This window comes from Cervus canadensis, chromosome 17, assembly GCF_019320065.1.
Source record: "Cervus canadensis isolate Bull #8, Minnesota chromosome 17, ASM1932006v1, whole genome shotgun sequence".
In the NCBI taxonomy this organism is placed as follows: Eukaryota; Metazoa; Chordata; class Mammalia; order Artiodactyla; family Cervidae; genus Cervus; species Cervus canadensis.
Window position 1 is genome coordinate 35,140,766 of NC_057402.1, and position 116,277 is coordinate 35,257,042.

General features: G+C 41.9%; 2 protein-coding genes across 5 annotated transcripts; both read right to left on the reverse strand.

Annotated features, from left to right (window-relative positions):
- Window positions 1-294: 294 nt before the first annotated feature.
- PTPN9 (protein tyrosine phosphatase non-receptor type 9) lies at window positions 295-73,657 on the reverse strand. The gene is made up of 13 exons (XM_043490346.1): window positions 72,957-73,657; window positions 39,668-39,811; window positions 37,009-37,098; window positions 36,163-36,287; window positions 30,701-30,806; window positions 21,046-21,156; window positions 18,946-19,274; window positions 14,978-15,071; window positions 9,844-9,910; window positions 4,967-5,045; window positions 3,620-3,770; window positions 2,993-3,200; window positions 295-2,175 (listed from the first exon to the last, which is right to left on the reverse strand). The coding sequence occupies exons 1-13, from the start codon at window positions 73,017-73,019 to the stop codon at window positions 1,961-1,963; spliced, it is 1,782 nt and encodes a 593-aa protein (XP_043346281.1). The 5' UTR covers window positions 73,020-73,657; the 3' UTR covers window positions 295-1,960.
- A 13,075-nt stretch (window positions 73,658-86,732) lies between these two features.
- Window positions 86,733-105,375, reverse strand: SNUPN (snurportin 1). 4 transcript variants are annotated; one of them, XM_043434280.1, is made up of 10 exons: window positions 104,916-105,375; window positions 101,955-102,117; window positions 100,258-100,405; window positions 97,374-97,532; window positions 95,580-95,684; window positions 95,250-95,346; window positions 93,131-93,228; window positions 90,627-90,704; window positions 89,007-89,087; window positions 86,733-87,322 (listed from the first exon to the last, which is right to left on the reverse strand). In XM_043434280.1, the coding sequence occupies exons 2-10, from the start codon at window positions 102,110-102,112 to the stop codon at window positions 86,999-87,001; spliced, it is 1,248 nt and encodes a 415-aa protein (XP_043290215.1). In that variant the 5' UTR covers window positions 102,113-102,117; window positions 104,916-105,375; the 3' UTR covers window positions 86,733-86,998. The 4 variants fall into 4 exon arrangements, with proteins under 4 accessions (XP_043290215.1, XP_043290217.1, XP_043290216.1 ...); XM_043434282.1 differs by lacking the exon at window positions 104,916-105,375 and adding an exon at window positions 104,814-104,833; XM_043434281.1 differs by lacking the exon at window positions 104,916-105,375 and adding an exon at window positions 102,979-102,984.
- Between the last annotated feature and the right edge of the window lie 10,902 nt (window positions 105,376-116,277).

A 116,277-nucleotide genomic window follows, 5' to 3' on the forward strand; every position in this document is an offset into this window, starting at 1 on the left:
GAAACAGAAAGGAGGGAGAGTATCTCGCTGGACTGCTGTGAGGTTTAAATGAAGTATGGGGTGGGGGGGGATCACCAAGCATGGAGACTGGAACTTGGCAAGCAGTCAACTGGTGCTGGTGCCCTTTGTCTGCCCAGAGCTGGGCCATGGCCTGGGGCAAGGTGGACGGCTCTCAAAACTGAAAGGCTCTAAGTCTTGGGTTGCTCCCTGCCTCCCCGTCCCTCCCAGACCAGCTCTTGGAGCCCCTCCTCACCTTCCCAGCCCCAGACTGCTACTAAATTGATGAAGCTAAAAGGATTTGATCACGTCGGTATATTTATATGTAAATACAAAACTGTATCGCTGTAAGATATTGAATATGAACATTACAATTATTTTCTGAATCTGACTCAGTCCATTGACGTTAAATACAAAATGAAAAGATTGTAAAAATAAGAATATATACATTCAAAGAGCTTATTACAGTATAAAATTATTGAGGTCTGATCAACTGCCAACCTCATCTGTGATAGGGGAAAAATTTTAGGGACTCCTGGGGTTTTCTTGGGAATGTGGAATGCTGGGGACTCTTGGCCCCATCCCTGGCATACTGGGCTTGGTAGGCTGGGAGCAGACAGAGACAGGTAGGGTAAATGGGGAAAACAGTGAGTGTAGGGGACTGTTTCACCCAGACAGGGGTTAAGCTTTTTATTGACACAGAACCCACCAAGCTTGAGCTCCAGGGTCTGGCAGGCTAGTAGGCAGGAAAGAGATGGGCATCTGAGTGGACAGGGCCAAGCTGCATAAGACAAAGAACCTTCCAGCAAGAGAGAAAGGGGCCCCAGCTCATTCTTTCAGGGAGGGAGCCTCAGAGTATGGAGTTTCTTTTCTCTCACACCTGGGCTCCCTCTCTCTCCTTCTAAGACTTCGTACCGATTGCTTTTGGCTCTCGCTGCTCAGTGAATTCATCTCTGCCCAGATCCCAATCCCTGAGGAAGAGGGAGAGGGGACAGATGGTCTGGAATCACAGTGGAGGTCTACTCCCAAAATTGGCAAAGTAAACAGAGAAAACTCATTAGATAAGGGCAATCCACGCTGAATTAAACCAGTGTCACCACAAACCAGTATTCCTGGTTCCAACAGGCAGCATCCTGGAGAGAGAGAAGTCATTATGTAAGGATGAGGGCCTGTGGCAGGAGCAGGGACAGTGGATGTGTGTGTCCTCCTCTTCCACCACTCTGGTCTGACAACAGGAGACATGATCCCCCAACCCCAGCTAGTCCAGGATAAACAGTAGAACCAAGAAGCAAGGAGTCCTGAACTGCAACAAGAAGCCCCAGGAACTTCTACAAAGGAGTATCTCTGTGTATATGTATTTATAGAATACGACCATATTATCACATACAATATATATTATATACACACGTACATATGGACTCATACACATAAGTGCACATACACACACGCACACACACAGAATGACAGAAAAGACTGGAATACACGCCCTAGGTATAAACGTGCTTGGCACTCAGGACGTTCTCTAGAATATGTAACTTGGTCAAGCTCTCTGGGAAGGAGGTGGGTGCTCACCAAACCTCCCCATCAAATCCTAGCAAAGGGAAGGAATGGAAAGAGATCTTGAGAAGGAGATGGCATTGGGAAAGGGGGGAGGGAGGTTCCTTCCCCACTTACCTCGGGGCCCCTGGCAAATATCGATAGCCACAATTTGGTTTTAATAAGGCACAGTTCGATAGCAGGTGCTAGGAATTAAGAACACATTGCTGCTGGCCCTTTCTAGTGGCAATTTCACCACATCTATCTAGCCAAAGGGAAAGGCTGCCTTGCGTGCACGCGTGCGCCGGGAGACACAAGAAAGAGGCTGGTCCATGGCTTCAGCGTAACTGATGGCAACCTATAGGCTCAGCGGTGTCCAGGGTAGTTTAAGGAAGGCTGGCCAGCAGACAGGAGGCTCGTGGGACAGTTACTGACCCTCCATGGCCAGGAGGTTGTGGCTGGGGGGCACCATGCCCTCCCTCTCTGCAAACTCCAGGATTGCCTTGTAGCAGAAATAGTACTGCTCAGGGGTCTGGATGCTGAAGGCCCTCTGGGTCCTCATGCGGGACACTGTCTGGAACACATTAAGGGTGCCAAGCTCCTCCAGCTGTGCCAGGCAGATGTCCAGTGAGCAGAAGGTACCTGAAGGAAGGAAGGAAGTGGTCACACCTGATCTACCTCTCCTCTTTTCCGCCCGCTACCAAATAACCCAGGCAGGACTCGATGAATGAATCCAATGGCAAGGTGCCTCATGGCAGGTGGCCAGCTGGCCTTAGGCCTGAAAGGACTCAAGGAGGAGTCACAGGGAGTGCTGAAGGCCAGAGAAATGAGAAGCCCTCTTGTCTCCCAAGACATCTCTGAGGGTAACAGGATGAGTAGGTGGGAAGCAGGACTTCTACTTCAATCCCAGACACAGTGAATGACAGCACTCCCACACCTGCCCTGCTTCCACATCTGGGCCCCAGTTTTCAGACTCTACAACTTCTCCACAGAGACCTAACACAAACCTATTCTTTCTGATGTTCTCCCAAAGGAACCTCTGAGCTAGAAGGCCAACAGTCCCTGCAATGTTCATCCCCTTAAGGCAAAAGCTGCTAACTGGTTCCAGAATGGAGAGCATGGCCCAGGGTGGAGACCTTCCCAGGCAGGGGGATGGGAAGAGAGCAACAGCCCAGATCAGCTGCTGGGACACCCAGGTGACTGTGATGGGATCAGAAGATAATCATGTTGAAGGGGTGCGTAAAGCATCAACCCCTAGAGGACCTGGCTCATGAACTGTACATTCTGGCCAGTATATCTAGCACTAGGGGTACTAAAAGGACATTAAAGAGGAACTTTTTTTCATGGCAATTCACCACTAACAGATCAAAGACTCACATTCTGGCAACTAAGAGCTTTGTTATTCCTCCCCCACCCTGAGCTCCTTTGGATGCTCCAAGAGCTGCACCCGGTGCATTACCTGTCCGGCCAATGCCCGCACTGCAATGGACCACAATGGGTGGCTCAGGGCATTGCCCTTTGGCACGTGCTCCCATGCTGCTGACGGCCAACCTCTGCTGGTTCCTGACGGCTCTCAAGAAATCAATGAGGGAAGCTGCCGAGGAAGGGACACCATAATCTGGCCAGCTCAGGAACTGAAAGTGGGTCACCTGGCGTTTCTGCCGTTCCTTGGATAGAAAAAGAAGCAAAAGTTCATGAGGTCCTTGCTCTGTGCCCCTGACTACCTTTGGCTTTTCCAGATTCTCAGCCCTCTGGAGTTCCCTCCATCAGGGCTGCTAACACTCTCAACTTTCTCCACAATTGCTTCTCTGCAAACCCGAAGAGAAGATTAACTGTCTGGAGAGGGCAGAATTCCTATATTAAATGATCCAGATTTCTTATGTTATAAAAAGTTTCATTCCTAAGTAATGCCACTATGTGTTGAGACAATATGGCTATTTTGGCTCTGAGCTGAATATCCCAATCCTGCTTCCAGAAGAATGGAAGCCACTTCTAAGCTCTGGAATCTTGCCTATTCCCTTTGGAGATTTTCTTTATAGTAAAGGTTTTTCCCCCAGTTTCAAGAGAGTGAGAAAATAAAATTTACCTCTGTATTGTGAATTTCTAGCGTTGTTTTCTTATAATGGGTCATATTCTCCACGCCTAGATTGATCACGGTGAGGAAGCCAAATCGGATCCGAGAGTCTTTTTCTAAAGGCCAGTATTGGCCACACTTTCTCCTGCCGCCCTCCTCAAAGCTGAAGACATGCAGAGAAAAATAAGCCTCCATCCTTCTTCTCCACAGCAGTAACCTTGCTCACCCAGGAACCTGCTGTACCCTTAGGCAGAAATGTCATCTCTTGCACTGCTTCTATATATCCCCTTGCTTCTTGGCAGAAAAAGAAAACCTTCTTTCTAGACAACAGCTAAATTTTCCTCATGTACCCATTAAGCAAACATTTACTGAGCACCAGTTACATCCATTTGGTCCCTTTCCTGATACCTCTTGGTACTCCACACATACCTGGCATAAATACTGGGTGGGCAAAGACAGTAGAGAAAATATGGTGGGCCAGACTGAGCTCTCTGCCCTGTACCTCAGTTACTGTTCATTCTGTTCCCCAGTGAGAGCCCTTGGCTGGTAGAGGACTGGGAAAGGCATGGTTCCTGGGATGCCAACAGAAGGTTTATGTAAAGGCCTAAAGTCCACTCTCACTTCTCTTCAGTGGCTCCAAAGCACCCCAAGGGGGCACTTCCTCCACTACCTCCTCTCCAAGTCAAAGGTGGCTTGTAACAGTGCCATGAGGAAGGGATCTGAGCAAACATTCTCATGAATTTTTTTCCCCTCATCCAAAACGGGTTATAATTATAATAATAATGATACTAATGAAATAGTAGTTCCTGAATTTTGGCAGATACGTACAACAAAATTTCAAAACTATTCCTTTCATCAAGAGCTTCCTGCAGACCTATAAATGTTTTACATCTCCTTTTGGCAAGTTCTCCTCGAGGTGCAAATACGAACCAGAAGAAAACTGGTCCAAGGTAGCAAGGAAAGGGAGAACTAAGGGGAACTGGTAATTCAGAAGCCAGGAAGACAGCTGACATTCATAAGTAGGAAGGAGGCTAGAAGTGACCTGCCCCATGTGTTTCCCAGTGCTTCCTCTAGTAAGTAGTTAAGGCCAGGACCTAAGGATAGGCTGTACCTCGCACAAGGTCACCAGAGCCAAGGATTAAAGCGCTAACAAGTTAGATCTACCGACTTCCACCATACCCTGGCTCTGTGAGCTCTGGGTCAGCTGAGGAAAAAGCTAAGACATCTCAAACTCTTTGTCATGGCTTTCCTAACCCTCCCTGTTTCTAAGAGCTAAACTCCCCTCTGTAATCACCCATGCTTTGGGGTTGGGGGGTGGGTAGAAAAGAAGGGCAATCGGTAGGAAAGGGAAGAACTCACCGAGTGGTCATGACAATCACCAAGACTTTTTGTTCCCATACCATAAGCCAGAAATCTCGGTAGGTATTCTCCAAAGGGCCTACAATGGAAGAACAAAACAAGGAACATAACCCTGGGAAGCACTTCTTTCCTCCTCAGGCTCTTCTGTTTTTTTCCCAGATACTGCCTTTTTGACAACATCCCTGCTATTCAGGGCGGGGCTTGGGCAAGCAGCACCAGCATCATATGGGAAAGTGTCAGAAATGCACACTCTGCATTTGAACAAAGTTCCCAGATAAAGCTGTAGGTAGGCTACCGTTTAAGAAGCACTGTTGCATAGCCTCTTACAGCCTCATCGTCAGGGCCTCAGCTACCACATCCAGCCTGACGGTGTCAACTGTGTACATGTCTTCAGCTGTTTTCACCCCATCTAAGCCTTATAATCACCAGCTGCCTACCTAACCATTCCCCTTCCACGTGCCATCATCTGATATACTCAGACCCTGCATGTCTGCAGTCCAGTCTCCTTCAAAGTTAGCTTTCTCTCTATACTTTCTCAACTCTGTTAACAGTACTGGCATTCTTAAATCATTCAGTTTCAAAAAGTTGGAAATTCCAACTCTGACTCACTCATTTCTTTCATCTCCCAGAAGTAGCCACCAAGTCCTAGATTATTTTTGTCTTTGGAATTTTTTATTTCTATCTTTTTGTCTTCCTACCGAAATTCACTGTCACAAGGACTACATCATTTTTTTCTCTAAGTTCCTATAATATCATTTTGGTTTACTTTTCTCAATACGAATTTCTCTTCCAGTCTAATTCTGGATACCCCTGCCAGTTTTGCTTCATCACAACATAGACACACATGCTCACTTCTGCCTTTATTCCTTTGTTCATGCTCTCTGTTTCAGCTCTATTGCCACTGACCTTCTACCCATTTTTTCTTCCCCCTTCTAGTTTTTTTGAGATATAGTCAGCATTCTGCACTGTGTAAGTTTAAGGTATAGGAAGCATAATGATTTGACTTAAGTATATCATGACATGATTACCACAGAAAGTTTAATGAACACCCATCATTTCACAGATACAAAATTTAAAAAGAAAAAAAAACCACTTTTTTCCTCGTCATGAGAACTCAGGTTTTATTTTCTTAACTTTCAGGTGTAACACACAACAGTGTTAATTATATTTATCACACTGCACATTGCATCCCCAGTACTTATTCAGCCTATACTGAATTTGTACCTTCTGACTATCTTCATCCAATTTCCCTCTCCCACAACCCCTGCCCCTATAACCACAAATATGATCTCTTTTCCTATGAGTTTGTTTGTTTTGAAGTATTATTGGCCTACAACACTATGTTAGCTCCCAGCGCACAAGATGGTGATTCAATATTCCTATACACTGCAAAATGATCACCATGCCGCCTGTTTTCAAGTGCTGCATGCATGCACGCTAGGTCGCTTCAGTCGTGTCTGACTCTGTGCGACCCCATGGACTGTAGCCCACCAGGCTCCTCTGTCCATGGGATTCTCCAGGCAAGAATACTGGAGTGGGTTGTCATGTCCTTCTCCACTCAAGTACTGCCTCTTCCCTAAATCTTTCTTTTAACACCACATTCTTTGTAGGGCTCCTTCTCCTCTCAGTTCTTGATGGCACAGCTGGATCAAAATAGCTTAACCATTTGATGTACATGGTCTTACATCAGGCATTTTACTTTGTGAGAAGCAGTCACATCTCAGCCAAATGTGGTGCTGAGGGCAAGGGCCGTGTCATCAACTTCCCCTTTTAGAGTCAGAACTTGTACAGGGCTGGGCACTCAGCAGGAACTTTGAAGATGCTTGTGAGCCGATAACTCCCTTTCAATCAAGTGAGTAATGGCTCAGGATAATTCCTTATACTTTTCCAGGGCCTTTTCTGCCTTTGTTTTCAGAGAAGCAGGGCAGTGCCACGGGTTGATTTGGTCCTGGAAGTCTGCTAATTTGACTTCCATTTTTGCTAAAGTCTTTTAAGAAGCACTAACATTTTATGATACTAGAATTCCCTCTGTGCAGAAGGGGACACTGCCAGAAGCATGTCAAGTCTTGAAAACAAGCTAAATGTCTAATAAGAGAGGATGTTAAATTATGGCATACCTCAAATTTTAGCAGTCCATAAAGATGATACTGTAAGATCTGTATTTTTGCTATGGAAAGGTATTCACAAGATAACTATCAAAAGAAAAAAATAATTTCTAGAAAATGCCTGTTTTGTTAGGTATTTTATATGTCCACATCTATTTGTATGCACAGAATGACGTTTAGAAGATACTGCAAAATGCCAGCACTTTCTCTGAGTCTCAGGGTTATGAGTGATTTTCATCTTCCTTTCCCACAATGGACATGACATCACTACAGCATGCATGTCAAGAAGATAATAAAAGCACCCTTTCCCTACCTCTGACTCTTAGCCTTGGTCGCATCTCACTGTTCTGCATCACAGTAGCTCTCATAGACTTTGTTTTCCACATTCAAACCACTGGCAAAGCTGCTGTTGCCACACAGAGCACCTGACAACACCACTCAAGACTCAGGCTGGACAGAGAAGGGTCACAGTTTCCTCAGAAGCATACGAGAGAGACTTAGAAGGCAAAGTTATGCTTCCCCAGATTAGATTCTTTAATAGTAGACATCTCAAAGAAACAAAGTCAGCAGTTTATGCAGACGTGGGTGAAACAATCCACTAACCTGGCTTCTCTGTTTGAATCAAGCAGACATGTGCGCAAATCCTGGCTCTGCCACTTACTACTGTGTGATCCACGGTCACTTAACCTTTCTGGGCTTCAGTTTGTTCATGGATTTATAAACCTTCCTTGCAGAGTCTCTATAATAATTAGATGGCAATTATATAGCCAATATATTTAAAATAGATACTTTCATAAATAACAGTAGAACTATTATGAATAAAAATCAGAATACGGAATATAGCCAAGAAGGTTAACCAGATAAATCAAACCAACCATTTTCCAGTCCTAACAGTGCTGATGCCTTCTAAGTGATCAGTGCTTAACTCAAGAAATCTCTTTCATACTTCTGGATGAGTTTCCTCTCCCAGACAGGGCCTTCAGAGCCAGCCTAAAGGATCCAATTCCTGCATAACTAACAACTCTAGGAGGTTGGAGCACTCTGAGGCCCCTAGAGCTGATCCTTACCCTCCAGAAGCTCACCCCTGCCACAGACATCCTCAACAAAGACATCTCCTTACTCCCAGGCAGATCACATCCTATTCTATACCTGCCAAAAATCTTTCCTGATAGTTCTCTTATTTCTTCCTAAGGTCTTAAAGGACACTTTCTGGAGGTAGTAGTCCCCCCTAAGGAAAAATAAGCCTGTGACCATCAGACCAATTAACAATGTACCAAAAATCCAAAGGCCCTTTTCCTTTTCTTCTCCGTCAACTTCTATTTTGAAAAATTTGAAACCTACAGAAAGTTGAAAAAAAAAAAAAATACAGCACAATGTGTGCATACATTCTTTAGCTTGAAGACGATCATTTTTAGCTATTATTTTACAAAGCCTTCTCTATATATACACAACACATATTTTCTTTTTTATTATTTAAAAATATGTTTCAGACATGACATTTCACTCCTAAATACCTGAACATGTATTTAGAAGAACATTCTCCATAGAACAATATCATTATCACACTGCAGCAATTAAACATTAATACAATAATACTATCTAATATACAGTCTCCAACTGTGCCAATATTTTGTCCTTAAAAATTATTTTTCCAAATTGAGTTATGGATGACACACTGCCTTTGGAGATCAACAACTCTTTACTCTCCTTTAATCCCTCCCTTTTTTTTTCCCCCATGGCATTAACTTGAAAGAATCTAAGCCAGTTCTCTAGCATGTTCCACAATCTGGATTTCTCAGGTTTGTTTCTCATGATCCGATTCAGACTTAAAAACTGACAACATACAACAAAGGTTACATTGTGTAGTTCTCATTGTGTCAGAATAGGAGGCATATATCTGTTTCTCCATTATTGGTGATACTAAGTGTGATCACTTGGTTAAGGAGGTACCGGCCAGATCTCTTGCTAGTCATACTCCACAATGGTCAAAGGGCCTTAAATCCATATGATGGCCTCTCTTATCCTCATATGTTATGATTTCTTACCACCCTCTTTGAAGGAAACCTGGTATTCTTGAGATGGCAGAGAACAAGTTAAAAGTAGTACTAGGGCCCACACGAGCATTAATAGAAACTCCATCTGAAATCCTCCTAGAGTCTAATACTTCACTGTCAGACTTAGCAAAGACTATCCATATTAGAGGCCGCTGGTATACTCTGTAAGGGTACACAGACCAGCAAAAGTCTCTTAAGCCAGCAACACCCATTCACAGATTGAATTCAACCTCTGGGAAGTCCACTGCCATTCCTTTATGTCCTACTCGACATAAAGACAATCTCACTAGCCAGTCAATACTGATGTCCATTCCCCTGGGTCGGCAACACTAAGACTCAATCCAAAAACTTGTAGTAATGTCGTGTGTTCAAATCTCTAGTTTATCTCTATGCAATGAGTTTCTAGACACATTTGGTAAAGAAACTCTACACCTCTCATCTGCCTTCTTCAAGAACCCTCAATCTTTATGAAAGACCAAGATCTAGAGAAGGGAAAGGCTACCCACTCCAGTATTCTGGCCTAGAGAATTTCATGGACTGTATAGTCCATGGGGTCGCAAAGAGTTGGACACAACTGAGCGACTTTCACTTTCACAAGATCTAGAGGCAGCAACATCACCTCAAGTTACCATTTCCTTTAAAAATTATGATATCCCCTGGTGCAAACAATCACAGGTAGATGGTACAAAATTAATTTGTGAACGGCAGACTAACTTACCTTGTGTACCAATGTAAGCATTCTTCTGCTTGTAGCCATCCATGAAACTGGCATTGATGTAATCTGTCTAATGATAAAAAGGAAATATCATTGCAGTTGTGTGGAATATACCAAGTGGGTAGGAAAATGATGTACTAGGTAAATAAAACTCAAGGTATGGATTTTCTCTTCTTGTCAGTGAAGGAGTGAAAGGACCAATCCAAAACCTCACCTGCACAGATGTTATTGCAACTGGATATCCACATGCAGAAAAATCAAGCCTACCCTCTTCTCACATCATACACAAAAACCTAACTTCAGGGAATTCCCTGGCAGTCCAGTGGTTAGAACTCTGAGCTTTCACTGCTGTGGGCTTGGTTCAACCCCTGGTCGAGGAATTAAGATTCTGCAGGCCATAAACCACAGCAAAAAAAAAAAAAAAACCTAACTCCAAATGGATTGCAGACCTAATGTAAGAGCTAAAACTATAAAACTCTTAGAAGAAAACATAGTAATAAATGTTTGTGACCTTGGGTCAGGCAAAGCCTCCTTAGTATGACATCAAAAGCACAAGCAACAAAAGAAAAAAACAGATAAATCGAACTACAGCAAAATAGAAAACTTTTGTGCTTCAAAGGACACTATCAAGAAAGTGAAAAAACAACCCACAGAATGCACACATTTTATAAGGGATTTGTAGCTAGACTATATAAAGAATTCTCACAAATAAACAATAAGAAGACAACTCAATTTTAAAATGGGAAAAGAAACAGAATAGCCATTTCTCCAAGAGAATATACAAATAGCCAATGTGTACCTGAAAAGTTGCTCAGTATCATTAGTCATCAGAGAAATGCAAATCAAATCCACAATGAGATAACACTTCACACCCACTAGAATGGCTACAGGTAAAAGATAACAACAAATATTGGCAAAGATGTGAAGAAACTGGAATCCTCATACATCAATAGTGGTAATATAAAATGGTGCAGTCACTTTAGAAAACAGTCCGGCATTTCCTCAAAAGGTTAAATACAGAGCTACCATATGACCTGGCAATTCTAATCCCTAGGGAAATGAAAACACAGATCTACATTAAAAAATTCATATACAAATATTCACAGCAGCATCATTCATAGTAGCCAAAAAACAGAAACAACTCAATTGTTTATCAGCTAATGGAATGGATAAATAAAATGTGGTGTAGGGATTTCCCTCTTGATCCAGTGGTTAAGAATTCACCTGCCAACGTAGGGGACCATGGGTTCGATCCCGGGTCTGGAAAGCTCCCACATGCCATGGGACAACTAAGCCCATGTGCCACAACTATTGAGCCCATGCTCCGCAACAAGAGAAACCACTGCAATGAGACGCCTTTGTGCTGCAACTAGAAAGCAGCCCCTGCTTGCTGAAACTAGAGAAAGCCTGAGTACAGCAACAAAGACCCAGCACAACCAAAAATAAACAAATGAATAAATAAATATTTTTTAAAATGTGGATTTCTGAATTTCCAAACACACAGTGGAATATTATTCAGCAATAAAAAAGAGTGAAATACTGATACATACTACAATATGAATGAACCTTGAAAACGTGCTAAGTGAGAGAAACCAGACACAAAGGGTCATATATTGTATGACTCTACGTGAAATGTCCACAAAAGGCAAAAAGAGTACACAAAGAGTAGATGCGCTTGGGGAACGGGGAGTGACTGCCAAGGTAAGTTTCTTTTTCAGGTGATGAAAATGTTCTAAAGTTGATTGTGGTGATAGTTGCACAACTCTGAGAATATATTAAAAACCAATGACTTGTACACTTTAAAAAGAGTGAACCGTATGGTGTGTGTATTATATCTCAGTAAAGCTGCTATTAAAAAAAAAAAAGTCCCTTAGGACTGCAGCACTGCAGCTCAGAACCAAACCCAGAACGGAGGCAAGCCAACCAACCTGAGCAGGAACATCCTGTCCATGTGGTGAGACACAAAAGGCAAAGTGTGACTGGAGAAGGAAGAAAGTTACACCTCACACCTAGGATCATCAACAGAATGGGCCAAACACCCAGGCTCTGTTACTGCCTAAATTAACACAAAGCAAAAGCCACACACCTTCAGCAGAATCTCAATGAACAGCTTGTGATGCACTCTCTTCTGCAGGCCTTCTCCCATCTCCCAATGTCTCTTCTGCAGGCCTTCTCCCATCTCCCAATGTCCTCCGTCTATTTACATCATTAGCCATCAGGGAAATTAAATAGGCTAAAATTTTTATTGTTTTTATTCTACCTCCTCACAAGATCTCTGTCAACACTATTTAGTCCAAGCTGATAAAAAAGCCAAACAGATGCAGCTACAGCCTCAAGTCACAAAATAGCTAGTTGAGAGTATCTCACAGCTAGGATGGATGGATATTAGAGGACATGAAGGGTTACAGGGCAAAAGTAAAGATGCTTCAATAGGAAACTAGGGAAAACCCATACTCCAATCCAGTCTAGAGAGATCCAAACGACTCCCCATCAGCCCTTTCGCCACTGGTTCCAACACGTGGAGGACAGTCTGAACTGGCAGTACCCCCGCAGCCACCCTCAGAAAACATCTCTGAGGGATTCCCTGGGTGGCCCACTGATTAGGACCTAGGGCTTTCACTGATGTGAGCCGGGTTCTATCCCTGATCAGGGAACTAAGATCATGCAAGCTGCATGGCTCAACTGCAAAAAGAAAACATCTTCCATCTCATGGTCAAATCCATGTTATTTGGATGCATGTAAATTAGATAGTCAGTCTACCAACTTATCCTCCCACTGATTATTTACTCAAGAGTTTCCTGCTCTTTTCTTCTCCCACAGCAACTGGTAATGACCTCATACTATAATACTAGTGCTCTACCCCAATTTGGACACCTTCACTAAGCTAATGGAACATATGCAGTGGACCCAGCAAGCTAAAAGTCTCACTCACCCCAACCAGGCTTCTTAATCCAGGCCTCACCCACAGTCAGCCAAAGCCCATCCTCTGTTCTGCCTGGCGCACTCAGATGGGACCCTAAAGGGCCCAGGTGAGAAGGCATAGAAAAGTACAAACGATTTAGCTGGTTCATGTCAATCAACACTATTGTATAAGTAATATATAAGCTGTCATACTTGGAGTTACCCTCATGCTCTGAAAAGAAATGGCACTTCTTTAAAGGAGACTTATTTCTTTATAACTAAGGATACCAGTTTTTAGCATCCTTGTCTCTGAGAGCACTGGGAATTAAAACCAGCAATTTCAGAAGAATCATTAGATATTAAAAACTGAAAATGACCTCAGAGATAAAATGCAGACTTGGGGGCAAACTGAAACAGCAGGAAGAACCACAGCAGCACACATATTATGTTATGGGCCAGGTTCAATAGAAATATAATTCCAGGTATATATAAATCTGCTAAACAATTCACTAACAAACCTGAATCTTCCACTTACTGTGGAAAAAAGCCTCTGCCACTGTTTGTAGTATGGACAGGGAGTATTAACTGAAGTGATGATCTTCAGATTAATTACACGATGACTAGAATAGTCTCCTGGTACACTGAGGTTTACTCATTCACTCACAAATAATTTACGGAATGTCTGATACATGACAGGCACTGTTCTAGGTCTTGGAGACAGAGCAGTCAATAAGACAGATACATTCAGATATCTCTGACTCTAGAGCCTCAATTCAACTAAGACAAAACTCAGTAATACTGATGAATTTGCCTTCAATCAGGCAGACTCTCAGCTAATACCACTGCAGGAAAACCCTCTGTAAGGATCCTAGACAGGGTTATGAATTCAGTTTATGGACTGAAACAGTAGGGTCAACGAGATTAAAACCATGATCCCACGGTCCTGACTCATGTATCATATATGCCCAAATATAAGGCAATGATTTTCCTAAGAATTATCCTCCAGAAAAAAGAGGAGGGATATAACAAGTCCTTATGCTGTGTGTTACGTTAAGGGGCACTATTTAAACTCCTTTACTGTGAACAGGAACCTCAATCAATGCTGGTTTTTGATGTGTATAGGTCACCAGACAGAACTGTTGTATCAGAAGGAAAAAAGAAGAAATATAATACCTATTTAATTGCTGACCTCAAAATTTTAAGTTTTGGATGTCGCTGTAAACAAGTCATACTAAAGAGGACTTTAAAAAGAAGTAAGTAAATGATTATGCTATAGAGGATGCATGAGATACAGGATGAAAGAAAAGAAAAAACTGTGCTAATGTTACAGATTTTTTTCTCATTTAGGATGAATTTTCCAGTGACAATACACTTAAAAAGGGAAATAAAAAGATGTGCTCTGGAAAACTGTGTCAGATTGACTCAAAAAGTAGCTCAAATAAGGACAAAAAGAAACAGATGTTAAAGATGTATGTGAAGAGTCTGAATAACATTTTCACTAAATATCCCTACTAAATATATGTGATTTTTAATATGTACAGATATAATTGAATCAATACTAAATAATATAGGCATTTGACCAATTCATCTCTTTTGTGCTTAGTCTCAGTCATGTCCAACTCTTTGCGACCCCTTGAACTGTAGCCCACCAGGCTCCTCTGTCCATAGGGATTCTCTAAGCAACAATACTGAAGTGGGTTGCCAAGCCCTCCTCCAGGGGATCTTCCCAACCCAGGGGTCGAACACAGGTCTCCCGCATTGTAGGCAGATTCTTTACCATCTGAGCCACCAGGGAAGCCCACGCATACACTAGTCTAAAATTTTTGTCAGATCTTCTAGATGGAAAAATCAGAGGTCACTTATAATGAGTCATCTGGTATTGATGCATATACCCTCACCAGTAAGGTAGATGATATGTCTATGACTTTATAACTAAAGAGTAAAAGGAGAAATTAAAAAAAAAAAAAGGAGAAATAATTTATTGAGTACCTACAGTAATATACCAGACTTTGGGCTATCAGCATGTACATAAAGTATTTCACATAATTTCCACCTAGTACTATGAGATGGGCATAAAAGGACTTTCATATGGTAACAGACTAGTATGTAGTCTAAAACTCAAACCTTCTCTCTCTGGCTTAGAATTCATGTTCTTTCTACCACAGTATTAGTCAGCTTCACTTTGGAAGAGGCTTACATTTCCCCCAGTGCTCCTGAAAGACATTTATCTTTCTACCTGAGTGTGGCCGCTTCTTTTTGTCAGCTTCACCCTAGTTTGGTCCAGGCAGGGTACATCTCCATAGCGGTTCTTCTCTAGGTTTCCTGGAGACCTGAAAGAGATGAAACAAACTGAAATAAAGAAACAACTGCAAAAGTTGAAAATGGATAACAGGAGTGGAATTGAGGGTAAGGCAGGAGACTGCTGTTTGTCATTCATTACTTTTTTTCTTTGGTATTATTTGATTCTGAAAAAGTCATCTGCATATATATTGATTAAAAGCAAAAAAAAAAAAAGATTACAAAGACCACCCACATAAAGTAATGCTCTATATTATTTATGGGTATGCATGTATATGTAAGGGTATAAACATAATGATCTGGAAGGAAACATACCACATTCATACTAGTGACTGCTTCTGAGGAGTGAGAACTGATGATGAGGATTAGAAAGGATTTCAACTTTACAATTAATTCTTTCTTTTATATAAAAAGATGAAACAAATACAACAAAATACTAAAAACTGCCAGTTATTAATTCTTGGTGGTAAGAAATAGTTGTTAGTCACGTTATACTCTTAGAGGAATCTTCCCACACAAATAAACCCAGCTGATATTTTACAAAGTTCCAAGAACAATTCAACAGAAGAAGGAATACTCTTTCCGACCGATGGTGCTGGAGCAATTAGATATCCATAGCGAAAAAATCTGAACACCAAACTAAACCTTGAACAAAAAGTTAATTCAAAATGGATCACAGATTTAAATAAAATGTAAAACATTTCCCTAACAATGTTAGGGAAAAAAAGTAGAAAAATCTTTGGATTCTAAGGCAAGGCAAAGTGTTCTTAGGCTTGACATCAAGAGCATGATCCGTAAGAGAAAAAAATGATTAAAGGAACTTCATCAAAATAAACTTCTGCTTCACAAGAGAACCAGAAGAGGATGAAAAGAAAAGCTATAGACTGGAAGAAAATATTTTCAAACTATGCATCCAACAAAGAATCAGTACCTAGAGCATAAAGAACTCTCAAGTCTCAAGAGTTTAAAAAAAATCCAAATAGAAAATGGGCAAAAGACATTTTTACAAAGGATATACAGATGGCAAATAAGCACATGAAAAGATGTTCAATAACATTAGCTAGTAGAAAAATGTAAATTAAGACCATAATTTTAACTTAGGGATATCATTACATACTTATCAGAACAGCTAAAATTAAAAAAAAAGTGACAACACTGAACACTGGTGAGGATGCAAAGAAAACGGACCATTCTGGGACTTCCCTGGTAATCCAGCAGGTAAGACTCCACGCTCCCAACACAGGTGGCCTGGGTTTGGTCCCTGGTCGGGGAGCTGAAGCCCACACGCTGCAACTAAGAATCCCATATCCACAATGAAGCTCAGAGACCCAGCAGAGTCAAATAAAGAAATAATACATATTTTAAAAAAAGAAACAGCCCATTCATATATTGCTGGGGGGAATGCAGAAGAATATAGCCACTCTGGAAAACAGCTGGACAGTTTTTCATAAAACTAAACACTTAGTTAACACATAACCTAGCAATTCTACCCTTAGCCATTTATCCTAGAGCAATAGAAACTTATTTTTACACAAAACCTAGACATGAATGTTCACAGCAGCTTTACTCATAATAGCTAGAAACTGGAAACAACCCACATGTCCTTCAACAGGTAAGTGGTTAATTGCTTAACAGTTTACACTGTGGTTCATTCATATCATGGAATATTATTCAGCAATAAAAAGGAACAAACTTGATACAAATCATAACTTGGGTGAAACTCCAGAGAATTATACTGAGTGAAAAAAGGCAATCCCAAAAGTCTGTATACAGTATGATTCCATCTATAAAACATTTTTGAAATGACAAAATTATAGTAATGGAAAACTGATTAGTAGTTAAAGGGGTAGGGATGGGGAGGGATAGAATGGAGAGGTATGTGGTTATGGAATTCTGTATCTTGACTGTGGTTTTGTATATACAAACCTACCTGAGTGATAAAAATTGCAAAGAACTAAATACACAAACACAAACAAAAATTGCAGAAATCTGAATAAGATTGGTGGACCTGCAATATGGGAGACCTGGGTTTGATCCCTGGGTTGGGAAGATCTCCTGGAGAAGGGAACGGCTACCCACTCTAGTATTCTGGCCTGGAGAATTCCATGGACTGTATAGTCCAAGGGGTTGCAAAGAGTCAAACACGACTGAGCAACTTTCACTTACTTACTTATCAATATCCCGGCTGTGATACTATACAAAGCTTCTGGAAGATGTTACCATGGGATAGCTGTGGAAAGGGTATACATAATCTTTGAATCTACAATTTTCTCATAATAAAAATTAAACTTTTATTTATAAAAAATCCTTTACATAAAATAACAAATAAAAAAATCCTTTGAAAGAATGATGTAGAGGGGAAAAAAGGTAAAGTCTCACAGTCCATGGGCATCCTGGACCGCAGTGAACACTCTGATACCTACTTCTTAACCTAGAATTCCAAGGAAAACAGTTTGTTCTGTGCAAGTAGCTCTACTGGAACTGGGTGTAAGACACAGGCCTGAAGATGTTGAGGATTCTGGTTTCTAGCTCCTGAAGTAGGACGTTTTCATTCATTCACTAAATAAAGAGGCAAGATTGGGAATTCTTCCATAAGATTGGGATATATTCTCTGATTATAACAATAGCTGACTTGGATGATGCAAAGGGACAATCCAAACACACTTTTTGAATGTGGTGAAGGGGAACCATGGTAGAAATGACACCTTACGGACCCCTCAGCAGAAGCACCAGAGCAGGGTCAAGAATTCCCAGAACAAGGGTGCACCCTCTGCTCTGGCTGGGAAAAAGACTGGACACGTACAGGGGTCTAGAACTGGTAGGGAAGAACACTCTCCCCGCATGATACAGGCTCTGCTTTTTCTTGCTCTCCCTTTTTTTCCCGTATTTTTCTTTGCATTCTGGTTTTGCTTATTGATTTTTTTTTCTCAATTGCTTCTTCTCTCTTACCTTCCTTATCTGTTTCCTAACTCGTTATTTTTCTCTTTCTTTTCCTTCTCTCTCTTTCCTCACTCTTTGCATACTTCTTTTACAGCACACTGACTAAGCTAGAGAGGAATTACAAGGGGAGAGAGGTACTCACAGATTCCTAAAACACTTAAGCTATAAAATAATCAGTGGATATCAGTGAGTCTAACATAAAATATTACAAACAGGAAAACTGAGGTATAAAGTAGAGAAATAACTTAAGTCACAGAGGACATTTTTGGCTAAGCTGGAACTTGAGCCTGAGACCCACTGGAGACAGCTTCCTTAATTTTCAACAAACAGATCTCAAAACTTGGAGGAAAAGAAGTTTTTGCTGCAGCCAATGAAAACATGTTTAGATAAAGGACAGCAGCAGTAAGAGAAATGATCTGTGCTCTACTGCCAATAATAGTCATCAAGTGGTTACAAACCAGTTATAGAATTTAGGTAGAAGGAAAATCCCACAGGCTAAATTTATAAGAGGCAACTCTGCTCTCTTACTGACTGTGGGTTATTTTAAATGAACCAGTACTCCACCTCAGAAAGTAATATAATACTATAAACACTCTAGGCAGAAGCTGCCCAAAAGCAAGGACCAAAGATCACACTCAGAACAAGAATCAACAGCCTAACTTTTGGGCCTCTATTTTTTTTTCCCTAAAAGCACTCGCATATCAGGAAAACATCAAAAAATGCATCCTTTAGTACACAGTTTCTCCACTGTTACCAAAGACCTTCAGAAACTTCATAGCATATGCTGTTGGCAACAAGCGCCAAGAGGTGCCTCTTTCTGGATGAGAGAAACCATGATTTAGGTGAAAGCGGTGCTCCTTAACCTAAGGAAAAGCCTCTCTTAAGGAAGTGAAGTGTGGAAGGTGTACCAACGCGTGTCACAAGCATCTTGGAACGTTATTCCTGGCCCAAACCTTCCCTACTTACATGGAACAGTGGAAAGTACCAACTGGGTTCTCACGACGGATGTCTTCATACTCCTCGTATATCCCCCGCTTCTGCCTGGTGCTAACATAGTCCATCAACTCCTGGATGGTCATGGCATGGGGGTCTGGGACATGCACTGAGTCCCAGTCTAAGGCCGGAGGGAGGGAGAACAGGATGATCTCATCGAAGGGGTCTGGGTGGCCATTCATCTGGGATAGAAACTGGAAATTCCAAGTGGCAAGGTCAATTTTGACATATCCACCAAGGTTTTCCGGGAGGCACTCTCTGGGCAGGTGCTGGGTGACCTCAGACGTCTTCAGTATCTGAATCTAGAAGGTCAGAGAGAACCATGTGAGTCTGTGGGGATGGAAGGGCATACAGACAGTGAAGGTAAAGAACCAAAGTACTTCGAAGAATGAGATAAGATTGGCTTGAAACACCTGGTATACTTAGAAAAGACGTAAATGCAATTTCATCTGTTTAATACTGAAATCCTAGGAATTTCCCAGGAAAGGTTTGATTTCCCACAATGTATAACAAATTCATTCCTGGAATTAGGGGCCCTGTTATAAACATAAAGGTAGGTATAGAGAACCAAGGCTTTATACTATATACAAGGGTTTCCAGTTCCATCTCATGTGGGTCCTGGCCTTTTTGACTACTAAGAATGCACAGGAAGTGGTTGTTTTTGTCAACCCATACTACGGTAACCAATTCTAAGCCTGTTAGCTTGTCCTTTACTCACAGCTTGCTATGGATGTTCTCAAAAATAGATTTCTAAATGAAAGCAAGACTAGACCAGTCACCCAGAGGCAAGGAAGCCCAGGAAAAATGCTAGGGAAGTAACTATAATACTCAATTCCTCTCTTTGCTGCCATAGTTGACACAGCCATATTGGACCAAATTAGCCTAGTTGGTTCTTTTTGAAATCTGTGTGGAATGGGATGTTTGCTGCTGCTTCTTCCTAGAATGCCTTCTTTTTCTCTATGGCCTCCTCAAGGACCAGCTTATAGCTCACCTCTTCTGTGAAGCCGTCCCTGATTGTCTGAGGCAATATTCTCCTTTGTGTTCTCGTAGAGTCACAGTCTTCTGAACATGTCTTGTCCCCTTTCACAACCATGAGCTCCACAGGAGTAAGGGCTATGTCACTCAAGTTTTAATTCCCAGGGCTCAGAACATGGACTGTAAAGGTGCTCAATATATTTTGAGCTTACACATGCATGTATACACTTGTATAAAATTCAAGCGTTAAGAACTTGCCCAAGGAGTCCTCTCAAAGAGTCACCTGGGAGAGTACCTCTCCTACTCTGGGGTCATTAAGTCCCTAAGCTTCTACAAAACAAAATGTCTTTAGTTTTTTCCCTCCAACCCAAGTTGCCTCAGCTACAAAGATCTGTATTGTTAGTATTCATATGATCTCGTATTTAAAAAAAAAATCCTCTGATAATATTTTACATTATTATCTTATTCTAGTATATCAATGTTTCCTATACCCTTTCTTCTAAGGGTGAGAAAAGAATGAGTGAATGACTGAAACCATAATCTTTCTGTCATGGAATATTCTGGGAATGATAATAGAATTAAGATGATGTTAGACAACACTTTTGAAGTTAGGAAGCAACAAGTTGTTTTAAGAGAAAATGCCAGGAGTAAAAAGAGTCTGAGATTCTCCTTTACCACCCTGGTGGTCAACAGACTGAGTGGTACTTCCAGTTGAACAAAATCAAATACCAGCTCAATTGATGTAATTATATCAGAAGCTGTACAAGTCTAAATTTGGGAAGTAGTAGCTATCTCTAAGTTACTCAAGAGACACATTTCTTCGATACTAGCTGCATGCAAAATACTATATAGAGGGGAACTGCCCAAATTATGCCCAGGTCCAAACTTCAAGGAACTTGTAGTACAGTCAAAAAGGCAACCTGTACTGGGCTGAGTAAAGAATAAAGCAGAAAATGTAAGTGAACACACTAACAGAAGCAGGAAGAGAAACAAACCAGGAAGGCTTTTGAAGGTAGAGAATTAATTGGCAAGCTTCAACAGCAGAGATGGAACTGTATCTACCCCACCTCCAAATAAAATAAAGTTAGCTTGCCTTACCCTCTCCCGAACTTTATCCTTCAGAAGAAGGCTGATGATGGAATACGGCACTCGGAACCATATGGGTGCTCCCACAATCAGCACTTTCTTCAAACGAGCTGGGAAAGCTCCCTGTGGAGAACACGTGTGTGTGTTAGTCACTCAGTCGTGTCTGACTCTTTGTGACCGCATGAACTGCAGCCTGCCAGGCTCCTCTGTCCATACAATTCTCTCAGCAAAAATACTGGAGGGGGTTGCCATGCCCTTCTCCAGGGGATCTTCCTGACCCAGGAATCAAACCCGGGTCTCCTGCATTGCAGGCAGATTCTTTACCATCTGAGCCACCAGGCAAGCCCTGTGGAGAACACATACAAGGATTTAAAAACACCAATTAGGGCACTTCAACAGTGCCTAGTGGGACCTTTGATTGTTTAAATCCAAAACTTAGGTTTTCTGCTCTTTTCACCATTCTTACCCAGCAGGGGGAATCTACAGCCTAATTCAGATTTCACTTAGTGGCTAGAGAAAAAGTAGTTAAAAAGAAAGAAATGAAAGCAACTGAAAAGTCCATCAACAGAGGAATGGATAAAGATGCGGTACATATATACAATGGAATATTACTCAGCCATTAAAAAGAACAAAATAATGCCATTAGGAGCAACATGGATGGACCAAGAGATTCTCATACTGAGTGGTCAGACACAAAGACAAATATATTACTTATATGTGGAATTAAAAAAAAAAAAGGGTACAAATGAACTTATTCACAAAACAGAAGAAAAGCCATGGATATAGAAAACAAACTTACGACAAAACCCACCACAATATTGTAAAGTAATTAGCCTCCAACTAAAAAAGATAAATGAAAAAAATAAAAAATAAAATAGATTAGATCAGAAAAAAAAAAAGAAAGAAAACAAACTTATGGTTACTAGGGGGTAAGGGTGGGGGAGGGATAAATTGGGAGATTGGGATTGACACAAACACAATACTATATATAAAACATACAACTGATTCACTTTGCGGTTCACCTGAAACACAGCATTATAAACCAACTACAGTTCAATTAAGTTCAAAAAAAGAAATTAAAAGCTGATTTACCGTTCAAAGTAATCATATTATGCAGAGATGGGGGCAAAAGTTAGCCTGGGACACCTAAGATTTATAGGTGAGTATGCTGGAATCCACACACTGAAATGCATGGGCTTTGAGTTATTTGATCTGGATCCACTTAACAACTGAGAATGACTTCAGAACTTTTGGTTACATTAGTAAGTAAGATATACCCTAAAGATTCTCAAGTATCCCTGCAGACCTGAAAGAGGAATCTCAAAGGAAACAGATGAGTACCTCCTTACCTTTTTTTTCCTGTGATTATATTCCCCCAATCACATGAGTTCTCTATGAATTTTATTGTCAGTACACCACATTTTCAAAGAAACTCTTATTTGTGAAGCAAATAAATAAAAAAGTAGTAATATTATGTTCTTGTCTATATAAGCTTTATAGATCAAAACTACTCTAACTGTTCTTGTCAGCATACATGTATGCATCCTTATGTTCTAATTATTAAAACTTTAAGGAACAATTAGATCAAAAATAAAATGAACATGAAACATTTCTCATAATCTTTCCTTTATATTGATATCTGTGTGTTTATAATCATTTTCCACTCATCTCTTATCTATTTATATATTTACTCAGTCAGTCAATCAATATGATCTCCTGGGTATGAGGACAAATGAGGTCTAAAAGAAAGGAGACACCCTGATCTGCAGAAGGCATAAGAATTAAAAATTATTTCTTTTTAAGCCACAGCTCTTTGTTTCATTTAGTTTCTCAACATTCCAGTCCTGTTCATAGGCTGGGGTAATGAGTAATACTGTCCTTCTACTGGGAAGAAATTATTCCCAGCTATATAATAGTATTTTAAAGTACTGTAATAGCATTTTAAAATATGAAAGATAAATATGAGAAAATCAGCCACCCTATAAATAATAATCACCATAAAAGTATAATGGTAAAAAAGCCTCTGGTTTATAACAGTATTTGTATACAAAAGCACCATCTCTCTCCCTATATGATACTGGTCTTACAAAAAAGATGATTTATCCCTGGAGTTTACTATGTTTATACATATAAACATGCACATTTTTAAGCCTGAGAATATACATCGTAAGAAACATGTAAGACATGTAGTTTTTAAATTTTATTGAAAGACATAACAAAAGACTTCAAAAAATCCATAAAACAAAGCATTCCTGGACAGGTGAAGATGAGGCTGAAAGTCAATTCTCCTTAAATTAATTCATTATATCCAAATTAAATCCCAAAGTGTCTTATCTACCAGAACTCGAGTGAATGACTCTAATGTTCATCTAATCAAAAGATGATTTTTTAAAAGCATTTTCTCAACAGATTTACAATTCTGAAAAAGTGATTATCTCTGTGGAATGTCACTGGGGTGTGTGAAGGAAGGGTTAGAGACTTTTCCTTAAATTACCTTTTTTTTTGTTTTTATAATTTAAAAAAAGGTATAAAGTTTGTTTTTAGTATGCATGTTATATACCAGTAAAAATTTAAATAAAAGCACACAAAAGTGCATGTAAAATAATAAAAGTGTAAAAATAGTCAAAATAATTTTTAGAAATAAAAGAATACAGGGAAGCTTATCCTATAAAATGTTAAACTTCATTACAAGGCTACAATAAATTAAAAAAGTGAATATGTTGGTCTGGATGCCTAGATCAATAGAACAGGGAGTCCAGAAATAGACACACTTACCATATGAAAATTTAGTATAAAATAAAGGTGTTACCCGAAGTAAGTAGGGAAAAAAGTGTATTAGTTAACAAATGTCACCAAGACAGCTATTTGAAAACAAATTATTTTGTCCATAATATTATGTACTGTGCATATTATTAAATGTAAAATATGTAATACAGTATAGTAAAACTATAATGAAAAATTAAGAAAACATAGTACTATGACAAGACACCGTCATGTTGAACAAATTATAAACTGCAAAAATGCTGGTAACACATACTTAATAATATTTCTAATATTCTTTTTTTTTTTATTTCTAATATTCTTAATAACAAATCTTGCAAATCAATGAGACAAACACTTCAACAGAAAAGTGGGTAGAATATATAAGCAGAAAATTTTTTTTAAAGAAATACTGATGTTAAACGTGAAAATAAGTTAAAGTTCATCAGTAATAAAAAAAAAACAAATAAAGATATGGATATGATTAAAATCCAAATAGTAAATGATGATGAGAATCTAGCAAACAAGGATGTTGATGGGAGTACAAATCTGAACTAAGTTTTTAGAGGACTATTTGGCAGTATTTATCAAATTTTAAATGTGCCTACATTTTGACCATAAATATCTGCTTACAGAAATTTATCCTGAGGAAATAATTGACCAAATATACAAAAATAAATGTAAAACGATGTTCACTGAAGCCTTTATAACAACACAAAAAAATAAAATAAACATTTTTTCTGCTTGGTATATCAACAACAGGAATACTTTTTGCAAGCGACTTCTCTGGTGTTCCCAGTGGCGAAGAATCCGCCTGACAATGCAGCGGTGCTGCTAAGTCACTTCAGTCATGTCTGACTCTTTGCGACCCCATGGACTGTAGTCCACCAGGCTCCTCAATCCATGAGATTCTCTAGGCAAGAATACTAGAGTGGGTTGCCATGCCCTCGTCCAGGGGATCTTTCCAACCCAGGGATCGAACTGATGTCTCATTATGTCTCCTGCATTAGCAACCAGGTTCTTTACCACTAGCACCACCTGGGAAGCCGGACAATGAAGGGGGACATGGGTTCAATCCCTGGTCTGGGAAGATCCCACATTCTGCGGAGCAGTTAAGCTTAGGTGTCACAACTAGTGAGCCTGTGTGCGGCAAATACCGAAGCCCCCCAGGCCCTACAGCCTGTGCTCTGCAACAAGAGAAGTCACAGCAATGAGAAGCCCACATGCCACAACAAAGAGTAGCCCCCACTTGCAGCAACTAGAGAAAGCCCACTCAGCAATGAAGACCCAGCACAGAAAAAAACAAAAACTGTGCAACCATTAAAAAAAGTGAGAGAAAAAATGAGCTAAGAGCTGTATGTACTGACATATAAAGATGACAAAAATACACTGTTAAGTAAAAAAATGACAAATTACAACTGCTGCATATAATATGCCATACTTGTAAAGAAAAAAAAAAGTATCCTCATCCCATATGTATGTATACCTATATACACATGTACACATTTTAAAAGCTTGGACATACATACACTAAGTTCTTTAAACTGATAATTTTCAAGGGGTGGAATTATAAGTAATAGCTCTGTACTTACTGGAGAAGGAAATGGCAACCCACTCCAGTACTCTTGCCTGGAGAATCCCATGGACGGAGGAGCCTGGTAGGCTGCAGTCCATGGGGTCGCTGGGAGTTGGACACACCTGAGCGACTTCACTTTCACTTTTCACTTTCATGCATTGGAGAAGGAAATGGCAACCCACTCCAGTGTTCTTGCCTGGAGAGTCCCAGGGACGGGGGAACCTGGTGGGCTACCGTCTATGGGGTCACACAGAGTCAGACATGACTAAAGCGACTTAGCAGCAGCAGCAGCTGTACTTATTAATTGTATTACCTTCAGCAAGTTCTTGTATTTTCTAGGCCTAAGTTTCTAGATCTACAAAATGGGTACAATGATAGTAATAGCCATCACAACTCACAGGAATGATATCAGGATTAATTGAGGATTAATGATATCAGGATTAATTAATTTAAAGCATGAAGTTAGAACTGTATTCAAAACATTCAGTAAGTGTTAACAAATATTACTTTTTAAGTGTCAGCATTAATAAATTTTCTGAAAATTAATGTACTTTTAGTCATATATTTCTCTCTTTTTTAAACTCACTCATTTATTTATTTTCGGCTGCACTTGGCTTTCTTTGCTGCAGCATGTGGGCTTTCTCTAGTGGCAGCAAGTAGGGGCTACTCTCTAGTTGTGGAGCGCGGGATCTAGAGCGCTGACTCAGGAGTCGTGGTGCATGGGCTTAGTTTCCCCACAGCATGTGGAATCCTCCTGAACCAGGGATCGAACCTGTGTCCCCTGCACTGGCCGGCAGACTCTTAACCACTGGACCACTAGGGAAGTCCAAGTCATGTATTTCATTATCAGAAAAATAAACATTTATTCTTTGGGCTAGACAAATTCTACATTGTCTAGTAAAGATAAATTTCACACTGTATGGTTTAAATTGTTCATCTAAAACAACAGTTAAGAATCCATATGATGGCAACTAAAATAGGTCATGACATTTTAAAATTTAAAACAAGGATTACTCCTAAGAAAGTTACCAAGATGGGGAGAATTTATTCAGAGCAACTTAGGAAGTCAAAGATTATTTATACTTTTATTATAGTGTCGTATTTTCATCCAAATCCTCACCACAGTAACTACTGGAAATTAATTCACAATGAATAGAAATCTAAAGTGTGAGACTGTGCATTAAAGATAAACTTCTATTTATAACTTTCATAAGAATGAGGATGGTAGGGGACTGCATTTAAAATTTTATCTATTCCTCATGACGGAGCAACAAGTCACTAAAAAGAACATATAGATATATGGATTTTAAGGCAACCAAACTTTTATTTCATTCTGTTTTAATTTATATAACAAAACACCTACAGTATTTTCATTATTTTGCAGCAAATAAAGGAGGACATACAAACAGCAAAAGAACATTTGAAGAACAAGATATAATGTTTTTAAGGAGTTCAAACAACAAAAAAAGGATACTATTATTTTAAAATTCTATACTTAAAAAAGGAGAAAAATTATAGAATGCATTACTGGGATAGTTAAAGGAAACAGATACTCTTATTTGTTGGTGACAATGTAAATTTCTTTTCCACTTTTATTGAGGGTAACCTAGTGATGTATAAAGAGAGACACAAGAATACTCATAATCTTTAGCCAAATAATCCAACTCTAAGAAATATTTTCTTAAAATAATTTAAGAGAAAGAGCGAAAATAATCATAATAGCATTATTTAAACCTGAAAACAATCTGAATAATACAGAAAGATGGTTAGATAGTTAAAATTGTCTATGATATATTAACTTACCAAGTTATTGTGACTCTGTTAAAACTGACAAGGAAAAGGCCTATGTTGTGGAGAGGCTATTTAGTATGCAAAACTGGAAAAAAAAAATAGCTACCCATATGGGAAAAAAGTCAGATTCTTACATCTCATACCATACTCAAAAATCAACTCCAGATGGATTAAGGTCTTAAATGACAAAAACAAAATTTTAAACTTTTAAAAGAAAATAGCTCCTCAAAAAATTAAATGTAGAATCACCATATGATCCAACAATTCCACATGTAGGCATACACACCAAAGAATTGAAAGCAAGGACTCAAACAGGTGCTGTAACACCAACGTCCACAGCAGCAGCATTCACAATAGCCCAAACGTGGAAACAACCCAACTGTCCTTCGACAGATGAATGGATTAACAACACACGGTATATACATATGACAGAATATTTCAGACTTCAGAAGGAATGAAATTCTGGTACATGCTACAATACAGACGAACCTTAAAAATATTAGGCTAAGTGAAATAAAATAGACACAAAAGGACAAATATTGCAAGATTCCATTTACATGAGGACCTAAAATAGGCAAATTCATAGAGACAGAAAGTAGAAGAGAGGTTACCGGGGACTGTGGGGTGGAGTGGGGATATACTGTTTAATGAGCACTGAGTTTCTGTGTGGGATGAACAGTTTTGAAAATGGATAGTGGTAATGGGTTGCATTGTGAATTTACTTAATGCTACTGAACTGTACACTCAAAATTGTTACAACAGTAATCACAAGATTGTGTATAAGTGTATATTTTATCACAATAAAAAATTTAATTAAAAAATTAATACACATGGTGGAACCAGTGGTAGAGCAGTAAAAAAGAAATATTTAATACTATTTTTCTGACTTTGGAATAGGGAAGGACTTATGATGCAAAATGTATTAAGCAGAAATTAAACACAGACACATTTAACCATATTAAAATGAAGAACTTTTGTTAGTCAAAAGGACTCTGCAAAAAGTGAAAAAGCAAGCTATAAACTGAGTATATATATGTATATAGATGTGTATGTATGTATACAGATGTGTATGTATGTACGTACATACAAGTGTGTGTGTGTGTTAGTTGCTCACTTGTGTCTGACTCTTTGTGACCCTATGGACTGTAGTCCACCAGGCTCCTCTATCCATGAGATTCTCCAGGCAAGTATACTGGAGTGGGTTGTCAAGCCCTTGTCCAGGGGATGTTTCCGACCCAGGGATTAAATCCGGGTATCCTGCATTGCAGGCAGATTCTTTATCCTCTGAGCTACCAGGGAAGCCTGACATACACACAAAGAGATTAGTACTAATATATAAGCAACTACATAAATGGATGATAGGAAAATGGGTAAAAGTCATAAATAGGCACTGTGCAGAAGAAAACATAAATGGCCAATAAATACATGAAGAGATACTTAATCTCACTAGTAAGAGAGATTTTGAGTTATATCACAAGATACCATTTTATACCTGTTGATTGGGAAAAATTAAGAAGTATGACATTATCATGTATTGGAGAGGATGTGGAAAATTTACACACGGCAGGTAGGCAAAACCATTTGGAAAAACAATTAAACACTACCTTATAAAACTGCATCTTCCCAGGCCTTATGACCCAGTAACTCTACTCCTAGATGTATACTCTAGAGCATTTTCAGTGGGGGTGGTATCAACCCCAAAGGGTGAAATTAGTTCTGAGAAGACCAGGAATGGGAAAAACGGTCCAAACATACATGCTCTCTTTGCACATAAAGCACAGATGTACATTCTGCCTTAGAGATATTCTTTCACACATGCACCAGAAGACATGTTTAAGAATGTTCACAGCAGCACTGTCCGTAATATTAATAGCAAAAATCAGAAAACCACCCAAGGAGCCATCAATAGAAGTGGATAAACAAAATGGTATATTCACCAATGGATGAGGAATTAAAAGGCATGAATCCTTCAACCATCAATTAAAAAGGAATGAATATCAGCTACAAACCACACTAGCAATTTTAGCAACGCAGTGGTGAGTGTAAAAATGCAAGTCCCAGTGAACAACATGAAGTATAATATTCTTTTTATATAATTTCTGCTGTAAAGAAAGCTGTAGTAGTAAACAAACACTTCTAAACATCCAGTTCCACAGTACTCCCAAGTGAGGTACTAGAACAAAGGCTACATAGACTCCTGGGTGAATGTTTTTCCCACTGCAGGTTGTCATGCAGCAGGTCCTGAAATCAGTTCAGTAAGTCATGACTAACACTTTATTTTTATTTATTTATTATTTATTTATTTATTTTTATTAGTTGGAGGCTAATTACTTCACAACATTTCAGTGGGTTTTGTCATACATTGATATGAATGAACCATAGATTTACACGTATTCCCCATCCCGATCCCCCCTCCCACCTCCCTCTCCACCCGATTCCTCTGGGTCTTCCCAGTGCACCAGGCCCGAGCACTAGTCTCATGCATCCCACCTGGGCTGGTGATCTGTTTCACCATAGATAGTATAGATGCTGTTCTTTTGAAACATCCCACCCTCACCTTCTCCCACAGAGTTCAAAAGTCTGTTCTGTATTTCTGTGTCTCTTTTTCTGTTTTGCATATAGGGTTATCGTTACCATCTTTCTAAATTCCATATATATGTGTTAGTAGGCTGTAATGTTCTTTATCTTTCTGGCTTACTTCACTCTGTATAATGGGCATGACTAACACTTTAAAAATATGATATACAACAGAATAATCACAATGACTATACAGAGTAAAGAAAAGGTAAAGTCTGTCTTATGAAACATTTTTAATTTTGTTTTATAAATTGCACACAAAGATCTTTACACCTATATCCTTGGATTCTGAAATCTAAACATCTCTGAAACCACTGGTTTCTATTGTTAGTCTGGTGCAAAAATCCATGCGACAGCAAACTCTGACCTGAAATTTCATAGGCTGTTTATAACCTTTGCTCTTCTCCACTCATTATGAATAATACATTTCATTGCAGAAATATTTGATACTAGAGTGACATACATACCATATTATCTTTTAAAGTTCAAAATATTAAATAACACCTCTGGACCTAAGAGTTTGAGATAAGAGAATAAGAAACTATCTCTGTATATAACTTTATATGTATGTGTAGAGTTAGTGTACATATACTTTTGTGAACTAAATTACAATGGAAAACATGGTTCTGATTAGGCTTAAGACAAAAAGTCTGAAAATCACTGGCTAGGTTACATTTTTCAAGACAATGACCATCCCTAGCCTTCATTAATTTTTATTCTACAAAACTCTGAAAAAGAGACATCCCACCTTTACAACTCATTGTTCCTGTGCATTTTAATTCTTCCCACTTTACTTTTAAGACTGTTTCTTATTCTGAGGAAGCAGATATTGGTCATCACTTACAGGTGACCTTTACATTGAACATAATTCTGAAGTTTACATCATTCCTAAATCTCACAAAGAATAGAAAAAAGGAACCATTGAAGGAGGGTTGAAAGGGTCCTCTCACAGCCCTTCCTTACCTTTAGCAAGTTTAGGACTTTCTTGCCAAGATCCAGCTCAAAGTTGGTATAATTAGAACCGCACATGTCATAGATAAACACCAGTCCATTCCTCTGAGTTTCAAAGCTGTAAACCAATCATTGAACAAAAATATTTATAAGTAATAAGATGGATGAGGCAGATTGAAAACCTGGGTCAAAAACAAAGAACACAGAGAGTGTGGGACACATATGGGACCGAAATAACTGCCTTCCCTAAACACCAGCCTTATAAAGAATTTATAATAAGATATACATATTTGGACTTTGACCCTGTTTCCTGGCAGAGTTCCTATAACTTAGAATTTCCTAGGAAAGCAAGGAAGGTATCCATTGCTATATTAATGAGGTGACCCTTGGAATGCTCTTAGGACATCTAAGGATGGAGGCTGTTTGCCAGAGGAACCAACCACGTGATTAGAAAGGGTTGGAACTTCTAGTCCCACCCTCCCACACCCAGGAAGAGGACTGGCGCTGGAGACTGAACTCAGTCACCAATGGCCAATGATTTAATCAATCATGCCTTGCAATGAATGAAGCCTTCATAAAATGCCAAAAGGATACGATTTGGAGAATTTCCAGGTTGATGAACACATGAACACACGCAGATGAACACATGTAGCCCTCTCAGGGAGGGCATGGAAGCTCCATGCCCCTTTCCCCATACCTTTACCTCTATGCATCTCTTCCATCTAGGGGCTTCCCTGGTGGCTCAGGTAGTAAAGCATCTGCCTGCAATGCAGGAGACCTGGGTTCGATCCCTGGGTAGGGAAGATCCCCTGGAGAAGGAAATGGCAGCCCACTCCAGTACTCTTGCCTGGAGAATTCCATGGATGGAGGAGCCTGGTAGGCTACAGTCCATGGGGTCACAAAGAGTCAGACATGATTCAGCGACTTCCTCTGAGAGAGGGCACGGAAGCTCCATGCCCCTTTCCCCAAACCTTTCCCTCTATGCATCTCTTCCATTTGGCTGTTCCTAAATTATACCCTCTTATAATAAACTGGTAACATATTAAGTACAATGTTTGAGTTCTATAAACTGCTCCAGCAAATTAATCAAACCCAAGGAGGGGGCACTGGAACCTTTGATCTATGATCAGAAGCAGAGATGACAACCTGGACTTGCCACTGATGTCTGAAGGGACAGTCTTTTAGGACTGAACCTTTAACTTGTGTAATCTGAGGCTATCTCCAGGTATATAGTGTCAGAGTTGAGTTGAACTGCCAAATGCCCAGTTCGTGGGGGAAAACTCCTTGACAATATGGAGGAAAAAACCCACATGTTGGAAATGGAATTATACTTACTGAGGCATATTTATCCAGATTCATCAAGTACCAAACTCATAGTCTGAGAATGTTTCAGAGCAACTAGGTTATCAAAATTTGAACTGTTTTCTCCTTTATCTCTGAATCTGACTATCCAAATTCTGTACCATACTATGTTTAACTCAAAGTTTCCTCTTCCATGAAGGTCTCCCTGATAATTGTCACCAAATGTACTACCGTCGTTCACACCCCTTGAAGCCCCACAAACCTTTCTGTGGATTTTTCTAGCGTCTCTTAATGTACTCCTATTTTGTGTAGCGATCTCATTCTCTCCTAGAGGGCAAAAACATGTTTTGTTCACCTCATTACCCTCCACAGTCCACAGCACAGTCCTTGCAAATATAATGAATGGTCACAGAATTGTAATTCAGTGGCCTCGAAGCCCATCACTAAGAAAACACTGTGGGCCTATGAAAAACTGTAAACAAAATTCTAAACTCAATGATGATATATTTTTCTCTTATGACTTTAATGAAGGAAGAGAAAAACCTACTAATGGTCTTTGGGAGGCATCTTAAAAAGTAGATAAAGAGCTGGTGGGCCTATTCCCAGATTGAAGTAAGGAACAAAAAATATCACTTGGTCCAATCTCCTTAATTCCTAAAGTTGTACTCTTCCACCAAGCCCGATCTTTACCTGCTTCTGATCTGCACACCTAAATGACTGTTAGAAATAAATTATCTGATTGGACTATTCACAGATGATAGCAATAGTTTTCACATGTATTTATATTCAAGAAAACTTTTTGACACAAAACAAATTCCTGAAATCAGGAATCTCAATGTTACTCTGTATCCTTATTTTTTGTTTCTGGCATTACCTCCTGGAAACCTCCATAACTTCATCCTTTCAACAGAATCCAAGTCAGAAGCACCTATCCATGAAGTAGCACTTCAAAAATCTCTGAAGTAGAACCAAGCTTCTACCACAGACTTAATTTCAAATGGCCCCTCACATGTTAAAGTGAGAGCTATATCTTGTCTCATTCTTTCACAACCCTAGAGAGACTAATTTACCAAGATCAAAGATGCTGTTAAATGAGTGGCCCAGCACTGAGCAGACTGCCCACATCTACAGATTTCCCTTCTCTCCACACCAAACTAGAAGAATTACAGGTTTTCCCCCTCACAGCTCCAGCCCGTGGCGGGGGATTGAAACAAAGAGAAATCAGCACCAGAGGAAACAGAATTTAATAAAAGAAGTTATAGTGCATAATGATGTAGATTCTATATTCCTAGACCTAAAACTGATCATCCTTTGAAGGCATATGAAATACAAATGCAATAGCATTTTTACTTCCCTGGGTACAGAATATAAGGTTTATCGTTCAATAACAACAATAATTCCCTACTAAGAACAACTGCTTCCCTACCCTACTGAGATTGATTCCTGGACTAGGATATAACTGGGAACACCAAGAAGACTACCGCTGCCTCTGGCATTTGCTTCAAAATAATCAGAGGTAAAAGGGTGGGTGAGGGGCTATCAACAAAACAAGACTGGCTTCAGATCATTGTGAAAGAAGATGAATGATAGGCATGTGAAAGTTGATGATACGATTTCCTCTCCACCATGGGGATTTGGGAATTTTCCATCATATAATGTTGAAAAGAAGGTTTCCTGTCCTCCTAGAGCTTACCATCCAGTGGTAGGTTAAAAATAAAAAGAAAAGCATGAGATAAATGACATCATAAGGTTCAGTTCAGTCGCTCAGTTGTGTCTGATTCTTTGTGACCCCATGAACCGCAGCATGCCAGGCCTCCCTGTCCATCACCAACTCCTGGAGTTTACTCAAACTCATGTCCATCGAGTCGGTGATGCCATCCGGCCATCTCAACCTCTGTCGTCCCCTTCTCCTCCTGCCCCCAATCCCTCCCAGCATCAGTGTCTTTTCTAATGAGTCAACTCTTCACATGAGGTGGCCAAAGTATTGGAGTTTCAGCTTCAGCATCAGTCCTTCCAATGAACACTCAGGACTGATCTCCTTTAGGATGGACTGGGTTGATCTCCTTGCAGTCCAAGGGACTCTCAAGCGTCTTCTCCAACACCACAGCTCAAAAGCATCAATTCTTCGTGTTCAGCTTTCTTCAAAAACTGAAGAGGAACTAAAAAGCCTCTTGATGAAAGTGAAAGAGGAGAGTGAAAAAGTTGGCTTAAAGCTCAACATTCAGAAAACTAAGATCATGGCATCTGGTCCCATCACTTCATGGCAAATAGATGGGGAAACAGTGGAAACAGTGTCAGACTTAATTTTCTTGGGCTCCAAAATCACTGCACATGGTGACTGCAGCCATGAAATTAAAAGACGCTTACTCCTTGGAAGGAAAGTTATGACCAACCTAGATAGCATATTAAAAAGCAGAGACATTACTTTGCCAACAAAGGTCCGTCTAGTCAAGGCTATGGTTTTTCCAGTGGTCATGTATGGATGTGAGAGTTGGACTGGATGTATGATTAAATACAAAATGATTGGTATTAGTAATAACTGCTATTAAAGTCAGAGTAGAAAGAATTTTATGACTAGTTGGAGGGGTGAGGGAGCCAGGCACAGAAATTGGGCCTTCACGGAAGGGCAAGATTTAGTGAAGAGAAAGGGTTTCCTCCTCTTCCATTCTGGTTCAAGGTAACAAAGGAAAACAAAAATTTCTACTCACTGGTAGAATATTTCATTTAGGGGAAACAAAGGGCTCACATTTATTTAGCTTACATGCACCCTCTGAAAAATGAGGAGTCACCTAGGATTTTTAAGAACGTGATAGAGATCATGAGAACAAAGTTTTAACTGCGTTTACCTGTGTGGTATTCCTATGGGATTCAATACTCTCACTGGAAAAAGCAAGCTTTGGTCACTGTCATGCCTGTATGAAAGCTCTGACTCTAAGCTGCTCAAAGAGGAAGCCAATGCTAAATTTCCTGGTAAAAGAGCCTTCCACTCAACCCCCTGAGGTAAAGAAACATTTCAAAGCGAATTCTATTCCAGAAATTATGTCTGAAGAACAATCATAAGAAAGAAGAACTGAGAAATCCTTTCTCCTTAGTAACTACTCTTTTTTAGAATAATGCTGTGGGTGTGGTTTGGATATGTCTCCCCCTGAACACCACCAGCAGAAGCTAAGTAAATGAAAGTAACATTAACAAGGCAGCAGCCAAGTGAAAGAGACACAGAGCCCTACCTCAGAAAATCCTTCAGCTGTCCCCATCCTCTAAGAACAGAAGTATGACTGAAGTGCATAGCTGCCTCTCACAATCTCCAGGTTCAGCCCTCGATATATCACTTCTAACCCAGAGGACCAGTCAACGACACTGGGAGCAATAACACACTGTAAATGGTGAGCACCAGGGAAAAAAGGATGTAAAAGAGAAAAATAGCATAGTAGGAGTACAGATAGTTCTGACCAAGAGGGAAGAAACCAGGATCTTAGACTTAGTTCAATCAATATGTAATGACTGTAAAAAAGCCACAAAACTTCCTGGGGCCTAAGTTTCTTTGTCTACAGAATAGTAATAATACTATTTACCTAAGGGCAGGAATGGAGACATGACCCAAGCTGGTTCTTTTTGGCTTATAAAGGAGCCTGGTGGGCTACAGTCCATGGGATTGCAAAGAATCAGATACAACTGAGCGACTGAACACACAGCACACTTATTTATAAAGATGATTCTGCTTAACTTATGCTCTTGGACTCCTCTCTCCTGAATGCTGATTCTCAAAATCCTTGGCATTATTCTACTTTTACAGATAAAGAAACTGAGGCTCCAGAGGGTTTTGAAAATCAATACCAGGGGAAAATGGTCAGAAAGAACCAGCACAGGTCATCTTACCTTCACACTCTTTCAATAAGTAATTCTCAGTACACTAAGAATGGCTAGTTAATTAGCTTTCTTAGCTTCTGTTACCCTGAAATAGAGCCAAGCAGGTAAGGATGCAGAATACCCATCATCTTGATAGTACCTGGAAACAGGCCAGGCCCTTAAGGACATGGAGTGTTTTCTATTCATAGCACTGCCTAAGGCACATCCTAGGAGCATGGTGAATGCACTGCTGAGTTTAATCAAATCAAATACTGTCACTTTCCCATCTGGATGTAGAACACCCAAAAGATAATGCCCAAGCTCACCTATCCACAGCTCTGTCCAGCAAGTAAAACAGAGCCTGAAGTACCACATGTTGGACTGACTTGTGGGGATGATGTAATCTGGCAGTGAAGAGGGCGATAGAGGCTCCTGTTGGGTCCCGAACATTCTAAAGCAAACAAAACAAGAAATATTTAGATACCAAATAGAAAAATCACAGAAATCACTGAGGCTTCTTATAGCCTGGACAAAGGTTTGCCATAAAGAGCACAGATATTGATAATACTTCTCTGACTTGCATCAATTGCTCCAGAAAAGGAAAAAAGCTTTTTAATCATCCCATGTCTGACTCTCAGCACTCCCAGGATCATATTCCTACGGTAGGAAAAAACCACATTCTCTTAACTCTTTAAGTACAGAGAAATTAAATTAAACAATGGCCTATATTGGCTGCCTAGCTAATTTCCCAGGCAGGATAGCGAAGAAAAAGCAACAGGAGAAAACCATAGAATACGACCATGGTTTCCATGCTCTGCCTTAAAAGTACCATTGGACACTTACCTGAAAGGCTGTGGTCTCTAAGTGGAGAGAACTTACTTTAAATAAAGAAGGACAGGGCTCTGACACACCATATACACCTCCCAAAGGTCTTGACTGACCTCAATGGACCAATGAAGAAACTTTTCTAAAACTACTATACAACTGAGTTTCAATTATTTCAATTATTACTAGAATAACTTTATGCCAAACTTCACAGCTGTTTTGCATCTATTCCCCACTATTAAGACTCTCTAGATTCAGGAAAAGATATCTAGGAACAAAGTCCAAAGAGAGTAATAGCTACAAAAGGAAATAAAGAAATGTTACAAGAGGGTTTCATAAATACTCACTAAGATGGTGAATTTTCCACTAAGGATCTCAGAACGGAGAGGTTCCTCATGAGGTTTCAGCTTCACAATGCCCTCCTTCCTTCGTGTTTCCTAAAAATAAAACAAGATAAATTAATATAAAAATACTGTATATTCATGACAGCTTTATGTAACCACCAAATCTCAGAGATAAGGGATTTTAGAAATCAGCTTACTGAATCAGGAATTCCTTTAGTAACCTTCCTCTAGGCCAACTGTTAGCAGAATTCTTGTCCAATGCTATCTTACTAGCCCCTCAGAGCTTAGGATCTCTCCTTTGAATCAGTGAGAAGCCTAACCCTGAAGACCAACCAATATATATCAATCATTAGAGTGCAAAGCTAAACTTCTTAAACATGCAGCAGCACTGATACTAAAATATGCACCTAAACTGTCTGGAAGCACATATCTTAACACCTCATCCAGGCTTAGGCCTCTCCTGTCTTAAACAGGAGCCATCCCCCGCCCCCTTAGTATCCTCTGCAACAATAGCTACCATGCTGCTGCTGCTGCTAAGTCGCTCCAGCCGTGTCCGACTCTGTTCGACCCCCCATAGAACGGCAGCCCACCAGGCTCCCCCGTCCATGGGATTCTCCAGGCAAGAACACTGGAGTGGGTTGCCGTTTCCTTCTCCAATGCATGAAAGTGAAAAGTGAAAGTGAAGTCGCTCAGTCGAGTCCGACTCTTAGCGACCCCATGGACTGCGCCTACCAGGCTCCTCCATCCATGGGATTTTCCAGGCAAGAGGACTGGAGTGGGTTGCCATTGCCATGACCTCATTTTAATTCATCTTCACAGTCAGATTCTTCAAGCTCACCCTCAGCTCCCTCAACACTCATTCAATCACATTCTCATTTCCTCCCAGTCTAACCATACCACCCAGAGCTCCTGCTCCAGTGACTAGGACCAGTGCGCATCTTCAGTCCTCCTTTAATAAGGTTGACCACTCACATTCTCTTTTTCCTAAGAGATTCTCTATTTTTTATTTTTTAAAAAAATACTCTCTTGGTTCTTCTATTTCTTCAGCTTCTCCTTCTAAGACTCTTTTGTGGGCTTTCTATCACTCATTTATTCACTCATTTCACTCACTGACTCATTCATTCACTCTGTCAATATTTGTAGAGCAAGTATTATGTGCCAGGCACTGAGCTAAGTGTTAAGAACACTGTGGTGAATACAAAACTAGGTCTCTGTTCACATTCTTCCCCAATTCATCCCAAAATCAAACTCAAATGCCTGCAGAGGCAAGGCAGCAGGTGAAGACAGTATGCATGCTGGAATCACAGGAGAGTGCATGTCTTACTTAAACCATAAAAATTTAACTTTAACAAACAATACTGAGAAAAAAGCAAAAAGTATGAAATGAGGTTCTGCTCTACACATATCCCTACTCCTCACTCTCTCCCCAGATGCCCACCCCCATTATCATGGCTCCAATATTTAGCTGTAATATTCTACTCTGGGCACTCTGAAGTCTCTACTTCCAGTCCAGCCTTCTTTCCCAAACCCTAGACTCATATCTCAACTGCTTAAAGGACATGTCTATTTGGCTATCCCACTGGCACTTCAACCTTAACGTGGCCAAACTGAACTCATGGCCTACTCTGTCCACATACCGAAATCCCTTCAGTGTCTCTTAATTAGTAAATCCCACCACCATTTACCACCCTGTTGCCCAAGTCAGAGACCTGGAATCCACTACTCCCCTTTCCTCACACACCAATTTAAGTAACTCTGTTCTATCAATTTCACTTCTAGAATCTACCTACTTTTTCTCTATTCCCACTAACACTATGCTTAATGACATGACAATCATCTATCTCCTAGTAAGTACAGCAGCCTTCTAATGGATCTGTCTCCGCTATAGCCCTTCTGATCCATCCTCTAAAGCACAGTGAAAAAATCTTTCCAGAAAGCATATTTGATCAACACATTTTGCTGTTCATACTGCCAATGAATTTCTCTGCCCTTAAAAAAAAGCAGATACTCTCTGATCTGGCCTTGGTTACCTCTGTTGCTCAATCTCCTGCCATACCCCCCCCTACTGAGCATTTCCGCTCAGCTCAATTTCCCTCTTGCCACCAGGCATCTGAACTTGCTGTTCTCTCTGCCATACTCCCCCACTGTCCGATTCCTACTCACCCTTCTTACTTTAGAAGTCATTTCCTTTGGGAAAGCTTCCTCGAGTCTCCTTACTGTGCTTTCCACAGAACACAGTTTTGCCCTATCATAGCTTTTCTGTAATTATTTGTTTACTCTCTTTCTAAACAGTAATCTCTGCGCCTAGAACATAGTAGGTATATAATAAATACCTGTTGAATAAATGAGTATTGAACAAGATGATCCATAAAATGGGTGTAAGTGAGCTTTAGTCTTAAACTCATAAGCTAATCCCAGTGCCTCTTATCCCCCTCTCCTTTTTTTTTTTTTTTTCCCCTCTCCTTTTTTAAAAAATTTATTTAGGGAGAGTCTGAATATCTTCAGAAGGATTTTCTGACTTCAAGGTAGGGCTTGTGGATACTGCTCCACTTTTTTCTTTTTATGGGAGTGGGGAGAAACACCATGTGTACAGACTGGCAGAGACACCAGCAACATAGAGAGCCCAGGTGCCACACAGCAGGTCCAGCTCTGAGCTACGTACTCTGTAGGAGTGAAACAACTCAATGGCGCGGAGCACATCAAACTTCCGGGCCATGAGGAATTTGACGGCCACATTCCAAGAGAGGGGGGAAACGTTGTACTGAACTGTCCACTTGTTAATCTCTTCAAGAAACTGCTTGGTGGCCTGTTTGACAAAGAAAATAAAGAATAATTATTAGAGAATTTATTTACAGAAACAAAAAAATAAACAAGAAAAAAAAAAAACCACTTTCTTCAAGCCCAAGCAAGTTTGAACCCCAAGACAGCAAGAAAAAGTAAAAGTTGGAAACCGATCTGAAATCAGAAATTATTACAATTCATACAACTCAATGAGGCCAGAAGTCAGAGCCAGGTTCAGAGAGCAGGGCTTACTTAGCGCAAGGATATATGAAGAAATAATAATGAAGGTTCCCAAATAAGATGCAAATTACCGGCCCCAAAGCAAAAAAACAGCAGAGTTTGTTTTTTGTTGGTTTTTTTTTTTTTTTAAAGGCTAAAAAAGAAGTAAAGGGCCCCTCTGAAGGGTTATTGCATAATGCACAGGGCAGTAAAGCAGCTCTCAGCTGCTGTTTTGGTCCCGTAAGCCGGTCACACACAGTAAAACAATTAGAAAATGGTTTTGGCTTTGGAATTAGCAATACTGTTGAGGGCAGCAAAACGATTATGACGAATTTAACGAATCTAAAGGCCAACTGCTCTTTGCACTGACTGACCTCACAGGACCTCTCTGCGCTTCATAAAGCAGCCCTCAAAACTGGACACTAGTGGCCAGAGGCTCATTAACAGCTCCTCTGGATAGTGGTCTGAGGGAGGGGTGTGAACGTGGAGAACCTGCTACTGGGGGGAGGGTGGGAAATTTTCATTTACATGGTTTAATCCCAAACTGACAAGATGCCTACTCCATAACTGTTGCTGTCTTCTAATCCATGTCCTTTTATCCTCCCTCACCCTACTTCTCCTTACGTTTTAACCAGTCTCTGCTCTAGCCAAACCACCCTTCTGTTTCTTCATTTTAGAACAGGATTTACATCAGGATTTTTTGGCATGCATATTCTAAATTGCTAAACATTTCCTATACTGCTACTTGGTCCCTTCCAACCAGAAACTTCTCTCACATATGGATTCCAAAATGTGATCAACTTGATGAGAATTCTGAAATTTAATTGATCAATCAACCCCACAGTTAAGATGTGTTAATTAAACTATTATGTATTTAACTATTTGTTAATATCTAAATGCCAACTGCTATGCTACATATAAGGAATACAAAAATGAGGTTTGCTTCAAGAGGCATAAGATCAACCTACTATGTGACCATGGTCTCTAATTTTTCGGTTCAAAAACAGGGGAGAAAGGGTAACAGCAATGACCTATTCAGAGTCTTGGCAACAAGTCCTACCTTGCAAATACAATCCAAATTGCTACATATGTGTTTAAACAAATAGCAAACTAGAGTCCCGGAAGAGTCAGCAATACCTCATACCACAGCCCCAATCTCTAGGAAAGAAAAAAGGCACTTTACAAAGTGGAGCAAAATCTAAGAGGACTGGGGCTGCATCCGAGCTTTAGAACCCTGCAGCTGAGGCAATATACCTCATATCAGCTGGAAAAGGAGGAAACCAGCAAAACTAATCAGACAAAGTGCATAAATAGAAAGAGCCAAGAAATAAAGGCTATGAAGAAAAGCTTTTACAGTCACTTTGGCCCAGAACCACTTGAAGTCAGACCAGAGAAATGAGTCCCAGAGAAGACAACAGGACAAACTTAGAATGCTCCACCAGAAAACAGTTGGAGTTGCCTAGTGGTCAGCATCAGAATGAGGAAAGACGGAAGAGAAACTGGAGCATAAAGATCCCAGAGACAAAACTTCGGGAAAACCGGAAGGTCCCAGGAGATTTTGTAAAGGCTATTTGTTTAACATATCATCTTTTAAAGCCAGCACTTCTGGGCATCTCTGAAGCTGCCTGTAGAATAAAACACCAGAAAAACAGAATATATTTTTCCTCCTTTTCTAATAAAAACAATAAACAGACAAATCAATATCCAGGTAGGAGGGGAAAATATAGTTAGATGACCAGGAGGTGATATGAACGCCACCTGTTAGGATGATTGTTTTTTATTTCTCATATCCCAATGAGCTGACTCATTGGAAAAGACCCTGATGGTGAGAAAGACTAAGCACAGGAGGAGAAGGGGACGGCAGAGGATGAGACTGTTGGATGGCATCACCAACTCAGTGGACATGGGTTTGAGCAAACTCCGGGAGATAATGATGGACAGAGAGGCCTGGCATGCTGCAGTTCACTCGAAGAGTCACAAAGAGTCAGACATGACTTACTAACTGAACAACAACAACAAGAGACATACAGGTTTCACACACTTCCTTCAAGGTACATATTGGCTTCCTTCTTATTAAACTAAGTTCCTTCAAGGTTCTTGATGTCGTGTAGCTCCCAAGAGCTGCTGCCTTGAACTGACCTCTGTTCCCTGCTGGTCAGGATGTTATTCTTGGCTTTAAGCACGGGAACAATTCCTCCAGATTTGGCCCGACTAGGCCTTGCATGAAGAGAGCCCAGTGTCCGACAAACAGAGATGTGGTATTCACAGATACAAATACACACATACACCACCCGTTATGTTCAGCTTCGGATTCACTCTCCGGTATCCCTATTCCTCTGGTGGAAGAGATGAACGTCTTATAGAAGCTAGAAAGGATGACCTTTCAACAACAGCCTCTCTCCAGTTAATCAGATCTTTAACAGCTTCTCTCCAAATAGTTAATCAGATCTCTCCCTCTGTTTAAATAAGGATTTGGCACAACCACTAAGGATAGACCACTTTGTGGTTCTGTTTGTTACCAGAAAAACAAGACGCAGATATTTTAAGGAGCAGTACACTCTTCAGAAAGGATCACTGAAATTCCAGAAATTAATACTCAGTATATTTCCTGGTGAAAGAATGAACTAAGTAAAAGGTGAGTCACAGCTTACAAAATACTTCAGCTCAAGGTCAATGGTTTGAATCTATCTAGGCTTATGAGTAACCACAAGTTGTTAACATCTGGAGGCTAAGGAGTGGTCACAGTTCAAACAGCCTTGGTCTTCCTCTGGGAAAAAGTCTGAACTGATGTGCAGAAAAACTAACCTTGCCACTTATAACCTTCCTCAATCAACTTGTTTGGTATATATAAGATTTGTTTCAGCATAGTCAAAGCTTATTGTAGGGGAATTCCCTGGTGGTCCAGTGACTGGGCTTTCGTGTTCCCAGTGCAAGGGGCCTTAGGTTCAATCTTTGGTTGGGGAGCTAGATCCCACATACTGCAATTAAGACCTGGTGTAGCAAAAAAAAAAAAAAAAAGCTTACTTTAATTATATACTTCTCTCTGAGTCTCTATTTCCTCATGAAAGGATAAGGCTTGAATAAGACAATGGATAGGAAGCATTCACCACAGTACCTGGTACTTGGTAGGTAGTCTCTGAATGAATGTTCATTCTCCTTTTTTTCCTTACTCCAGTCTTTTCACACTAAAACTTCTTTCGACAGAGATAGAACTCCTCAAAATCAAGTGACCGCTGTTGCCTCTCTTTAGCCTGCAGCAATTCAATCTCTCTAATCCTTTTTATCCAAAAGCATAAATTTAAATTGGAAATTTCCAATACGTGTTCAACTGCAAGACAAGTCTTGAAAGGAGCAACTTATCCTCATTCAGGGCTCTCTGACAACATAGCAAAAGCCAGATCCAGAGGTATTTATACCCTTGCTCCCAACTCTAAATGCTTTTGTCCCTACACTGGCAGCTCTGGAGATTAACACTGCCATCCTGAGCACAAATCCTTTTCAACAGCATCAAACTGCCTTGAGAGTATTTCTCATCATAATACAGGAACAACTTTGTGCAGGGCAAACACATGCACTGAAGCCAAAAAAAAGAGAAGGCACTGAATACCTAAATAAGAAAAGTGACTCAATATAAGACTCAGTGTCTGCCTTTCACTAAATATGAGGTTACCTCTGCATTTTGGCAAATATGCCATTTCCCCATTAATTTCAGTGACAGATGCACTAGTAAATTACCTTCTTCTTTTGCCTGTTTTCCCACCTTTCCTTCGTTGTGAATTGTCTTGTTATGTCTGTTAATCTCTTTAGTCCATATAAATTTGCCAGGAAACAGAATCTGAACTAAAATACACTAGCTTGCTTTAATGTAACAAGGTAAAGTCTGTTGAATTTTCAAACTAAAAACTACCATCTTCCCTTTAGCCCTCTGTTATTGTGTCAAACATGGAAATAAACCTAGTCTCTTTGAATTAGTATTTACTGGTTACTCTCAAATACTTTCATTTTATCAGGAAAATTTTGCCTTTTCTTAAAATGTGATTTTAAAAGAGCCAGTGTTTCCTTAAACAGGGTTTTACTGCATCTTGAAAGGAAAAAATTCTAAGAACAACTTCTGATTTTATCATGTTATGAAATAATGTAATAAAGAAAATCTGCAAAAAAAGGGAACAGGTCAATCAAAATCCCATCATTCCACAGCTGTTCTCATGTATTTAATAATTTAAAAGTTAAAATCAACAGAAAAATTCTAATAATTATATACTTTTTAAAGTTTATGTCCCTACAACCACCTCACTCCACCCCCACCCCCCAACACACACACATCTTGGAGAGAGGGAAGAAGAAAGAATATACTGTGTTAGTTCAGAGACTTGTTTCCTCCCTGGCAACCTTCCATGACTAGTAGCAGCAGCATCTCCCTTCAAGGCAACAGCACAGCAGAGCTTTCAGGCATCCACTCATGTGGTCAGTCAAGCATTTACAAGTATTTGCTGAGGAACTACTTTGTGCTAGGGGCTTCCCTCGTAGCTCAGTCAGTGAAGAGTCTGACTGCAATGCAGGAGACCTGGGTTCGATTCCTGGGGTGGGAAGACCCCTGGAGAAGGTAATGGCAACCCACTCCAGTATTCTTGCCTAGAGAATCCCATGGACAGTGGAGCCTGGCAGGCTACAGTCTATGAGTCGCAATAGTTGGACATGATTGAGCAACTAAGCGCGTGCACGCACACACACACACACACACACACACACACTTTGTGCTAAGCAGTACAGTAGCTGTTCAGACATAACTCAGAGAGAAAAAGACCCATTCTGAGCAGGTTACAATCATTTAAACATGGAGACCTATAAACAGGCCAGCATCATACAGTTTAAGTTTCAAGATCTATGAACAGAGTACTGTAAGATTCGAACTCTCAGGAAAATTAAAAATAAATCTTTTTAAAAGAATGCCTTGTAGGATGAATAATAATTTGCCAGGAAGAGATAAGAATTCTCATTAGAGGAAACAAAATATGTGTAAAAGTGGACTTCCCTGGTGGTTCAGAGGCTAAGACTGCACTCCCAATGCAGGGGGCCCAGGTTCAATCCCTGGTCAGGGAACTAGAGTCCACATGCCACAACTAAGAATATGCATGCTGCGACTAAAAACCCCAAATGCTGCAACAAAAATCAAAGATCCCATGTGTTGCAACTAACACTTGGTGCAGCCAGATAAATAAAAATAAATATTTTTTTTAAATACAGTATTTTTTAAAAAAGAAAAGCAAGTATTTTTTTTTTAATGTGTAAAGGCTGAGTCATGAAGGAATGGGGGTTACTGGGGGATACAGTGTAGCCGTATGCCGAGTGTATATGACAGAGATTGGCAGAAGATGAGCTGACACGGAGGCTGAGCCACACAGGAAAGGTCCATAATTCTATACCCATGAAGGATTCAACAGAGATCCTTAAGAGAAGGAATAAAATAAGTTTAGTTCTCCTCTCCCAGCTAAAAATGACTCTGCCAGCAGCAGGGAAGCCAGATAGAAGGGGAAATCGCGGTAGGGAGGGAAGTTCTGTTAAGTCAAGGCTCGTGCTCACTCAGTTGTGTCCAACTCTTTGGATCCCATGGACTGTAGCCCACCAGGCTCCTCTTCCATGAGATTTCCCAGGCAAGAAGACTGCAGTGGGTTGCCATTTCCCCTTGAGGGTATCTTCCCAACCCAGGGAAGGAACCCATATCTGTGGCTCCCGCACTGGCAGGTGGATTCTTTACCACTGAGCCACCTGGGAAGCCGAAGTCAAGGATCATATTTATTTTTATTCACTTAGCCTCTAGCACTGTGTCTGGCATAAATAAATACCTCTAATAATATCTAATAAATATGTATGAAAGAATAATGAACAACAGAACTCTGAACAACATTAACATTTGGAGGGCAGAGGAGGAAGAACCAAGGAACTTTTAAGATTCACTTTTAGAAGTAAAATGACCACTGAGTATCAAAGAAACATGAATGAAAAAACAAGAGTTGTCAAATATCCCCTACACACAAACATACACAATTACCTACAGACTCAGATGGTCTTTATGCCATATTCTATTAAAGCTTCATGGTACAGATAACACTCTTGTTGTAGAAACACCAATATAATAGAGAACAAATACATCATAACCAAAGAAGACTCTTCCCAGGAATGAAAAGGCAGTTTAACATAAGGACATCTACCAAAGCAATTTTCTATATAAACAGATACTAATGGAGAAAAAGTATATAACCTTCTCAAGAGATGCTGAAAATGCACTGTATAAAATTCAACACCCATTATATATATATTTTTTTTACTGAGCAAAATTCCCTCTAGGAATAGAGGGATCAATTGCTGAGCTCATGTGCTGCAACTACTGAAGCTCACAGCCTAGAACTCGTGCTCCACAACAAGGAAAACCACCACAATGAGAAGCCAGCACACCTCAACTAGAGAAAGCCCAAGGGCAACAAAGACCCAGCGCAATCATAAAAAAATAAATAAAGTTTTAAAATAATACTTGGAAAAAAAAAAAAAAGAGAAACCTGACTCATAAAGACAGGACTTTAAAGAAGAGAATAAAATCCAAAAATAATCTTAAGTATATGTAGAATTTGTATACATAATCCTTGTGTATATATGATACAAGTGATATGTCAATTAATAGGAAAAGTGTATTATACAAATTTGTTCACACATGCATAAAGTTTTGTAGATGAGTACACCAGAAAAAAAAAAACTGGTAATATTGATCACCTCTGAGGAGAGGAAATGAACTGAGACTAGGAAATAGGGTAAACTATAAACTTTCACATCTTTTAAACAACATCTGGATTGAACCCAGGTCTCCTGTGTTGAAGGCGGATTCTTTACCATCTAGCCACCAGGGAAGTCCAACCTAGTCAAAAAGTAAATAAAATTTATAGATATTAAAAGATAAATAAAAAGGGATACCATTATCTCCTATCAACTGATGATAGTTTACAAGACTGACATACATAGTATTGACAAGAATATAGGGGAATTCCTTAATTCCTTGGTGGGCCAGTGATTAGAACTTGGTGCTTTCACTGTGGGGACCTGGGTTCAATTCCTGGTCAGGGAACTAAGACCCAGCAAGTGACACAGGGCAGCCAAAAAAAAAAGAGAGAGAGAATGTAAGAAATGAATGCTTTCACACAATGTGGCAACTATATAATTTATAACACTTTTTTAAAAATAGATTTGGCACTTATCTAGCATAGTTTTAAATGTGTAAACCTTATGACCCACATAACCACTTCCAGGAATCCACTGTACAGAAATATAAACATGACTGTAAAAGACAGATACATACAGTTGTTTCTAATATTTTGCCATTAGAAATAATGCTTCAATGAATACTAGATAAACGGTTATTTACTGCAGCACTGTTTCTAATGACAAAATGTTAGAAATAACCTAAAGGACCAACAACAAATAAGGAAATGAATAAATTATGGAATGTTCACACAAAGGACCACCACATACCCAGAGTACATCAGTTTTCTGTTGAAAACACTAAGACACCACAAACATGACATCAATCTGTAAAATACAGAACCAAACACCTTTTATCCTTTTGTTCCATGCTAATACTTTTCTTTCAGAAGAAAAAAAAAAAGAAAAATATATATGAATTTCAAATCAATCCAAAATAGTTTTATTTGCTTACTTAAATTACTACCAATGTTACTTAAATTATACTATAATTACTGCCACCAAAAACTTTCTTAAAATGAAAAAAAGATACTCCAACAGGTAGCCTGCCAAAATTCCTAACCAAAAAAAAAAAAAACATGGCTAGAAATGAAAACCAAATCTGTGCAGCCATTCTGAACTATAAGTGGTCCTCATTTTAAATGCAATAACTGACCTTTTCATTTATTTTTTAAAAAGAAAAACACATAACTTTTTCCCATAAAAAAGTGAACTTACCACAGATCAATTAACCAAGTAAAAATCTGTTAACATCTCAGTGATTTATCAAAAAGTGGAAACAGTGACAGATTTTATTTTATTGGGCTCCAAATTCACTTTGGACAGTGACTGCAGCCACAAAATTAAGACACTTGCTCCGTGGAAGAAAAGCTATGACAAACCTAGACAGTGTATTAAAAAGCAGAGATATCCCTGTGCTGACAAAGGTCCGTACAGCCAAAGCCATGATTTTTCCAGTATGTACAGATGTGGGAGTTGGACCATAAAGAAGACTGAGTGCCAAAGAGTTGACGCTTCTGAACTGTGGTGCTGGAGAAGACTCTTGAGAGTCCCTTGGACAGCAAGGAGATCAAATCAGTCAGTCCTAAAGGAAATCAACTCTGACTATTCACTGGAAGAACTGATGCTGAAGCTCCAATCCTTTGGCCACATGATGCAAAGTGCAGACTCATTGAAAAAGATCCTGATGCTGCGAAAGACTGAGGGCAGGAGGAAAAGACAGCAACAGAGGATAAGATGTTTGGATAGCATCATAGACTCAACGGACATGAGTTTGAGCAAACTCAAGCAGATAGCAAAGGACAGAGAAGCCTGGCGTGCTACAATCCATGGGGTCACAAAGAGTAGGACACAACTTAGTGACTGAACAACAACTCCTAGTCTACCTCCCACTGGGGTCAGTTCTAGGATCATTCTTACAGCAGTTGAAAAATACAAGAAGGCAACAGCAGTGGTGCCTGCAATCAGACCTGCTTCACTTTCTTTTTTAAGTACTTACAGTGCACTCAAGTCTGATTTCTACTCACTTTTCCTTCATTGTCCTTATTTATTTTCTCTATTTCAATGGATCAAACTTTTAAAAAAATTAGTTTCACTTTCATTCATTTTTTATTTTTAATGTTTTCTTTCAAAAAGTCAGAGAAACTATGGGATATTTTAATGTCTCTAAATTTTGATTCCTTGGGCCTTAGCTATAAGAAATTCTGTATTTCACACTTCGTAATATATAAAACATGACATACAATTCTTAAATCCATATATTTAAATACCTTTCAGTGGTTCCCCAGTTTTCTCTAGCAATATACTAAATACAAAGCTCCTTCAGAGAAGAGACAGTAAATGTAATTTGTTATAAAAGATAAATCACTAATAGCAATCTGGAGAACAGTAATTTGGGAACTCACAACCAGTGACTTAAAACCACTTAGAATCTTGCACAGTGGATATTCAAATTTTTTCTTACTTTTTTTCTTGGCCATGGCATGCAGGATCTTAGTTCTCCCACCGGGGATTGAACCCGTGCCCCCTGCAGGAAGTACAGAGTCTTAACTGATGGACCACCAGGAAGTCCTGAAACTTTTCTTACTTTAAAGATATCTCCCCCCAAAAAAAAGCGATATCCCCACATCAGCAGTTGTCTCTATTCTGGAATCCATGTGTTAAACTATATAAAATCTCTTTCTTGGGACTCCCCTGGTGGTTCAGCGGTTAAGAATCCTCTTTGCAATGCAGGGGATGTGGGTTCGATCCCTGGCTGGGAAACTAAGATCCTACATGCTGCATGGGGTGGCCAAAATAATTAATTATTTAAAAATCTCTTTCTTTCACCCATTAAGAGACCAAGGAAATCTCAAATTCAAAGGACTACAAATCTCATCAAAAATGCTGAGTCCAGATAACCATGAAAGAAGGCCTAACACCATCCTCCTGATAAAACCACATGGGACTGGTTCTGAAATTCAGACTCTTCCATCTATTAATCAAGCACTGTGCAAGAACCAAAAAGAATAATAACTAATTGCTATTAAAGAATTAACATCACAATGGGAACTGAATAGCAAGAAACCTGAAGTAGGGCTGACCAAGCGAAGCTTCCCATAAGAGTCCAAAGCTCAAGCAATACTGAAGAACCAGAGCTAATTGAGTTATTAAACATGAAAAGCTCCTCAACATTAGTAACTTCCTACCAGCAGAAGTGAAGTCCTAGGGCTTATCAGCACTCCAACAGTCAAGCATGAAGGCCTTAGACCAGGAATAGCTGTTCACCAATTCCCGACGAACTAAAAATGTTCTATTCTTTTCAAAGTGCTCTTTCTGTCTCCCCTGGCTCATGGTTCCCTTCATAAGTAGAGCAGCATTGGTCACATATTACAGTAAAGCAATTCAATCCATTCATTTTTTACAGCAAGACTCTGCCCCTCCCTGTTCACATGGGCCAGAGTGTGGTCCAGCAAGAAGCAACCACTTGAGAAGCATTTAACATGCAGCAAAGAAGGAACTGTTCATACGTCATGTGCGTGTGCTCAGCTGCTTCAGCTGTGTCTGACTCTTTATGACCCTATGGATGGTAGCCTGCCAGGATCCTCCACCCATGGGATTCTCCCGGCAAGAATATTGGAGTAAGTTGCCATGCCCTCCTCCAGGGGATCTTCCTGACCCAGGGATTGAACTCCTACATCTCCTGCATTGGCAGGCAGGTTCTTTACCAGTAGCACCACCCAGGAAGCCTGGAATACATCATATTCAACCACATAAAGAAATCAAAGCACACAGAGCCTAAGCAAGCTGTTCAAGGTCACTCAACTAATAAATGGCATAGCTGAGGTTTTGAGGCTTGAATTCAAAACTTTTCAAATCCTACAGTCTCTCTACCCACTAAGTGGCCTTGAGAAATACTGGATACACATCATTCATCTCATCAGCATATATATTGTATCAGCAGTTCCCAACCTTTTTGGCACCAGGGATCAGTTTTGTGGAAGACAAGTGTTCACCTCCTGCTATATGGCCTGGTTCCTAACAGGCCACAGACCAGTACTGGTTGGGACATTACCTGAAATATATATTATGACATATATAGTATGTCGTGTGTTTGTCTATGCACAAAATTACTCTGGAAGGATATATAATAAACTGGTAACACTGGTTGTCTCAGAGGAGAACTAGGTGGCTGAGGGATATGGCAAGAGGGAGGATATTTACCAAATTCTCCTCTGTACCTTTTTAAGTTTAAATCATGTGACTACATTATCTACCCCCAAAATAAAATATATTAATTTTATATAGTCTTTAACTAAAAAATATATAATAAGGTTATCTGAACACAATGCCACCAAATGAAGATTTGGGGAGCTCTACAAAGGGATAAAGGATTATAACTGCTCTTTGGAACCTTCAGCACTAAACAGAAGAGCCAACTCACTGAAAAAGACTCTGATGCTAGGAAAGATTGAAGGCAAAGGAGAAGGGGGTAGAAGAGAATGAGATGGCTAGACAGCAACACCAGCTCAATGGACGTGACTTTGAGCAAACTCCAAGAGATAGTGGAGGAGAGAGGAGCCTAGTGTGCTAGTCCATGGTTGCAAAAGTCGGACACAACTTAGAGACTGAACAAGAAGAAGCACTAAACGGGATGTTCCAAGGCACTGCAGAATTGTGCCACATTCGCTTTCCTGATGGAGGCCTTTGCCAAAAGCATGTTTACTAAACACAAGCTGGCATCTCTCCTCTCAGGCTTAAATACCACTCTCCAGACAACAGTTATCAAACAGGATGAAGAACTCCCAGAGACAATGGAGGAAATAATTCAACAAGAAAATAAGGAAGCAAACATTTCTAAATTGTCATAGGAAAAAATTCATGTCCAGAGGTTGAGGGGCAGAAGAAAATAACACAGGCAAGAAACACAGGAAAAAAAAAAAAAAAAAGAAATCTGGAGAATAAACAGGAAGCTCCTCACCATCAACAAGAGCAAAGCCATCCATGTTTCCAGGGGGAAACAGGGGTTGTGGGGAGTGGCGGTGAGTACATAACTGGTCACTTTCCATAAGGACAAACCCAAAGGCAGCCTGCCAGCTGCTACCCATTCCAGCTGGTTAATAAGAGGGTGACCTACACAACCAGAAGAACCTGGAATGTATTTCTGGAGAAAAAAAAAATCAAAAGGATTTGTGGTACCCAGGTGATGGGGGAGGCCCTTAGTAACAATTATCTCTTCTTCCAATTGCTGGCTGAGACATAAGAGAAGAAAGGAGGATGTGAATGACTATCAGTAAATCAGATATGCCAGATCCTGCTGGAACATTCTTCTCCTTTCCCTCCTCCCAACCCTGGCTTACTTCTATTCACCATTTATTTGTTGTTTGTTGTTCAGTTGCTCAGTCATGTCTGACTCTTTGAGACCCCACGGACTGCAGCACACCAGGCTTCCCTGTCCATCACCATCCCCCAGAGCTTGCTCAAACTCATGTCCAGTGAGTCGGTGATGCCATCCAACCATCTCATCCTCTGTCATCCCCTTCTCCTCCCGCCTTCAATCTTTCCCATCATCAGGGTCTTTTCTAATGTGTCTGTCTAAATCCCACTTCTACATCCTGGAAGTTTTCACTGTCTTCCACCCAGGCACACAGTATTATGGAAGCTATTGTCTACCTGCTCCTGTTGGCCTGTAAGTTGAGGGAGGTTCAAGGGCCAAGTGTCCCCTGCTCACAGATGCATACGCAACGCCAAGCACAGTGCATGGCACCATTCTGATGAGCGAATATGTGAATGATGACGGGCTCTTGGCTTGCTAAAAGAGTGTTGTTCACAGGGAGTAGGAAGAACATGTTCATCTGAATACTTACTGATCTGACTATGAGAGTTTAAAACTGAAAACTGAGTGAGAAAAATTCCTGGATAAAACTGGCAAAGAATATCAGGAATGACAAAAGAAATGAGAGAGGTAACTATGAAGTCACAAAAGAAAATATCTGAAAATTAAATTGCCACTATCTTACGACATCTAGGGAACTTCCTGGTGGTTCAGTGGTTAGGACCTCATGCTTCCACTGCAGCAGGCAGTTCAGTCCTTCAGTGGGGAATTGAGATGCTTCAAGCCATGCAGAGCAGCCAGAGAATAAATAAATAAAATAAAAAGGACTGAAGAAAAGAGAAAATGCAAAGGAATAAAGGAGGTTCATTATTTTTTTTAAAAAAGACATCTATAAGAGAGATGTCCAAAATAAGTTAAAGTTTACAAATTTTATGAAGTAAGACATGGTTCCTACCCATGAAAATCTGAGTTTAATGAATTTGTGAATGCTATATGCCAATAGATGGGCAAATCTCACTCAAATCTTTTTTATATATGTAATTTATTTATTTTTGGCTGTGCTGGGTCTTTATTGCTACATAGGCTTTTCTCTAGTTGCAGTGAGCTGGGGCTACTCTTTAGCTCCAATGCATGGGCTTCTAATTGCAGCAGCTTCTCTTGTTGCAGAGCATGGGCTCTAGGGTGTGCAGGCTTCAGGAGTTGCCGCTCCTGGGCTCCAGAGTATCAGTTCAACAGTTGTGGCACATGGACTTAGTTGTTCCTTGGCATATGGAATCTTCCCAGATCAGGGATCAAACCTGTGTCCCCTGCATCAGCAGGCAGATCATTTACCACTGAGCCACCGAGGAAGACCTCTCATTCAAATCTTAAAGGGGAAAGTGGGATGGCAATGTGTCCCAAATGATATTCCCCAGTAGAAATTCGTAAATCACACTAGAGAATTTTTGAATGAGAATCAAAGAGTAATGGACATGGTAGAGCTGCTAGAGAACCCTTCAGCCTGCTCAATGATGGAGAATATAGATTATTTTTCTGATTGAGATCCCTCAACTGGCATGGTAATAATCATGTTAGAGATAGAAATCTTCAAGCTTCTTATCACTGGCTAGGTATCAAATTTATCTTAAAAAGGGGTAGGAGGTTGAAAATCTGATAAAACCTTGCTGACAGATTTGTTCTAAAAAGATGAGGGTACTACTATACCAGATTTAATTCAGACCAAGAAGATAAACTAGTAGCAAAACTAAAGGGGTCTCAAAGAGAAAGTAACCATGTGATCTTTGAAAGTTTGATAACCAAGGAGCTTCTGGACTGGTGAAGATTTCGGGAGAGTGGTGCACCTGGGCCTGGAGAGCACATGGAAGTTCCATATGCCTTTCCACATACCTTGCCCTATGGATCTCTTCCATCTGGCTAATTCCTGTGTTTTTGTAATAAATATAAATGTCAAATCACTGTACTGTACACCTGAAAATAATATAATCTTGTATGTCAACTATACTTCAATAAAAAAAGAAGCAGAAAAAAAAAAGTTTGATAGCCAGCTATCAGAAGGATGCAGTAAAGAGAACAAGTCCTAGAAGTGGCACCAGTAATACTGGATTAAAGACCCAGTTCTGCCACAGCTATGTGCCCTCAAACTAGTCAAAACTCTTCACGCCAAAACTTCCTCATTCAAAAAAGGGTAACAACCACCTACTTCACACGATCCAATAATGGGCTCTCAGAAGGCATTATGTAAATCCTACTACACATCAGTAAATAACATCAGACCATTAACAAAAATAGTTGCTAACAAATACTTATTGGGTACTGAGCTCTAACCACCAGTCAGATACTTAGTTTTACAGGGATTGTGAAGTCCTCTCAATGGCTTTAGGAGGTGGGTACTCTCATTATCCTCATAATACAGCTGAGAAAACTAAGATTTCCAACCGTTATGTAACATGCCCAAGAGCCCCAAACGAACCTGACTCAAAATTCACATTTTCTGACTCTAAGAAGTTCACTTTTTAAAAAAATCCATTGTGCTTTATAGTGCTTTCAAGACATTGCTGTTGTTGGTTGTTCAGTCACTAAGCTGTGTCTGACTCTGTGCAATCCCATGAACTGCAGCACTCCAGGCTTCCCTGTCCTTCACTGTCCCCTGGAGTTTGCTCAAATTCATGTCCACTGAGTTGGTGATGCCATCCAACCATCTCACCCTGTCACCCTCTTCTGCCCTCAATTTTTCCCAGCATCAGGGTCTTTTCCAATGAGTCAGCTCTTCACATCAGGTGACCAAAGTAGAGGAGCTTCAGCTTTAGCATCATTCTTTCCAATGAATATTCAGGGTTGACTTCCTTTACGATTGACTACTTTCATCTCCTTGCTGTCCAAGAGACTCTCAAGAGTATTCTCCAGCACCACAGTTTGGAAGCATCAATTCTTCGGCATTCAACCTTCTTTTCGGTCCAGCTCTCACATGCATACATGACTACTGGAAAAACCGTAGCATTTACTATACGGACCTTTGTCGGCAAAGTGATGTCTCTGCTTTTTAATATGCTGTCTAGGTTGGTCAGAGCTTTTCTTCCAAGGACCAAGCGTCTTTTAATTTTGTGGCTGCAGTCACTGTCTGCAGTGATTTTGGAGTCAAAAAAAATAAAATTTGTCACTGCTTCCACTTTTTCCCCATCCATTTGCCATCAAGTGATGGGACTGGATGCCATAATCTTAGTTTTTTGAAAGTTGAGTTTTAAGCTGGCTTTTCACTCTCTCCTTTCACCCTCATCAAGAGGCTCTTTAGTTCCCCTTTGCTTTCAAGATATAGATTTCACAAAATTAAATCTATAACCTAAAACTCTACAGAGAAAAGAGTTGCTAGTATTTTTTTAAAGAAATTCTCAAAAGTGAGATTCTGACAATCAATTGTGCAATTAGTTGTGAATTATACCAATTCAAATTTAAAATAAGAAAAGCTAAAATAAAAAACACAGTAGTATGGTTGCACAGCATTCTCCAATGAGTACAGATGTTAAAAGCACTCCCACCAACACACACATGGACAAAGAAGAGGGCACAGGAAAAAAGATTAAAAAGAATGGTGGTTCTGACCTAAAGGAAAAGTGCCAAGAAGGTCATAGCCCAGAATGAGCCAAGGTCCATTAATAAAACTAAAAAGATACCAAAAAGAGCTTTATGACAACTGTCCAGATCAACTCCTCTTTCTTTTATTTCTCTATCAACAACTACAACCTCCAACCTGAAGAGAGGAAGAACAAGCCTGTGGAAAGCAAGAGTTGAAGCTCAAAGTAATAGAGCCCCTAATTATTCTAAAGCAGTTCAAGCCTCCAGACCTACTAAACCTGACAATCCTGGGAATTCTAGGGGAGCCTGATGAACATCTGCTATAGAACTTAAAGGATGAAAAAAGCATCAAAGCCTGAGGATGAGCAAACGTAGCCCTAATTTCAAGATGGGGTATCTACTGAGGACTACAAAAGTTACCAGTCCCCGACAATTTTACATCAATTCTTGGCGAACTACACAACTGATCTTTCTCTCACATACACATACACCTAGCCCTGGCCAACATTTTCTTATTTTTTCAGTTGGCTTTGAGGAGTTCCCTGGCGGTCCACTGGTTAGGGTTCAGTGCTTTCACTGCTGGGGCCCAGGTTTGATCCCTGGTCAGGAAACTAAGATCCCACAAGCTGAGTGGGGAGGCCAAAAAAATAAAGTGGGCCTTGAACTTTTAGGCAGGGGAATACTGATCACCAGAAATGATTGACTGAAAACAAGTCTTTTAATGTAGCAGTGATACTCAAAAGTGACATCTTGTAGACAAGTAGTAGTGGAATCACCAAGGAAGTCAGAAATGCAGACCACAGGCCTCATCACATTTAATCAGAATCCTCATGTTAACAAGATCCTAGATGATTCTTCTGTGTGATTAATTTGAAAATCATTGATGTACAAAACAGATCTACTTTTAGCAAGGCATTTGATGAGCATTTCATGCTGTCTTTGTGGACAGAAAGATTTCCTTCTATTAATTTCCATATAGTTGCCAATCAAAATGTTAAGCAGGACTCCCCTGGTGGTTAAGAATCTGCGTGCTAATGCAGGGGACAGGGTTCAACCTCCAATCTGGGATGATTCCACATGCCAAGGGGCAAATAATAAGCCCATGCACAACGACTACTGAGCCCACAAATCCTGAAGCTCACATGCCTAGAGTCTGTACTCTGCAACGGGAGAAGCCACCACAAGAAGTCTGAGCGTCGCAACTAGTGAGTAGCCTCCACTTGCAACAACTACAGATAGCCCACACACAGCAACGAAGATCCAGTACAGCCAAAAATAAATAAACTTAAAAATGTTAAATGTTAAGCAGTTGACTGCTTATTTAATTCACTAATTACCCTACAAAGTGGGCATTATTATCTGCAATTTGCAGATATTCATAGTAGCAAAGATTAAATTGTTTCAAGGATTTCACATATATTAACTCATTTAATCCTCATAACAATTCTTTACTAGAGTTACCTACATTTTACATATGATGAAACTAAGGCAAAAAGGGATTAAGCTGCTTACTCATAATCACACAGAACTTATGGTACAGTTCTTAACCACTTCTTTCTATGGCCAAGTGTGCTGCCACAGTGGGGCTTATGATATACCCTGCGAGAAACAATAAACAATTATACCCAAAGATAGTCAATTTGAAAAAAAATGAGTGGGACCTGAGGTGGGAGATTTTAAAGGATATTAAAAAAAAAAAATGCTAAAGGATTCTCTGAAAGAAGGGAGACAGACTAATGTTTATTGAGAGCCTACAGTATGCTTGCTAGACCATGAGTCAAGCACTCTGCATCCATGTTGTTTATATTCAACTTTTCCAATGGCAGGTATTGAGACGTTTTATGTTGGAGGAAACAGAGGCCCAGATAAGTTAAGAACTTTGCCAACTCACACTCCTCTTGATAATACAACCAAGATTCCAAAACCAAGTCTGACTGTAAAGCTCACACTCTGTCCCTTGATTTGCTCTACATCCCTCCCTGGCCTGGTCCCACTGCTATAAATGACTTAGATAGGGGCATTGGGTCAGGCTGACCATGTAAGAAGAGAGCTAAGCTTAGACAACAAACATTGTAAAAGAGAAGACAGATCTAAAAGATCAAAACGGGATAGAACAATGGGCTAGAATGATTCTCAAAAGTGAAGCTTTGGGGTCAGGCAGACAAGGGTTTGAATACCAGGTTCTAGCACTTAAGTGTTTAGAATGCAAGCAAGTTACTTCTTTGAGCCTTAAAGACTCCATACCTTTAAAAGGGGAGTAATAAGACCTCCCTGGTGGTACAGCAGATAAGAATCCGCCCACCAGACAGGGATTCGATCCCTGGTCTGGAAGGTTCCACATGCCCTGGAGCAACTAAGCCTGTGCATCACAACTACAGAGCCCACGCTCTATAGCCCCTCAGCACCAACTACTGAAGCCCCGCTGCCTGAAGCCCACGCTCCACAACAAGAGAAGCCCCTGCTTGCGGCAACTAGAGAAAGCCCTCGCAAATGAAGCAATGAAGACCCAGTATAGCCAAAAATAAAAATAAATCAAACACATAAATAAAATGGGAGTAACACTCCCACAGAAGTGGTGTAAGAGGGAAGAAAAAGTAACATTTGTAAAGTTTTTGACTCTTAAAGCTCAACGAATGGTAGTGAACATTAAATCTAACAAATTAAGGGTAAAGGCAAGAAAATAAATTTTAAAAGTACCAGATGAAATTTAACAGAAGCTCACAAGAAAAGACTTAGGAATCTTCGTTGACTTGAATCTATTAGTCAGCAGTTTACTAAAACTGCCAAAAATTGTTTTGAATTTGGAGCACATTACAGAAGCATGGTGCCCAAAACAAGGGGGCCTATCAGACATCATTTGTAATACTGTCTTCAGTTCTGATGCTAAACTTTTAAGATGGTCACTGGCAAATCAAAATCAGTCCAAGAAAAGATCAGAGTGGTGAGACGCTTTGAAAATGTAATAGCAAGTTCCTTCTTTTTTGGTTTTATATTCCCTCCCACTTCACACAATGAAGCTACCTCTCAACTGCTTCCATTCCCTAATAACTAGCACACCACCCCCATATACCTCCTCCCCCCATCTTCATCTCCATCCCCCTCTCCTCACCCTCTCTCACATCCCTCAAGCTCAGTTTTGTCAATGTCACATGGATCTGACTAGGCTGACTTGACAATTTCTAATCCAACGCTTTAGGATTCAGCACATCAGACCTGTGGCTAACCTGGCCCTGGCCTGCATGTTAGACCAGCTGTTGCTTATCGACACCAAATTTAACTGACCCAGTTTTCTTCCTACGGCCAACCCTTAGGTTACTGAATCTTGACTGTCACACATTCAAGAAACTGGGACCACGACCTGGAGCTTCATTACTCCCTCAAACGGATACATCTGGCTGGGAGACTGCAAATTAGGCAATGTCAGTCATCCAGACATCTCAAACTTGTTGGATTAATATTTCCAAATCCAAGGAGGCCTCTCACTAACTAAAGGACAAACTTATTCATGTTCATAAAACAGTACAAGTAGATCAGCTTATTGTACGTAAGAGACCATTTGCAAACCTACAAAAAACGAAGCCTAGAAAAGCTGCCTACAGTCTGGCCGTCCTCACTGCAATGTCCCATTTTCAACTCCAAACAGAACTGGCTCAGCTCCTGTGCGGGACCCAGACGGGAAAATCCGGTAACTCCTAGGTCCAGATTCTCAGGGCAACGGTCACTGGAGTAACACAAGCTTCCCTATGGACTGGCCCTGTCAAAGCTGGCGGGTTTCTCCTGGCTGACTCTGAACAGCCTGTGTTTTCTTTCAGTCAATGCTTCCTCAGAAGCTGAGCATCTCTCTAGGGAATGCCATCTGCAGTGGACGTCAGGTATCTCAATGCCTTGTTTTGCAGACATCCTGGTTCCCTTTCTACTTCTCAAGTAGTAAGGCTCTGCTCTTTCTTTGGATCAGATCATGGTAAATGCTAGTCTTTGGAACAGCACAGCTCTAGTACAGAATGAGATGATTCCTGCAGCTTTCAGCCAGTTCAGACAAATTCAACACCTAGAGTTCCAGAGCAATTTGTAAGCAATTTGTAAATCTTCCGTTCCCGAAGTGAACCTAAATGTTTAAACTCAGTTCTACATGATTCCCCAACCAGTACAACAGCACATTAGTTATTTTCTGGACTACCAGTTCCCAAACTTGAGCATGCGTTTGGAGACTTGTTAGAATACATACTGTGAGACCTCAGCCCTGGAGTTCCTGACTCAGCAGGTCTGGGATAGGACTTGAATATCTGCACTTTTAACAAGCTCCCAGGGCATGCCTGTTGCTGATATGGAGCCTACACATTGAGAACCAGGGCTCTAGATCAACAATATTTCAAGTCATTCCCAGAACTGTACTGGGAATGGGGCGGGGGGCAGGGGGAGGAGACGAGAATGCTATATATAGGGGGTCCATTTATACCGTAAGACTCAGAACTTTGTTCTTCACAGAAAAGTCCTTATTCTCCTACAGAGTAGAACTGAACTGGGATCTCACAGGTGAAATATTCAGGAGTTTAAACAGATGACAATTCACATTCTAACAAATCATTAACACAGATACACCCATAAACAATACATGGTACTTATATAAGAGATTCTAGGCTTAGGATCAGGAGCCAAGGAGAAGTGGAAGTAACACCTATTCTCTTTCCTTTGACTCACCAGCTGCATTATTCACTAAATGAATTAAGACCCATAAAACACTTTGAATAGTGCTTAACTGTTATTTTTTTACTGTGATATAATACACAAAATATTTTTTACTTTTTTTATCATTCGTAAGTATACAATTCAGTGGCATTAAATGCTTTCACAAAGTTGGGTGAAACGTTACCACTATCTAGTCCCAAAACTTCTCCATAACCCTCAACAAAACCTGTATACTCATCAAACAATAATTCCTTTCCATCTCCTCCCAGTCCCTGGTATTCTGCTGTCTTCATGAATTTGTACCTTATACAAGTGGAATCATACATTTGACTTCTGTGTCTGGCTTATTTCAGTAAGCATAATGTTTTTAAGACCTAGCCATATTATAGCATATATCAAAATCTCATTTCTTTTTAAAGCTGAATAATATTCCAATATGTGTATATACTACATTCTGCTTAGCTACTCATTTATCATTGGATAGTCAGGCTGCTTCTACCTTTTGGTACTGGGGATAATGTTGCTATGAATGTACCAACACGTATCTATTTGAGTGCCTGCTTTTAATCTATTAGAGACATACCTACAAATGAAACTGTTGCGTCACACCTGTAGTTCTATGTTTAACCTTTTGAGAAACCACCAAATTGTTTTTCACAGTAGCTATACCATATTTCATTCCCACCAGCAATGTCAACACTTATTTTCTTTCTTTCTTCCTCTCTCTCTCTTTTGGTGTTTTTTCTTTTATAATTATAGCCACCCAAGTTAGTGCTTAGCCACTATTATCACAAGATTGATGTGGGCTTTTACCAATACTTCTAGCACTGTAAGGACAGCATGACAACAATCAGAGGTTCTGACTAGCTTCCATGTTCAAGTGGTCCTAGCAATTTTATTCAAAACACAAGTTTCCAGTTGTTTCTAGTTTTCTCACAAAAATCACCTCCAAAGCTAGCACTTCCCTAGCCTGATATCAGCTATGAAAGAAAATGATGCTTTAGGTGGTTAAAGAAAAAAAAAAAGAATGGTTTTCAAAATTTTTTAATATTACTATTAAATTCCATAACAATGCAGTTTATTTCCTATAAACAAAATGGTGCACCAGAATTCAGTAGGAAAAAACATCAGATGGTTTCTCTAAAATATTCAAAATCCTAATCTAAAATGATTAAAAAAAAAAGTATGCTGGAAATTTATGTATATTTTAATCTTGCTAGCTATATCCCTAACCTTGCCAGAAATACCATTTTCTCTTCACTTCTGGGTTTCTTGTCATAGAAGAGGTAAAGTCAATGAGACAAACTGTCTCATTCCCAACTAAAACTGTTTTCTTGTGCTTATGTTTTATATTCAAGGTTTTAGGTCTCTCTCTTAGTAACTGTTTTTCTTCCTTTACAAACATTAGAAAATTTATACGTAGAGAAAGTAAAACCAAGGGAAAGAAATCCTTTTTTTGGAAAAAATTTCTTCCTCAACTTGAACGCCTGGCAAGAGTTAGAAAGGGAAATCTGGTCATAGTTGGTGCTTGTGCTGAGTCGCTCAGTCGTATCTGACCCTTTGCAAGTCGCTCAGTCGTGCCCGACTCTTTGCAACCCCATGGACCGTAGCCCAACCGGCTCCTCAGTCCATGGGGATTCTCCAGGTAAGAATACTGGAGTGAGTTGTCATGCCCTCCTCCAGGGGATCTTCCCAACCCAGGGATCGAACCCAGATCTCCTGCATTGCAAGCGGATTCTTTACCATCTGGGCCACCAGGGAAGCCCAAGAATACTGGAGTGGGTAGCCTATCCCTTCTCCAGGGAATCTTCCCGACCCAAGAATCAAACCAGGGTCTTCTGCCTTGCAAGTGGATTCTTTACCAGCTGAGCTACCAGGGAAGCCCCAGTAGTAGCTTAAGTATAGACAAAAACGTGGGTGAACTGAAGGGATCATGGACAAAACAATTTAAAAGGCTGTAGTCTCATCCTAATTACTGGTAGGCAAATACACCAATATATACTTTCCCATGATGCTGATAATAGTATCTGAAAGATTAAACTCCACATAGACAAGACTAAACACTAGTTTTATAAAGGCAAACAACAGACCTACAACATTCTGAGAGGTACAGCCAAAGACTTATATGAAATGTCAAGTTCACTAACCCCCTTAAAACATATAATTTCTTTCATAAATGTACAGGCAGCTAGGAACAATGGAGTCACATGTCTAGAGAAATTTGTAAATGGTTGAAACCAGAATATTTAACATACAAAGGCCAAGAAAGAGCTGTTTCTGGTATATATGTATGTACTGTGTCATACACAGAAACACTTGATTAACACAGATGACATTTACTAGAGACAGCACCGCACTTAGTCAGGGAGCTTGAGCCCCAGGTTGCCTCCCTGGTGGATTGCTGAAAGCTTCTGAACTTAATCCCTATATCAGAAAGATAATCATACTAAACAAAACAATACTCATTTCATGGGTGTGTGAGGAATAAATAATTTCAACATATACAGTTTCACTCATTCTTCAGCAAACATATTTTTAACTCTCACAATGTACACTAAAAATGTATAAGATTAAGTGTCTGCCCTCGCTGTAGATAAGAGGTCCTCCTCCTCGGTAGATACCCCACAATTCAAGACCTGCCCACAAATAACTGGAGGGCAATTCCTTCAGAACAAAGAGCCCTCAATCCATGCTGAACAAGAACCTGGCACACAGCAACAGACAATAAATGACTGCTGAAGGAGCAAACTGTATTTCTGTTTATGATCTGTAAAACTTTTCTCTTCATAGACATTAACATGAAAAGGAAAAGAGGTTGATACATAATAATCACCTCACTCACTGGAAGAACACAGACACTTAGTAGCAACACAGAAATATTTGGAAGGGAAAGCAAAAATCACAATTCCCCATTATCATCCCATGGCAGGACTCAAGTAGTGTTCTGCTAGTCACATAAAATCTCCCGTCTCTGAAAACCCCAGCAAAGGCTGTGGAAATATCTCATTCTGTCTTGTGTGATGGTTATGCTGCAAAATAATTCTGTTCTAGACTGGAGTTTTTTCAGTATGTGAAGTTAATTGCAGAAACCAGTATTTAGGGACACAGAATTTGAATATTTACTGTGTTAACCAAAGACCTGCCTTGAACTAAAAAGTAGGAACTTGTAACTCTGTTCCTAAGAACTACAAAATTCTTCAGATGTAAACTAGGGTTTCTCAACCTTGGCACTACCGACATTTTGGGCCAGTTCACCTTTGGTTGTGGTGGGCTCTATGCCCATCATTATATTGGCAGCATTACTGGCCTCTGCCCACTAGATCCCAGTAGCATCCCCAGGTGGGACAATCAAATGTATCTCTAGTCACTGACAAACTTCCCTGGTGGTCCAGTGGTTAAGAATCTGTTTGTCAATGCGAAGGACATGGGTGTGACCCCTGGTCTGGGAAGACTCTACATGCCACAGGGTAACTAAGCCCATGTGCCACAACTACTGAGCCTGCACTCCAGAGCCCATGAGCCAACTCTGGAAGCCTGAGAGCCCTTCAGCCTATGCTCATGCAACAAGAGAAGCCACCTCAATGAGAAGTCCTCGCGCCACAATGAGAGAAAGACCTCTTGCAGCAACAAAGATCCAGTGCAGCCAAAAATAAATTTAAAAAAATTTAAAAATATGGGAGGGGGTTTAAGGGAGAGTGGATACATGTATATATATGGCTGAGTCCCTTTGCCGTTCACCTGAAACTACCACAACGATGTTAACTGGCTCTGTGTGTGTGTGTGTGTGTGTGTGTGTGTGTCCCCTTAGTCGTGTCCAACTCTTTGTGACCCCATGGACTGCAGCCCGCCGGGTTTCTCTGTCCATGGCATTTTCTAGGCAGGAATACTGGAGTGGGTTGCCATTTCCTTCTCCATAATTGGCTATATCCCAACACAAAATAAGTTTTAAGTTTGGAAATAAATAAACAAAATCACCCTGGTTGAGAACCACTGATATGAACAATGGAATGGGAGTTTTTTCACAAAAGCTGTTGAACTAAGATATGAAAGATGACATAAACTATCATTCTTTGTACTCTAAACATGTCATTTTTAGATCATCAGATGACCTTTCAAAGTTATATCTTGAAAAAACAAAAAGATGATAATCAGTGCACCTAAACAAGAAATCTATTAACCGAGAGGAAATAAACCAACGAAGCAATGGATAGTGCATTAACTGCTATAGCATAACATGAGCACAGGCAGCCTCGCTACCATCTTTGAGATACAGTATTCACGCACGGCAATTGTTAGAAGTCTTAGGCCACCTAGAAATCTTCTATTTCATTGCTACAAAGTAAGATTCTTAATTTTTTCTCCTATTCTTATTTGAAAAACATGATTTCCTATAGCACAAAGGGTAAGAATACTATTATCACAGACATTTACTAAGCATTTTGTAACTGTAAGGGAATTTAAAGTGATAGTTGCTCAGTCATGTCCGACTCTTGTGATCCCATGGACTGTAGCCCACCAAGCTCCTCTGTCCATTCCATTCTCCAAGCAAGAACACTAGAGTGGTTGTCTCCAGGGGATCTTCCCGACGCAGAGATCAAACCCGGGTCTCCTGCATTGCAGGCAAATTCTTTACTATCTGAGCCACAAGGGAAGCCCATAGGGGAGTTAAATAAAATTAAATAAAGTATTAGATAAAATGCCTGGAGCCACAAAGGAAGCCAGGGATTCCTGAAGTTTACCTAAGACTCATTGCCATCAACTCTCCAAAGGCCCAGATTTCACCTGTAAATATTGTTTAGAAAAAAAGCCAGATTTGCATTAATCTTAAATACTGGGATCTCACCAGTGAGTAACATAATCCCAAACCTGTATAGTGCATGCATCACTTTCTACAGAAAGTTACTGGTTTTAATGATAAAGGAAACATATGATCATTGTAGAGAATATAAAAAACCTATTTCAAAATAGGTGCATTTTATTTTTTTTAAATAGGTGCATTTTAATAATGATGTCTATCATGTAACAACGAGGTATAGAAAAGTAAATGCAAAAAGAAAGATTAGCCATTTGTTCAATGAAAAAGTAATTAAAGGATTAATATCCCCAGACACTTCAGGATTAAAGTCATGGATGATTCTCTTTAGAATCTGCCCATCAATTCTGAGAATAAATTCTGGTTTCATAATAATTCTACTAGGCTAGTTAGATCTGTGCCACCCATGCTGGATAAAAAGACAAGAAGTGTGCATGTTTGTTTTGAATGGATCTGGTATTTTAGAGGAAACCAGTACATAACAGAAACTGTCTTTCCCAGAGAAAAGAATGGAATGCTTTTCTCAGAAGCAGAAACTAAAGAAAAAGCCATCTCTAATCTACTGTTTTGGTTTCATCGTTTTATAGTCTGGACCTAAGAGATAACCAATCCTTAATAAAACAACTCTTCCCATGGGCTCTGAAGCTTCTCCGTCTCCTATTCCCAGCCCCCAGCCCCAACCCATCTCAGTTAGGTTCTAATGAGGCCTTTTCAAAATCATATATTAAAGCGTTCATTCCAGTAAGTACAGACCCTCCAACACTGAGCAGTGCAAGCTAAACTACCTATTCTAGGAATATCTGCCCCTAGGAATAAAAAACAGTGACTATTCCAGTGTGGAGTTATATGGGGGAACACCAGGAATGTAATAATGATTGATTTGGAAAAAGAAAGTAGCCCTAACTGTCTCTAAGACATCAAGGCAGAATGATAAAACAGGTGTGAAATGGCTGAAATTGCACTGAACATCCAAGTACCTGAATAAATAACTAGAGTTAGGGGCTCTGATGTATAATATTGACACTGCAGTGGATCAGCCATTCTGCTATAAAATGGGTCTTAATATGTGGACTTATTGGAAAAGACCCTGATGCTGGGAAAGACTGAAGGCAGGAGGAGAATGGGATGACAGAGGATGAGATGGTTGGATGGCATCACCAACGCGATGGACATGAGTTTAAGCAAGTTCCAGGAGTTGGTGATGGACAGGGAAGCCTGGCATGCTGCAATCCATGGGGTCGCAAAGAGTCGGACACGACTGAGCGACTGAACTGAATATTTAAATAACAAAGTTGGAGAATCCCAACATTACTATGTCTTTTCCAAGACAATAAAAGATATACATGTCATAAAATGAGATTCAGCTGTATTGACCTACAATGAGTTTTAACTTTTACCTCTGTAAAACAGTTCAGTTCCTTTTTAGAGTGTTTGTCTTACTTTTCAATTCATTAGTAAGTAATAGAGGTTAGGTTCCTTGGAAAAAACCTACAGGTCTCTTTAACATTCACAACTAAAGCCCAAGACCCTTGATACACTCAGAAGTTTTAAAAAAAGAAAATTCTCACATCCAAATGAGATCTTGCCTAAGTGCTAATTACAATATATTCAGCTACTGGCAATAAGGAAAGGAATGAGAATTCATCTATCCCTCCTCTCCTTCCCCTTTCTGGAAGGACTCAACATTATGAATCATTTGGTCCTTGACGTATGGTTACTTCCAGGGGGACAGATGACATTTAGCACAGGACATGTGAGGCTGTGGGAAAAGGGAAATTCTTGGCCACAAGAACCAGGACAAAACCCCTGCCCTTGGGAAAAATGCCAAAAATCTCTAAAGTCCACTGCAAGGCAGTTAAAATTTTAATTTCAGAAAATCCTGTTATAAGAACACAAATCATGGCACAGAATCAGAATAGCTTTTTGAAAATTACACTATGAAGTTGCAAGACAACTATTTTCTGGCATTCAAAAGAATCCATGCTAAGTGATGGTCCTCAGTGTGAAATATGAATATTTTTCTCCCTTAGGACTGGTTTAAGCTAACTTGGCTCTAAACTCTTTCACTATTCAAAGACAGAGAATGTAATGGCTAGTGTAACGGAGTACTTACTATGTAATGCATTATTCTCTATATGCATTAGCTTATTAATCCTTACAAATAAGCTCTAAACAACATGAACTCTAAAATAAAAAGCTTCTTTGGAAGCTTTGAAAATAAATATTAGTAGATTATCTGTTACAACAACTTTAAAAAACATGCATTATTTATAATGTGACAGAAGAATTCTGTAGGTTATTAGAACCAACTAAAATGAAAATATGAATAAAAGTGTAACTATTTTAGAAAACAATTAATCTATTGGTCATTACTGGGAAATCTGTGAAAAACCAAAAAACCCTAAAGGCTGTGATTCCTTAGATAATCCATCAAACAGGTTTCTAATCCTTGTTAAACATCTTTAAGGTTTATCGCAAAGAGGAAGTTTTCCTCATAACTTATCCTAAATTGATGCAATCCAAGATACCCCACTTTCTCTAGGTTATGTGGACAAAAAACAGATAGTAAGACACTCTTAACTAACCCTGGTAGTCAAGTTAATAATAATTTAGCATATCTGATAAAATTACCAACTTCAGGTCAAGTTACAAATGTGAGAGTACATGCTTTGGAAAAGTAAAACTAATACAATTACAATAATAAGAATGAAGATTAGTTCTGAAATGCAGAAATTACCCTTCACACTGGCAAATTTATAGTTTTGCCAGCCTATTAAGAAAGGCTTTTATATTCACACATATCCAAAAAAAAAAGAATATATTCCTGACACAAAAACACCTTGGCTTTTATAGTTTGGAGAAATAATATCCTTCATATTTGGTCTAAGAATAGTTGTTTCTCATATTCAAAAGAAAAAGAAAATATTTTAATAAGTAAATTTTTATTGTAACCACACCTCAAAATGGAGAGTTGCCAACTCTATCTTAAGGAACAAATTTTTTCCAAGAGTAATTTCATCATAATTTCTTGCACAGGCTGTACAATATGTTTCTGCTGGAAATAAATAGGTCTGAATAAGGTTTTCCAAATTTTTCTGTCTGCAATTTTTTTTTAAATTTATTTGGCTGTGTAGGGTCTTATTTGCAGCACACCAAATCTTCACTCTTCAGTTGCAACATGTGGGATCTAGCTCCCTGACCAGGGAGGGACTCGAGCCCCCAGCACTGGGAGCATGGAGTCCCAGCCATGGGACCACCAAGAAAGCCCCTGAATTTTTAATACTATATTTTAAGAAGCATCAAGGATTTCTCCGGTGGTCCAGTGGCTAAGACTCTGAGTTCCCAATGCAAGGAGCTCAGGTTCCATCCCTGGTCAGGGAACTAGATCCCATATGCTACAACTAAAGATCCTGCATGCCACAATGAAGATCAATAATCTCTCGTGCTGCAACTAAGACCTGGTGCAGCCAAATAAATTAAAAAAAAACTCTCTTCATTTTAAAAAAAACTTCAAAATCAAACACATATCAACACATGTATATATGTGCATGTATGTATAAATACCAAAACCCAAAATTAGCGATTACATATCCATGTAGGCATCTTATTAAGCTGGTTAACTGCTTCACAAGATGTAATGTAGTGAGTGTAACAGAGGGAACATCTGCAGTGGAGGCAGAATAACCTAGAGCTGAGTGGAAATCAAGGCTCCATCACTTGCTTGCTGCTATCGTTGTTTAGTCTCTGCGTCATGTCCAACTCTTTTGAGACCCCATGGACTGCAGCCCGTCAAGTTCCTCTGTCCACAGGAATTCCCAGGCAAGAATACTGGAGCTGGTTGCCACTTCCTTCTCCAGGGGATCTTGCCGACCAGGAGAGGGATCAATCCCAGTCTCCTGCATTGCAGGTGGATCTTTTACCACTGAACCACCAGGGAAGCCCCCATTACTTGCCATCTATTTCCATTTGGGCAATTTCCTTCTCTCCGTCTGAGTTTTCTCATTTGCAAAATGAGATAATAATTCCAATTTTATGAGGATTAACTGTATGTGAAATGCCCAGCACAGAGCCTGACTCAGAGCAGGAGCACAGGAAACAGTTACTGTTATTGCTCTGCTGTTATTCATGTAAACTTCTTAAAGGCAAAGCATACTTTTTCTTGTAACTCAATTGTAGGCTTTATAATACTGAGAGAACTGAAAACATAAAGGCAAGAAACATCAAGGTTACAAAGGACTGGGTATAATATCAGTTCAAAACATGCCTAGATAGGAAATGAGACTATTAAGTAATAATGATGACCTTCAAAACATATAAAAATGAACAATGCCCTTATTTTTATAAGCCACTTGGAAAGATGATGCTGTCTGTAAACAAACCACATATAGAACTACTCTTCATTCCACCAGTACTATATTTCCTAACAGTTCATTAAGTGTCAGTCATACTCAGCAATGTTCATATAATGGTGAGCAAAACCAGACAAAGTTCAAGCCTCATTGAGCTTCCCATCATACAATCATGTGCATGCTAGGTCGCTTCAGTTGTGTCTGACTCTTTGCAACCCTATGGACTGTAGCCCACCAGGCTCCTCTGGTCATTCTCCAGGCAAGAATACTGGAGTGGGTTGCCATACCCTCCTCCCGGGGATCTTCCCAATCCAGGGACTAAACCAGCATCTCTTATCTCTTGCATTAGCAGAAGGGTTCTTTACCACTAGCGCCACCTGGGAAGCCCCATACAATCATACAAACAGTGTAAACTTGTGACAAGTGATGTAGAAGACAGTACATGGTACTCTGAGAGCCAATAACAGATCTAACCTAGCTAAGGAGAACAAGGAAGGTCTTCCTTCCCATGAGCTGAAGGATGAAGAAGGAATTAACAGTGGAGGGTATTTCCAGACAGAGGAAAGCAACTTGTGCAAAGACCTTGGAGCAGGAGGAAATAGGCAAGAATGCAGGACCAAAAGGCCAGTGTTCCTGGAGCAAAGATGAACTGTGAGAATAAGCTAGGGCTCTAAACCATACAAGGGCTGAGGCATTGCAGACCACATTCAAGAGCTGTAACAAATCATTCACGAGCTCTAACAATCCCAAGAGCTATGAAAAGTCACTGAGGGTTTTATAAATGCTTAAATTTTGAGCTTCCCTGGTGGCTCAGATGATAAAGAATCTGCCTGCAGTGCAGGAGACCCAGGTTCAAACCCTGTGTCGGGAAGACCCCCTAGAGAAAGGAATGGCTACCTACTCCAGTATTCTTGCCTGGAGAGAGGAGCTTAGTGGGCTATACAGTTCACTGGGGTCACAAACAGTCAGACACATCTGAGCGACTAACACACACAGGGAAGAGAAGATGCAATCAGATTTGCGATTTGCCTGTGTTTCTTGGAAAAAGAGCTAAGGAATGCAGATGGATCAAGCAGAAAACAAAAATTCTGTCAGGATATGACAGCAGCTTGAACTAGGGTGACAATAATGGTGGTGGTAAGGGTGGAAGAAGTCAAAGAATTCAAGAGATAGTCGGGAAAACCTGATGATGTACAACACATACAGGGGCTGAAAGAGAGCAAAGTATCCAAGAAAATTTTTGGGTTTATGATTTGCATGACTGTATAGAAAGAGGTACTATTTGAGAGGGATCTGTTCCAAAAACATCTTTAAGACAGTTTACACACCTCATAAAGAACCTGAAACTGTGTTAAACAGTTTGATATCCTCCTTTCCCTATGAAACAGGATTCCAAAAAATTTTTTTCTATTTCCCAAAATCAGATGGATGCTCAAATGTGCAAGATTTTCCCAACACTAAACATATTTCAAAGATTCTGACACAAAGTTTGACATCAACTCCAAATGAGTTCTAAAATTGGTTTGAGCAATTGGGCATTATGGAATGAAGTGTTACTTCCCATGATAACTACTTTGATAAGCCAAAAGTGCATCTGCTGCTGTTTAATTTCAATATTTTAAAGTAATCTTACCAGTTAAGAGTACTCTCATGTGATATTAAATTAAAATATGATATTTTATCAGGCATTACCACAATTGGAATTATGCTTTTATGTTTATGTCTCAACATTTTGAAGTGCCTGTAGAAAACTTGGTGTTTTGTAGGAAAAGTTACGGTTAAAAAACCCACAGAACTTGTTGATCTTAATATATGTACATTTTACTATTTCCATCTAGTCCTTGTTAATTCCATCACATTCATTCGATACTATTTCTAGTTTAAACACAGTTGTATATATGTATACACATTGTATATATGTAGAGAATAAAGTTAATTCTTTATCAATACCATGTACACTTTAACATTTACTTCTCTTAGTTTAAATTTTTTAATTCGCAACCAAATGGCATTTTCATAGTGGAATACTGATGCCCTCAAGTCTCAGAAAATATAAAAACTTCAAATCTGACTAACAAAAAGAAAAGAAGTGAAAGAGTTCTGCCCATTTAAAATCAACCAAACACATCGCATCTTAGTGCTGAAATAGTATTTCCCTAATTTTGGCAGGGTGGTCTCCTTGGCCACCTGCTTGCATTACACTACAGTTACCAGGATGTTACCACTGCTTGTACAGAGCAGCAGAATTTTTTTTTTCCTCATGCTGATTTTATCTCTAGGCGTCAAAAGACAAGCCTGTGGTCTGAAGCCAAATATTAAAAAAGTCATCTTCACAAATGAGGAGAAAAGTCAAGGGCATTTTAAAAACCTGGTCTTAAACAAGCCTAACCAATATTAGTTTGTAAAACCAGACTGTTTCCACACTAGAGACTGTACTACCAAATGTGGTCCTTGGAAACAAGGCCTGGCAAGCATGAAATGGTGACCAGCAAGGTTCATCTTTTTTTTTTTTTTTTTAGGGTTTTTTTCTGTTTATTTGTTTTGTTTTTAAACATAGAATCAGAGCATGGTTATATCTGACCATGGATGTGGGCAGCGCTAAGGAAGAAAGAGCAAAAAGACTTTAGCGTTCCAATCTCAGCTAGCAGATTTCACTACCGTCCTCAGAGGAGTGATCCATGTCTCCCCAACAGTAATGTGGGCGAGGGAAAGTTATCAGGACCCTGGGCTCTTTCCTTTTCCGAGGCCCTCAAATGACACCGCAAACCGTTTCCTTCTGGGAACTTAAGCTTTAAGGGACAATGGGGCGCAATGTAGACTTCAGAAAGATGGAGACAGTGAGATGAGATGGGGGTAGGTAAGTGGGGGTGAAAGGATGCGCCCAGCCAGAGAAAGCTAAACAGGACGGTCAAAGCCAGGGACTTTGGGAGCCTGAGAAGGCCTGGATCTTCCAGAATGATGTCCAAGTAGGCCACAGTCCTCTAAGAAGCCCGAGGGGCTCGTCTGAAAATCTAGAGCATCTATGGACTTCTCACTGTCCTGGGGAGGGGAGACAGTCCCCGAAGGAATCCGGCCCCCAAAAGTGGGTTTTCTCTGACCTTAGAAAACCACAAACCCTCACGGAATGAAGCAAAACACGTTTAGGGGTGGAAGGGCCAGAGGCAACATAGGTGTTCTTAAAAACGTCGGGGGATGTTGGTAAGGGAAAAGGGAGGCCCCCAACTGGAGAAACTGCAATCATCATCGGAATACTGGGAGGGGGCAATACGCGGCCCGTAAGCAGCAGACTGAAGAGGCCGGGGGCAGAAGCAGCGGCCAGCGGCGCCCCTGGCTTGGGGGATGACGGCCTGGGGCGCGGCCGCGGGGGGAGGGGGGTTGGAGGCCATCGCGGACCCGGGGCCGCGAAGAGCGCAGCCCGGCTAGGCCTCGGGGGTCCGGACACACCCACCGCCGCGGCCGCAGCCCGGCTTACCTGCTCCTCCTCCGGGGTCAGCTCCGGCGCCATGTCGGGCTGGGGCGCGGTCGCGGGCTCCATCCCACCGCCGCTGCCGCCGCCCGGCGGACAGAAGTCGCCCGGGAGCGCGGGGAGCCCGGTGCGGTGGGCCTCCGCTTCCGCGTGCCCGCGCCTCAACAGCCCGGGGCCGGCTCGCGCATGGCTGGGCCTGCGGGGCCCCGCGCCCGCGGCGGCCGCAAACGCCGCTTCTGTTTCCTTAAGAAAAAGCTCTCAGAACTGTCGCTCTCTTCTGGGCGGAAATCCTTTTTTATTTTCTTCGTTCCTTTCCTCACACTCCCCCACCTCTCCCGGAAAAGAAAAAAAAAAAAAAATAGTGCAGGCGAGGAGCTAATCGGGATTTACAAAAGGAAATGGGAAATCAAGAAGTTTCTAAACCCAAAGCAAAGGACCGCGGGGATTTGGGGAAAATATCCCGAAGGCCACCGGCCTCCTCGGCGTCCAGCTTCGTCGGCGGCGCTCCGGCTCCAGCAGAACGCGACGGAGGCGTCCTCGGGGATGCGGGGCCCTGCGACCTGCGCCGCGGCCTCTCAGCCCCGTTCCTCAAAAGCCGCGGTGGCGGGAGGGAGGGAGAGAGGGAGGGAGCGAGGGAAAGGCGCCCCCCTCCCGGCTCACTGCCAGCGCTGCGGCCGCACTGCGCCCGCCCGAGCCCCCCGCAGCTCCATTGAGAAACTGAGCGTCTCATTCACAAACTGGCGACGCGGAGGGCCCGGCCGAGCGCCGACGCCGTCCGGGAGGGGGAGACAGAGAGGAGCCCGGGGCGGGGGCGGCGGAGCGCGAGGAGGGGGACGCGGAGAGGGGCGGGGGCGGGGGGAGCCCGGCGCGGGGAGGAGGGACCCAGAGGAACCGGCGCGGGGGAGGGGCTGCGGGGACTTCTGCAGCGCGCGGAGCGAAAAAAAGGAAGAAAAAGGGTGTGAGTTTCTTGAGGTTAAGCTCGGTGGAGGGGGAAGAAAAATACAAGTGTTTGAAAACTAGCTCCATAGGCACCTGGACTGGGGTTACTTGCTGCTATCCGTTCCTTGTGAGGAGCTCACAGTCGTCATCCACTTCCACGTCCCTTGCTGACTGGAAGACCCCTGGAAAGGTTGCTTACGAAGTCCAGGGTCCGCAGGGAGAAGAAACAGACCCTAGTAGCTAGCTGCTCGCGGCCCTAGCTCGCTCTTACCCCTTGCCACCGGTATCCGGTAATCCATCACCCGCGTGGTTAATTTTAGTGCTTCAACAGAAACACCATTCAATTTTGAACCCCTTTCAGGAATCACACAGTGTATGCAAGCGTTTGATTTTCATGAAGGCGAGAGAAGCAAAGAGCTTGGGGAAGGTCTTGGGAGTCAGTTTGGGGAGTAGAGAGGGCCCTGGGAAGGCAGGACTGGGTCTAGCATGTTTTTGCATCATTCCAGACCAAAGATACTCTTGAAAGGGATGCAGTTAACAAGTAGTGCCACAGCTAGTCCCAAGGGTAGACGGCTGGAGAGGTCACAGAGGCCAACAGGAGGGGTCCTCAGACAACAGAGGAAGATGCCCTGAGTTCTGATGCTCCTTCTGGGACTTAGAAAGTAACCTCTTGTGGGACTTCCCTGGTGGCCCAGTGGTCCAATGCAGGAGACATTGGACTCCAGACTTGGTCAGGGAACTAAGACCCCACATGCTGCAAGGCAACTGAGCCCATAGGCAACAACTACTGAAGTCCACCCGCCCTAGAGCCTGAGCTCTGCCATAGGAGAAGCCACCACAATATGAAGCCCTCAGGCCACAACTAGAGAGTAGGCCCCGCTGGAGGCAGCTAGAGAAAGACCGCCTGCTGCAAAGAAGATGTAAGGCAGCCTAAGTAAATAAATATTTTTAAAAAATAAGTTAAAAGTAACTGCTGTCCTCACCTCATTTCTACATCATTGCAATACAAACTTCAGGCTGCCTTTGATTAAAGAAACCCCTGGTTTGTTTCTGTCTCAGAGGGGTTACTTTGTCCTTTGCACCAGTAAGGATGACTCCAGGTTGAGTTCATTACCCCATAAAGAAGTTAGTTTCAGTATTGTAACCGGCTGGTCCTCTGGAGCACTATTTAACAAGTATTTTATATGCCACGCACTGAGTCTGTCGACAGTGGTCTCTTCCACATGTAAGGAATGGAACATCGTAAGCTATGTTATTAAGTGAGAAAAAAGCAAGACCCAAATAGTGTGTATAACATGCTGTCACTTGTATAAAGAAAGAAATGAATATGTATTTGTAAATTTATTTATGCACCGAAAAGGTTTGAGGGGATATACAAGAAAGAGAGCAGTGGTGGTCTCCCAGGAGGAGAACTAGGATTCTTGGGAACAGAAGGGAAGAGGGATACTTTCCCCTATATGGTCAATTAGACATTTTAAGTTTTTTTTAAGAACTTTTTACTGATGTATAATATACATACATAAAGGTGAAAATATGTGTACAGCATGATTTTTGTAAACTGAACACACCCATGTAACCAGTACACAGATCAAGAAATTCCCAACTTGTCAAAGTCCTCCGATGTCCCTGCCTGATCACTACTCCAGTTACCACTATTTTGACTTCTAACAACATTGTGTGTATGTTTAAATTTTGCACATGGATGTATAACCTTTTCCAAAAAAAATTTTTTAAATAGTAACTTAAATATAGTTGCTATCCTGAAGCAGGCAAATGGCTCTAGGACTAAGCTGGAGTAGGAAATGGCAGACCTGAGTAGTACAAATCACCGAGTGGATGTATAAGAGATTGAAGTTTCTCAACCCACTATTTACACTTGTTTTTGCCAATGACCCTCAGGATACCAGGGGTTAGTGCAACACAGCTAATTAATTAGTATTGAACTCAAACTTGAATCCTAGCATTCTGACTCCTCATGCAGGTATCTGGTGACAGAAATTTTAAAAGGGGGAGGTTGAACTGAGTGAGCTAGGAGAGAGAGCTCAGCAGAGTTTTCAGAAGCACAGCTGTGTATGTGGGCGTGTGGGTGTGTAAGGGAACAGTTCTCTGGAACTGTTGCCTATCACAGTCCAAACAGGATAATGTTTGGAAGTTTCTGAGCAGAGATGTAAGGAACAGAACCAGTGCAAGGCAGCTGGCTGGATTTGCTCTTAGTAGGAAATCTTTGGAGAATCAGAGTACAAAGGCTTGCCTTGAACTGCAGGCTTGGACAAACAAAATCAAGTGTAATACTGTCTTCCTGTTCAATCAAATCTTAGAAACTGCAAAATGATTTGTAATATAAAAGATTAGAAACAATATAATGGCCTATCAATAAGATACTTAGTAAATAAATCATGATACACACATACACTGAACTAATAGACCACATTTGTTGTATCCTTACCAAGTGCCAGACTCTGTTCTTTTAATTCATCTAATCTCACCATTACAGTATGAGGTAGCTGAAGTTTTGATCTTCCAAAAAACATATATATATATATACATATATATATATATATATATGTGTGTGTGTGTGTGTATTAAGTAGATCCATATGTATTGACAAAGGCTTGGATTTTTCAATACTTGGCTGCAGGGCCTCAAAAGGAAGGCTAGAGGGTTGAAAGAATATAGGCAACAGGAAAAAAAAATCAGTTTTATTAAATTAACATGAACTGAAATCTGAAAGTGGAAAATAAATTACAAAGAGGGAACGTTAGGAAGAGGAGTGTTAGGGGTTGTACATTTGTTTTTGCTTTGAAAGCACAGGTTTCAAGTCTGTCTCTAGAAAGCTTACCCTCCCCTTCCTCCTACCTCTTTCACCAGACGAATCTGACTCATCCTTAAGGTCTCAGCTCAAAAGTCACTTCCTCAGCAAGATCTTGACTACTCCCTGAACTGCTCCCTGTTACTCTCTCCTAGCACCTTCTTATTCTTTATCAGAGAGCTGATCACCGTCAGTAATTATGCACAAGTTTCCATGTTCACTGGCCTCGTGTCTGCTTGCTTAGCCAGGAAGGCAGGACCCACATCTGTCTTGCTAGTCCTGGTACCCTCAGTGCCTAGAGCCTAGTACCTAGTAGGCAGGTCCTTCATGAATATATGTTGAATGACTGAATCAATAAGACAGCCACCTTAATGCTGAAACCTCTGTCTTACCATTTTCTCCTGCCTTTTAAAATATTTGTTTGAGTCTAGGAATAGAGTATTTCCAAAGCTGTGATTAGAATTTTGTAAAGTTTCCCCCATAATAACTTTACTTCTAAAATCTAAAGGTTCTCTTAAATATTGCTCCAAAATATCTACTGCCTATGAAAGACATGTCTAAAAGACAGATACAGAATAAGCAAGGCCAGGGACTACCCTGGCTGTCCAGTGGTTAAGACTTTGCCTTCCAACACAGGCAGAGTGGGTTCAGTCCTTGGTCAGGGAGCTAAGATTCCACATGCCTTGTGACCAAAGAGCCAAAACATAGAACAGAAGCAATATTGTAACAAATTCAATAAAGATTTAAAAAATGGTCCACATCAAAAACATAAAAAAAATAAGGTCATACTACTAACCAGTGTCTAGGGTAAAAATTTGTTCTCGTTTATTCATAGGCCAAATCTATAATTGCTAGGATGGTCAAAGTAAGCTATGTAAGGAAGGTGAAAAATCTTGTATAGATAACAGTTCCCCCATTACCAAATACTTTAGGGCCTGGTATTTACCTACTGTTATTCTCTGCTTTTTTCTATTTTTTTTTCCCTAAGCTAAAATATGATCTGTCTTCATCACAGTTTTCTTATCCAACACCCCTATCTACCACTCCCAGATCACAGACTTATCAGTTACTCTATGTTACTTCTATATCTGATACCCATTGTCTAGAGTTTACCCAACAGTCTGAATTGTAATTATTTGCTTATTTGTCTGCCTCCCCCACTAGACCATGAGTTCCTTGAAGGTATCATGAGTTCCTTGAGGGCACCATGAATTCCTTGAGGGTTCCTTAATGTCTTATTCATTGCTCTCCCTTCAGAATCTGGCATAATATATAGTTCAGAGAAGCTGGTACTCAATCAAAGTTTGCTAAAAGAATGGACCCATCCTTTTTTCACAAACAAAGTCCATGCATTCATGCTCAGTCGCTTCAGTTGAGTCAGACTCTTTGTGAACCTATGGACTGAAGCCCACCAGGCTCCTCTGTCCATGGGATTCTCCAGGCAAGAATACTGGAGTGGGTTGCCATGCCCTTTTCCAGGGGATCTTTCCAACCCATGGATTGAACCTGAGTTTCATGCATCTTCTGCTTTGCAAGCAAGTTCTTTACCAGTGAGCCACCAGGGAAGCCCTAAACAAGGTCCATTTCCTGCCAAAGAGTACCAGATAGGTTTGGTTACTTGGATACTTAATTGCTCATGGGAAAATATTCAATACAGGCGCAAGGTACCAATTAGTTACTTTACTCTCACTCTCTTTGACTTACTTGTGTTAGTGGGGAGGCCAGAGAAGAATGGATAAGGTCCATAGATAGAACTTTATTTGAGCCAGTTTCAACTTCCTACCTTTTAAAAACTTTTGTTAAAGTTCCTAATGAGAAGCAGAACTGACGGATTTGAGTTCCACCTTTTATTTCCCAGACTGACTGCAGAGAAAACCTGAAGGGCAAAAACATAGGAAGAGACAGAAGACTTGAAAGACTGCCGACGCACTGGGAGGGAGGAATGGAGGAAGTTTGCTAAAAATGTTAATGGTCTGTGCAAAGTCCCAGCCAGAAGAGCTCTTTAGGTTTCAAAATTTGCCTCTTCCGGTTCCACATAGTCCCTGAAGATGGGAAGTATGCTCCTGGGCTGGGTCCAAAAGCAAGGCCTACCTCCCAGTTTCCAAGGCTGCCTCTGGGGTCATTTTTCTGCCTCATCAAAGCAGATTTTAAAAAATCAACTTTTCAAAATACTCACCATCTTGTGAAATGGATATGAGAAACAAATATACACATCCTGCTTTTGGGGACTCTGTCCCTTCCCTCAGATATTTGCTACCTGGGGCCATTCTTTTATAATTATTGGACTATAGTTGATTTATAATGTTGTGTTAGTTTCAGGTGTAAAGCAAAGTGAATCAGTTATACATATACATATATCCACTCTTTTTAGATTCTTTTCCAATATAGGCCATTACAGAGTATTGTATAGTTTCCTGTGCTATACAGTAGGTCAGGAGTCCCCAACCTTTTTGTGGAAAGGGACCAGTTTTGTGAAAGACAGATTTTCCATGGACTAGGGTTGGGGGAGATGGTTTCAGTTTTACCCACTGCTCACGTCCTGTTGTGGAACCTGGCTCCTAACAGGCCATGGGCTGGTACCAACCAGTCCATGGCCTGGGGTTTGGGGTCCCCTGCAGCAGTAGGTCCTGATTAATTATCTATATTTATATATAGTAGTGTATACATGTCAATCCCAATCTCTCAGTGTACCTTCCCTCTACCCTCACCCCCTGGTAACCATAAATTTATTTTCTACATCTGTAACTCTATTTGTGTTTTGTAGATAAGTTCATTTGAACTCTTTTTTTTTTTTAGATTCCACCTATAAGTAATATCATATGATATTTGTCGTTTTCTGTCTTACTTCACTCAGCCTGGCAATCTCTAGGTACATCCATGTTGCTGCAAATGGTATTATTTCATTTTTTCAGGCTGAGTAATATTCTACTATACATATGTGCTACATCTTTATCCATTACTCTGTCAGTGGACATTTAGCTTGCTTCCATGTCCTGGCTATTGTAAATAGCACTGCAGTGAACACTGGGGTGCATGGATCTTTTTGAATTATGGTTTTCTCTCTATATATGTCTAGGAGTGGGATTTCAGGACCATATGGTAGCTTTAAGTCTTTAGGTTTGTCTTTTTTTCCCTTAATCTTTTTTTTTTTAATTTTTATTGGAGTATAGTAGTATAGCTGCTTTACAATATTGTGTTCGTTTCTGCTCTACAGCAAAGTGAATTAGCCATACACATACATATATCCCCTCTTTTTGGGATTCCCCTCTCATTTAGGTCACTACAAAGCATTGAGTAGAGTTCCCTGTGTTATACATAGGTTCCATATATTCCCTATGTTATATGTAGGTTCTCATTAGTTATCCATTTTACACATAGTATCAATAGTATATATATATGTCAGTCAGTCCAAATCTCCCAATTCATCCTATCCACCTTTTCTCCCTTGCTATCCATATGTTTGTTCTCTATGTCTGTGTCTCTATTTCTGCTTTGTAAATAAGATCATCTATACCATTTTTTTCAGATTCCACATGTATGTATTAACATATGGTATTTGTTTTTCTCTTTCTGACTTGCTTCACTGTGTTTGACAGTCTCTATAAATGACCTAAATTTCATTCCTTTTTACGGCTAAGTAATATTCCATTATATATATATGTACCACATCTTTATTCATTCCTCTGATAGACATTTATGTTGTTTCCATGTCCTGGCTATTGGAAATAGTGCTGCAATGTACATTGGGGTGCATGTGTCTTTTTTTAAAGATTTATTTATTGTTGCACTGGGTCTTTGTTGCTGCAGGCAGGCCTTTCTTAGTTGCAGAAGAGGGGCTACTCTTCATTGTAGCACACAAGCTTCTCATTGCTGTGGCTTCTTTTGATGCGGAGCATGGGCTCTAAGGTTTTCGAGCTTCAGTACTTTCAGCAATTGGGCTTAGTAGCTGCAGCTTCCAGGCTCCAGAGCACAGTCAGTAGTTGTGGTGCAGGACTTAGTTGTTCCAAGGCATGTGGGATCTTCCTGGACCAGGGGTCAAATCCATGTTCCCTGCATTGGCAGGTGGATTCTTAACCAGTGGACCACCAGGGAAGTCCAACATATATTTTTAAGCAAGCATGATCTTTTGTTTTATGCCTTCACATATGTAGGGCAGAAAAGATTGATAAGCTTTGAGCTTTTAGCCAGCGCATGACTGGTTGCTTCGGTAAGATGAGCTGATTTTTGAGTCCCACTTTGTCTTAGGCTTTTGTTATTATACTCAATCTTTACATCAAAAGAAGAAACAGATTAATTTTTAAATTCTGTTTCCCCCTCCAAGTACTGAGAGGTTTGATCTTGGGCCCTGATTGATTGTGACTTACCTCCTGCTCCGTCTTCCCGGAGAGTGTCTGCTATCTAATAACAAGGCAGAGGCGAGGTGTAGAGGGGCCTGTGAGTGCTGGGAAGCTAGCAGTAATGAAGGTGGATTAAGAACAGCCTCAACAAGAATATACACTGGAGAAAATACAGTCTCATCAATCAGTGGTGCTGGGAAAACTGGACAACTCCATGCGAACGAATGAATTAGAACACTCTGTGACACCATACACAAAAATAAACTCAGTTCAGTTCAGTTCAGTTCAGTTCAGTCACTCAGTCATGTCTCTTTGTGACCCCATGGACTGCAGCATGCCAGGCTTTCCTGTCGTTCACCAACACCCGGAGCTTGCTCAAACTCATGTGCATTGAGTCAGTGATGCCATTCAACCATTTCAATAAACTCAAAATTAAAGTCCTAAATGTAAGACCAGATACTATAAAAATCTAAGAGGAAAACATAGGCAGAACACTTTCTTTTTTGATCCACCTCCTTGAGTAATAAAAATAAAAATAAGCAAATGGGACCTAATTAAATTTTAAAACTTTTACACAGCAAAGGAAACCATCAACAACACAGAGACAACCCTCAGAATAGGAGAAAATATTTGCAAATGAAGCAACTGACAAGGGATTAATCTCTAAATTATACAAACAGCTCTTGCAGCTCAATATCAAAAAAATGAACAACCCAATTTTTAAAAATGAATGGAAGATCTACATAGACGTTTCTCCAAAGAAGACATACAGATGGCTAAAAAGTACATAAGGTGTCATCTCAAACCCATTAGAATGGCTATCATCAAAAAATCTACAAACAATAAATGCTGGGAAAAGTGTGCAGAAAAGGGAACCCTCCTATACCATTGGTGGGAATATAAACTGGGACAGCCACTTTGGAGGTTCCTTCAAAAACTAAAAATAGAACTACTATCATGTGACCCAGCAATACCACTACTGGGCATATACCCAGAGAAAATCATAATTCAGAAAGACACATTTGGGCTTCCCTGGTGATCCAGTAGTTAAGAATCCACCTGCCAATGGAGGGGACATTTGATCCCTGGTCCAGGAAGATCCCACATGCCATGGAGCAACTAAGCCTGTGCGCCACAAATACTGACCTGTGCCCGAGAGCCTGGGAGCTACAACTACTGAGCCCAGGCTTTGCAACAAGAGAAGCCACCACAGGGAGAAGCCTGTGATCACAATGAAGAGTAACCCCCGATCACCACAACTAGAGAAAGCCCAAGTGCAACAATGAAGATTCAGTGCAGCCTGAAATAAATTAAATATATACTATGTAAGTGAAAGTCACTCAGTGGTGTCTGACTCTTTGCAACCCCACGGACTATACAGCCCATGGAACCTAAAAATGGAGTCGGTAGCCGTTCCCTCCTCCAGGGGATCTTCCCAACCCAAAGGTCGAATCCAGGTCTCCCACATTGCAGGTGGATTCTTTACCAGCTGAAGCACAAGGGATGCCCAAGAATACTGGAGTGGGTAGCCTCTCCCTTCTCCAGTGGATCTTCCTGACCCAGGAATTGAATTGGGATCTCCTGTATTGCAGATGGATTCTTTACCAGCTGAGCTTTTTATTGATTTCTCTGTTAGAAAGGAAGTCTATAGCTGGGAAGGTCATTTCTTTCCCTCCTCCAAGGTATGTAGTGTAAAGCTTTCGTGGCTGTCTTTTTTTTTGGCCACACCAGGTGGCAAGTGCAGGATCTTAGTTTCCCCCACCAGGGATCAAGGAACTTGCACCCTCTGCAGTAAAAGGGCTTAAACACTGGACTGCCCAGGATGTCCCCTTTTATGGCTCTCCTTTTAATCACATTCACAAATTAAATATAGTTCTTATTCTTAGACGTCTGCAGCATATCCAACCACCTGTTAGCAGCCTACACACCTCCTCTCAGTCTTCTCTCCAGGGTCACTCCCCTGGGCAGGAGAGAGGGGAGGGGGTCCCCCTCCAGACTGCATTCTCATTCCAGCTCATCATTTCATTCACTCAGCAAACATTTATTGGTGCAAGTACCAGTCAAAGTGCCAGGCACCGGGAATCAAAACATGAATAAAACCAAGTCCCTGACCTCAAAGTGCTTACCATCTAATAGCGGAAGTCTGTCATAAATAATTCAACCTTGCCCAAAGAGAGGCTGGCCTTTGCCCTTGGCTCCTGGGAAGCAACCTCTAAGCCCTTGGAATGTCTTGACTAACAATAATGTCTTTGTTTGCACGGGTATCTTTTGCCTCAACAGATAATCCAGCAATGTGACACGTAATCAGCCAGACCTCAGAACAGCTGGAGAATGAGGTCGGCCAACCAGGTCTATATGACCAAGTTCAACAACAAACTTTAGATGCCAAGGTACAGGTGAGATTCTCTGGTTGGCAATATTCCATGAGTTTTGTCACACAATTACTAGGAAATTTAAAGCTGTCCATGATGCTACTGGGAGAAGACCAGTGGGCAAGATCCATGTTTGGAAGTTTCCACTCCATTCATTTCTTCCCTTGGTTGACTTAATATCTGTTTCATTTCACTGTGATAAACTTTAACGGGGAATAAAACAGCTTTCAGTGAGCGTATTGAGTCCTTCTGGTGAATTATCAAATCAAAGGACAGTCTTGGAGACTATCCTAACTTTGGGAAATAGATAGGTAGTGGAATGGGGATGGCACAAAGATGAGAATGGCTAATTCCACCTGCAGAGATAATGTCCCAAACAGGTATCTGTTTATTCAACATGTGGATGGTAGGGACTTCCCTGGTGGTCCAGTGGCTAAGACTTCATGTTCCCAACACAACAGGCCTGGGTTTGATCCCTCGCCAGGGAACTAGACCCCACATGCTGCAACTAAGTTTGTATGCCACAACTAAAAAGATCCCATGTGCTGCAACTAAGACCTGGAGCAGCCCAAAATACACAGATGGGTAGGTATATTCACCAAGTGGATGAAATCAGAGAGAGGAGGGCTGGTTTGGGGAGGTGGGGAGGGGAGAAATATGAAACACGTGTTTGTACTAAACCATTAAGCAGCATGGCTAGAAAGGAGGCAGTAAAAGCGGCAAGGTATTACATGAGACGAGACAGATACACGAAGGCCAGGTCATGAAGAAACTCGCACAGCAGGTCAAGGAGCTTTACGCGTGCCTTGTAGGCCATGGGAAGTCCTTGAAGTAACATGATCAGATTTGCATTTTTACAAAGGGTCACTCTGCCAGTTGTTGCAACAGAGACAGATTAGAGCTGAGGGGGAGGTGGCGGGGAAGACTGGTGGCAGGGGAAACCAGGTGAGAGACGCTGGCAGCGCTGCAGGAGAGAAATGATGGAGACTTGAATTAAGGCCTAACTACTGCCGAGTCCATCTCCCAGCCATTTCAAAATCGGCTTGCCCCAAACTGAGCTCATTATCTTTCCGCCCCGGAGTCCCTCCCAATCATGTTCTTCCTGAGATGCTTATCCTTGTTAATAGCATATAGGCACCCAAGTTAGGAACTTAAGAATCATTCTGATGATTCCTGTCCATTTCTTTTTTTTTTTTTTCTTAATGTCTTTATGCATAATTTATGGCAAGACAATTACTCGGCCCTCCTTTTTCACAGATTTGGTATTTGTTGCTATTTGCCAAAACTGGAAACCACCCAAATCAATACTTCACATTTTTCACACTCATTCACATTTTGTTGTTGTTCAGTCGCTTCGTCATGTCTGACTCTTTTGCGACCCCATGGACTGTAGCCCGCCAGGCTCCTCTGTCCACTGGAGCGGGTTGCCATTTCCCCCTCCTGTCCATTTTCATTTCACAGCTAGCGAGTCACCATGTCCTTAAGTCCCACCTCTCTCTTCTCCATTTCCTCCACAATCTAAGTTTGGAGTTAGATGTTAAAATAACTAATATCCAATCACAGAAACCGACAACACAACCGTCTTTGAAATGGGTGGCAGGAGGTGAACTCCTAATTCAGAAAAATATGACCAGGAGACAGTCTATTCAGTGATTGATAAATCATACTGGCTCATTTAAAAACATGAGGGCACACCCCTGAGAAACATCCTTCAAGGTACCATTCAACAGTATCAAGTTGTACCTGGTGATAAGTTTGGCTGATTTGTTCTTTGATTCATGCATCTGTCCCCAGAGAGCACTCTTTGAGGGAAATAGTCCTTCCAGACCAGATTATTTTTGGGCAGTCTGGTCAAGTCTCTACTGATACTAGCATGCACAGCTCCTGAAAGGATACAGTTGGCTGCTGAGAGCACAAACTAGAGCATTCAGAAGATCATTAAACAGAGACTAAACCTCTAAGCAGCCTACGACATGCTTTTTGGCAAGAGGAACACGATGTTCCTATTACGAATTGACCTAAATTCAGGAAACAGCTTACTGATGTAGGCATGCTTAAATCTGTGGCCAGCTGGGTCATTACTGGGTACGGAAGGGGGTTTCTTCCTTCTCCAATTTTACAGTGTCAGCCTGAGCAGCCCTCTAAGAGCCCAACACTGAGGCTAGTTCCAGTGGGGTGCTGAATTTGTGTAATTAGGCTCTGCTTAACCACAGCTTCTGCCCGGATCCGTTCCCAGAACTGACCAACACAAAGAAACAACTGCATGTCAGACAAGATCTGACCTGGATCCTTCTGAAATTTTCTCCACAGGATACTAGTACACTGGAGTGGAATAGTGAAGACCTTTTTTCTACTAAGAGAAGTCCTAGAAAAGTGGAAAGCAGTATGGGGAGCAGATTGAGGCCATGGGAAATGGGACACATTTCCTGAACAAAGAGCAGAATCTAACTGGTTGGTGTTAGAGGCCACCTTCCACCCCCACAGCTGCCACAGAGCTCCCGTCCACAAATCTAAGTGGATCCTGCCTGCTCAAAGCGCTTCATCAGTTCCCTTTCATCCATGATATAAAACCCCAAACCTCTGTATAACACACCTTAAACACACAGGCCACTTACGGTCAGGCCCATCTCTTTCCAGCCTCCTTTACCACAGCCTCCCAGCCCCTCTTTAACCTTGAGCCATGCTGAACCAACTTCAGGCCCCAGAGCAAGTCCTGCTCAGCTCTTGAGGGGTGCAACTGCATAAACTCCTGCTTCTGTGAGAAACTCCCCCTTCCTTGTCCACAGAGCACATTTCTGTCCCTCCTCTGAGTCTCAGCCCAGCTCTGAAACCTCCCTCTGCTCCTCCCAATCTCTCCTGCCCCCTTTCTGCACTAAAGCCACCATCCCACTATCTAGATGCTGGTGGGTTTATTTCCTCACTGGATCCTGAGCTCAAGGGCAGGGATGAAATCCTGTTCCACACCATAACCCACTCTACACCCCTGGACCTAACACAAGGCTTATTTTCTGGAAGATGTTCAAATGTTGGTGGAAGCAGTGAATGAACTCTATTTGCATTTTATCTCTGGCTGTGTCGAAACCAGAGAAAATCACACTTGTCTTCTCAGAAGAGGGAACATATTCAAATACCAAGAACTGCAGTTCCTGGTAAGACCTTTTAGAAAATGACGTTACCAACAGCAGCAACCAGAAACTCAGCAGAATGCTTAAGTGCTAAACAGAGTGAAATGGGCCAACACTTGAACAGTCATGGTTTAAGTAGCCTGAAGGAGTGGAGGTGGGGGAGATTCCTGACAGTCTAAAGTTTAAGAACCACAAATAACTTCTTAAGAATGACATATATTTACACTGTGGATCTGTGATACATTTTCACAGGAGTTGCTGCTCAAATCCGAAGACCACCCAATGTGGGAACCTTCCCCTACTGTTAAAGCCAGCATTTCAGATAGGAGACAAGCTCTTTCCAGCTGGAATGGCTTTGGAAGGTCTGCCTTAAAATGAAGGCACTTTGTTCTTGTCACCGGCCACCTCCCCAGCCCTCCTCTGAGACCAGCCACCATCCTGTGCCTCCCAGAGGAGGCTGCCCTGCCTAGTTCTCCATGAGGCTCTCCGGGTGGTTGGGGCTCTGGGGAGGGCTCTTCAGCTTGGGGGTAGACAGGTGCTCCAACTCATAGCATCCATTCTCAGAGGCCCTGGGTGTGAGCTTCCCCATTATGCCCTCCTTCTGGCTCTTCTTGTGCTCAATAATCTGCTGGAGCTGGTAGCCAGCGTATTCTGGCTTGGTGGTCAGTGGGCCGGTTGGCACAGCTACGCCAAGAACATCTGACACCATGTAGGGGCGCAGCCAGCCCACCAGAGGAGTGCTTCCGGGGCTGTAGTGGGCCTGCTTGTGGTAGAAGAGAAGCCCATCCACCTACGAGAGAGGAAACTTGGGATGAGAAGGGATTCTGGGGCCCACGTCTCCAGGAGAGCTATGTACAGTGTGACAATTCCTATGGTCCAATTCTTTTTTCCTGGGTCACTGCCAGATGAAAGACCGTCCTCATTTCTCACACATGCATTTCTCTAAATGAAGAAATGGCCTAGAAAATGAAATTTTAATATATAAAAACATACATACAAAGTACTTTCCCATTTACAGGGTGCTTTCCTACCCACTATTTCACCCTCTTCAAGTATGTGTTAGTCACTCAGTTGTGTCCGACTCTTTGTGACCCTATGGACTATAGCCCACCAGGCTCCTCTGTCCATGGAATGTTCCAGGCAAGAATACTGGAGTGGGTAGCCATTCCCTTCTCCAAGGGATCTTCCAGACCCAGGGATGGAATCTGTCTCCTGCACTGCAGGGAGATTCTTTACCATCTGAGCCACCAGGAAAGCCCCATTTCACTCTCTAACCCACCATGAAAGTGTCTGAGAGCTGGGGCTGCTCCGGCTCCGGGAGTTCTGGGGCCTCCCCCAAACACACTGAGGATGAAGTAGCAATCCACCCTGAGCCCAGGTCTTCTCTCCTCTGATTCCATGTACTTCCTACCACCTGGAGGTCCCAGTAGTGGGGGATGTGCTCCACACAGGGAACAAAGCGGGGAAACTGGACAAGCCCCTCCAAGATGCCTGACTGCTGAGTGCAAGGGAAGCAGCCGGCCAAGCAGCCAGCATTTCTGGCTGCCTGAACCTCCCCCTAAATTGTTTGAGAGCTACGTTCTGGGAAACTCAGTTTTTCTCAACGGGAAGACCTCCCACAGTCCCATATTTTCTTTTCTGTGATTCAGTGACTCATCTCTAAAAAGCATTTATTGTCACTGGGGCATAAGGGTTATAAATAAAGATGGTGTTCTTACCACCTTCTTAATTGACTCCCAGAAATGAAGGCAGCTCAGCCTTCACTATTTCCTTATTCGGGAAGCTATGGTCCTTTTAGCAAAATTATATTCAGTTCAAGCAAATACTTGTGGGTGACGAGGCAGAATTTTAAAGGGTACGATGGTCAAAGGAAGTCTATGGAGAGGGTACTGGCACATTCTGAGGAGGACAAAAGGCTGCCCCGGGCTGAGCAGACCCTGGGGACCTGAGACTTTGCGTTGAGCACTAGAACCCGGGAAGTCCTGGGCAACCGGGGACAAGTTAGTCACCCTGCTGCCCTGCCACTGCTCAGCATGCACTGCCGTCCCTGGGGACCATCTGCTGGTGGGAGGAAGGAAGGGTTAGGAGTTCAAAGCCCTGCAGTCTGTTGGCCACAGAAGCGCCTTTACAGCATAATCAGCCGTGGCAGTCAAACATGGGGCTGATTCTCACGCTTGTAGCAGAGGACACAAGGACCCAGGAATGGAACCCTCACCTCTCTCTGGGCCTCAGTTTCTCCATCTGTAAAATGAGGGAGTGAGATGAGCTTTCCTTTCAGGGCCCTTCCAGCTCTGGCCTTCTGACTTATCTGACTCTGAAGGGTCATGAGCACATCCTTTCCCACGAGCCAGCTTTCAGCCCTTTTTCTGATGCTCTGACACAGCAAAGTCAGAGGCACTCTTAAGACTCCAGGTAGCCAAGTTTCCCTGTGTCCCACCATCACGTCAGAGCAATAAAGACAATGGTTTTGTTACCTCAAAAGGGAAGTCCATAGACAGCACTTTACACAGGCTCTCAGGGGTACAAGGGAAGTTCTTCAGTCCCACAAATTTAAACTGAAACATGAATTAGAACAAATAATGAGTATAGGTTACAAACAATACTGGTTCCAGCAGTTGAAGAGCTAATAATGAATCAAAGAAGAAAATTTTTAGTCTCACCCTAACCGCCCCCCTCTACCTGTCCTCTAATTACTAGGCATAGAATTCTCAACCTTGTTTTTTACAGGAGAACCATCTGGGAAACTCTTAAAAATTACTGATGCCCAGGCCTCACCCTGAAATTCTGACTGAACTGCTCTGGGGTGGGACCCAAGCATTTTTGTGTTTTAAGTTCTCCTGTTGATTTTAACATATGATCAAGACTGTGAACCACCACCCTGTACTAGGCGTGGGGACTCTGTTATTCTCCCAACCCTATGACAGCTGCCCCAAACAAAGGGCTGGTGAAATGCCACAACAGCAAAAATTTTTATACTAAAGCAACATAACAAAGTGATGAGGATTATGACAAGCTCTCAGTCAGATTGCTCGGGTCTGAAGGGCACCTCTGTCAATCATTTAATCTCCATATGCCTCCATTTTCCTGTCTATAAAAAGGGATAATAAAAGCATCCACTGCATAAGCTTATCATGCAGACACAGTGAGACAGTACAGGTAGAGCATACAGAACAGCATCTCAGAGGAAGCAGCACCCATGTTCTTCTTGGACCTTATTGATAACGTCACTAGAAGTACTGGCTCCATTTACTGTCCTGTAATTGGTTATCTAGTTGCCTTTAAAAATGCTGTAAGCAACCCAAGCAAATGCCAGTCTACAGAGCTTAACAAATAAAATGCAATGAAAATAGCCATCCTGTGTTTAATCACTGAGCAAATAGCAAAGACACTTGGGCTATCATCCTGGACTGTGGGACCTTGGGGAAGGCAGCGCCCTCTCTCTGCACCTGCATCCTCATCTATAAAGAGAGGGAACTCACTAGATGAGGTCACTCTTAGTTCAGATACAAAAGCAGGGGTTCTCAAAGTGTGGTTCATGAGCCAGCAGTACCAATTTCACTGGGGAACTTGTTAGAAATGCAAACTCTCAGGCTTTACCTCAGACCTACTGAATCAGAAACTCTGGGGGTAAAGCCCAGGAGCTTGAATTTCAACAAGCCTCCAGTGGCTATGGATGCAAGCTACAGTTTGAGAACCACCATACTAGCATTCTATATAGCATTATTAATAAAAGAAGTTATTAGCATTTTCTATCAACCACTATTCATTGAGTGCTCACCCTAAGTATTATGCTAGAAAGACATGCACATTTATATCATTTGGTTCACAGAACAGCTCTGTAAGGTAGGTGTTATTAACCCTATTAAACAGATAAAGAAATTAAAGCCAAGTGAAGATATTAACTTAACCAAGTAATTGTTAAAAGCCAAAACTGGAATCTGGATGACTATTGAGTGCATACTTTTCCCACTATGCCATGCTGCCTCAAAAAGAAAAAATAAAGATAATTTTATCCATAATGATTGAATTCAGACAACAGAGCAATCCAAACTGATCCCCAGAAAGAACTCTGCAGTCCTAACACCAGGCCTTACTGGATTGAGCTTGGTTTTCTCTCCCAGTCCTTCTTCCTCTGGTAACTTTGAATGCATCCAGTAGAATCGGAAATCAGTCTGCCAAAGAGACAGGGAAAGATGAAATAAGGCTCACTGTTTCATGAACAAAATATTGTTTTATGAACAAAAACACTCCATTCTAAAAATTGCTTGATGGTCAAAAGGCACAAATGTCCAGTTGTAAGATAAATAAGTACTAGACATTGAAAGTACAACACGATGACTATGGTTAACTTTGCCGTCTGGTATATATGATAGCTGTTGCAAGTTGTTGATCCTAACAGTTCTCAAGGCAAGGAAAAACTATTTCTTTCTTTTTTTTGGTATCTATATGAGATGATGGGTGTTAACTTACTGTACCATGTATGTAAATCAAATCATTGTGCTGTACACCTTAAACTTACACAGTGCTGTATGTCAGTTACACTTCAATAAAACTGTGAAAAAAATAGTCACCTGATTGATGAAAACATAAGCCCTCCTCTCATTACCCTCAATTCTGTTAAAACACTGCTATAAGGTCAGGAAGATATCATAAAATCTTTGGATATATTTTCCTTAAATCCAATAGGATTGTTAATAGTAGTAATGCCAACATTTATCACTGAAGCCTACTGTGTTTCAGGCTCTATGCTAAGGACCTTATGCACATAATCGTATTAATCATCAACCATCCTCTCCAAACTGCATTATTACTATCTCCATCTTACAGGTGATGACTCAGGCTGAGAGAGATTACATCACTCACCCAGGCGCACACAACATTACCACAGGACCAGGACTCTACAACTCCAAAGCACATTGTATTAACTTTTGTCTAACTTTACCTGAGAGTTAGGAACTACTTTGTAGTTGTAACTTCTCATAAACTACTACTTCTGATACATATCCTTCTGTTGATATTTAGGGGCTTTTCTTTTTCTTTTCAAATTTTCAACCCCCCCCAAAAAAACAAACAAAAAAAAAACCACAGTCTTTTTTCTTCATATTATCAAAATATAGGTGGCTTTAGTTACCAAATTTGTAGATTGTGAATGTATGTTACGAAATACCCTTCAACAGAATTAAAGAAAAATAGGTTCTGGACTGAATTTGTGAATTCTGAGTTTGGGGCTTGGCTCTGCGTTTGGGCAAGGTAGTTAACATCTGCAGCTCTCAGTTTTCATATCTAAACAGTCAGGGGTAAAAACAATAGTACATACTTATCTTTTAGAGTCGTTGTAAGGGATTCAGTGAGATCATGCTCACAAAGTGCTTAGCGATACAGGTCTTGGCTATTATTTTTTGAATTAGATGCATGTTAAAATTCTGAACTACCACCATCTGGCATGATTTGGAAACCTAGGCTGGGGTAATGGCTATGGAAAGAAGCAGCCTATGGTGATAACCTGTGATTCGAATGCTTGGGCCTCTGTGAGGATCACTTGGAGGCTTGTTAAAACATAAGCCCCATCCCCATAGTTTCTGATTCAACAGGTTGAAGAATTTGCATTTTGAACAACCTTCTAAGGCCACACATTGTTAACTACAATGATAAACTATTAACAATTGAGAGGGAGCATTAAAAACCCACTACTATAAAACTGGACAGAGCTTGCCAGGTGGCTCAGTGGTGAAGAAGCCACCTGCCAATGCAGGAGATGTGGGTACGATCCCTGAGTTGGGAAGGTACCCTGGAGTAGGAAATGGCAACCCACTCCAGTGTGCTTGCTTGGAAAATTCCAAAGCAGCCTGGTGGGCTACAGTCCATGGGGTTGCAAAGAGCTGGACATGACCTGGTGACTAAACAACAACAAATAAAACCAGGACAAGGTTGGGGGAGCACGGGAGTAGAGATGGACCCTGCGGGGTGACCTGGCCTCTCTCTTGATGACTGCTTGTCACTTGTAAGTATCACCAATCTGAGAAAAATGTTGTGGGAAGGTGAAACTTGAGGGGAGAATATTGGGGGGGGGGTGTATTTCCTCACTTGGAAAACCTGCTTCCAGAGCTAGCCCCTCAGGGGTTCATGCCCTTATAGTCATACTAAGGAGGCTCTGACATTCAGGGTCAGGATGTGGCTGGTAAGGAGTGGAGGTGGCAGAAGTCTATCTGATGGTGCTTAACATTCCACCTTCTCTTCCTGGTGCCGCCTGCACTAGGCAGCATCCCCTCCACCCACAGTCTTCCCTGCCAGCAAGCCTCCCACTCTGGAGAGAGGGGAGGGCTACAGCTTCCACGAAGTCCCAGCCTATCCCTCCACTCTGCTTCTCTTTCCTCCCCTCGAGAATGGTGATGCTTCCCTTAGTTCCTCCTACCTCTTTTTAGAAATGAAGCTAATTTAAACACACTCAAAGATGCAAGGAACATTAGATGATGTTCTTGATATACCACATCCTGTAAACATCAAGAAGCTGGTCACGGACTAAACCCACATGCTGAGCCACTTTCCTGGGAAGGGAGGAGAAAGCAGGAGAAGACATGAGGAGAGCATCAGTCCTTACCTGGCAGTCATAAAACGGGTGTCCCCGCCAGCACATCACATCCAGAACGTAATATGTCTGGTTCACCTCATTGTAAATGCAGTCCAGAATGGTGTAGTCTGCGGGCAGAAAGTCAGTACAGGGTACCCATCAGGGCTCCCTCCACCATAATCGAGGGAGCCCCATCTTCAGGGCTTGGGAACTGCATCCAACAACCCTCAGTGATCACAGCAAGCACCAGCACTAAGGGACAAAGTTCTTCACAGCCTTTTCTGGCTGTCTGGTATAGCCCAAAGGTGGCCTGAGGTGTGACAGTACAAGAGGGGTCAAGGCCGTGCCACATGTGAACTCTGAACCTTTAGATAAGGTTTAAGAGAAGCTCAAGCTTGAAAGCAAGTAATGTCACCTTGCTTATTTAACTTCTATGCAGAGTACATCATGAGAAACGCTGGGCTGGAGGAAGCACAAGCTGGAATCAACATTGCCGGGAGAAATATCAATAGCCTCAGATATGCAGATGACACCACCCTTATGGCAGAAAGTGAAGAAGAACTAAAGAGCCTCTTGATGAAAGTGAAAGAGGAGAGTGAAAAAGTTGGCTTAAAGCTCAACATTCAGAAAACTAAGATCATGGCATCTGGTCCCATCACTTCATGGGAAATAGATGGGGAAACAGTGTAAACAGTGGCTGACTTTATTTTTCTGGGCTGCAAAATCACTGCAGATGGTGATTGCAGCCATGAAATTAAAAGAGCCTTACTCCTTGGAAGGAAAGTTATGACCAACCTAGATAGCATATTAAAAAGCAGAGACATTACTTTGCCAACAAAGGTCCGTCTAGTCAAGGCTATGGTTTTTCCAGTGGTCATGTATGGATGTGAGAGTTGGACTATAAAGAAAGCTGAGCACCAAAGAATTGATGCTTTTGAACTGTGGTGTTGGAGAAGACTTTTAAGAGTCCCTTGGACTGCAAGGAGATCTAACCAGTCTAACCTAAAGATCAGTCCTGAGTGTTCATTGGAAGGACTGATGTTGAAGCTGAAACTCCAATATTTTGGCCACCTGATGCGAAGAGCTGACTCATTTGAAAAGACCGTGATGCTGGGAAAGACTGAGGGCAGGAGAAAGGGATGACAGAGGATGAGATGGTTGGATGGAATCACTGACTCGATGGACATGGGTTTGAGTAGACTCCAGGAGTTGGTGATGGAAGGGAGGCCTCGCGTGCTGCGGTTCATGGGGTCGCAAAGAGTCGGACACGACTGAGCGACTGAACTGAACTGAATCTTCCATTTTAGTTGACAGTTACTTTTGAGTTTCTATCATAGGCACTGAGTTCTGTGGGGAGTATTGACTGTAAGTCATCCCTGCCTTTAGGGAAGTTACAATCCAGTTGAGATAAGGTGATTGAAGAGGAAAAAACCAAGAGCTGCACTGTATAGCACAAACTAAAAGAAATGAGAGTTCCAGGAAAAGGGGACTGAATAGCAGGAAATGCTTCACGAACAGATAGGATATGAACAGTCTGGTGGGATCAGAGGACTAAAATAGCAGGGCAGGGGGCAGGGGAGGGCCCATTTCAGGCCAGAGTGAAAAAAAACAATGGCGGGGTCGGGGCTCAGGACAGAGGACAGCAGGAAGCACCAAGGGAGCTTAGAGACAAGAGAACTGTGTAGGCCCAGCTCTGCCAACTCCTCGCTGAATGACCGCGGGCAAGTTATTTAACCTTTAGTCTCCTCGGCTGGCCCCAGGTGGGAGGGAGAAGCTAAGGTGAGGACAAAGATAAAGGAGATAAGGGCATTTGGCAGGAAGCCCCCGGCAACAGCTTACTGTATGTTACACTTGGTCTTCTGAGGGACCTCTCCCCAGAAAACCGCACCTGTAACCTTGTGACGGAAATCCATGGGAAAGGTGCGCTGACTTTAATTCAGGGGTTTAATTCAGCAGGCCTCATAAGTGGCAACTATTCTGCAACTGAGGAGGCCTGACCTTGAAGGAGAGCCCAGTGGGCAGGACAGTATCTTTGTGCAGTTCCAAAGGTGTTCTTTCAAAGTGGGTCTTTAAAACAACTAAGCAAGTAACCAAGCACTGTCTCTTACTGATTATAAAACTTAATAAACAGACAACGTTATGTGGGCACCTTTCGCTGTTGTTGAGTTTCGCCTGTTGCCTCCTGGCAGAAGGGAAGAAAACCTGTTGACACAGTAGCCGCTCTTGGTGTAGGCACTGGTAGAACCCTGTGGGGAGAGACAGTTACATCAGGCATCAAGGTCTCCTCCTCCTTTTGCTTCCACATTCTGCACGGGTGCCATTAGTCCAAGGATGGCTCTCACCAAATCCCTCCCGCAGCACAGTGTTTCAATCCCTGGGCAGGCACAGCTGCCTGACAGATAAGGAAAACAGAGCGTGCAGAGAAGCCCTCAAGTTGCAGGCTGGGCATGCTGGCACGGGCATGGGAGTGGCTACTCACCTGGGAAGCCACGATAAGGGCTCTTTTTCCAACAGGGCACACGACCACAATCCATTCCTGCCCCAAATCTGAAGGGACGTCAATTAACCACTCTGAGAGCATTAACTGGGAACACAAAAAATGGTGTTAAAAGTGAACAAGGCTGATGATCCGAGTGGATTTGTGGACAGAACAGGGAAAGGTGAAGATGGGATGAATTGAGAGACAGCACTGACATACATACATTATCATGTGTAAAACAAATAGCTGGTGGGAAGTTGCCATTAATATTTAACACAGGGAGCCCAACCTGCTGCTCTGTGATGATCTAAAGGCGTGGAATGGGGGTAGGAGGGAGGCTCAAGAGAGAGGGGAGATATAAATGATGAGGATTCGAGTTGTTGTATGGCAGAAACCAATACAACACTGTAAAGCAATTTTCCACAAATTAAAAAAAAAAACAAAAAACAGTCAACAGGGCTGTGCTGCTCCTGTGTTTACAGTGACAAAGAATTTATGTCCTGGGACTTCCCTGGTGGTTCAGTGGCTAAGACTTCTCCTTCCCAATGCAGGAGGTCCAGGTTCAATCCCTCGTTAGGGAAGATCCCACAAGCTGCAACGAAAGATCCTGCCTGCCACAACTAAGAACTCAATGCAGCAAATAAATAAATATTAAGAAGAAAAGAATTATATATATATACACATATGTATATATGTACATGTATGTATATGTACATATATACGTGTATATATATGTATATATACGGATATGTATATATGTAATATATGTCTGTATATGTATATATACGTATATGTATATATGTACATATATGTCTGTATATGTATATATACGTATATATGTATATATACATATATATGTGTATACATGTGTATATGTATATGTATATGTATATATATGGCTTCCCTGGTGGCTCAGATGGTAAAGAATCTGCTGCAAGGCAGGAGACCCAGGTTCAATTCTCGGGTCAGAAAGATCCCCTGGAACAGGAAATGGCAACCTGCTCCAGTATTCTTGCCTGGAGAATTCCACTGACAGAGGAGCCTGGCGGGCTACAGTCCATGGGGTTGCAAAGAGTTTGACACAAGTGAGTGACTAACACTTTCACTTCATGTATATATTATAATGAAAATACATGTAAAAGAATGAGAACAGAAAACAGTGACAGTGGGACCTCCACCTCACTAGCTCTTAGTAATCAACTCATCTCCTGTTCACCCTGAACTTCTCACCTTCCTTATCTGCATCCTTATATATTCTTACTACCTCACTTCCTATACTGGAGGATTTGACCCTCTTTCCTTCCTTCCTTTGTCCACCCACCTACCTTTATCACACCATTATGTTCTAGGGGTTATACCTCACAGATGAATAAAATCCTTTACCTTGAGATACTCTAAACTAGATCAAGTCCCAAACTACTGACCCAAACACTACACTAAAAGATGTTAGGAAATCTACCTTAAAAAAGAAAAAAAAGGCTGTGGTAAAAGGAATTTGAGAAGATCTGCTCTTCCCTTCATCACTGGTCCCTCCCACTGATACCAAGACTTTGGCCTATCAGGTAATCCCTCCCATTGAATCTACCGTCTCTCCCAACTCTCCTTCCCCGTAGGCCACAAAATACACAACCGCTAATCCTCAAATCCAAGGCAAAAGTGAAACCTTTATACTCTACATTTCTATTAAGCTCTTCCACTTTCTCTAACTATTAATACTTCATATTTCCTGCCGCTGCCTTCCCACCCACTCTGACACCCTCAGTCCAGATTTGCTACCCCCCAGATGTGCCTTACCTCCCTGCAGCCGAGCATGTCTATTCCCTCATCTCCCCCTCCTTCCTCCACTCCTGGTGTGATGCTGCCAGTCATATTCTCCTCCTTGACACATGCTCCCTTGGCTCCATGACACACGACTTTTCTGTTTCTCCTCCAAACAGTCCTCCATACATGCCCCTAAAACATGTAAATAATCTTCAGGGGGCTGTTTTAGGTCCCCCTTTTCTTTTCTCTTAGATGCTGTCCCCCGTTAGGGGTGGATCTCATCTACTTCTGTAGCTTTACTTGTCATTCCAAAGAAGATGCCTCCTAATTCTCTTCTTTTTCATCTCCATACTTCTTTCCTTTGCTCCAATTTCGTATTTCCAGCTGTCTACTTGGTATCTCTTTCTCTGCTGGTCCTCTCTGTACCTTAAACTCAGCATATGCAAAACAGAATTCACTGCCTTCTGTACCCCAAGTACTTCCCATCCCTGAAACACCCACCCTTCCCCTTCTGCATTCTGTGCCCTATTAATAATATCATCACCTCCCTCTACGTTAATCAATCTTAAACCCAAGGCATAATCAACAATCCCTTAAACAACAGTAGTAATACAACATCAAAAGCACAAATGAGGAAACAAAAGATAAATTCAGACTACATCAAGCTGGACAACTTCTGTGCTGCCAAAAACATCATGAAGAAAGTGAAGACAACCCACATAATGGAAAATATTTGCAAATCACGTATCTCATAGAGAACTTATAAAGAACTCTTACAACTCAATAACAGAAGACAAATAATTCCACTTTTATATGGGCAAAGAATTTGAACAGACATTTCTCCAAAGATACTGGCTAATAAACACATGAAAAGAAGCTCAACGTCATTAGTCACTAGGGAAATGCAAATCAAAACTGTGGAACAGCACTTCACACCCACTAGGATGGCTATACTCTAAACGCTGGACCATAACAGGTACTGGCAAATATGCGGAGAAAGGAGCTCTCACACATCCTTGGTGGGAATGTAAAATGGTATAATCACTTTGGAAAATAGTCTGGCAGCTCCTCAAAAGGCTAAACACAGAGTTATCACATGGCCTAGTGACTCCACTCCCAGGTATATATCCAAGAGAAGTGAAAACGGATGTCCTCACAAAAACATGGTAAACAAGTATACATAGCAGCAATATTCATAATAGCCCCAAAGTGGAACAATTCAAACCACCAACTGATGGATGGAAAAACAAATGTGGTATATCTATACAACAGAATACTACTTGAAAAGGAATGAAGTTCTAACACATGCTACAACATACATGAATCCTTTTGCTAAATGAAAAAAGCCAGATACACTTTTATGCCCTCAGTAAACTCACCATCAGCTCTTTTAGCAAACCTAGCTCCCTACCACAGTCTCTCTCTTCCAGGCCTTTCTACACACTGATGTGGGAGTCCCCCCATGAAGTCCCACCTCTGCCCCTGGCTCAAAAATTCTTACTGCTTCCTCACAGTATAGGCCAGAGTCTAAATCGCTGTACATATTTCTGCTCTATACCTCCCCCAACCCTATACTGCTCCATCCGCACACACCCTCTGTACATCCCTCCTGAACACATCATATATTCCTCTCCACATCATATATTCCTCTCCCACCTCTGCCTCTTGTTCAGTCTTATTGTGCTGCCTGAAACACCCTGAAATGCTCTGTATCTCTGCCTGTCCTACCCATGATTCAAAGCTGTCTTCTCTTTCATTAACCTTTTCCTGATTTCAAAACCCTGCTTCCTTCCCTGCTGGAAGTTAATAGCACTTTCTTACTGAAAAAAACATACTCTACACTTACTCTAGGAGTGCATGGGCTATTTCCAGCCCATGTCTACTTTCTGAGCATAGCCTAGCTTAACAAAGAACAGGGCCTTCAACAATGTTTGCTGGGGACTTGCCCAGTGGTCCAGTGGTTAAGACTCATGCTTCCACTGCACAGGTTTGATCCCTGGTCAGGGAACTAAGATTCTGCATCCACAAAGGCTTGCTCAACAGAACTCAACTGTACTTTGTCACAGAAGATGTTATCTGTGCTATATTTGAGGCAGAGAAAGAGGATGGGAGTGTGTGTACCCAGGAACCATATTCTACAAGTAGGAGAGGAGGCTGAGGTGACAAGACACTTGGGTCACAGAGAGAAGTATGCAGTAGCAGGGTAGACCCCTGGCCCCACTCAGATACACGCCCTACCTCTGCAATAGCTGGGTTGCCCAGAGCACTGGACAGTCTCCAGGCCTGCCTCCCCTATGGCACCATAAGCCACAATGGTTTCTTCTCTGGAATTAGCAGGGCACTAAGTGAAGTTTGCTATAGTGGTCTGTTGTCTCATATAGTGGTCTGTTACAGTGGTCTCAACCTCAGCTGGCTAGCCTGGAGGTGCTGGGCAGTTCCCAGTATTCAAGGGCAGCTATACTTCCAACCTCCAACCACCTGAATGTAAAGATCCAAGACTGGCATATTAGTCCACCACTTGAGAAAGATTACTAACCTGGGAGGTGGGGTGGGGCACAGCGCTGGGGTGGGCAGGCCTAATCTAAAACATCTGTATAATGACTAGTAGAGAAAGCGAAGAATGGAATCAACTAGCATATCAATAGCTCAGGGGTTTCTGGCAACAGGTCAGAAGCCTTTGCTAACAGCATGGGGTGATGATTCTGAAACCCACTATCCAGACTCCATCAGCGACACCCAGCAGCACACAGAGCTGTAAGCCATCTCTTCATCTCAGAAATGCTCTGCCCATCAGCACTTTCAATGCAGTTCCTATTCTTCCTGTCTCTTCCTCTCTGTTCATGGTTAAGTAAAGAGCTCTGATTGCACAGTAAATGGAGCGGGACCAGCTACACCTAATCTTCTCTGGACCACTCACTTGATTAGCATAGCGTTTTGGTAACTTCTTGCCAGTGTCAACCTCCATTTCCTCATCATCTTTCTTTTCTTCTTCTTCTTCACTCTCCATCCCCGTCCAGTCATCTTCAGCCAGTCTTCTGGCATGGTTCACATAATCCAGCCGCTTTCTGGGAGGAAAAAAAAAAGTCATATATGACAGATGTAATTCAAAGTCTCTAAATTCAGGAGCAATTTGGAAATTGTGGTGGGAGTAAGAGATGATAGAATTTCCTTTGTAAGCCTTAACTAGTGACCACCTCCTCACAGATCCTAAATAGGAAACCCAGTTTAAGCACAGTCGGCTTTCTTCAGAGTTTCCTAGGAACAAGCAAAGTACAATATTTAAAGGAATTTTCAAGTTTTGCCAGTGGCTGATCCCACTCCCTCCCACTCCACCCTAGACACCCATCTCCATGCAGAGAGCTGACACTTCTCTGCCTGGCAGACATCAGTCTGAAGGCTCTCAGGGACTGCAAGGAGGAAACACTGGGATGCAGTGAGAAGTCTGAGACAGGGACAGCTTCTGGGGCTTTCTGAGGAACAGCAATGCATCTCTCCTAACTTTCAAAAAAGACCACTTAGAAGAGCTAAGGAAATCTAATAATAATGTATCAACATTTATTCATCAGCTGTAACAAGTATACCATATGATGTGGGGAATTCCCTGGCAGTCCAGTGGTTAGGACTTGGCATGTTCACCACTGTGGGCCTAGGTTCGATCCCTGGTCGGGGAACTAAGACCCTGCAAGCCGCTCAGCGTGACCAAAAAAAAAGAGTGAGAGAGAGAAAGGAACTTGATGTCTAGAAGACAGATTTTTCACCATGTACTCTTTTATGTATTGTGAATTTTGAACCATATGAATGTATTATCTATTCCAAACTAATTAATCACAATTAATTAACTGTGGAGGTTATGGGGAAGGAGCGATCTGAGAATGTAATCTGCAAGCAACCCAGAAGCCACAGGGAACCATCTCTGCTATACACATCTAGCGATGAAGCAGTGGGCAAAAATGGAGACTGCATCGAAACTGCAGCTGTTGACAGTTTCTCCTAATCCTTAATTCCTTACCCAGAAGAGGCCTGTGTTGCACTGAGAATAAAAGGACAGGCCTCGCCTTCAAAGCAGCCCAGCCTCAAACACTCGCTATCCTATAAACTCTCTTTCCCTGTTTGCTCAGCTTGGCACTGAGACTGAAGTGTATGGAAGACATTTCCTCAGATTCCCTGTGGAATTATTTGTCTGGAACTCCCAAGGGCTCCACAGAAACATCTGGGCTGAAGGAAGACAGGAAGCCCACACCAAAGCCAGAAGTCAGAGTGCAGGAGAAGCCACACAGGGAATGTGGGGAATGGAAGTCTGGGCGTGACTTTCATAAGTCCTTAAACTGCAAAGCTCAGTACTGCTGCCAGGAAAAAAGAAAAGAAAAAGTTAACCAGACAGTTGAGCTTTTGCTTTCAAACTTCAGTCTCTCCCTACTTCCTCACCTTTTCCCAAGCTCTGGATGTCAAGGATGTCTACCTCTGCCAGGATTTATCCCTCCCGACCTTGTGAGCAAGAACAATCTCCAAAGGGTCCACTTTGAAGGGGGTTCTGTAGAGACAAGCCCGGAGCTCCTGTGTGGTTCACAGCTGCCAGCCTACAGAGAGAAGCTAAGGAGTTAAAACATCTCTTACAATTTCTGCAGTTCCAGTAACTGGCGCCGCCGCTCACTCTGCTCCAAGGAACTGTACTTGGACTTGTACTGGGACAGGCGGGGGTGTGGGGCGGCTGTGCTGTTCAGATCTTGAGACACAGAAAAGCTACCAGCCAGGGCTTGACTCAGCTCTTCCATCTTCCCTACAAAGGAAAACATAAGAAAATGGTTCATTCATTTTGTATCACCTCCTGGGTATAGGCAGTTATGATGTAACATGATGGCTACATTCCTAAGAAACCTCACTTAATCCAAAATCACAATTATTTCCATCAGGGAAAAAAGGAAATCAAAGGGTGAGTTACATATGAGCAAAACCTTTTTTCCTCACAGATATTTTAATAATGATCATTTTGATAGTTCTGAGTGTATAAACTTCAACATCAATCACTAAGCAAATCTACCTGGTGACTCAATCTAATTTTTGCTCTTTGCCATCATTCACCAGGGATCTTATCACTAATTCCTTCTTACTATCATTGGAATTCAGTGATGTGATCAACTATCGAGTTTTTCCCTGAATAGTTCTAAAAATGCTTTTCAATAACTAATGTAATTGTCTTTTTAAGACAATTTTTTTTAAAATTTAAAATTTAAAGTAATTTCAGATGCAAGTTTGATGGGCTGTTTAGTTTTCTAATAAATGCCAACTCACATCAAGAAAATCGAGCTCCAGGAAAAGTGCTGGTTCTGAAGCCTTGGGAGGAAGACAAGGAGCCAAAAACCCAAACCTGGCAGTTACTTTCTTGGTCTGTAGTTTGTTTTGTGTGTTTGTTTGGGGCAGGCAGAAGCAAGGTTTCAAGGCCACATATGGAGGACTCACTTGGAAAAGAACTAGAATATGGAAGGCCTCCCAGTTCAGTTAACACCAGCTGCCCTAAGAGTGTAAAGGACTAACTGTGGCACGTTCAGGAGACAGAGAGTAGATGTCACACTAGAGACAGACTACCAAGGGCAACCCTAAAGAATGGGAGTGGAAAGAGAAGATTTCACACTTCACTCACCCTTCCCTGAATGAAAGCATGGGGCAGTACAGAAGCTTGTTGCTGTTTAGTCGCTCAGTCAAATCTGACTCTTTGCAACCCTATGGACTGTATGTAGCCCATCAGGCTCCTCTGTCCATGGGATTTCCCAGGCAAGAATACTGGAGTGGGTTGCCACTTCCTGCTCCAGGGGATCTTCCCCACCCAGGGATGGAACCCGAGTCTCCTGCTTGGCAGGTGTATTCTTTATTACTGAGCCACCCAAGAAGCCCTGCACAGGTGCTAACCCAAGGATTAAATGTGTGCCTCAGGGAATTCCCTGGTAGTCAAAGGTTAGGACTCTGTGCTTTCCCTGCCCAGGGTTCAGTCCCTGGTCTGGGAACTAAGATCCTACAAGCTGCCACAGCCAGGAAAAAAAAAAGTGTGCCTCAGACTGTAAGAAAACAGGAATATTTGGGAGAAATTTGACTCACACAGCTGGGCTGGCCCAACCCTTCAAGTTCTAATATAAACCAGAGGGCATCACTAGTGCTTAACTGCACCCCAGGCCAGGTCCAGTACTCTCAGCATCAAAACCAACAGGTTCATTTCAGAGCCTCCATAGTTAAAAACACAACTCTATGGGCCTCTACTTGGCAACGAGTTATTTTCCATTGCACACTTGAACTCAGATTTTATTTCTTAATTTACAGCATTAGGTTTTGTTTTTTTTTTAATGTCTGCTGCAGGGTTTGTGGGATCTTAGTTCCTCAACCAGGGATGGAACCCCACCGTGAAAGCACCAAGTCCTAACCACTGGACAGCCAGAGAATTCCCTAGTTTTTTTTTTTTTTTTCTAATTTGAAAGGAACTTTTGTGTGTGGTTAAAAACACATGACATAAAAGTTTACCACTTCATCATTAAGTGTACAATCCAGTTGTGTTAATTACATTCACTGTTGTGCAAGCAATTTCCAGAACTCTCTACTCTTGCAAAATGGAAACTTTACCCACTAAACATGAACGGAAAAAAACCAAAAACGTAAAAGTTATCAGTATGGATTTGAGGCATACTGACACATACATGTTATGCAACTAGGGGTGGCCATTCATGGTTGAGGCTAGGTGGTAAGTACTTAGGATTCTAAATTGTATGCTATTTTCTGTATTTTTCCATACTTTTGTGTAAGTCTGAACACTTCCATAATAAAATTTTTTAAATATTCATTATGACTTCAGTTTACTGAAGTAATGACCAAACCAAAAATACATTTATTAGGCCTCATCATGCCTTATCGTGGTGTGGGCTCATGCTCTGCCAAGAAGTATAAAATCCTTAAAATTGATGCCTTGTATACTGGGGCGGCTCGGCACCCTACTCCCCCCCACCCCCGCCCGGTCCCCTGTACCACGCTTTGTGGCTGTCCTTGGCTAGCTCCTGCTCTTTCAACCTATTCTTCGAATGGAGATAACTCAAGGGTTTTGACTTGGCGGTCTCAACACCTGCATTCATCCTCTAACTCTCAATTTCCGACCAGCCCAGGCCTCTCCTCCGAGCTCCAGACTCCGCGTGTTACCCGCCACGGCTCCTTCCTCCTTTCCCTCCCCCTCCGGGGACCCCCGCGTCGAATCCCCCAGCCCAGGATTTGGGCTTCCCCGGCGTCTCCCACTGGGCTTCAGTTCGGGGGCCTCAACCTGCTCCACTCGACAGTCCTCCCCACCACATCCCCACTGTTTTTCCCTAAGGACCGGGTGCATGACTCGTCCCTCCCCCACAAAAGTATCCCCGAGGGGTCCTGGCTCGACAGCCGGGAACTTGAGAGTGGAAGCCCGCCCAAAGAGAGGCCCCGGCCTCGCTCGGCCCCTCCAGATCATGCCTCGGGAGGCCGGGAGCGTGGAGCCGGCCCGAGGGAGTCACCGCCGGGAGCCTAGGGACAATGCCGGAGCCGGTGAGGCCCAAGCTCGAACTCAGGACTCACCAGGCCGAGGTGACGATTTCACGCGCAGCCTCCACCACCGCCGGGCCGACCAATCAGCTGCCGTGAGAGAGCCGGCCACGCCCCCTTGACCGCCGCCGGGCCCGCCCACCTCGCGCGGGTAGTTTCCGGCTCCTCCAGCCGTTGAGAACCCTGGGAGTTACTCCGCGATTCGGTCACAGGTTTGCGATTACTTCCGCCCGCAACGGCCGTGTATTTTCCAGTTCGCCCGAATTTGGGGTCCTCCTTCTGCTTTTGTGTTGTGACCCTCCTGCAAGGTGACTTGGGTGGACCGAGGCCTCATTCCTTGGCACAAGCTCCTCCAGGTTTCTTTGGCCAACAACAGGAACTCCGATCTCGTGGCCGGGCATTCAAGTTCCTCCAGCGCCTGTGTCCTGTCGCCTCCCCAAGATCCTCACAGTCCTTAAGGGTCCAGCTGCAGTCCGCTCCCACTCCCGTGCCCGATACAGGCAACGCAAGTTGCCCTGAATGACTGCCTCCTCCCCACCCGCCCCGCGGACCCCTAAGTCTCACAGTCGTCCCCTCCCCATTTCCTCCTTAGAACACTGGAAACCTTGATTACAGCCCGTTAGTCGGCTGTGAGCTTGGCAATGGTAGGGACCTGGTTTGATTTCTGCCTCCGGCAAACGGCAAGGTACTGGTGAAGGAATGATTGAATTGGTGCTAAGGGTAGGGGGAAGCAGCTGAGGTTTAGAAAGTTAATCAAACTAGACAGCGGCCTTTGTAAACTAGGACCGCAGAGATGCAAAATAGAAATGTGAATAGCCATTTATTGAATACTTACGTTGAGGCGGATACCGTGTTTCACATGCATTATCTTATTTAATCTTACAGTAATACAAGGAAGTACAGACTGAAGCGCAGAGAGGTTAAGTAACTTGGTGGAAGTCACACAGCTTTTGAGCCAAATATTTAAGTTTGCGGCATGGTTGTCTTACAGGGAAGTTGAATATTACTATACTACAGAAACAGTGTTGGCACATTTTGAGTCCAAGGAATGCCAAGGTGTGGATTTGTTGCATATTTTATGTACACGATTCCATCCATTTGGAGGTCAGATTGATGGAAGGGCAGAGGGGTCCTGGAAGACCAATTTTGTAAAAAAAAAATTTAGAATTCATGTAAGTGAGCTTTAACTTGGCAATGATTAGGCTGTGCACTAGGTTATTTGGTGCCTCGGCAGATAAAAGGTGATTTATGAGACGGACTTTGACACCAGGATATTAAGTATTTTGTGTCTTAGAACCACCATTCTCTACCCACCACCACGGAGGTCACAGAAAATAAAAGCCCTATACACTGGAGGAAAATAGACTGACATGGACAAATTCATGCACTGAGGTCCAGGAGAATGGCTCCAGTCCATCATTCACACAAGCTGAATAACTTCCCATGTCACTGAAAAACAAACTAAATGACACTCAGCCCAGGGGCTCATCTGGGGCCAGTTTACCATAAAGGGAACTATGCTCTACCTGCAACAATGATACCATAACTGTAGCCTCTTGCACTCCACAAGGTTGACCACATACACCTCTATTTAATGTCTTTAAACCAGTTTACTTTTTAGAAAAGCCTAGTACTTTATTGTGCCCATCTTTGCATGAAATGTTCCCTTGGTATCTCTAATTTTCTTGAGATCCCTAGTCTTTCCCATTCTATTGTTTTCCTCTATTTCTTTGCATTGGTCACTGAGGAAGGCTTTCTTATCTCTCCTTGCTATTCTTTGGAATTCTGCATTCAAATAGATATATCTTTCCTTTTCTCCTTTGCCTTTAACTTCTTTTTTCAGGTATTTGTAAGGCCTCCTCAGACAACCATTTTGCCTTTTTGCATTTCTTTTCCTTGGAGATGGTCTTGATCATTGCCTCCTGAACTATGTCACAAACCTCCGTCCATGGTTCTTCAGGCACTCTGTCTATCAATAAAGGACAGAAATGGTGTGGACCTAACAGAAGCAGAAATATTAAGAAGAGGTGGCAAGAATACATAGAACAACTATACAAAAAAGATCTTCATGACCCAGATAACCACGATGGTGTGATCATTCATCTAGAGCCAGACATCCTGGAATTCAAAGTCAAGTGGGCCTTAGGAAGCATCACCACAAACAAAGCTAGTGGAGGAGATGGAGTTCCCAGTTGAGCTATTTCAAATCCTAAAAGATGATGCTGTGAAATTGCTGCACTCAATATATTTAATAAATATAACAAATTTGCACTCAGCAAACTTGGAAAACTCAGCAGGACTGGAAAAGGTCAGTTTTCATTCCAATCCCAAAGAAAGGCAATGCCAAAGATTGTTCAAACTACTGGACAGTTGCACTCATCTCACATGCTAGCAGAGTAATGCTCAAAATTCTCCAAGTCAGACTTCAACAGTACATGAACTGTGAACTTCCAGATATTCAAGCTTGATTAAGAAAGGCAGAGGAACCAGAGATTTCTAACATCTGTTGAATCATTGAAAAAGCAAGAGAGTTCCATAAAAACATCTATTTCTGCTTTATTGACTATGCCAAAGCCTTTGACTGTGTGGATCACAACAAATTGGAAAGTTCTTCAAGAGATGGGAATGAATACCAGACCACCTTACCTGCCTCCTGAGAAGTCTGCAGGTCAGGAAGCAACAGTTAGAACTGGATTTGGAACAACAGACTGGTTCCAAATCAGAAAAGGAGTATGTCAAGGCTGTATATTGTCACCCTGCTTATTTAACTTTTATGCAGAGTACATCACTCGAAATGCTGGGCTGGATGAAGCACAAACTGGAATCAAGATTGCTGGAAGAACTATCAATAACCTCAGAAACCCAGATGACACCACCCTTATGACAGAAAGTGAAGAGGAACTGAAGAGCCTCTTGATGAAAGTGAAAGAGGAGAGTGAAAAAGTTGGCTTAAAACTCAGTGTTCAGAAAACTAAGACCATGGCTTCTGGTCCCATCACTTCATGGCAAATAGATGGGGAAACAGTGGAAACAGTGAGAGACTTTATTTTTTGGGGCTGCAAAAATCACTGCAGATGGTGACTGCAGCCATGAAATTAAAAGACGCTTGCCCCTTGGAAGAAAAGCTACGACAAACCTAAATAGCATATTAAAAGCCAGAGACATTACTTTCCCAACAAAGGTCCATCTAAAGCTATGGTTTTTCCAGTAGTCATATATGGATGTGAGATTTGGACTATAAAGAAAGCCAACCTGGAGAAGGAAATGGCAACCCACTCCAGTATTCTTGCCTGGAAAAGTCCATGGACAGAGGAGCCTGGCAGGCTGCAGTCCATGGGGTTACATGACTGAGCATGTGTACACGAGGGTGGAGGGAGATAGGTTGGTAGCAATAAAGTGGTAGAACTAAAAAAATAAAGAAAGAAAGCCAAGCGCTGAAAAATTGATACTTTTGAATTGTGGTGTTGGAGAAGACTCTTGAGAGTCCCTTGGACTGCAAGGAGTTCCAACCATTCAATCCTAAAGGAAATCAGTCCTAAATATTCATTGGCAGGACTGATGCTGAAGCTGAAGCTGAAACTCCCATACTTTGGCCACCTGATGCGCAGAACTGACTCTTTGGAAAAGACCCTGATGCTGGGAAAAATTGAAGACGGGAGGAGAAGGGGATGACCAAGAATGAGATGGTTGGATGGCATCACCAACTCAATGGACATGAGTTTGAGTAAGCTCTGGAAGTTGGTGATGGACAGGGAAGCCTGGCATGCTGCAGTCGATAGGGTCACAAAGAGTTGGACACAGCTGAGCAACTGAACTGAACTGAGTACGTTTATTTGAAAGAAGAACACCATATCATTACCTTAAATCACTTCCCACTTTAATAGAAAGTACCTGTGAACTCTACAGTGAAAATAGTATAATGTTATAATCTAGATACTGATGTATACAAAAAAGTGTAAGGCTGTGGACTTTGTAAAAATCAGATTAGCAAGTGTTGGAGAAGTCATAAGGAGTAACTCAGAATTCTTTTATATAATTAGAAAATTCACAGCAAACATCTACTTTCTCATGCTAAGACTGAATATTATTTAAGGTGTCATTTGGGGATTTCGCTGGCAGTCCAGTAGTTAAGACTCTGGTTCCACCTCTAGTCAGGGAACTAAGATCCTGCATGCTGAGCCACATGCCCCCCCCCCCCCAAAAAAAGGTGGAATTTGTGTACCGTCTAAAATCTGGTAGGGTTTCCCAGGTGGTGCAGTGGTAAAGAATCCACCTGCCAATGTAGGAGAGACCAGAGACTCGGGTTCTAGTCCTGTGTTGGGAAGATCCCCTGGAGAAGGAAATGGCAACCTACTCCAGCATTCTTGCCTGGGAAATACCACGGACAGAGAAACATGGCAGGTTACTGTCTTTGGGGTCGCAGAAGAGTCGGACAGGACTGAGTGACTGAGCACACAAAATCTGGTAAGCACCTACAGGCAGAAGAATCTCTACCTTGAAAATAGGAGATTGAGGGCAGACAAGTGTCCACCCTTTCCCCAAAGAGGAGCCCTGAGTGTCACTCTCAGTCAATTAACAAATATGTATTTAATGCCTGCTGTTGGTCAGGTACTGTGCCAGGCCCAAGAGATACCAAAACAACCAAGACTGAGTTGATGCCTGCCTTTCAGGAACTTACAGCCCAACTGTGGTAGGAAAGACAAACAATAGATGCCATAGCTGAGTGCAGACCAGTACCAGGGAGCTCAGGTGACTGGGCAGAGAATGAGTTGGGTGGAGCTGCTGAAGCTACAGTGTTTGGGAAACTCCTCTTCCAGGAGGTAACATCTGAATCTAGACCTAAATAATGAAAAAAGGAGCCAGTCACAAGGATAGTAAGACCAACCATTTCCAGTGGAAGGCCACCATGGGTGCAAAGAGAGGCTTTGTGTGAAGGGTAGACAGAAAGCCTTTATACAGTTCATGAGGTTCTCACGGCAAGTATACAGGATGGTTTGCCATTCCCTCCTCCAGTGGATCATGTTTTGTCAGAGTGCTCTGCTATGGCCCGTCCGTCTTAGGTGGCGCTACACTGCAGGGCTCATAGCTTCATTGAGTTACACAAGCCCCTTCGCCATGACAAGGCAGTGATCCATGAAGGGGTGAACTGTAAAGAAGAACACCAAAGAATTGATGTCTTTGAACTGTGGTGCTAGAGAAGACTTCTGAAAGTCCCTTGGACAGCAAGGAGATCAAATCAGTCATCAACTTTAAGGGAAATCAACCCTGAATACTGGTTGCAAGGACTGATGCTGCTGAAGCTGAAGCACCAGTATTTTGGTCATCTGATTTGAACAGCCTACTCATTAGGAAAGTCTCTGATGCTGGGAAGGATTGAGGGCTGGAGAAGAGGGCATCAGAGGATGAGATGGCTGGATGGCATCACCAATGCAATGGACCTGAACTTGGGCAAACTTTGGTAGATGGTGAGGGACAGGGAGGCCTGGCATGCTGCAGTCCACGGGGTTGCCAAGAGTCATATACGACTGGGTGACTGAACAACAACAGACAGAAAGCCAGCAGGAGGGGGAAGCAGAGGGAGACAGAGGGAGTCATAGAGGCAGGCGGGACACAGGCCTGTGGGCCGAAAGGAGTTCGGGTTTTACCTCCGTTACAGACAAAGGTTTTTAAACAGCTGTAACATAACCAAATTTGAGCTGCAGAGAGAGTACGCTGGCTACTGGATAGAGAACTGAATTCAGCCAGGCAAGCATGGAGGTCAGGAGGTCAGTAAGCAGCACTTGCACTCAAGTTGTGGCCGTGGACATTATCGGAAGGGCTGGATTGGGGATATAGTTTAGAAAAGAAACCAAGAGGGCTTACTGTTCTTGAAAGGAAGACGTCTCTAAGAATTATACATGTGTAAAAGTCTAGCCCCCAGCGAAGACTTTCCCCTTGAAGTTATTGAAACTGAAAAGGGAACTGCTTTCCCCTAGGTAATTCAATATTATTTAAGGCCTGGAGGGGGAAACTGAGACTGTGGAGTTGAAATAACTCACTCAGGCCATCACCTACGCCATCTTAAGGACCGGTGTTTCTCACTGCCCACTTGGAGACACCTGCAGGAGAGGACTTTTTCAACTGTTTTGTGGCAGGAAGGAGAAGTTGAACTGAGAGCATGACAAAGTCGTGTATCAGTGGGAGGGGTCCCATGAGCCAGGATGCAGAAACTCAGTCATAGGAGACTATAAAGTTCTGGGGCATGACAAACCTCTTCTCTATCCCAGCATAGTTCCTGGGGCTCAGCTCTGGGTTGCAGGAAGCATGTAAGAGTGATTAAGGTTTTAGGCTCTGGAGTTGGATGGCTTGTGTCTAAATTTTAACTCAGTTACTTGCTGGCTCTGGGGCCTGCATGTTTATTTCATCTCCCATATGCCTCAGTTTCCCATTTTGTAAAATGTGGCTAATAGCACCTACCTCATAAGATTATTATAGTTAAGTGAGTCATTCCAGGTAAAGTCTTTATAACAGTACCTGGCACAGGCTAAGTCCTCAAAAATGTTGTTTTGTTTGTATTTAACTTCTTCTAATAAGATAACCCTTTCTCCAACTTCCCTGGTGGTTCAGTGGTTAAGACTCTGCTTCCAGGACTTCCCTGGTGGCCCAGTGGCTAAGACTCCATGTTCCCAATGCAGGGGGCCTGAGTTCGATCCCTGGTCAGGGTACTAGATCCCACAGGCTCCAGCTAAAGGTCCCAAGTGCCACATCTAAGACCCAGCACAGCCAAATAAGTAAATATATTTTTTAAAAAAAGATTTTGCTTCCACTGTGGAGGGGGTAAGGGCGTGGGTTTGACCCCTGGTAAGGGAAGTTCTCCATGCTGCATGATGCAGCCAGAAAACCAAACAAGAACAAAAAGATAAACTTCCCCTTACTGATTTACTTACATCATAAATAAATCAACCCCAGATTAGCCTAAGAGGATGTCTTCCCTGCAGACAACAGTGCTTACCCAGATTAAAGGGCTTGAAACAACTTGTCCAAGTTATGTACAGCCAGAAAGCAATGGGGCGAGGATTTTAATCCAGGCCCCACTGATTCCAAAGTCCTAATCTTTACTCTGCAAGGTCAAGCCAGTCAATCCTAAAGGAAATAAATCCTGAATGTTTGTTAGAAGGACTGATGCTGAAGCTGAAGCTCCAGTACTTTGGCCACCTGATGGGACTCATTGGAAAAGACCCTGATGCTGAAAAAGATGGAAGGCAGAAGGAGGAGAGGACAACAGAGGATGAGATGGTTGGATGGCATCACTGACTCCATGGACATGAGTCTGAGCAAGCTCTAGGAGATGGTGAAGGACAAGGAAGCCTGGTGAGCTGCAGTCCATGGGGTCACAAAGAGTCAGACACAACTGAGCAACCAAACAGCCAGTGGTTAGGACTCTTGAGGTTTGTTTTTTCTATTTTGATTTATTTTTGTTGTTGTTTGTTTATTGACTGTGCTGGGTCTTCATCACTGTGAGTGGTGACAAGTTGTGGCAAGCAGGGGCTACTCTCATTGCGTTGGCTTCTCTTGTTGCAGAACTTGGGCTTTAGGGCGCGCAGGCTCAGTAGTTGCAGCCCACCGGCTTAGTTTCCCTGAGGCATGTGGAATCTTCCCAGTTTAGTCACTCAGTCATGTCCGACTATCACTCTCGTTCCCTTCTCCTCCTGCCTTCAGTCTTTCCCAGCATCAGGGTCTTTTCTAATGAGTTGGCTCTTTGCATTAGGTGGCCAAAGTATTGGAACTTCAGCATCTTCCGGAACTGGGGTAAGCAGACTTGGGCAAGCAGACTCCCAACCACTGGACCACCTGAGAAATCTGTTAGAACTCCAATCTTTCACTGCCCAGGATCCCACAAGCCTCGAGACATGACCAAAAAAAAAAAAAAAAAGCCAACTCTCAGGCCCACTCCAGACCTCTTAAATCAGAAACTCAGAAGAAATGGGCAGCATCTGTTTTCACAAGCCCTCCGGGTGATTCTGATGCCTGCTCAAGTTGAAAATAAGTTTAAGTGTATGGAACTTGGAGCCAGCAGGAAGCAAATCCAAGGTGCATATGTGTGTAAATAAGTGACTGGGGTTTTGATAGTGGCTCAGTGGTAAAGAATTCACCTATCAATACAGGAGACATGGTTCGATCCCTGATCTGGGAAGATCCCATGTGCCACAGAGCAACTGAGCCAGTGGCCCACAACTATTGAGCCTGTGCTGTGGAACCTGGGAGCCGCAGTTACTGAAGCCTGCAGGCTCTAGAGCCTGTGCTCCCTGACAAGAGAAGCCACAGTGAGAAGTCTGCGCACTGAAACCAGAGAGTAGCCCCTGCTTGCCACAACTAAAGAAAAGCTTGAGCAGCAAGGAAGACCCAGCACTGCCAAAATAAATAAACATATTTTAAAAACTTAATAACTAGAACTGGAAAAAAAAAAAGAACCAAAACTGAAACAAATGAAACTGTAAAACTTGTAGAAGAAACCACAAGGGAAAATCTTTATGACATTGAATTTGCCAGTGGTTTCTTGGTTATGACACTGAAAGCACAGGCAACAGAAGAAAAAAGTAGATAAATTGGACTACATCAAAAGTAAAAACTTCTCTGCATCAAAAGACACTATGGGGAATTCCCTGGCAGTCCAGTGATTAGGACTCTGTGCTTCCACTCCCAGGGGCCCAGGTTCAATCCTGGTTGGGGAACTAAGATTCCCTAAAGCTGCATGGCATGGCCAAAAAAAACCCAGAAAGCAAAAATAAACAAGGACCTTGTCAAGAGTGAATAGACAACCTACAGAGAAAATTTTGTAAATCAAATATCTGACAAAAGGCTAATATCCAGAATACAAAAAAGAACTACAGCTCAACCAAAAAGACCTAACTTAAAACAGGCAGGAGGGGACGTCTTTGTTGGTACAGTGGATGAGTCTGCCTGCCAATGCAGGGGACATGGATTTGATCCGGGCTCTGGAGAGATACCACGTACTTCAGACAACTAAGCCCATGCACCACAACTACTGAAGCCCATGCTCTAGAGCCTACGAGCTGCAGCTACTGAAGCCAGCATGCCCTAGAACCGGTGCTCTGAAACAAGAGAAACCACAGCCATGAGAAGCCCGCACACCACAACTAGAGAGTAGCCCTTTCTCGACACAACTAGAGAAAGCCCTCAAGCAGCAGGGAAAATCCAGCACAGCCATAAAAAAAATAAACATAAAGTAACCCAAGGGAAGAAGCCCAGATCTAAGATTTTCCATTGTCCTCTCCCTAAGGGGTCAGGACAACATTCTTCTGCTAGCTTCCATGGATGACAATATGCACAGGATGCTGCCCCCCGGAGAAGATCACCAGGCCAGAGTCTTTACTGGGGCTCCGTTACACAGAAATGGTTAACTGTCAGAATAGATGGCTAGTTGGAATTTGCTATATGACTCAGGGGGCTCAAACTGGTGCTCTCTGACAACCTAGGGGGCGGGAAGGGGTGGAAGGTGGGAGGGAGGTTCAAGAGGGAGGAGATATATATATACCCATGGCTGATCCATGTCGAGGTATGGCAGAAATCAATACAACATTGTAAAGCAATTATCCTTCAATTAGAAATAAATTAAAAAATAAATGGCCAACTGTCCACCTCGGGGCAGTTTTCAGCCCCTTCGGGACTCCAACTATTGCTCCAAAACTCCCACCCTTCATTGTGGTGTGGCTCAGAGCCCCACCCTAACTCACACTGCTGTTATCTGTGCCAAGGGCACCAGGCAAAGACATTCTTATCAGACATGACAAAAGTTTAGGGATTACCTCCCAGAAGAAAGGGTGATGACCTTTTGGGGCAAAGTTATATTCTTTTTTTTTCTTTTAATATTTGTTTGTTTATTTTAACTGTGATGGATCTTTACTCGTTGTGACATGTGGGTTTTGTTTTTTTTTTTTTTAGTTGCAGCATGAGAACTCTTAGTTGTGGTTCGTGGGATTTAGTTTCCTGACCAGGGATTGAACCCAGGGCCCTGGCATTGGGAACACAGAGTGTTAGCCACTGAACCACCATGGAAGTCCCCTAAGTTAAGTTCTTTACTACACCGTAATGCCAGTGGGAAGTGGCTATGGCAAATGGTGTGATAATGGTTCAGAATGACCAGACCCTGGGAGACCCAGAGAGAGGCCTGTTAGATACTCCTCTGGCTTGCTCAGCTCCCAAACCCTCAGCTGCTAGTGAGTCCAGAGATGTAAACAGCCAGCTTACTGTAGCCTCTGTCTTCTTCAGATAGGGACTGTGACTTCTCTGTACTAATTTTTCACGAGCTTTGAGAGCACCATGCCTATCACCAGGGCAGGAGCTAAGGAGAGACAAATGAAGGGTGCAAAATTTAAGCAGGTGCTCATTTTTGGGGTCTAGAAAGTGCCCTGGGTGCCTTCTCCCCTTTTTAAAAAAAAAAAATATTTATATGGCTGCACCAGATCTTAGTTGCAGCATGCAGGATACAGTTCCCTGTTGTTGTTTAGTTGCTAAGTCGTGTCCAACTCTTTTCGACCCTATGGACCATAGCCCGCCAGGCTCTTCTGTCCATGGGATTTTCCAGGCAAGAATACTGGAGTGGGTTGCCATTTCTCAAGGGGACTTTCCTAACCTAGGGATCGAACCTGTGTCTTCTGCTTGGCAAATGATTTCTTTACCACTGAGCCACATGGGAAGCCCACATTTAAGGCTGAGTTGTGAGGCATGCAGAATCTTAGTTCCCCGAACAGGGATCAAACCTGTGTTCCCTGCACTGGGCGCTCACTAGACCACTAGGGAAGTCCCTCCTTTGCCTCACCTTGATCCAGCCCAGCTGGTCACTACAAACAGGCTAAATTTGAAGCAGTTATTAAGCATCTACTGTATGCAAGGCCTCATCCTAGGTTTCATGGTGGTGACACAGCTAATTTTCCATCATGCCTGAGCCACACTCTTGGGCAGTCACACTAGCCACAGGCAACTTGAGACTAATATTAAAATACCATGCAAGTTAACTGCTGCTGCTGGGGGATGAGACAAATGCATCTCAGCCAAGTTGCCAGTTTTCACAGCCAAGGCATCCTAGACCAGCTGACAACCAGCCAGCCTATCCCCAGACTTAAGAGACAGCATAGTCAAAGTCAGCAGAGTCATTATCCGATACACATTCAATCACAAAATCTAAGTGAGCCCAGCAAAGATCTGAAGTGCCAGGTGACCTGCAAATTCATGAGCTAAATAAATGCCTACTGTTTTTAACTCTTGAGTTTCGGGTTGGGTTTGTTATACACCATTATTGAGGCAATAGATAACTGATACAGAAATTGGCCAGACCAAACCAACACAATAATGTGAAGCAATTATCCTTTGGTTAAAAATAAATAAATTAAAAAAA

Excerpts from the sequence above, each read along its gene's own strand:
- PTPN9 (XM_043490346.1), bottom strand. The coding sequence starts at position 73,019 with ATGGAGCCCGCGACCGCGCCCCAGCCCGACATGGCGCCGGAGCTGACC. Across the intron at positions 21,157-30,700 it reads AAGTCCTAAACTTGCTAAAG|GGAGCTTTCCCAGCTCGTTT; the intron begins GTAAGGAAGGGC and ends TGTTCTCCACAG. Across the intron at positions 2,176-2,992 it reads TGCGGGCATTGGCCGGACAG|GTACCTTCTGCTCACTGGAC; the intron begins GTAATGCACCGG and ends TCCTTCCTTCAG.
- SNUPN (XM_043434280.1), bottom strand. The coding sequence starts at position 102,112 with ATGGAAGAGCTGAGTCAAGCCCTGGCTGGTAGCTTTTCTGTGTCTCAA. Across the intron at positions 100,406-101,954 it reads TTACTGGAACTGCAGAAATT|AAAGCGGCTGGATTATGTGA; the intron begins GTAAGAGATGTT and ends TTTTCCTCCCAG. Across the intron at positions 95,685-97,373 it reads ACATGCTCGGCTGCAGGGAG|TTAATGCTCTCAGAGTGGTT; the intron begins GTAAGGCACATC and ends TTGTGTTCCCAG.